The following is a 144,179-nucleotide window of genomic DNA, read 5'->3' on the forward strand; positions in this document are numbered from 1 at the left end:
TGAAAAACTTGTATCAGCACAAAAACTGTGCTCCTGAAGCTTTGTAGTAAAGGATTTCTATGGTCAAGTAGTTGCATAAAGTCTAAGTTGCACAATTCCATTGTTGCTGTAGTGGTATAAAGCACTGGACTTTGGAGTAGTGGAAACGTTCTCTGGAGTAATTAATAATGTTTGCCATTCTAATTTTGGTAAATGCTCCCAAAATATTGCCCACCAGAACGTATAGAGCTAATCTAACTTTGCCTTATTTCTAGTGAAAAGTAATATTAATGATATAGATTGCAAAGTTATTTTAAATCATTGTATGCCTCCAACATTGTAGTAATGTGTTCCACTATGACTGTGCCCCTGTGCACAAAGCAAAGCTCCAAAAAACATGGTGAGATGAGTACGATATGGAAGAACTCGAGTGGTTGCAGAATTCTCATCTCAACCCCAAAGAACACATTTGGGATGAACTGGCCCACAGATTGAGAGACAGACCCTCATGCCAAACATCATCGTCTAACCTCACAAATGCTTTTTTCCTGATTAGATGTAAATCCACATAGGCACTCTTCAAAATCTTGTTGAAAGCCTTACCAGAAGAGAGTATGTGGTTTTAATGATAACACAAAATGAGGCCCACTGTACATTAATTCTGTATTTGACTGGGGCTCCAACAAGCTGATGCAGATGTGATGGTTAGGTCTCCACACTTTTGGATGTAAAATTTAGGCTACATCATCTCGCTAACACAGCTGGGATCTCTTGAACCCCCAAGTCCGTACAATGTAACATCCCCTACAGGCCCGACTGGACAATTTTGACAATTGGTGTACACTTTGAAGGGAATGATTATAATAGTTATTAAGTTATACAGCCATATAGTGAAACATATCTTATTGGATTATATACAATACATAATAAGTCTATTCAATATGGCTGATTTATTGCGTGAATAAACCAGTATGGCATGCTCCTGTTAGATTTAACTTTAAATTAAGGCTAGAAAGGTTTTCTAAGACTTTAACATTAGGGTATGCTCCTGAAAACCACAACAACCACAAATCACTTTATTGAATGTATAGCATTCCGTCAAGTCAATGGGACTGGAAATTCCTTGAAAACCCCTTAATGATATTTACATAAAAACCAGTAAAGCAGGACAAAATGGGATTGATGTGAGGTTTCTATGTGCAGTGCCACATTGTTACAACAGTTTTCATAAAAAGTGACATGAACTTCTTTGTCGTTGGATGCTCTGCATGTGTCTAAACACATATAAAGAACTATACATTAACAAAGCTGTGGACTATAAGAATAACTAAGATCTCAATAGTAGCAAAAAGTAATGTATTAACATAAGCTTTGCATCTTATATTCTCCTGAACATATGTGGATTACTGAATCGTTACTTTCTAATTTTTGTATATTTAGATCTTACAGATTAGATAATATTGTGAAAAAATGTACTTTTGAGCTTTTGAATCTTTGTTCTTTCCAAAGACTGGGTTAAGACAGATCTTTCAAAGATTTTATGGACTGATGAGTTGAGAATGGCTTTTGATAGACCAGATGGATTGGCTCATGACTTGTACTGCTATAGGCTGGCATTATTAAACATAAGCTAGATTTACCTTTTTGGGTTGAAAATTACACGAAGTCAATTCCCAAACCCACTGACAGTTAATTAGAAGACACTTTCTTCAAGCAGTGGTACATGAAAAAGTCTGTAACTTTTAAGAAAAACATGATTTTTCTATACAGGATAATGCTCCATCACATGCATTGAAGTTTTTACTGCATGGCTAGCAAGTAAAGACCTCATAGATGAAAGATTAATGATATGCCCCTTCCTCACCTGACCTAAACCCTAATGAGCACTTGTGGGCCCCCCCACCGCAAAACAGGATTCGGGCTTATGTGCCATCGGGCCATAGACTGTAATGGAGCCAACAGAGTAAGCATGTGCTCTAACGTGCATCATTTTCTACTAAGTCTGAGTGTCCACCTTCTTTAGGCGTATACGATGAAAATGATGCATGACAGAGAGCACGTTCACTCTATCAGCACCATTATAGTCTATGACCCCGTCGGCACATACGCCTGAATCCCGTGTTGCAGAGGGGTTCGGACATAATCCCCGACAGTCCACCAAGCGTGTAACAAAACGCAATGTAAAAGGACCCTAAGAAAGACAATACTTTCTTAAATATACAGGTTTCAGGTTTATTAACTTTTTGGATTCACCAACAACTCTGTAATTGTTCAGTAATATAATAAATAATAAAAAATAAAAAAAATGCCCAATAATTCTGCACCACAGTGTATATGGAGGCACAATTTGGCCCCACAAGCTGCATGAAGCCATATAATAACCATGTGCATGATATTATCTTGTAGTTTTGTATCTCAGTTTGTGATACATAGAATGAAGTCAAAGTGCTTGTATGTCAACATGGTTGTAATGATGAGGAAAGCCGAGTTTTGACACGAAAACTGTGCAGAATTCTATGTACATGGTATAGTGCATTACCAATTATGCAGGTGATTAGTGTACCCCAGCACCAGTGTGTCAGGGGCTTGTATAATTACTGCAAATTAAATTCATAAATTGGACTCCAATCTATGCACCTTAGGTTTCTGATAGTTAAGGCTGCTTTCACACATCAGTTTTTTGCCGTCAGGCAGAATCCGGCGAATTTTTGAAAAAACTGATCCTTTGCAAATTGTGAAAAACTGATGCAACTGATCCGTTTTTCGCTGGATCCGAGTATGTGGATCTGCCGGCATTGGAAAATGCATGATTTGGAATGGAAAATGCATGATTTAAAAAAAAAAAAAGAATCAATCACCGGATTCCATCATTTGACCTCACGTTTCACACGTTTTTTGCTGGATCCGTCGCTGTCTGTTTTTTAGACGGACACAAAAAACGTTCCTATGTCCATTTTCTCCAGCCGTCGGGAAAAATTTTTCGACGGATCAGGCAAAAAATGGATGAAACATGAGGCTATCCATCACAATCCGGCGGTAATACAACTTTTGCCGGATCCGTTTTTTTTTCAAAATTTGAGGGATTGTGCCTGACAGCAAAAACCTGATGTGTGAAAGCAGCCTAACACAGTGTAACAGGCAGAAAATGTTCTATTCCTGCTTTAAAATTTTTACACTTGAGTATCAAAAACTAATTAATACTGGTCTATAATGTGTGCATGGTTTGCAGCCATACACAAGGTTCAAGTATACCAGGAACCACATGCCCTTATTACACTATATAACTGTTGTAACATTTCACTTTTTCTCTCCTTGTAATTTATTCGCCGTTCTAATAGGTTTGATATCTAACAGCTTTGGCATGGTAGATTTTGACCATCTTGGACAAAGCAGCTATTCATTCATGGCGTGCTGAACCTTCAATACAAATTTGTCCACCAACTGCCTACATTTTTAACAAGGTGCCCAAGAATATTTATTTATATATGTCCCAAAATGCTGCTCTCAGTTTGAATCCTCAAATTAAACTTTACTTAACAGAAAATCTGTTTTGGCCCTTGAGAAGACACCTAAACAATAAGGGGTGTGGACCCTGTGTTGGAAAAAAAAAGCATAACTGCTTTTATTTTTAAACAAGACATGTACTGGTTACTTTTCATCTTCATCTCCTTCACTCATGCTGCTGATAGAGGCAGATGCTGCGCCTTTGGGTGATAATGGAGGTGAGGTCTTATTAAGCATCCATGGCAAGGTAGGTGAAGGAGAACGAGATGGAGAACGTTCTCGAGTTGGGCTGCTTGTAGGACTCTGCCTTGGGGATAGTGCTTGAAGCATCCTCCCGCTCCTCTCCTGAAACATCTGCTTCTGGAAGAAAATGAACACTATTAGTACTGCACGATTGTACATTATGTGAATTGTGTACGTATTTATATAGAATTTATTCCTATTATATGTAAACCAAAGATGAAGACCAATAAACTTCCTAGAATAAAAATCAAGACAGCAACACTCCAAAGAAACATTGAAACATTTCTACGATCAAGATTCTTGATCATCCATTAAGATGGTAAAATTCACTTTGTATGTTAAGCACAGTTCTTTCCTAGAACTCTGTTTCAGTGTTCTATCAGTATTCACAATAAAGCAGAAGAATACGGAATTAATCTAATCTTGGCAATTCCCAAATTAAATGGTTTAAGATTAACGTAATTATCACTGTAGATAATCATATTTTGTTATAAGAGTTCATAAGCTGCCCACAAGGAGCTCATAAGTTGTAACCTACCAGGTTAGCAGGTGTGTTATTTCCCTGCAGTGCCTCCGCAGGTGCAAAAAAGCATTACACATTTTTTTCTGCAATTAATAAGCTGTCTGTGTAATTTGAAGACCTGTTGAGTGCAATCATATTGGAGATGCTCTTTGTAACTGCTGTCCCTCCAATTCATCTTTAAGTTGAGCAGTCTGATTGGGAAATACCCCCCTATCAGAAACTCAGGATTCCCAAAAGCATATACAAAAATGGATTTTCTAAATCAGACATCCCTAACCCTGTAATGCAAAATCACATACATGCACATGATTGTGTAGGGGATCGCGTGTTGATAGGGCTCAGGGGCTGATCTCTCTCCACATGTGGTTCATGCTGTCTATATTATATACCCGCTATCTGAGAGTCTAAACTACAATCTGTGCTGTTAATTATTTAAACTCTCTTGTCATTATCTGACAAAGTAAAATAAATTTAAAGTTTTTCAAAAACTAAAAAGAAAAATGCATATAAAAAATTAAATTACCTCCCTTTTCCCACATTAAAAATAAAGATGTTAAAAAAATAAACATTTAGCAATGCTGTGTCTGTAAAAGTTCAGTCTATCTACATGTAAAACTAAGTAACCCATACAGTACATTCCGTAATGAGATAAAACAAATTAAAAATGGGCAGAATTGTGATTTTTCTGGACACCATGCCTCCCAAAATAATGTACTTAAAAAAGATTACGGTGTCAACCCAAATTGGTATCAAACACAAAAAACAGGTGTCACCGTTATCATACTAATCTGGAGAATCAGTTATTTTTAACAGAGATTAAATGTCATAAAAGCAAAACCTGAAAAAAAGCATAATTTTTTATGTCAAAATGAATAGCATCATTCAAAACTGCAACTCATCCCGCAAAAAGCAAAATCTTATTACAAGAGTTGTGGCTCTTTTAAGAAGAAGAGGAGGAAAAAAAATATTTATATTAATAATTTATTTTATTCCTGTACATAAAAAAAAAAAAATTTCCTTGTACAGAAACTTAAAACATTATGATAGCCATTAAAGAAAGCGAACTGCAGACGTACCCAGGCACCATCAGGACCAAACAACTCTAAAAAATTCCCAATAAACTCCCTTGATTTCTCCTCCCACTTCTGTATTAAATCGTGGCTCTTTTCTTCTACCTTGTAGACAAATTCTTTGGATTTTTCTTCCACATTTTTCACCTTTTCTTTCATTTTATCTACTTGGTTTTGAAATCTGTATTTTTTCTCCTGTTATAAAAACAATTACAGAGATTAATTATAGAGATAAAATTATCCAGCACATATAGAGAATGATAATTGGTATACAAAAAGTACGGCTGACAAATTATTGTAGTTTATTTGCATGTAGCTGCTATGGGGTTCTTGCTGAAAGTTGGCGGAGCCTTGGTATTGTGATCAGGAAGTAGCGAGAATTCCCTAAGAGAACTGGAAGCTCTCAGTACTAACATTATTTGAAGCAAAATGAAAGAGAAGGAAGTTTGCTATGTGCATAGTGCAGGGTAATGTCAGAAAGTGATGTCAGTTCGGCTCATTGGGATTTGTTGGCATCTTTACAATGAATTCAACATACAATAAATGGACAAACATATTGGGGACATCTCTTAATCATTGAATTTACACTTTTCTTTTAGGTGTATAAAATCCAGCCTCAGCCATGTGTGTAATTACGTTTTTTTCTAAAGAGCTCAGAGATCAGCTTAGTACAGTGACTGAGTGTCACAGATGTAACAAGTCAATTTTTAAAAATTCTTCCCTACTAAATATTCCAAAATCAACTGTAAGTGGTATTAATAACTGAGCGCATTTACTGCTGAAACGCGTAGTGCATAGAAGTCACCAGCTGTCATGTCTCATGATTTAGGAATCATACAGACTGTATTGTATTATCATTGTGTTATTGTTATGCTGCCTTTCAATAGGCCCCTTTTAGAAATTGCCCTGCCTTTCTCCATGTGACTCTAATGTAGTTCTCATGTCAGTAACCCCTACCTTCTTTCTTATTCACAGTTTGTCAGCCATCTTAGAAGCTCATGTGTTTGCATCTCTGGTTCACTACTGTATTTGGGCATAACTCCAAGAATTCAGATGGAAAATAAACCTTCTGGAATCTTCATATGTGCCTCCTGCAGTTGAGTTCAAGCTATCTGAGGACATCACTGTGTGTCAGTAACGATACATAGGGACAGCCATAGAAACGGTGTCTCAAGCGCCCTGCATAGTTATGAAGTCAGAATGCCAATGCTCAGCAGACTCAACAAATGCAGAGTCCCAAACCTCCTCTACAAGGGTGGAAACAGACAAAAGAGGGACCCTGTGCAACAACAATATCTAGGCACTTTGCAGTCCAATAGTGCATCACTTTATGCACCTGTTACAAAAACTGCTTGTTGCCTTAGAGGTGAAATTGGGCCCCATTACCTTTTGCATTCCCCACCAAAGGTATGGCTATGGCTGCTCCTCTGGTATTAACATCAGTGCAAAAAGTGTGAACTGAGAGCTTCACGAAATTACCATAGTAGAACAACTAATTGCATGTCAGCCTTACATCACAAAGGGAAAGTGCTAGGCGTAGGATGGAATGATGTTAAGTACTCTGCCAATGGACTCTAGAACAGTGAAAACTTGTTCTGTAGAGTGATGGATCACGTTTCTCTATCTGGCAGCCTGATGGATGGAGTCTAGGTTGGTGAATGCCAGGAGAACATTGTCTACCTCATTGAATTGTGCCAATTTTAAACCTTAGTGGCCGAGGTATAATATTATGAGGTCAGGGGTTGGGCTAGGTCACCCAGTTATAGTGAAGGGAGGTGAGTATACACAGGAGGTTAGTATACACAGGGTTTTTTTTTTAAATTGGGGCCCAGAATCAATTAAGTCTTGTAGCAGATAACTCCCTTTAAAGTTAATGAATAGTAGCTCCCAAACATATAAATTATACCCACTGTCAAATTCAGGTCATACAAATTTGGCCCTGTATTTCTCATCTGACATATAAATGAAATACATTTCACATTTATTATTACTGTTCTGTGAAATATCAATGTATGTGCAGAAAGCTTATTAATAGTGGATTATGGGCCATGGCCATGGTCAGATGATGCCTGGTTATGTGATTAGAAACTGTAGCATTACTGTTTTCACAGGGATTTCTTACACTAAAACCTTATTATCAGGAATAAGAAATGAATCCTGGTATTACACGTTGAATTCATTCATGTTTAAGAGGGGATTATAGGTCTAATCCCCCTATAATCCATCAAACTGTTGTAATAATTTATGATTTCAAATGAAAATTGAAATTTCTATCCGATGTTGTATACAACACAGAGCACTTCACATTGTATAGACACAGCAAATGAAATGGGAGAACTGGTTTTAAACACCGTGTTTAACAAAAAGGGAAAAAAACTCACTCGCTATGGGAACCAGCGTTGTCAGCAGTCCTTATACTTACGTTTATAAAACTAACATTTAGCTCTTTTGCAGTGTATCCCCTCTGGAGATTGCGTCTGGCATAAACATCGTAATCACGGACGATTCTAGTGATTATGTCTGACGTTGAGATACCTTCTGTCCTCTGTGTTGGTACAAACATGCCTGTCACAGAGAGGAAAGGTGCGCTGGATGATAGGATCTTATGTGAATGTAGTTAAAACATGATTATCTATTGATCTAATGGATGTCACACCAATCTCACATAACTTCTACCGTTAATTTTTCAGAACAAATATTGCATTAAATGCTTTTTCAAATAAACAAAAGGAGTTAATATGAATTTGGTAACTTAATTTATGTCTTTTCTCTACACATAGAGTATTTTTTAAGACGTTCAAATCTCTCCTTTGTTTGTCTTCAGAAATACTTGGATTAGTGGAACAAGATGAGACATTATCAGAATTTTGTTTCAAAGCTGGTTATCTCGTATCACTCAATTCCGTTTATCTTGAGCTGGCCATGGACAGGAGCTGTTAGAATTTACTTACACTCTGGGATCCAGGCTTGGCTTATGATTAGCAAGGCTGGCGTGGCGAGTTGTTACCTTTGAGTGGTAATGCCGCACAGAAAATCAAATGCCACACCGGGGAACGCAGAAGCTCAGGAAATTCACGCAACTCTTGTCCATGGCTAGAGAACACTGACATGGATCATGGACCAGGGTTGCTCAAAGCGATCGGCTCATCTCTACTGATAAGTATTCCTCCACTTCCATATGCATACAGCCTTGGTTCATCTGAGGTTGCATGTTTTTTTTAAAAAAGAAGAGATGAGTAATCCACTGCCGGACACATATGGCCCTAACCTATCTTCTGAGAAGAAGAGGAGCAGACATGAAAATTCACCATGATCAATCCTTATTTCCTTGACATTATATCTGCTGGTGTGGAATTATAGTGGGTTCAGGGGTTGAGGTCAGACCTAGACTCTGGAATCCAGGAGGGCACAAAAGGTCCCTTTGTCCAATATGAGAAGACCAATATTATTAAAGACCTGTAATAGTCACATTCCCTGTTGGAGATTTTGCATTGGGGCCCACGCGCTTCAAGTTATGCCACTGCTCTTATACACATAACATAGTCGACTGGTTGCATGGAAATCAGCAAATACAGACGCCTTTTCATCATTGTGTGTGGGGGTTTTAAATGTAACATTTCGGAAACTAAGGTCTCATGGAAATTCCATCGCGAAGACACTACTATGTACTAGACATATCTCATTACACAAACACTTCACTTTACAGTGCAAAGAAGTATCGAGTGTCATTGTGACAGCATTATTAATAATATGGGAGGGTAATGCAAGAGTTTCATGTCATGCCTCTGCGAGTACATCTTGTAAGATATAGCAAGAACAGATAGGAACACATCACACCACACAAGAATCAATATATTTTCATTTTGTAACTTATTTAGAAGAAAAATTCGAGAAAATGGAACATAATGAGTTTTTACATTGTACACTATTGTAGTTCTGCCATTAAACAGATTAATAATGATGCACGTGAAAAAGAAGATGGAGCTACTGGAGTTAGCTAAAACTGGATGCTTAGTATATGAACGGAGGGCTCATTGGAGATTTATCAGAATTGTCTAAAAGTTGTACTGCGAGCAACTAAAACAGTTTTTCTTATTCATTTAATAATAACAATTGCTGTCCTACATTACCACAGAGATTTTAGTTAGTAAACCCCCTTTTTCTCACACGCACTCATACACAATGGTGAATTAAATATTTCTGCGCAGATTGCAGAATAACGCAGATTACCTGCCTCCTTTATGTGTTTGTAGACATCATCAGAACCTGCTGATGAATATGGAATGTCATCATGAGCCACAAAATCAATCTAGAAGTGAAGGACACAACATTATTGAACTTTATATTTTTAATCAAGTTATTAGACAAGCAGACAATAAAAACCAGTGATGATTAATTGGTGCTCCGACACACAGTGCTCAATGTAATATATTACTCCTGAGATGAAGCTGCTGTAGACCTTCATCAGACTCCTCCATAAACATGAATCAAACCATAAACTCATCTAGAAGAGAAAGTTCAGCAAATCTACTTAGTCTAACTCTGGCTAGAGGGATGCCTGGAATTGATAAAAGATTAATGAATCAAGTTTGATCAAAGTAATAGGAACTCTCTACATCTTTATCATATATTCATGGTTTACAGAGATATTTAGAGATCAAGGAAGACGTGATGCATTTCTTCATAATTTGTGTCAAATCTAAACTGAAAACCTGATTATGAAGTAGGCTGCAGTGTCATTCATGTTCACGGTGCTTTCCATAAGTTTGTTTTATATACATCAATTACATTATGTTATATAACATAGTATAGATGTATATAAACAGTCACAAGAACAGAAATGGGTTATGCCAAGAGTGTGGAGGGAAACCTTTGCTTAAAGCAGCACTCCTGCGGGTTTTTTTTATTTCAGTGCCGGAGTGGTGCAACTAATCTAAGCTCTATTTGTCTTATACTTAGCAGCCGCTGTCTTTATCTGTTATCAGCACCGCTTTGGTCCCGATCTTGTGACCACAACGTCTGACTTGCCCAGCAAACAAAATCCAGCAGGTTACAACTAGATGAAGAAAGACCGGAGTGGTACAGATAAAATATTAAGATGGCGGCTAGTCAGTGGAAGGAACTTAGATTTGTAGCACCATTCCGGCGGTGAACAAAAATTTTTTTCGAAAAAATGTTTCATGTATTGTATACTGCTGACGCTATCCTATGCTTCCCCCTCCATGCAGAGATGCTGGCTTACTCACCGCCCCAGTCCCATGGCATTGTCTCTCGGTGTGTCCCTCCCGCTGTTAATGCTTTCCATGTGTGAGCGCCGCAGTCCGGTAGCGCACCCAGTACGCACGTGCCCGTGCTTCCCCGTTCGTAAAGGGGTAGCGGCCAGTGCCTGAACTTTGTCCCCTGGTCTTGGAGCTGCCAGTGCCGGAACCTTATCCCCTGGTCGCAGAGCAACTAGTGCCTGCACCTAGTCTCCTGGTCTCGGAGTGGCCAGTGCCTGAACCCTGTCACCTGGTCCCAGAATGGCCAGTGCCTGAACATTTTAATCTGGTCACGGAGCAGCCAGTCCTGTTCCCGAAGTCCCCCTGTCCTAGTGCAGCCAGTGGCCTATCACTGATCCTGAATCCTAAACTGTCATGTCTGAACTAAGCCCTAAGGTAGTGTCAGCATATCTAACTCCTGGGGTCAGCAGCTACAGTACCGGGTTCTGACCAGAAGAGGTACTTTGCGGCTACCTGTCGCACAAGCTTGACCTTACCACTAGAGGCTCCAGTAAACACTAAGGTAGTCGCTTAGTTACACCTCTTCCTGGATAGGCCCAGTCCTGTAGCACAGTGGGTCCACAAATTAATATGCATAACAGTCTGCTCGACCCATCCATAACTGCAACAAAACGCTATGACAGGTGACCCAGAAGGACCTGGTTGCTGACACAGAAACATAAAAAAGCTAAGCTGCCAAAATGTGCATAAGCCAAAATACTTCTAGGACAGATGAGTCTAGATAAAGCTGTTTGGTAAAGTACATTATTCTACTGTTTAGCGAAAATGGACTGAGGCCTACAAAGAAAAGAGTACAGTACCTACAATCAAATATGGTGGAAGTTCAAAGATGTTTTGGGGTTATTTGCTGCATCTGGCACTGTATGCCTTGATTGTGTTCAAGGCATCATTCATGAAATCTTAAGATTACCAAAGGAGTTTGGGTTGTAATGTAGTTTTCAGTGTCAGAAAACTGAGTTTATGCCCTAGGTCATGGGTCTTTCAGCAGGACAATGACTCCAAGCATACTTCAAGAAGCACCCAGAAATGGATGAAAACAAAGGGCATGAGAGTTCTGAAGCGACAAGCAATGTGATCCCATTGTAAATCCCATTGAAAACCTGTGAGAGATCTTAAAATTGCTGTTGGAAGAAGGCACTCTTCAAATATGAGAAACCCGGAGCAGTTTGTAAAAGTAGAATGGTCCAAAATTCCAGTTGAGAGGTGTAAGAAGCTTGTTGATGGTTATAGGAAGTTATTGATTGCAGTTATTTATTCCAAAGGGTGTGCAACAAAATATTAAGTTGAGGGTACAAACAATTTTGGCCGGACCATTTTTGAGGTTTTGCATGAAATTATGTCCAATTTGCCCTTTTGTCTCTTTTTGTGTTGTTCCAATACACACAAAGGAAATAAACATGTGTATAGCAAAACATGAGTGGAACAGGCTGCCATGAGAGGTGGTGAGTTCTCCTTCAAAGGAAGTCCTCAAACAGAAGCTGGACAGACATCAGTCCGGGATGATTTACTGAATCCTGCTTTGAGCAGAGGGTTGGACCAGAAGACCCAGAAGGTCCCTTCCAACTGTACCATTCTATGATTCTATGTGTATTTGCAATCTGGGAGAAATACTTCACCGTCTGGAACAATTTAAAGTGTGCCAATACTTTAGGTCATGACTGAATATATATGTATATATATATATATATATATATATATATATATATATATATATATACATATACACATATGTATATATATATATATATATATATATATATATATATATATATATATATATATATATATATATATATCTCTGTGCGAAAAGGTGTTTTTGCCGTTTCTGATTTCCTATTCTTTTGCATGTTTGTCACACTTAAATGTTTCAGATCACCAAAAAAAATTAAATATTAGAGAAATATAGCAAGTAAATACAAAATGCATTTTTTAAATGTTTATTATTAAGAGAAAAGAAAGCAAAACCTACAGGGCCCTGTGTATAAAAGTGAATGCCCTCCCCCCCCCCTTCACCCTTAAAACATAAATAACTGTGGTTTATCACATTTTTGGGAAGCTGAGTTCAAATTCCCTAGCCAAACCCAGACCTGATTACTGCAACACCTGTTCTCAATCAAAGAATTACTTAAATAGGACCTTAATGACAAAGTAAAGAAGACCAAAAGATTCTCAAAAGCTAGACATCATGCCACGATCCACAGAAATTCTGGAACAAATGAGAAGCAAGGTAATTGAGATCTATTGATCTGGAAAAGGTTATAAAACCATTTCTAAAGCTTTGGGACTCAAGTGAACCACAGTTAGAGCCATTATCCACAAATGGCAAAAACATGGAACAGTGGTTAACCTTCCCAGGAATTGCCAGCTGACCAAAAGAGCGCAGTAATGACTCATCCAAGAGGTCACAAAAGACCCCACAACAGCATCCAAAGAGCTGCAGGCCTCACTTGCCTCAGTTAAGGTCAGTGTTCATGACACCACCATTAGAAAGAGACTGGGCAAAAATGGCCTGCATGGCAAAGTTCCAAGATGAAAAACACTGCTGAGCAATGAGAACATAAAGGCTCATCTCAGTTTTGATAATTCCCAAACGTTTTGGAGAATACTCTGTGGATGGAGATGCAAAAGGTGAACTTTTTTAAGGTGTATGTCCTATTAAATCTGGTGTAGAAGTAACACTGCATTTCAGAAAAGGAACATCATACCAATAGTAAAATACAAAATATGGTGGTGGTAGTATGATGGTCTGGGGCTGTTTTTCTGCTTCAGGACCTGGAGGCTTACTGTGATAAATGGAACCATGAATTCTGCTGCCTACCAAAAAATCCTGAAGGAGAATGTCTGGCCGTCTGTTCGTGACCTCAAGCTGAAGTGCACTTGGGTTATGCAGCAGGATAATGATCCAAACACACCAGCTCTGAATTGCTTAAGAAAAACAAAAGACCTTGGTGTGGCCTAGTCAAAATCCTGACCTTAGTCCTATTGAGATGCTTTGGCATGACTTTAAGAAGGCAATTCTGCAAAGATGAGTGGGCCAAAAATTCTCCCACAGCATTGTAAAAGACTCATTGCCAGTTATCGCAAATGCTTGATTGCAGTTGTTGCTGGTAAGGGTGGCCCAACCAGTTCTTAGGTTTAGGGGCAATCACTTTTTCACACAGGGCCCTGCAGGTTGGGATTTCTTTTTCCCTTAATAATAAAAACCTTCATTTAAAAACTGTAATTTGTGTTTATTTGTGTTATATTTGTCTTACATTTGCTTGGTGATCTGAAACATTTAAGTGTGACAAAAATGCGAAACAAAATGAAATCAGGAGTGTGGCAAACACTATATACATATATTTACATAATCCACAGAAAAACGGTGATATAAACTCGGAAACAAATACAGTAGATAGAGATAGATATGAGATAGATATGTATGAGATAGATAGATCGATAGATAGATAGATAGATAGATAGATAGATAGATAGATACAAAAAGAAGAAAAAATAAGTCAGCACTCCTTTTCTTCAAGTGAAAATCTGTGTTTTAATTCAGACCCACATGGCAGGCGACATTTCGGCGCTTGAGAAAGGCTCATCCAGACCCGAAACGTCGCCTGCCATGTGGGTCTAAATTAAAACACAGATTTTCACTTGAAGAAAAGGAGTGCTGACTTATTTTTTCTTCTTTTTGGATTTATGTATAGTGGATGGATTGCAATTAAGACCTGTGCACCCTTTAGTCGTCTAAAGCAGGACCCTGGCAGCTTCTTCCCTCCTCATTGCCCATGACCAACAGATCTGCCCCAATGCACACACATAGGGAGAAACCTGTCAGTCTGGGGGAGCAGGGTTGGGAGTAGCCGCCGAACTGGCCTCAGACTAGTCATTTGAAACCCATAGTTCCTTTCTCGTTTTTCAATGCATATTTTAATTTCTGAAATGCTGCAGCGTTTCAGTGTAAAGCTTATACATCTGCAATAACAGAGCTAGGGTCTGATTCATTCTGAACAGGGTTTTACTGTAATTATTAATAAAGATTTTTGGTTTCATTATTACCTTATGTTTTTCTAAAAATTCTGGAGTGAGCGTCCATGGGGCATCAGTGATCACCTCATCCACATACCTACAGTGGCGCAGAGCCTCGTAGCGTTCATCCTCATTCATTACTGTGAAACCTTTGTACTTGTGAGTTAGCTCATCACTGCAAACTGACAAACACCATTAGATACCTGTCCCTGCATTCATTTCTACTTAGTATGGCAATGAAATACAGACATTATACAATAAAAACACCTTTAATAAGAATTAAATACTAATACAAAGGACAATCTTTGCTTGGGCTGCTATAAGGAAACATGGCTGTCTATACAACTGGTTAAATAGTCTGTAGACCACTTGTTTTCTTTAGAGGCTATGTACAACTTCACACATAATTGTTTTTTTATTGATTATTTGCTTCATAAATGCAAAGTTAAGCAACTTTCTAAATTGTCTTAATTAAAATTATTATCTGTAAGTTCTTTATTAAACTCATCGAACTTGCAGAAATGTTACAAATTTGTCGGACCTTCTTATGATGACTCTCTGCTCCTACCTCACTTCCCTTAGTGTAATTGTAAGGGGGTATGCAGGCGGCTGGTTTGAGCCCTGCATGCCTGTGCATGCCTACCTAATGAAACTGGGTACTTTTTGTGTTTGCTGTGTGCCCTGTGTAGTTTATGATATTTGACACTGTTTAATATGATAATGGCTGACGCTGTTCCGATATCTGTGTGTTAGGGACAGGAATAGGGACAGTCAGGGGCAGTGGTAGGTCAGCATTGGTAAGGGTTATGGCAGTGTAGTTACAGGTTAGTGATAAGGGGGGCACTGTAGAGTAGGAGATTAGATTGTGCTGAGAACTGGTTTCAGTCAGAGTAGTGACAGTTGAGAAAGGGGCGGAGCCAGTGTAGTGGCAGGGAGAGTGCCTTCCTGAGGTAATTTTCAGTTAGTGGGAGGAGCTAAAGCTGTCTGAGGAGAATTGTTCTAGAAGGAGTTGTGACAGAAAGCTGAACAGAACAACAGTGTAGAGTTAAGAGAGCGAGGCAGCCTGGAAGGGTCGGTGGCTAGTCTGTGGGTTACCTCCCGTGACGTCCGGGACTTACGGTCCGAACAGGAATTGCGGAGACAACCTGAATTTTCACCCAAGATGGGGAAAGTGGACGGGGAGCACTCAGTATCAGCTAGCTGGATGGTTCAGGAAGCTGCGGGCCTGGGAGCCACGGTGCAGGAAGAAAAGCTGAGGGAGCAGACCAGGGAAAACGCAGGAGATGGATTACTCATGTATTGGGAAAATGGATGGACGGTAACTGTTATGAAGATGCACGAGTTAAGTAAAGTTTTATTGAAAATGAACTTGGACTTTGAGGACATTTGTGTGTGTCTGCGACGGATTGGAGCCCTGTATGCTGTGAAGGATTCTGACCCACAGGTGGGTGAAATACGTGACACACACAGCACACCACAAAATGGACATGATATTTCTGTAACGGAGCGTCAGGGTGTGATGAGAAAGCAGCAGCAATCCCTCGGTACGGCGACCACCCTGGCCCCCGTTACATAATGATAGCAGGGGTACACATAGCCATAGTGGAGAGGGGAGAGAGTATCTCACAGGGCTTAGGAGACTGACTGTAGGGAAGGAGGAAAGCACACAGAGCGAATAATACAGTGGAGTTGTGCTGATACATGAAAGCAAGTGAAAAGAGCAGCACCATGGATACACACAGAGCTTACAGAGCATGTATTACAGGGAGGGTCGCTCCAACAATAGAACTTCTGATACTTAGATCATGTCAGGGTGTCTATGAAGGAAGACAGACTGCAGACTAAAACTTAGTGCAATTTTATCAACTAAAGGTAACAAATAACATATTTAGGAATATGTTTTGACCACAGACTTAAGACAGGTGAATGGAAAATAGAAATAAAAAACAGACCAAAAACACTAAGGAAAATAAAATCCATTTTAATCTACATTGACTAGCAAGACAATATTTTTGCCAGTCCTTCATTTACCTCCAACCAGCAGGTAGCTGTTTGGGAACAGATTCTTGGCTTGCATAAGAGCTCTTGCATGACCCGAGTGGAAAAGATCAAATATTCCATCTGCATACACCCTGACAGGCCGGTCAACTGGAAACGACAAAGAAAAGACGTCACCATGCGTCACCATGTCTCTCAGGATCCGTGTGACTTTCTTTTTTGAGTGTATGTGTCCTTGTTGAAAATTTATGCAGAAAACACACAAAAAACTATTACTAACAGAAAGCTCTTCTCTGTCTCATCTTTTCTATTCAAGACAATACAATTCATTTATATTCAGACTTCCGGCTGAGTTACCTGGAACATATGTAACAAGTAAGACTAGGAACATTTTGGTAGTAGCCTGGTGTATTCTACAAAGTGATTGATCAGTTGACAAATCCATACAAAGTGACTTTGGTTGTACAACTATTCCTCCCTATTCAGTATTTAGTAGAAAGGCATTTTGCAGGTATTATGACCTTTGCTTTATACAGATGGGTCTCGATCGGCTTTATACAAGTGAGCACAGTAATTATTTCCACCTTCTTCTTTGCAAAACTCTTCAAGCTCTGTCAAGCTACAGGGTGACATTAAGAAAACAGATAATTTTAATTCCGGTTACATATTTTTTATAATCCAGACATAGATTGGGTCTGACTTGCTTTTTTGTAACTGATTTGGTGGAGCAGGGGCAGCAGTTTTACCAGGGACTTGGTATCAGAGGGGACCCAAAAGTCAATCTACCAATTGGGCCTAAGAGCATCAATTTATGCCATATTAGGTTTAGCAAGTCTTTAAGTTGTAGTAAAATGTCTGTTTTTATATAATTTCTATTTTCATAAACCTTCTGGAGCATGTTTTAAAAAGTACACGCAGAGCATCTACCTGTCACTTTGAGCCCTAGAGGGTCTCTTCTTGCAGGCTAGAAGCCTGTATGCATCACTATTAACATTCCTTAAGACACATCATAACTGATGTGCAATATCTAGAATTGCTGAAAATCAATTTGCAGGACCCGGTCCAGTGGCCACATTAGTAATCTGTTGTTGCTGGATGTGAACCCTCACGTAGGAAGAAGCTGGTACTACTGCTGTACAGGTGGTCGTGCTTGAGGAAAGAATAGTGATTCTGTAATATATTTGACGAAAACCTAAGCACTGATGGAGATAAGCATAGCGAGTCTTTGTCGTATATAACATTTCAAATTTTATTTAGATCTGGCACCAAAAAACAGACAGATAATGTCCAACGTTTTGACCAACAGCTCGTCTTTATCAAGGACATCTGGGTCAGGTATCGCCAAGTATATGTAAGTTAGGGTGTAGGTGAGTAGCCTACTATTAAATATCATCTACGACAAAGATGACGCTATCCTTATCTCCATCAGTGCTGAGGTTTCCATCAAATAATTGGATGGGAATCCTGAGAACTTCCTCTTACCTTATAGTATCCCTGGCTCTTCGATTGATTAGGTGGTCTTATGTATGTCATCACTGTGGTATGACACACATGACATCACCCAAGGCCAGCTAATCAAAAGGCCGCAGATACTGTCAGGTAAGGGACAGTTCTCAGGATTCCCATCTGACGGTCACAGATGACTCATTTTGCCGCAGGGCGGGGTTTTGTGAATCGATTTACACCAACTCTAGTTATTATTTCATTGGTGTAACAGTTAGAGAGATGATTCCCAGTGGAAGAAACCAGAAGAACACTCTGTAGTGTAAAATAGTAAAATCATAAACAATGGGATGTACGTATATCACACACCAAGCACTGCGGTTGTGCTATTGAGATAGAGCGGAAACAAGATTAACCTGCATGCTGAAACGGATGAGCTCCCAACGGAAATAATGAGCAGACAGTGCACACAAAAAAAGGTAGTTTCAGTATGGAAGCTGAAAAACAGAGAAAACATTGGATAGAGAAAAGTTGGTGTTTTTGCATAAAAAAAAACACATTTCAGAAAAGGACTTGTTCTTTCTTCAGGCAACGTGAAAAAGGACACAAGCTGGTTCAGAAATGTGTTGGCTTTTTTAATTCAATAAAACTACCTTTTTCTATAGTGAATAGTGTACACCAAAAAGGCAGGAGGTGTATGGGTGCTGCCAAATGCAATAAAACTACCTTTTTCTATCCAATCTTTACTTTGGCAGTGCCCATACACATCCTGCCTTTTTTGTGTGCACTATCCACTTGTCAATTCTCAGTGGAAGAAATTCGTAGAGCATTATTGTGTATGACCAAAACAGGAACTTGTGAGTACTGTGATGTATCAGAAGCCGACAAGTGACAAAGGGTCATGGAGTTAAAGCAGAACCAGTGAAAGTGCAGAATTAACCTCCTGGTCCACTCACAATGTACCAGAGACTAACCACTGGCAGTCACAGCAATAAGTCAACTGGATCTCTGCTACCTATCCAGAGATCAGAGGCCTTACAGAATAAGTGGAAAAGTTGTTAGAGCCACCAGAGACAAGGGACTTTCCAATATTCAGCAGGCACCTGGTGCACCGGTACTCGGACTAAAGTGTAAGACTGCCGAACTGTGTTGGCATTGTGTTAAAATTGTTCCTTGAACTAATACCCTGTTGGAATCAATAGAGATATTAGTAAACCAAAGGCCCAACTCAAAATGGTGGATAGTGCTTCCATACCGCCCTTCGACATTGCCATAGTATGAAAGCTAGGAGTTCATGTGTTTTTGGGGGTGTCCAGTACTTGGCTCTGACAGCACTTCTGATCTTCAGTCGACTTTTGTCTGCTCTTTGTTTAGGTGATAATGATCGCAGATTAAGGCTACTTTCACCCTAGCGTTGTTTTGCCTACGTCGCAAATGCGTCGTTTAGGAGGAAAAATGCATCCTGTAAAGTTGTCTGCAGGATGCGTTTTTTCCCCATAACCTTACATTAGCGACGCATTGCGACGTATGGCCACGCATCGCATCCGTCGTGCGGACCGTCGGCACAAAAAAACGTTACATGTAATGCTTTTTTGTGCGTCGTGTCCGCAATTTCCGACCGCGTATGCGCGGCCGGAACTCTGCCCCCTCCTCCCCGGACATTACAATGGGGCAGCGGATGCGTTGAAAAACTGCATCCGCTGCCCCGGTTGTGCTTTTATTTCACAGCATGCGTCGGTACGTCGGGCCGACGCATGGCGACGGCCCCGTACCGACGCTAGTGTGAAAGTAGCCTAACATTGCGTGTCACACACATTCACATTATGGGAAAGTACAGGATGAAGGTTCTGTCTCTGGTGCAGAAGATGACATAAGACGTGCTTAATTGACTGGCAATGATTCAATTCAATACCATCTCCAGGAAGTCATCTGCTGTAAAGATGATTTGCATTTTGTGGCTTCAGAGGTTTACACAACCCACCCATTACCTGGCGCTGTCATAGTCTTGTCACTTAATCTCCTGTCACTCAGACAGATAATGCTCCTTGCCATTATTATTAATAAACATTTTCTTATGGAAGTATGGCGGCAGCGAGGGGATTTGGAGGGGGCACACCCCATTTTCTTTCTATAGCCAGTCCTTGGAATAAAAGACGAACGGATAGTGTATACTGCTTTGATTTGATATAATGCAGTGGTCCATTGAGGTATAATCATTGAAAAGAAAATTGCAGGATCAACTGTGCTGCTGTAAAGAAAAGAAAATTTCATGGCACAATACAATTTGTATTATCACAAGGCTAGGCTATTCTTCTTTTATGTGCCTATAATTTGTTTGTCACCTAACAAAGAAATTCCTTTCCAAATGAGAACTCTGGTACCATTTAAGCCTTCTATTCTAGGCTCTTCCTGCCATCTGTGTTCTCAGGCTGAACACATCAGGCTGAGTAACGCCTGATTTCTGTACTTCCAACTAATCGTCTCCAAAGCATTAAAGTATTCCTTCCATCACCATACGGTATACAAGCGCTGTAAACCCAGATATATTCAATAGAGAGTGATCTACTCAATCTAATTACATATTGTAAACTAGAGAACATGGAGTAAAAAAACACTAGCAAATTGGAAAGGTAAAACCAATAATTTTATTGCTACATTTAAAATATACACAATGCAAAAATAGCCCAATCAACGGGCGATAGATAAATGAGAGGAGCTATACTGGGAACCTGCTAGCACAGCAGGTTTGGGTGGACCAAAAGTAATACAAAATAAGGGCTGGTATGGCTGCACCAAATGAGGGGGGAGGAGAACATGAATAAATACAAGGTCCAACAACCAGGCTCTGTACACTAGCCTCTATGGCTGTTACCATTAATACAAGACCCCCAAACCCCCTACATAAATCAATAGATTGCCATCACTCACCCATGGTTATACGTGTCCTAGGTCCACCTGCTGTGACCCCTTGACGCGCGTTTCGCGTAAGTGCTTCTTCAAGAAAGTTCCCACGCTCGAGTTCATATGAGTTCATCCACCAGAGGGCGCCTCACCGCAACTCAATGTAAGTACAGATCACCCAGCTTTCCTTTCAGCACCCGGGGATTACAGGCACGAGCGAGTGCTTTAGCGCAGCTCCCGGCTGTAAAATGATTTAACCCCTTCAGATGGATTTACTTCGTGGGACCTGACAGTTCATCAGACGGTATGTATATTGTTGGTTTATTATTTTGCCAAGCGAGGGTCTTCCGGATGGATTGAGAGAGCAATAAAATACTAAAACAACCTGTTTGTTTATTTCATTAAAATACTTTTTAATAACGTGTGTGTGTTTTTTAACCCTTTCAGACAATTGGATTAATAATGGATAGGTGACATAATTGACGCCTCTCCATTATTAATCTGGCTTAATGTCACCTTACAATAGCAAGGTGACATTAACCCTTCATTACCCCATATCCCACCACTACACGGGAGTGGGAAGAGAGTGGCCAAGTGCCAGAATAGGCGCATCTTCCAGATGTGCCTTTTCTGGGGTGGCTGGGGGCAGATGTTTGTAGCCAAGGGGGGCCAATAACCATGGACCCTCTCTAGGCTATTAATATCTGCCCTCAGTCACTGGCTTTACCACTCTGGCGGAGAAAATTGCGCGGGAGCCCACGCCAATTTTTTCCGCGATTTAACCCTTTACTTTAGCAGCTACAGCACCCAAATTTTGCACATACACACTACTAACATTAGTAGTGTGGAATATGCAAAAAAAAAAGGGGATATGAGATGGTTTACTGTATGTAAACCATGTCTCATATCCTGTCGGGTTGGGGAAGGAGAAATGAAAAGCCGGCAATTGAATTACCGGCTTTTCACTCACACCGCTGCGTATTTATCGCAAGTCACACTGCTGGTCCGTGTGGAATCCATATTTTTCTCGCCCCCATAGACTTTCATTGGCGTATTTTTTGCGCAATACGCTGACAAACGCAGCATGCTGCGATTTTGTACGGCCGTAGAAAGGCGTATATTACGGATGCGTTATATACGGCTGATAGGACCTGACCCACTGGGAATAATTGGGCCGTTTGTTAGGCGTGTTTTACGGACATATTTTATGCGCTCTTACGTCCGTAAAACTCGCTAGTGTGACGGCGGCCTAACTGTGACTTGATGCCTGATCTCAAGGCCATAGTGGGTCAACTTGTCATCTGACAGCAAGTTTCTTCTACTGCTGGATTTACTGGCCTTACTACAGCTGAAGGACATCTCATAATAGGAAGAATGAGATAATGAAGCAGTCCTAAAAAAAATAGTGTGAAATTCAGACCAAACCATGATCAAGGCTTGCTATAATTGAATATTATACCATGTGACATGAAGGCAGTATGGTGCCCTGCAAAAACTGCTAATGTATGCTTTTGTAAGAAATACTCTTATACCAATGGAGCATCCAACAGATCCTATTTATTTCTTTTCCACAGTTGATTATTTTACATCATTACTGCAATATCTACTTCTTTTCTACAGTATTTGTCATGATAATTTTTTTCCTATAACTGACGTAGGTGGGTGACAGATTAGCTGACAATTTGCCATTAGTTTTTGTTCCTAATTAGTGTAGATTAGTTGCAAAGCTAGAAAAAAAAAACTACATATATTTAGCATACATGAAAAATGGATCACACATGGATGGTGAAAAACAGACAGAGAACACAAATGAATGAAAAACTGAAGAACGAATGAAAAATGGTCCATTTCACGGACATGTGAGATATCAGGAGGACAAACTGGGGAGCAAAAGAGCGCAATAGGGTTTTATCTGAAGGTACACATGAAAAGGATATACAGTAGAAACTGTGATCACCTGGTGAGGTTGTGATCACATAACCATTTTTTGGAGCAAATTGAACCAGTTGCTACAAGTCACAGGTTGAAAACTGGGATGAGATTTCTGTACTGCTGGTGAAGTTTCACGGATGAACCGGGTCACACGGGATGAAGGAATATGTGTTTACTATCTACGCGTTTCTAAGTTGTCCAACTTCTTCCTCGGAATACAACCACAGTAAATAGATCCACCTACAAACAACCCGTCTTATATGGTCCAATATAAGATGGGTTATTTGTCTGTGGATCTTTTTACTGTGCTTGTTTCCTAAGGAAGAAGCTGGATAACTTAGAAATACAGTGGGGCAAAAAAGTATTTAGTCAGTCAGCAATAGTGCAAGTTCCACCACTTAAAAAGATGAGAGGCGTCTGTAATTTACATCATAGGTAGACCTCAACTATGGGAGACAAACTGAGAAAAAAAAATCCAGAAAATCACATTGTCTGTTTTTTTATCATTTTATTTGCATATTATGGTGGAAAATAAGTATTTGGTCAGAAACAAAATTTCATCTCAATACTTGTAATATATCCTTTGTTGGCAATGACAGAGATCAAACGTTTTCTGTAAGTCTTCACAAGGTTGCCACACACTGTTGTTGGTATGTTGGCCCATTCCTCCATGCAGATCTCCTCTAGAGCAGTGATGTTTTTGGCTTTTCGCTTGGCAACACGGACTTTCAACTCCCTCCAAAGGTTTTCTATAGGGTTGAGATCTGGAGACTGGCTAGGCCACTCCAGGACCTTGAAATGCTTCTTACGAAGCCACTCCTTCGTTGCCCTGGCGGTGTGCTTTGGATCATTGTCATGTTGAAAGACCCAGCCACGTTTCATCTTCAATGTCCTTGCTGATGGAAGGAGGTTTGCACTCAAAATCTCACGATACATGGCCCCATTCATTCTTTCATGTACCCGGATCAGTCGTCCTGGCCCCTTTGCAGAGAAACAGCCCCAAAGCATGATGTTTCCACCACCATGCTTTACAGTAGGTATGGTGTTTGATGGATGCAACTCAGTATTCTTTTTCCTCCAAACACGACAAGTTGTGTTTCTACCAAACAGTTCCAGTTTGGTTTCATCAGACCATAGGACATTCTCCCAAAACTCCTCTGGATCATCCAAATGCTCTCTAGCAAACTTCAGACGGGCCCGGACATGTACTGGCTTAAGCAGTGGGACACGTCTGGCACTGCAGGATCTGAGTCCATGGTGGCGTAGTGTGTTACTTATGGTAGGCCTTGTTACATTGGTCCCAGCTCTCTGCAGTTCATTCACTAGGTCCCCCCGCGTGGTTCTGGGATTTTTGCTCACCGTTCTTGTGATCATTCTGACCCCACGGGGTGGGATTTTGCGTGGAGCCCCAGATCGAGGGAGATTATCAGTGGTCTTGAATGTCTTCAATTTTCTAATTGTTGCTCCCACTGTTGATTTCTTCACTCCAAGCTGGTTGGCTATTGCAGATTCAGTCTTCCCAGCCTGTTGCAGGGCTACAATTTTGTTTCTGGTGTCCTTTGACAGCTCTTTGGTCTTCACCATAGTGGAGTTTGGAGTCAGACTGTTTGAGGGTGTGCACAGGTGTCTTTTTATACTGATAACAAGTTTAAACAGGTGCCATTACTACAGGTAATGAGTGGAGGAAAGAGGAGACTCTTAAAGAAGAAGTTACAGGTCTGTGAGAGCCAGAAATCTTGATTGTTTGTTTCTGACCAAATACTTATTTTCCACCATAATATGCAAATAAAATGATAAAAAAACAGACAATGTGATTTTCTGGATTTTTTTTTCTCAGTTTGTCTCCCATAGTTGAGGTCTACCTATGATGTAAATTACAGACGCCTCTCATCTTTTTAAGTGGTGGAACTTGCACTATTGCTGAATGACTAAATACTTTTTTGCCCCACTGTATGTAGATAATAAAAAAAATCCTATTCCTTCATCCTGTGTGTCCTGGTTCATCCATGAAACTTCACCAGCAGCGCAGAAAACCACCTGTAAATTCCAACAGACATGTGTTATGCACTGGTGAAGAAGGCCATAGCTGGAATGGGGAGTTCAGATGCCTTCAATCATTGTACATAAACAGTTAGGCGTAATGCAGAATTTAAAAAAATTGGGTCAATGTGGGGAAAAAATGATTTTTGGTTGATCTAATCACAATGTACAAAAGGTCATTATAAAGATTTGCCAAATGATCTATTTATGTGTTTACATAATAAAGGGCGCATCCTCTATGTCTATAGGAAACAAGGCTGCACCAACAACATGGAAGGAGGTCTTTACTGTAAGGTTCTCTCTTCCATAGGAAGTAATAGTTAATCCATTTAGTGAGCTTGATCAGACCACTAGTGCAGTCTGAGTTAAAATAGGTGGGCACTCTGACTAATGTCATACAATAGTGCTGTTCAGATGACAGTTTTTTCACATAGAAGATGGAACCAATGTCTGTGTGAAGTAAATTGAAGAATGTACCCATCTCTTCCATTTTTCTGGATGGGACTAGCCATTTGGACCTTATCGGTGAGCAAAAAAAAAATTGTTTCCAATATACAGGCCCGGATTTAGGGGTGGGCCCAAAGGGCTCGGGCCCTGGGCCACCCACCAAGCAGGGGCCTCCCACCAATATAGGGATAAATATCTCAAAACATGTAAAATACACGTCTCTTTGCTGTGAACCATTTCTAATGATAAGGAACATTTAACAAAAGAGAAACTATTGAAAGTGTAGGGACCTGGCTACGGTCCTACATCTCAGTGGCTGGCGCAGAGCGGCAGAGACATGGCACCTGACTTGGCTAGCCTAGCCAGACTTCCTTAGTACCCTCCCTGTACCTAATGCTTAGCTTATGGCATGCAGCAGCCTTCTCCGATTCCAACAGAAGCTTCTAGGCGCTACCTATTCAGCTATATGATTGCTCCCTCGGGTTAGATCAGATGAGAGTTTGTTCAGCTGCCTTCGAGGAAGGAGGCGGAGCCACGATGTCGGCGCGAGAAGAGGATTCTCCACCGCGGAGAGCGGCAGGACTTGACTCTGGATCTTCAGTCACTGAAGATCCAAAAGTGAAGTGGGTCAGTCTTCACAGTGTCGCGGTGGGTGAGTATGATCCGTGTGTGTGTGTGTGTCTGTCTGTGTGTGTGTCTGTGTGTGTCTGTCTGTGTATCTTTCTTGCAGCTCCTGTCCTACACAGTACCATACTGTATATACAAGTCCACACTATATCCTGCATTACAGTGTGTCTGTGTATACTGTATGTATATAGTGTGGACCGGTTTACAGTATAGTGCTGTGTATACATTTTATACAGCCCCTCAGCCTCTTTTCTATATACAGCCAGCACAGCAACAGCCTCTGATATATACAGCCCGGCAGCAGCCCCTCATATATATACAGCCCAACAGCAGCTTCTAATATATACAGCTCAGTAGAAGCCCCTCATATATATACAGCCCAGCAGAAGCCCCTCATACATATACAGCCCAGCAGAAGCCTCTCATACATATACAGCCCAGCAGAAGCCTCTCTGTTATGACCCCAATGGCGAGGGTCTCAGAGGAACAAGTAAGTCTGCGAAGTACAAAAATCCAGCTCATAGGGCAGTGGTAACTGGGTTGACCATATATCTACTCCTAACGCCAACACTAGAAGTAGCCGGGGAACATGCCTACGTTGGTCGCTAGATGTCTCGCGCCAGCCGGAGGACTAACTACCCCTAGAAGAGGAAAACAAAGACCTCTCTTGCCTCCAGATAATAGACCCCAAAAGTTGGATACAAGCCCCCCACAAATAATAACGGTGAGGTAAGAGGAAATGACAAACACAGAGATGAACTAGGTTTAGCAAAGAGAGGCCCACTTACTAATAGCAGAATGTAGTAAGATAACTTATATGGTCAACGAAAACCCTATCAAAATTCCACACTGGAAATTCAAGAACCCCCGAACCGTCTAACGGCCCGGGGGGAGAACTCCAGCCTCCCTAGAGCTTCCAGCAAGGTTAGGATACAGATTATGTACAAGCTGGACAAAAATGCAAACAAAAACAAATAGCAAAAAGCAAGAAAGCAGACTTAGCTTAATCTAGCAGGAACCAGGATCAGTAGACAAGAGCACAACAGATTAGCTCTGATTACAACGTTGCCAGGCATTGAACTGAAGGTCCAGGGAGCTTATATAGCAACACCCCTGAACTAACGGCCCAGGTGAGCATACAAGGGATGACTGACATACCCAGAGTCAAATCACTAGTAACCACTAGAGGGAGCCAAAAAGCAAATTCACAACAGTACCCCCCCCTTAGTGAGGGGTCACCGAACCCTCACCAAGACCACCAGGGCGATCAGGATGAGCGGCGTGAAAGGCACGAACCAAATCGGCCGCATGCACATCAGAGGCGACCACCCAGGAATTATCCTCCTGACCATAGCCCTTCCACTTGACCAGGTACTGAAGCCTCCGCCTGGAGAGACGAGAATCTAAGATCTTCTCCACCACGTACTCCAACTTGCCCTCAACCAACACCGGAGCAGGAGGCTCCGCAGAAGGGACCACAGGCACAACGTACCGCCGCAACAAGGACCTATGAAATACGTTGTGAATGGCAAACGACACCGGAAGATCCAGGCGAAAGGATACAGGATTAAGGATTTCCAATATCTTGTAAGGACCAATGAAGCGAGGCTTAAATTTGGGAGAGGAGACCTTCATAGGAACAAATCGAGAAGACAGCCATACCAAATCCCCAACGCGAAGTCGGGGACCCACACCGCGGCGGCGGTTGGCAAAACGCTGAGCCTTCTCCTGTGACAACTTCAAGTTGTCCACCACATGACTCCAGATCCGCTGCAACCTATCCACCACAGAATCCACCCCAGGACAGTCAGAAGGCTCCACATGTCCCGAGGAAAAACGAGGATGGAAACCAGAGTTGCAGAAAAATGGCGAAACCAAGGTGGCGGAACTAGCCCGATTATTAAGGGCAAATTCAGCCAACGGCAAGAAGGTCACCCAATCATCCTGATCAGAAGAGACAAAACACCTCAAATAAGCCTCCAGAGTCTGATTAGTTCGCTCCGTTTGTCCGTTAGTCTGGGGATGAAAAGCGGACGAAAACGACAAATCAATGCCCATCCTACCACAAAAGGATCGCCAGAACCTGGAAACAAACTGGGATCCTCTGTCCGACACAATATTCTCAGGAATGCCGTGCAAACGAACCACGTTCTGGAAGAACACAGGAACCAGATCAGAAGAGGAGGGCAGCTTAGGTAAAGGAACCAAATGGACCATCTTGGAGAAACGATCACATATCACCCAGATGACAGACATGCCCTGAGACACCGGAAGATCAGAAATGAAATCCATAGAGATGTGTGTCCAAGGTCTCTTCGGGACAGGCAAGGGCAAGAGCAACCCGCTGGCACGAGAACAGCAAGGCTTAGCTCGAGCACAAGTTCCACAGGACTGCACAAATGACCGCACATCCTTTGACAAGGAAGGCCACCAAAAGGACCTGGCCACCAGATCTCTGGTGCCAAAAATTCCCGGGTGCCCTGCCAACACTGAGGAATGAACCTCGGAAATGACTCTGCTGGTCCATTTAGCAGGCACAAACAATCTGTCAGATGGACAAGAGTCAGGCCTACCAGCCTGAAATCTCTGCAACACACGCCGCAGATCAGGAGAAATAGCTGACACGATAACTCCTTCCTTAAGAATACCCACAAGTTCAGTGACTCCAGGAGCATCAGGCACAAAGCTCCTAGACAGAGCATCGGCCTTCACATTCTTAGAACCTGGTAAATACGAGACCACAAAGTCAAAACGGGAGAAAAACAATGACCAGCGGGCCTGTCTAGGATTCAGGCGTTTAGCAGACTCGAGATACATCAGATTTTTGTGATCAGTCAAGACCACCACACGATGCCTAGCACCCTCGAGCCAATGACGCCACTCCTCAAATGCCCACTTCATGGCCAACAACTCCCGATTGCCCACATCATAATTTCGCTCTGCCGGCGAAAACTTCCTGGAGAAAAAGGCACAAGGTCTCATAGTAGAGCAACCAGGGCCTCTCTGCGACAAAACGGCCCCTGCCCCAATCTCCGAAGCATCCACCTCCACCTGAAAGGGAAGTGAGGTGTCAGGTTGGCACAAAACAGGCGCCGAAGTAAACCGGCGTTTCAACTCCTGGAAAGCCTCCACGGCAGCAGGAGCCCAGTTAGCTACATCAGAGCCTTTCTTGGTCATATCCGTCAATGGTTTAACAACGCTAGAAAAATTTGCGATAAAACGACGGTAGAAGTTAGCAAAACCCAAGAACTTCTGAAGACTCTTAACTGACGAGGGTTGAGTCCAATCATGAATAGCTCGGACCTTGACTGGGTCCATCTCCACAGCAGAAGGGGAAAAAATGAACCCCAAAAAGGTAACCCTCTGTACACCAAAGAGACACTTTGAGCCTTTAACAAATAAAGAATTTTCACGCAAAATCTTAAAAACCATCCTGACCTGCTCCACATGCGAGTCCCAATCATCAGAAAAAACCAGAATATCATCCAGATAAACAATCAAAAATTTATCCAGATACTTCCGGAAAATGTCATGCATGAAGGACTGAAAAACTGAAGGTGCATTAGAGAGCCCAAATGGCATCACCAAGTACTCAAAATGACCTTCGGGCGTATTGAATGCGGTTTTCCATTCATCGCCTTGCTTAATGCGCACAAGGTTGTACGCACCACGAAGGTCTATCTTGGTGAACCACTTGGCACCTTTTATCCGGGCAAACAAGTCTGACAACAGCGGCAAAGGATACTGAAATTTGACAGTGATCTTGTTTAAAAGCCGATAGTCAATACAAGGCCTCAAAGATCCGTCCTTTTTGGCCACAAAAAAGAATCCCGCACCAAGAGGGGAAGAAGAAGGACGGATATGCCCCTTCTCAAGAGACTCCTTGATATATGAACGCATCGCGGCATGTTCAGGTACCGACAAATTAAACAGTCTCCCCTTAGGAAACTTACTGCCAGGAATCAAATCTATTGCACAGTCATATTCCCTATGAGGAGGCAGTGCACTGGACTTAGACTCGCTGAAGACATCCTGATAATCAGACAAATACGCCGGAACTTCCGAAGGCGTAGAAGAAGCAATAGACAAGGGCAGGGAATCTCCATGAATTCCATGGCAGCCCCAACTTGACACCGACATTGCCTTCCAGTCCAAGACTGGATTATGGGTCTGTAACCATGGCAAACCCAAAACAACCAAATCATGCATCTTATGCAGAACAAGAAAACGTATCACCTCCCGATGTTCGGGAGTCATGCACATGGTAACCTGTGTCCAAAACTGCGGTTTATTTTTTGCCAGAGGCGTAGCATCAATACCCCTAAGAGGGATAGGATTTTCTAATGGCTCCAGAACAAAACCGCAGCGCTTGGCAAATGACAGATCCATCAGACTCAGGGCAGCACCTGAGTCTACAAACGCCATGACAGGATACGATGACAGTGAGCAAATCAAAGTTACAGATAGAATAAATTTAGGTTGCAAATTACCAATGGCCACAGGACTAACAACCCTAGTAAGACGTTTAGAGCATGCTGAGATAACATGTGTAGAATCACCACAGTAGTAACACAAGCCATTCTGGCGTCTATGAATTTTCCGCTCATTTCTAGTCAGGATTCTATCACATTGCATTAAATCAGGTGCCTGTTCAGACAACACCATGAGGGAATTTGCGGTTTTGCGCTCCCGCAACCGCCGGTCGATTTGAATTGCCAGGGCCATGGAATCATTCAGACCTGTGGGAATGGGAAAACCCACCATCACATTCTTAATGGCTTCAGAAAGGCCATTTCTGAAATTTGCAGCCAATGCACACTCGTTCCACTGGGTCAGCACGGACCATTTCCGAAATTTTTGGCAATACACTTCAATCTCGTCTTGGCCCTGAGACATAGCCAGCAAGGCTTTTTCTGCCTGAATCTCAAGATTGGGTTCCTCATAAAGCAAACCGAGCGCCAGAAAAAACGCATCAATATCAGCCAATGCCGGATCTCCTGGCGCCAGCGAGAAGGCCCAATCCTGAGGGTCGCCCCGTAAAAAAGAAATAACAATTTTCACTTGCTGAGCGGAGTCTCCAGATGAACAGGGTCTCAGGGACAAAAACAATTTACAATTATTCCTGAAATTTCTAAATTTAAATCGGTCTCCGGAAAACAGTTCAGGAATCGGTATCTTAGGTTCTGACATAGGATTTCTGATAACATAATCTTGTATGCCCTGCACACGAGCAGTAAGCTGGTCCACACCTGTAATCAAGGTCTGGACATTCATGTCTGCAGCAAATACAAGCCACTCAGAGGTAAAGGGGAAAAGAAAAAAAAAAATGAGAAAAAGAAAAAAAAAAAACTCAGAATTTTCTTTCTTATAATCCCGCTTCTGCAATGCATTTAACATTTAATACTGGCCTGGCAAACTGTTATGACCCCAATGGCGAGGGTCTCAGAGGAACAAGTAAGTCTGCGAAGTACAAAAATCCAGCTCATAGGGCAGTGGTAACTGGGTTGACCATATATCTACTCCTAACGCCAACACTAGAAGTAGCCGGGGAACATGCCTACGTTGGTCGCTAGATGTCTCGCGCCAGCCGGAGGACTAACTACCCCTAGAAGAGGAAAACAAAGACCTCTCTTGCCTCCAGATAATAGACCCCAAAAGTTGGATACAAGCCCCCCACAAATAATAACGGTGAGGTAAGAGGAAATGACAAACACAGAGATGAACTAGGTTTAGCAAAGAGAGGCCCACTTACTAATAGCAGAATGTAGTAAGATAACTTATATGGTCAACGAAAACCCTATCAAAATTCCACACTGGAAATTCAAGAACCCCCGAACCGTCTAACGGCCCGGGGGGAGAACTCCAGCCTCCCTAGAGCTTCCAGCAAGGTTAGGATACAGATTATGTACAAGCTGGACAAAAATGCAAACAAAAACAAATAGCAAAAAGCAAGAAAGCAGACTTAGCTTAATCTAGCAGGAACCAGGATCAGTAGACAAGAGCACAACAGATTAGCTCTGATTACAATGTTGCCAGGCATTGAACTGAAGGTCCAGGGAGCTTATATAGCAACACCCCTGAACTAACGGCCCAGGTGAGCATACAAGGGATGACTGACATACCCAGAGTCAAATCACTAGTAACCACTAGAGGGAGCCAAAAAGCAAATTCACAACACCTCTCATACATATACAGCCAGCACAGCAACAACCTCTGATATACAGTATACAGGTAAACAGCCTCTGATATATACAGCCCGGCAGCAGCCTCTCATATATATATATGCAGCGCCCCAGAGTCCTGGTCGTTGCAGTAACGTCGCTCTGCCACTAAGGGGAGCGATGTTACGTCTGATTGCACCAAAGGAGTTCACCTGACCAGGTATCACAGTCACACATTACACTTCACACTCCGGCCACCAGGGGGAGCAAAGGGTTCTATGTATTAGGCCACTCCTCACACTCTGGTAAAACTGGGGGTTGGATAGGAAGTTAGAGAGAAGCTGACTGGGTTTTGCCCAGGTAACATCTAGTGAGAGAAGAGCGTTGTTTGGGAAAATCCAGGGGGGTCCCTGTCAAGGGTGGGATCCTGACAGAGGCCTAGCGAAAGGACAGATCGTTACGGAGCCGCGCCTGCACTTCATTGCGGCGGCATCTTAAGAAAGGACAAGAAGCGAAGTACATTGTGGAGAAGTGAGAAACGAGATTACAGCACAAATGCGATAGAACCAGTAGGAGTCGTGCCCCGAGATCGGCAACATCCTACTGAGGCACGTAGCCGGTGGCCGGAATGCCAAGGAAGTATTGGGCTCTACGCATTACTTCAAACCAATGGAAGGGCAGTTAATTTTAGGTTGGCTGCCTCACCTTAATCACCTAATGAAGACAACGGAGGCAATTGTGGGAGAGGGGCGTCTCTAGTGTCCCTATAAAATAACTCCAGGCCTACCCTGTCATACGGGTGCGTCCTATCCATATAATGTGGGGGACGGAGAGAAAGAACAGAAACATACACGACAGTTGTGAGGACTATCCCGTGGTGCTCAGCAGGGAACTACTACAACACCCAGGCGCTAGTAGGTAGGCAACTGATTTCCACCTGCAAAGGGAACTCTGGATGTGCCTTCGGACCGGCCGGTCTCAGCCAGCCGTGTTAGCAGTGCTCTGGATTGCGGATGCCGAAGCCTTCAGTAAAGAGGTAAAGAAACTGCAACCCTGTGTCCTCGTTATTTACTGTGACCTACACCGTCATCTACATCTTTAATTGGGCGCCCCTTAGCAGGGCCACGGACCGGGTCAGGCCACCGTGACATCCCCAGAACCGAGAAAGAGACCCGGTACTGAGTACCCCGCTGCCCTGCGCTTGGGGACCGCTCCAGACTTGGCATCACAAGCAGGATCTACTTAAGCCTGAAGAATCAGGTCATGTGTGCCTTGGAACTGTGACTGAATTGTGCTTGAACCGTGATTTATTGCAAAGACTGTGTATTGCTCTTTGCCACCAAAAATTCCCGCCAAAACTGCCGCCATTACAGTGCCACGAGGAGCGCAAGAGAAGATGAAGGGCGTGGATTTGTGGGCGTGGACAAACTGAAGAGCGTGAAGACAATGGCCACCCAGTCTAAACACTGTTGCATCCTGAGGACGTGTCCGTCAGCAGCCGAGGTCCGCCTTCTCATTCTCTATGGGGGGTGGAGACCATGGAGACGGGGCCTCCCCCGAAAGAGAGCGCGGGAAGAAGACCCAGAGGAGGGGACAGACATGGGGACTTCCAGGCAGCCACGTGGGGACACTCCGGCCCGGCACAGGGCCTCATCCCCAGAAGCGAACCCGGATCCACCATTGCTGAGGGGATTGACCTTCGCAGAGTTACCCATGGGGAGACCCAGCAGCCAGTCGCCGGAGGAATGGGTGGCCGTGGCTGAAGCCTGGCAGCTGGCATGCTGCCGAGAAGCCCACTCTCATGTGAGTGCCCGGCTTGGCCACCCTGCGGAGATCCGTCTGTCTCCCGTGTTCCCCTCTTCACCCGCTCCGACCGCGGAGGACCCACGGACCCCATCACCAGGCCATGAGCTGCGGGAGCGGGACCTGAAGATCCTGCCCTGGATGGAACACCGGCGGCGCCTGGTGGCTGCGTGGAGAAAAAAGACCCGACCCACGGCCACGATTGATCTGAAGGGCGAGGTGGACGATTTCCCGCCACAATGGGGAGTCGTTGTGGCCTTCAACCCCCGGGAAGGAGAGGGATTGGTGCAGGAGATTGGACTACCTGTGAGGGTCCGCGTTGACAGAGGTGAGGTGGAACCCTGCTATGAACAGGAGGATGCTGACCGCGATCTGCGCCCAGGAGACGCTGTGACTTATGATCGGTATCAGAGGGGGACCACCTGGTGGCCCGGAATGTTCAGCGGTGCGTTGCTCTCCTAGCAGCACCGGAAGCCCAGGAGACTGGGCCTGCAACGGGAACGACCGCTGCCCCTGATCAAGCTGAGCAGAACCCGGACTCCGCCCTTTCACGGCCAGGGAGGATGGTGTGCAGGGTATGACCTTTGCTGTTAAGGCCCCGTCTCACATAGCGATTTACCAACGATCACGACCAGCGATACGACCTGGCTGTGATCGTTGGTAAGTCGTTGTGTGGTCGCTGGGGAGCTGTCACACAGACAGCTCTCTCCAGCGACCAACGATCAGGGGAACGACTTCGGCATCGTTGAAACTGTCTTCAACGATGCCGAAGTCCCCCTGTAGCACCCGGGTAACCAGGGTAAACATTGGGTTACTAAGGGCAGGGCCGCGCTTAGTAACCCAATGTTTACCCTGGTTACCAAAAAAAACAAACAGTACATACTCGCCTTTCGGTGTCCGTCAGGTCCCTTGCCGTCTACTTCCTGCTCTGACTGAGTGCCGCCGTACAGTGAGAGCAGAGCGCAGCGGTGACGTCACCGCTGTGCTGTGCTCTCACTGTACGGCGGCACTCAGTCAGAGCAGGAAGCGGACGGCAAGGGACCTGATGGACATCAGATGGTGAGTATGTAGTGTTTGGTTTTTTTTACATTTACGCTGGTAACCAGGGTAAACATCGGGTTACTAAGCGCGGCCCTGCGCTTAGTAACCCGATGTTTACCCTGGTTACCAGTGAAGACATCGCTGGATCGGTGTCACACACACCGATTCAGCGATGTCAGCTGGACCTCAACGACCAAAAAAAGGTCCAGGCCATTCCGACACGACCAGCGATCTCACAGCAGGGGCCTGATCGCTGGTACGTGTCACACATAGCGAGATCGCTACTGAGGTCGCTGTTGCGTCACAAAACTTGTGACTCAGCAGCGATCTCGCTAGCGATCTCGCTATGTGAGACGGGGCCTTTACCCAAGTAAACCTCGGAGCCATGACACTGTAAATAGTTCTCTAAAACTGCTTTTCTTGTTTTTGCTGCTTTAAACCCAACCAGGGTTAGTTCTTAAAGGGATCCCTTCGTTTACCCGGGATCCCTATTGTTTTATGTTTGTTTTTGCACAAGTTGTCTACGTTTATCAAAGACTGCTGAATCATAGACGGTGAATGATTCACAAACTGTTGCTGTATATAGTTGTACCTTCTTAAAGGTGCCCCCTACTGGTTTTACAAAGAAAAGAGCTTTTTGAAGAGACTGTTCCTGGATACAGCGCAGAAGTTCTTGCTTTATCAGACTGGCAAATCGATAGTTTGCACTACCTCAAAGAGACTTGAGATGTCCCTCTTAAAGGGAATGTTCATTGTTGCAATAAGCCGAAATATAATGTTGCCTTAAGAAAGTTAAATGGTAATAATGTTTTACATAGTAGTAGTATGTAGATAGAAAGATAGTGATAAGGAATAGAAATGTTGATAATGATATGTGAATAAAATTGAAGTTAAAGTGATTATCGGAACTAATGATAGAGAGCCAAGGAAAGATGCAGTAGGCCCGTGGGGGTAGACAAGAGAGTCCTGCATAGGAGAAAGAGAGCTCAGGAAAATGCTGATTTGCACTATTAGTTTTGTAGTATGCCTTTAGTGGGTACCTGCCTTACGCCCTTAAAGGAGAAAGTTAAATTATTGTTCAGAATTTGCACTTAGTAGATAGAATGCCCGGCTGGGTAATAATGGTTATTTATAGTCAGTTATTTAATAAATGTTATTTAAAATCTTAAGCACTATGTAAATATGTTTTTGTTTGTAACGTTCAAGTGTTCTCACCTTCCATAAAGGGAAGCACTATTAAATTTACTTGTTTATTACATTTCAAAATTTTGTATGTCTTTTGCTAACATGTATTGTTGTTCTTCTTTCCCAGTCCGGGAGTACTGGATTTAACTGGGGGGGAGTGCAGGGCCCCAGAGTCCTGGTCGTTGCAGTAATGTCGCTCTGCCACTAAGGGGAGCGATGTTACGTCTGATTGCACCAAAGGAGTTCACCTGACCAGGTATCACAGTCACACATTACACTTCACACTCCGGCCACCAGGGGGAGCAAATGGTTCTATGTATTAGGCCACTCCTCACACTCTGGTAAAACTGGGGGTTGGATAGGAAGTTAGAGAGAAGCTGACTGGGTTTTGCCCAGGTAACATCTAGTGAGAGAAGAGCGTTGTTTGGGAAAATCCAGGGGGGTCCCTGTCAAGGGTGGGATCCTGACAGAGGCCTAGCGAAAGGACAGATCGTTACGGAGCCGCACCTGCACTTCATTGCGGTGGCATCTTAAGAAAGGACAAGAAGCGAAGTACATTGTGGAGAAGTGAGAAACGAGATCACAGCACAAATGCGATAGAACCAGTAGGAGTCGTGCCCCGAGATCGGCAACATCCTACTGAGGCGCGTAGCCGGTGGCCGGAACGCCAAGGAAGTATTGGGCTCTACGCATTACTTCAAACCAATGGAAGGGCAGTTAATTTTAGGTTGGCTGCCTCACCTTAATCACCTAATGAAGACAACGGAGGCAATTGTGGGAGAGGGGCGTCTCTAGTGTCCCTATAAAATAACTCCAGGCCTACCCCGTCATACGGGTGCGTCCTATCCATATAATCTGGGGGACGGAGAGAAAGAACAGAAACATACACGACAGTTGTGAGGACTATCCCGTGGTGCTCAGCAGGGAACTACTACAACACCCAGGCGCTAGTAGGTAGGCAACTGATTTCCACCTGCAAAGGGAACTCTGGATGTGCCTTCGGACCGGCCGGTCTCAGCCAGCCGTGTTAGCAGTGCTCTGGATTGCGGATGCCGAAGCCTTCAGTAAAGAGGTAAAGAAACTGCAACCCTGTGTCCTCGTTATTTACTGTGACCTACACCGTCATCTACATCTTTAATTGGGCGCCCCTTAGCAGGGCCACGGACCGGGTCAGGCCACCGTGACATCCCCAGAACAGAGAAAGAGACCCGGTACTGAGTACCCCGCTGCCCTGCGCTTGGGGACCGCTCCAGACTTGGCATCACAAGCAGGATCTACTTAAGCCTGAAGAATCAGGTCATGTGTGCCTTGGAACTGTGACTGAATTGTGCTTGAACCGTGATTTATTGCAAAGACTGTGTATTGCTCTTTGCCACCAAAAATTCCCGCCAAAACTGCCGCCATTACAGTGCCACGAGGAGCGCAAGAGAAGATGAAGGGCGTGGATTTGTGGGCGTGGACAAACTGAAGAGCGTGAAGACAATGGCCGCCCAGTCTAAACACTGCTGCATCCTGAGGACGTGTCCGTCAGCAGCCGAGGTCCGCCTTCTCATTCTCTATGGGGGGTGGAGACCATGGAGACGGGGCCTCCCCCGAAAGAGAGCGCGGGAAGAAGACCCAGAGGAGGGGACAGACATGGGGACTTCCAGGCAGCCACGTGGGGACACTCCGGCCCGGCACAGGGCCTCATCCCCAGAAGCGAACCCGGATCCACCATTGCTGAGGGGATTGACCTTCGCAGAGTTACCCATGGGGAGACCCAGCAGCCAGTCGCCGGAGGAATGGGTGGCCGTGGCTGAAGCCTGGCAGCTGGCATGCTGCCGAGAAGCCCACTCTCATGTGAGTGCCCGGCTTGGCCACCCTGCGGAGATCCGTCTGTCTCCCGTGTTCCCCTCTTCACCCGCTCCGACCGCGGAGGACCCACGGACCCCATCACCAGGCCATGAGCTGCGGGAGCGGGACCTGAAGATCCTGCCCTGGATGGAACACCGGCGGCGCCTGGTGGCTGCGTGGAGAAAAAAGACCCGACCCACGGCCACGATTGATCTGAAGGGCGAGGTGGACGATTTCCCGCCACAATGGGGAGTCGTTGTGGCCTTCAACCCCCGGGAAGGAGAGGGATTGGTGCAGGAGATTGGACTACCTGTGAGGGTCCGCGTTGACAGAGGTGAGGTGGAACCCTGCTATGAACAGGAGGATGCTGACCGCGATCTGCGCCCAGGAGACGCTGTGACTTATGATCGGTATCAGAGGGGGACCACCTGGTGGCCCGGAATGTTCAGCGGTGCGTTGCTCTCCTAGCAGCACCGGAAGCCCAGGAGACTGGGCCTGCAACGGGAACGACCGCTGCCCCTGATCAAGCTGAGCAGAACCCGGACTCCGCCCTTTCACGGCCAGGGAGGATGGTGTGCAGGGTATGACCTTTGCTGTTAAGGCCCCGTCTCACATAGCGATTTACCAACGATCACGACCAGCGATACGACCTGGCTGTGATCGTTGGTAAGTCGTTGTGTGGTCGCTGGGGAGCTGTCACACAGACAGCTCTCTCCAGCGACCAACGATCAGGGGAACGACTTCGGCATCGTTGAAACTGTCTTCAACGATGCCGAAGTCCCCCTGTAGCACCCGGGTAACCAGGGTAAACATTGGGTTACTAAGGGCAGGGCCGCGCTTAGTAACCCAATGTTTACCCTGGTTACCAAAAAAAACAAACAGTACATACTCGCCTTTCGGTGTCCGTCAGGTCCCTTGCCGTCTACTTCCTGCTCTGACTGAGTGCCGCCGTACAGTGAGAGCAGAGCGCAGCGGTGACGTCACCGCTGTGCTGTGCTCTCACTGTACGGCGGCACTCAGTCAGAGCAGGAAGCGGACGGCAAGGGACCTGATGGACATCAGATGGTGAGTATGTAGTGTTTGGTTTTTTTTACATTTACGCTGGTAACCAGGGTAAACATCGGGTTACTAAGCGCGGCCCTGCGCTTAGTAACCCGATGTTTACCCTGGTTACCAGTGAAGACATCGCTGGATCGGTGTCACACACACCGATTCAGCGATGTCAGCTGGACCTCAACGACCAAAAAAAGGTCCAGGCCATTCCGACACGACCAGCGATCTCACAGCAGGGGCCTGATCGCTGGTACGTGTCACACATAGCGAGATCGCTACTGAGGTCGCTGTTGCGTCACAAAACTTGTGACTCAGCAGCGATCTCGCTAGCGATCTCGCTATGTGAGACGGGGCCTTTACCCAAGTAAACCTCGGAGCCATGACACTGTAAATAGTTCTCTAAAACTGCTTTTCTTGTTTTTGCTGCTTTAAACCCAACCAGGGTTAGTTCTTAAAGGGATCCCTTCGTTTACCCGGGATCCCTATTGTTTTATGTTTGTTTTTGCACAAGTTGTCTACGTTTATCAAAGACTGCTGAATCATAGACGGTGAATGATTCACAAACTGTTGCTGTATATAGTTGTACCTTCTTAAAGGTGCCCCCTACTGGTTTTACAAAGAAAAGAGCTTTTTGAAGAGACTGTTCCTGGATACAGCGCAGAAGTTCTTGCTTTATCAGACTGGCAAATCGATAGTTTGCACTACCTCAAAGAGACTTGAGATGTCCCTCTTAAAGGGAATGTTCATTGTTGCAATAAGCCGAAATATAATGTTGCCTTAAGAAAGTTAAATGGTAATAATGTTTTACATAGTAGTAGTATGTAGATAGAAAGATAGTGATAAGGAATAGAAATGTTGATAATGATATGTGAATAAAATTGAAGTTAAAGTGATTATCGGAACTAATGATAGAGAGCCAAGGAAAGATGCAGTAGGCCCGTGGGGGTAGACAAGAGAGTCCTGCATAGGAGAAAGAGAGCTCAGGAAAATGCTGATTTGCACTATTAGTTTTGTAGTATGCCTTTAGTGGGTACCTGCCTTACGCCCTTAAAGGAGAAAGTTAAATTATTGTTCAGAATTTGCACTTAGTAGATAGAATGCCCGGCTGGGTAATAATGGTTATTTATAGTCAGTTATTTAATAAATGTTATTTAAAATCTTAAGCACTATGTAAATATGTTTTTGTTTGTAACGTTCAAGTGTTCTCACCTTCCATAAAGGGAAGCACTATTAAATTTACTTGTTTATTACATTTCAAAATTTTGTATGTCTTTTGCTAACATGTATTGTTGTTCTTCTTTCCCAGTCCGGGAGTACTGGATTTAACTGGGGGGGAGTGCAGGGCCCCAGAGTCCTGGTCGTTGCAGTAATGTCGCTCTGCCACTAAGGGGAGCGATGTTACGTCTGATTGCACCAAAGGAGTTCACCTGACCAGGTATCACAGTCACACATTACACTTCACACTCCGGCCACCAGGGGGAGCAAATGGTTCTATGTATTAGGCCACTCCTCACACTCTGGTAAAACTGGGGGTTTGGATAGGAAGTTAGAGAGAAGCTGACTGGGTTTTGCCCAGGTAACATCTAGTGAGAGAAGAGCGTTGTTTGGGAAAATCCAGGGGGGTCCCTGTCAAGGGTGGGATCCTGACAGAGGCCTAGCGAAAGGACAGATCGTTACGGAGCCGCACCTGCACTTCATTGCGGTGGCATCTTAAGAAAGGACAAGAAGCGAAGTACATTGTGGAGAAGTGAGAAACGAGATCACAGCACAAATGCGATAGAACCAGTAGGAGTCGTGCCCCGAGATCGGCAACATCCTACTGAGGCGCGTAGCCGGTGGCCGGAACGCCAAGGAAGTATTGGGCTCTACGCATTACTTCAAACCAATGGAAGGGCAGTTAATTTTAGGTTGGCTGCCTCACCTTAATCACCTAATGAAGACAACGGAGGCAATTGTGGGAGAGGGGCGTCTCTAGTGTCCCTATAAAATAACTCCAGGCCTACCCCGTCATACGGGTGCGTCCTATCCATATAATCTGGGGGACGGAGAGAAAGAACAGAAACATACACGACAGTTGTGAGGACTATCCCGTGGTGCTCAGCAGGGAAGTACTACAACACCCAGGCGCTAGTAGGTAGGCAACTGATTTCCACCTGCAAAGGGAACTCTGGATGTGCCTTCGGACCGGCCGGTCTCAGCCAGCCCTGTTAGCAGTGCTCTGGATTGCGGATGCCGAAGCCTTCAGTAAAGAGGTAAAGAAACTGCAACCCTGTGTCCTCGTTATTTACTGTGACCTACACCGTCATCTACATCTTTAATTGGGCGCCCCTTAGCAGGGCCACGGACCGGGTCAGGCCACCGTGACATCCCCAGAACCGAGAAAGAGACCCGGTACTGAGTACCCCGCTGCCCTGCGCTTGGGGACCGCTCCAAACTTGGCATCACAAGCAGGATCTACTTAAGCCTGAAGAATCAGGTCATGTGTGCCTTGGAACTGTGACTGAATTGTGCTTGAACCGTGATTTATTGCAAAGACTGTGTATTGCTCTTTGCCACCAAAAATTCCCGCCAAAACTGCCGCCATTACAGTGCCACGAGGAGCGCAAGAGAAGATGAAGGGCATGGATTTGTGGGCGTGGACAAACTGAAGAGCGTGAAGACAATGGCCGCCCAGTCTAAACACTGCTGCATCCTGAGGACGTGTCCGTCAGCAGCCGAGGTCCGCCTTCTCATTCTCTATGGGGGGTGGAGACCATGGAGACGGGGCCTCCCCCGAAAGAGAGCGCGGGAAGAAGACCCAGAGGAGGGGACAGACATGGGGACTTCCAGGCAGCCATGTGGGGACACTCCGGCCCGGCACAGGGCCTCATCCCCAGAAGCGAACCCGGATCCACCATTGCTGAGGGGATTGACCTTCGCAGAGTTACCCATGGGGAGACCCAGCAGCCAGTCGCCGGAGGAATGGGTGGCCGTGGCTGAAGCCTGGCAGCTGGCATGCTGCCGAGAAGCCCACTCTCATGTGAGTGCCCGGCTTGGCCACCCTGCGGAGATCCGTCTGTCTCCCGCGTTCCCCTCTTCACCCGCTCCGACCGCGGAGGACCCACGGACCCCATCACCAGGCCATGAGCTGCGGGAGCGGGACCTGAAGATCCTGCCCTGGATGGAACACCGGCGGCGCCTGGTGGCTGCGTGGAGAAAAAAGACCCGACCCACGGCCACGATTGATCTGAAGGGCGAGGTGGACGATTCCCCGCCACAATGGGGAGTCGTTGTGGCCTTCAACCCCCGGGAAGGAGAGGGATTGGTGCAGGAGATTGGACTACCTGTGAGGGTCCGCGTTGACAGAGGTGAGGTGGAACCCTGCTATGGACAGGAGGATGCTGACCGCGATCTGCGCCCAGGAGATGCTGTGACTTATGATCGGTATCAGAGGGGGACCACCTGGTGGCCCGGAATGTTCAGCGGTGCGTTGCTCTCCTAGCAGCACCGGAAGCCCAGGAGACTGGGCCTGCAACGGGAACGACCGCTGCCCCTGATCAAGCTGAGCAGAACCCGGACTCCGCCCTTTCACGGCCAGGGAGGATGGTGTGCAGGGTAAGACCTTTGCTGTTAAGGCCCCGTCTCACATAGCGATTTACCAACGATCACGACCAGCGATACGACCTGGCTGTGATCGTTGGTAAGTCGTTGTGTGGTCGCTGGGGAGCTGTCACACAGACAGCTCTCTCCAGCGACCAACGATCAGGGGAACGACTTCGGCATCATTGAAACTGTCTTCAACGATGCCGAAGTCCCCCTGCAGCACCCGGGTAACCAGGGTAAACATTGGGTTACTAAGCGCAGGGCCGCGCTTAGTAACCCAACGTTTACCCTGGTTACCAAAAAAAACAAACAGTACATACTCGCCTTTCGGTGTCCGTCAGGTCCCTTGCCGTCTACTTCCTGCTCTGACTGAGTGCCGCCGTACAGTGAGAGCAGAGCGCAGCGGTGACGTCACCGCTGTGCTGTGCTCTCACTGTACGGCGGCACTCAGTCAGAGCAGGAAGCGGACGGCAAGGGACCTGACGGACATCAGATGGTGAGTATGTAGTGTTTGTTTTTTTTTACATTTACGCTGGTAACCAGGGTAAACATCGGGTTACTAAGCGCGGCCCTGCGCTTAGTAACCCGATGTTTACCCTGGTTACCAGTGAAGACATCGCTGGATCGGTGTCACACACACCGATTCAGCGATGTCAGCGGGACCTCAACGACCAAAAAAAGGTCCAGGCCATTCCGACACGACCAGCGATCTCACAGCAGGGGCCTGATCGCTGGTACGTGTCACACATAGCGAGATCGCTACTGAGGTTGCTGTTGCATCACAAAACTTGTGACTCAGCAGCGATCTCGCTAGCGATCTCGCTATGTGAGACGGGGTCTTTACCCAAGTAAACCTCGGAGCCATGACACTGTAAATAGTTCTCTAAAACTGCTTTTCTTGTTTTTGCTGCTTTAAACCCAACCAGGGTTAGTTCTTAAAGGGATCCCTTCGTTTACCCGGGATCCCTATTGTTTTATGTTTGTTTTTGCACAAGTTGTCTACGTTTATCAAAGACTGCTGAATCATAGACGGTGAATGATTCACAAACTGTTGCTGTATATAGTTGTACCTTCTTAAAGGTGCCCCCTACTGGTTTTACAAAGAAAAGAGCTTTTTGAAGAGACTGTTCCTGGATACAGCGCAGAAGTTCTTGCTTTATCAGACTGGCAAATCGATAGTTTGCACTACCTCAAAGAGACTTGAGATGTTCCTCTTAAAGGGAATGTTCATTGTTGCAATAAGCCGAAATATAATGTTGCCTTAAGAAAGTTAAATGGTAATAATGTTTTACATAGTAGTAGTATGTAGATAGAAAGATAGTGATAAGGAATAGAAATGTTGATAATGATATGTGAATAAAATTGAAGTTAAAGTGATTATCGGAACTAATGATAGAGAGCCAAGGAAAGATGCAGTAGGCCCGTGGGGGTAGACAAGAGAGTCCTGCATAGGAGAAAGAGAGCTCAGGAAAATGCTGATTTGCACTATTAGTTTTGTAGTATGCCTTTAGTGGGTACCTGCCTTACGCCCTTAAAGGAGAAAGTTAAATTATTGTTCAGAATTTGCACTTAGTAGATAGAATGCCCGGCTGGGTAATAATGGTTATTTATAGTCAGTTATTTAATAAATGTTATTTAAAATCTTAAGCACTATGTAAATATGTTTTTGTTTGTAACGTTCAAGTGTTCTCACCTCCCATAAAGGGAAGCACTATTAAATTTACTTGTTTATTACATTTCAAAATTTTGTATGTCTTTTGCTAACATGTATTGTTGTTCTTCTTTCCCAGTCCGGGAGTACTGGATTTAACTGGGGGGGAGTGCAGGGCCCCAGAGTCCTGGTCGTTGCAGTAATGTCGCTCTGCCACTAAGAGGAGCGATGTTACGTCTGATTGCACCAAAGGAGTTCACCTGACCAGGTATCACAGTCACACATTACACTTCACACTCCGGCCACCAGGGGGAGCAAATGGTTCTATGTATTAGGCCACTCCTCACACTCTGGTAAAACTGGGGGTTGGATAGGAAGTTAGAGAGAAGCTGACTGGGTTTTGCCCAGGTAACATCTAGTGAGAGAAGAGCGTTGTTTGGGAAAATCCAGGGGGGTCCCTGTCAAGGGTGGGATCCTGACAGAGGCCTAGCGAAAGGACAGATCGTTACGGAGCCGCGCCTGCACTTCATTGCGGCGGCATCTTAAGAAAGGACAAGAAGCGAAGTACATTGTGGAGAAGTTAGAAACGAGATCACAGCACAAATGCGATAGAACCAGTAGGAGTCGTGCCCCGAGATCGGCAACATCCTACTGAGGCGCGTAGCCGGTGGCCGGAACGCCAAGGAAGTATTGGGCTCTACGCATTACTTCAAACCAATGGAAGGGCAGTTAATTTTAGGTTGGCTGCCTCACCTTAATCACCTAATGAAGACAACGGAGGCAATTGTGGGAGAGGGGCGTCTCTAGTGTCCCTATAAAATAACTCCAGGCCTACCCCGGCATACGGGTGCGTCCTATCCATATCATCTGGGGGACGGAGAGAAAGAACAGAAACATACACGACAGTTGTGAGGACTATCCCGTGGTGCTCAGCAGGGAAGTACTACAACACCCAGGCGCTAGTAGGTAGGCAACTGATTTCCTCCTGCAAAGGGAACTCTGGATGTGCCTTCGGACCGGCCGGTCTCAGCCAGCCCTGTTAGCAGTGCACTGGATTGCGGATGCCGAAGCCTTCAGTAAAGAGGTAAAGAGACTGCAACCCTGTGTCCTTGTTATTTACTGCGACCTACACCGTCATCTACATCTTTAATTGGGCGCCCCTTAGCAGGGCCACGGACCGGGTCAGGCCACCGTGACATCCCCAGAACCAAGAGAGAGACCCGGTACCGAGTACCCCGCTGCCCTGCGCTTGGGGGCCGCTCCATATACAGCCCAGCAGAAGCCCCTTATATATGTATATACACTCACCGGCCACTTTATTAGGTACACCATGCTAGTAACGGGTTGGACCCCCTTTTGCCTTCAGAACTGCCTCAATTCTTCGTGGCATAGATTCAACAAGGTGCTGGAAGCATTCCTCAGAGATTTTGGTCCATATTGACATGGTGGCATCACACAGTTGCCGCAGATTTGTCGGCTGCACATCCCAAAGATGCTCCATAAAAGGCAGGATGGATCCATGCTTTCATGTTGTTTATGCCAAATTCTGACCCTACCATCCGAATGTCGCAGCAGAAATCGAGACTCATCAGACCAAGCAACGTTTTTCCAATCTTCTACTGTCCAATTTCGATGAGCTTGTACAAATTGTAGCCTCAGTTTCCTGTTCTTAGCTGAAAGGAGTGATACCCGGTGTGGTCTTCTGCTGCTGTAGCCCATCTGCCTCAAAGTTCGACGCACTGTGCGTTCAGAGATGCTCTTAGGCCTACCTTGGTTGTAACGGGTGGCGATTTGAGTCACTGTTGCCTTTCTATCAGCTCGAACCAGTCTGCCCATTCTCCTCTGACCTCTGGCATCAACAAGGCATTTCCGCCCACAGAACTGCCGCTCACTGGATTTTTTTTCTTTTTTGGACCATTCTCTGTAAACCCTAGAGATGGTTGTGCGTGAAAATCCCAGTAGATCAGCAGTTTCTGAAATACTCAGACCAGCCCTTCTGGCACCAACAACCATGCCACGTTCAAAGGCACTCAAATCACCTTTCTTCCCCATACTGATGCTCGGTTTGAACTGCAGGAGATTGTCTTGACCATGTCTACATGCCTAAATGCACTGAGTTGCCGCCATGTGATTGGCTGATTAGAAATTAAGTGTTAACAAGAAGTTGGACAGGTGTACCTAATAAAGTGGCCGGTGAGTGTATATATATATATATATACAACTCAGCAGAAGCCCCTCATATATATACAGCCCAGCAGAAGCCCCTCATATATATACAGCCCAGCAGAAGCCCCTCATATGCATACAGCCCAGCAGAAGCCTCTCATACATTTACAGCCCAGCAGAAGCCTCTCACACATATACAGCCCAGCAGAAGCCTCTGACATATAGAGCCCAGCAGAAGCCCCTCATATATATACAGCCCAGCAGAAGCCTCTCATACATATTCAGCCCAGCAGAAGCCTCTCATACATATACAGCCCAGCAGAAGCCTCTCATACATATAGAGCCCAGCAGAAGCCTCTGACATATAGAGCCCAGCAGACGCCTCTGACATATAGAGCCCAGCAAAAGCCTCTCATACATATACAGCCCAGCAGAAGCCGCTGACAAATAGAGCCCAGCAGAAGCCTCTGACATATAGAGCCCAGCAGAAGCCCCTCATATATATACAGCCCAGCAGAAGCCTCCCATACATATAGAGCCCAGCAGAAGCCTCTGACATATAGAGCCCAGCAGACGCCTCTGACATATACAGCCCAGCAGAAGCCTCTCATACATATACAGCCCTGCAGAAGCCTCTCATACATATACAGCCCAGCAGAAGCCTCTGACATATAGAGCCCAGCAGCAGTCTTTGATATAGACAGCCCAAATTTCTACAATATACATACATACATATGTACATATTTTAATCTTTAACGCCCTTTCAGGACTTCAAGGGTTGACAAGGTCAGATATACTGCGTGAATTGGACTTTAGTGACATCATTAGTGATATTGCAGCACACAAATCAAGGAAAGTGCCCTGATTGTAAAAAATGAATGATTTTACTTAAATTACTCTGCGTAAAAGATTTTTGTAAATAAACTTGCGTTCGTTTCATTTTGTGTTTTTACATTACATATTGCAGCACCTTCAAAAATGGGCCTCCCTCCAAAATGGGCCCCGGGCCACCCACCTCTTTAATCCGGCCCTGCCCATATAGAGCATCCATATTGCATCTGATTTTTACAGGTACATTGCAATTTCTAACATAGAAAGTTGTAGTTGATCATGTACATATTAAACTATTGCCGTATAAATACAGATGTCACACGTATGTGAAATACAGACACACAATGGCACACAGATGACAATATGAAGGAATGGATATGGCACACAGATGACAATATGAAGGAATGGATATGGCACACGGATTATAATATGAATGAATGGATATGGCACCCAGATGACAATATGAATGAATGGATATGGCACATGGATGACAATATAAAGGAATGGATATGGCACATGGATGACAATTGTTGTGAATTCCGCTCTTGGGCTCCCTCCGGTGGTTGTAAGTGGCATTTTTGTGAATTCTGTTCTTGGGCTCCCTCCTGTGGTTTTGAGTGGTATGGCTGCTTCTGGGATTTAGCATCAGCAGCTGTTTTCACTGATCGTCTTTCTGGCTCGGCTATATTAGTCTGCCTGTTCCCTCATTCAATGCCAGTTGTCAATTGTTCCAGCCTGGACTCACGGCTCTTTGGATTTCCCTGACACTCTGACCAGTTCAGCAAAGCTAAGTCCTTGCTTGTTCTTTTGCAGTTTACTTGTTGTGGACTTGTTGTTCAGCACTTTCTATGTTTTTGCTCATTTGTCCAGCTTATCAGTATGAACCTATTCAGCTAAGCTGGAAGCTCTGGGCAGCAGAGTTTGCCCTCCACACCTTTAGTCAGGTGTGGAGATTTTTGCATTTCTCTGCGGTGGACTTTTTGTAGTTTTTATTACTGACCGCACAGTGTTCTGTCCTGTACTAATTCTATCTAGCTAGAAGTGGCCTCCTTTGCTAAATCTTGTTTCATACTACGTATGTCATTTCCTTCTCCTCTCACAGTCATTATTTGTGGGGGGCTGTCCTATCCTTTGGGGATTTTCTCTGAGGCAAGATAGCTTTCCTGTTTCTACCTTTAGGGGTAGCTAGTTCTCCGGCTGTGACGAGGTGTCCAGGGAGTGACAGGAACATCCCACGGCTACTGCTAGTGTCTGTGTTAAGATTAGGAACTGCGGTCTGTATAGTTACCACCTGCTCAGAGCTAGTCGCATGTCCCTCCTACATCACCAGACCATAACAGTACAACTGGCCAAAAATGAGCTGAATGCATCTCAAAAGAAGGAAAAGAAAAAGAGTTCTGAGCCATTTTTTTTTCTTTAGACTGTTTTGTCTTTTTCCTTCCTCTTAATCTCTGGGTGATTCAGGATTTGGATGCGGGCATGGATGTTCGGGGTTGTTTTCTCGTGTGGATAAGCTTGCTGCAAGAGTACAGAGTATTCAAGATTATGTTGTTCAGACTCCGGCCTTAGAGCCTAGAATTCCTACTCCGGAATTGTTTTACGGGGATAGATCTAAGTTTTTGAACTTTAAAAATAACTGCAAATTGTTTTTTGCTCTGAAACCCCGTTCCTCTGGTGACCCCATTCAGCAAGTTAAAATAGTTATTTCTCTGCTGCGTGGTGACCCTCAGGACTGGGCATTCTCCCTTGAGTCAGGGGATCCGGCATTGCTTAATGTAGATGCATTTTTTCAATCGCTCGGATTATTGTATGACGAACCTAACTCTGTAGAGCATGCTGAGAAAACACTTTTGGCCCTGTGTCAGGGTCAGGAAGCGGCAGAATTATACTGCCAGAAATTTAGAAAATGGTCTGTGCTCACTAAATGGAATGAGGATGCTCTGGCAGCAATTTTCAGAAAGGGTCTTTCTGAAGCCCTTAAAGATGTTATGGTGGGGTTCCCCACGCCTGTTGGTTTGAGCGAATCTATGTCTCTGGCCATTCAGATTGATCGGCGCCTGCACGAATGCAAAGTGGTGCACCATATGTCAGCGTCCTCTGAGCAGAGACCTGAGCCTATGCAATGTGATAGGATTTTGACTAGAGCGGAACAGAGGGGATACAGACGTCAGAATGGGCTGTGTTTTTACTGTGGGTATTCAGCTCATACTATCTCTGATTGCCCTAAGCGTATTAAGAGGGTCGCTAGATCTGTTACCATTAGTACTGTACAGCCGAAGTTTCTCCTGTCTGTGACCCTGATTTGCTCATTGTCATCTTTTTCTGTCATGGCATTTGTGGATTCAGGCACTGCTCTGAATTTAATGGACTTAGAATTCGCCAGGCGCTGTGGCTTTTCTTTGCAGCCTTTGCAGAGTCCTATTCCCTTGAGGGGTATTGATGCTACACCATTGGCCAAGAATAAACCTCAGTATTGGACTCAGCTGACTATGTGCATGGCTCCAGCACATCAGGAAGATTGCCGTTTTCTGGTGTTGCATAATTTACATGATGTTGTTGTACTGGGTTTTCCATGGTTACAGGTGCACAATCCTGTGCTGGATTGGAAATCGATGTCTGTGACTAGTTGGGGTTGTCAAGGGGTACATAGTGACGTTCCTTTGATGTCAATTTCCTCTTCCCCCTCTTCTGATGTTCCTGAATTTTTGTCAGATTTCCAGGATGTATTCGATGAGCCCAAGTCCAGTTCCCTTCCTCCACATAGGAACTGTGATTGTGCTATTGTATTGATTCCTGGCTGTAAGTTCCCTAAGGGCCGACTTTTCAATCTGTCTGTGCCAGAGCATGCCGCTATGCGGAGCTATGTCAAGGAGTCTTTAGAGAAGGGGCATATTCGGCCGTCTTCTTCACCATTGGGAGCAGGATTCTTTTTTGTTGCCAAGAAGGATGGCTCCTTGAGACCCTGTATTGATTATCGCCTTCTTAATAAAATCACGGTCAAATTCCAATACCCTTTACCTTTGCTCTCTGATTTGTTTGCTAGGATTAAGGGGGCTAGTTGGTTTACCAAGATTGAACTTCGAGGGGCATATAATCTTGTTCGTATTAAACAGGGTGACGAATGGAAAACTGCATTTAATACGCCCGAAGGCCATTTTGAATACCTGGTGATGCCTTTCAGGCCTTCTAATGCTCCTTCTGTATTTCAGTCCTTTATGCATTATATTTTCCGCAATTATCTTGATAAATTCTTGATTGTGTATTTGGATGATATTTTGATTTTTTCCAATGATTGGGAGTCTCATGTGAAGCAGGTCAGGATGGTATTCCAGATCCTTCGTGATAATGCTCTATTTGTGAAGGGGTCTAAGTGCCTATTTGGAGTTCAGAAGGTCTCTTTTTGGGGGTTTATTTTTTCTCCTTCATCTATAGAAATGGATCCTGTTAAGGTCCAAGCCATTCATGACTGGATTCAACCCACATCTGTGAAGAGCCTTCAGAAATTTTTGGGCTTTGTTAATTTTTATCGCCGTTTCATTGCCAACTTCTCTAGTGTGGTTAAACCCCTGACCGATTTGACGAAGAAAGGCGCTGATCTGACTAATTGGTCCTCTGAGGCTGTTGAGGCCTTTCAGGAGCTTAAACGCCGATTTACTTCTGCCCCTGTCTTGCGTCAGCTGGATGTTTCTTTTCCTTTTCAGGTTGAGGTTGACGCTTCTGAGATTGGGGCAGGGGCCGTTTTGTCACAGAGGAATTCTGATGGTTCCTTGATGAAGCCATGTGCCTTCTTTTCCCGAAAGTTTTCGCCTGCGGAACGCAATTATGATGTCGGCAATCGGGAGTTGTTGGCTATGAAGTGGGCATTTGAGGAGTGGCGACATTGGCTTGAGGGAGCCAAGCACCGCATTGTGGTCTTGACCGATCATAAGAATCTGATTTACCTCGAGTCGGCCAAGCGGCTGAACCCTAGACAGGCTCGGTGGTCCCTGTTTTTCTCCCGTTTTGACTTTGTGGTCTCATATCTTCCGGGATCTAAGAATGTTAAGGCGGATGCCCTCTCTAGGAGTTTTTTGCCTGATTCTCCTGGAGTCCTTGAGCCGGTTGGCATTCTTAGGGAAGGGGTGATTCTGTCTGCCATCTCCCCTGATTTGCGGCAGGCGCTTCAGGAATTTCAGGCTGATAAACCTGACCGCTGTCCTGTGGGGAAGCTGTTTGTTCCTGATAGATGGACAAGTAAGGTAATTTCTGAGGTCCATTGTTCTGTGTTGGCCGGTCATCCTGGGATTTTTGGTACCAGAGATTTGGTTGCTAGGTCCTTTTGGTGGCCTTCCTTGTCGCGGGATGTGCGTTCTTTTGTGCAGTCCTGTGGGACTTGTGCCCGGGCTAAGCCTTGCTGTTCCCGCGCTAGTGGGTTGCTTTTGCCTTTGCCTGTCCCGGAGAGGCCTTGGACGCATATTTCCATGGATTTTATTTCGGACCTTCCTGTGTCCCAGAGGATGTCTGTTATCTGGGTGGTTTGTGACCGGTTCTCTAAAATGGTCCATTTGGTGCCTTTGCCTAAATTGCCTTCCTCCTCTGATTTGGTTCCATTGTTTTTTCAGCATGTGGTTCGTTTGCATGGCATTTTGGAGAATATTGTGTCTGACAGAGGTTCCCAGTTTGTTTCCAGGTTTTGGCGGGCCTTTTGTGCTAAGATGGGCATTAATTTGTCTTTTTCTTTGGCGTTCCATCCTCAGACAAATGGCCAAACTGAGTGAACTAATCAAACCTTGGAAATCTATTTGAGATGCTTTGTGTCTGCTGATCAGGATGATTGGGTGGCTTTCTTGCCGTTGGCCGAGTTTGCCCTTACTAATCGGGCCAGTTCGGCTACTTTGGTCTCGCCTTTCTTTTGTAATTTTGGTTTCCATCCTTGTTTTTCTTCGGGGCAGGTTGGGCCTTCTGATTGTCCTGGTGTAGATTCCGTGATGGACAGGTTACAGCAGATTTGGACTCATGTGGTAGACAATTTGACGTTGTCTCAGGAAAAGGCTCAGCGTTTTGCTAACCGCCGTCGGTGTGTTGGTCCTTGGCTTCGTGTGGGGGATTTGGTCTGGTTATCCTCTCGTCATGTTCCTATGAAGGTTTCTTCCCCTAAGTTCAAGCCTCGGTTTATTGGTCCTTATAAGATTTCTGAGATTATCAATCCAGTGTCTTTTCGTTTGGCCCTTCCAGCCTCTTTCGCCATCCACAATGTTTTCCATAGATCTTTGTTGCGGAGATATGTGGTACCTGTTGTTCCATCTGTTGATCCTCCTGCCCCGGTGTTGGTTGAGGGGGAGTTGGAATATGTGGTTAAGAAAATTTTGGATTCTCGTTTTTCGAGGCGGAGGCTTCAGTATCTTGTCAAGTGGAAGGGTTATGGCCAAGAGGATAATTCTTGGGTGGTTGCCTCCGATGTCCATGCCGCCGATTTGGTTCATGCTTTTCATTTGGCTCGTCCTGATCGGCCTGGGGGCTCTGGTGAGGGTTCGGTGACCCTCCTCAAGGGGGGGGTACTGTTGTGAATTCCGCTCTTGAGCTCCCTCCGGTGGTTGTAAGTGGCATTTTTGTGAATTCTGTTCTTGGGCTCCCTCCTGTGGTTTTGAGTGGTATGGCTGCTTCTGGGATTTAGCATCAGCAGCTGTTTTCACTGATCGTCTTTCTGGCTCGGCTATATTAGTCTGCCTGTTCCCTCATTCAATGCCAGTTGTCAATTGTTCCAGCCTGGACTCACGGCTCTTTGGATTTCCCTGACACTCTGACCAGTTCAGCAAAGCTAAGTCCTTGCTTGTTCTTTTGCAGTTCACTTGTTGTGGACTTGTTGTTCAGCACTTTCTATGTTTTTGCTCATTTGTCCAGCTTATCAGTATGAACCTATTCAGCTAAGCTGGAAGCTCTGGGCAGCAGAGTTTGCCCTCCACACCTTTAGTCAGGTGTGGAGATTTTTGCATTTCTCTGCGGTGGACTTTTTGTAGTTTTTATTACTGACCGCACAGTGTTCTGTCCTGTACTAATTCTATCTAGCTAGAAGTGGCCTCCTTTGCTAAATCTTGTTTCATACTACGTATGTCATTTCCTTCTCCTCTCACAGTCATTATTTGTGGGGGGCTGTCCTATCCTTTGGGAATTTTCTCTGAGGCAAGATAGCTTTCCTGTTTCTACCTTTAGGGGTAGCTAGTTCTCCGGCTGTGACGAGGTGTCCAGGGAGTGACAGGAACATCCCACGGCTACTGCTAGTGTCTGTGTTAAGATTAGGAACTGCGGTCTGTATAGTTACCACCTGCTCAGAGCTAGTCGCATGTCGCTCCTACATCACCAGACCATAACAGACAATATGAAGGAATGGATATGGCACACAGATGACAATATGAATGAATGGATATGGCACACAGATGACAATATGAATGAATGTATATGGCACATGGATGACAATATGAAGGAATGGATATGGCACACAGATGACAATATGAATGAATGGATATGGCACACAGATGACAATATGAATGAATGGATATGGCACATGGATGACAATATGAAGGAATGGATATGGCACACAGATGACAATATGAAGGAATGTATATGGCACAGATGACAATATGAATGAATGGATATGGCACACAGATGACAATATGAATGAATGGATATGGCACATGGATGACAATATGAAGGAATGGATATGGCACACAGATGACAATATGAATGAATGGATATGGCACACGGATTACAATATGAAGGGATGGATATGGCACACGGATTACAATATGAATGAATGGATATGGCACGCAGATGACAATATGAATGAATGGATATGGCACATGGATGACAATATGAAGGAATGGATATGGCACACAGATGACAGTATGAATGAATGGATATGGCACATGGATGACAATATGAAGGAATGGATATGGCACACGGATTACAATATGAATGGATATGGCACACGGATTACAATATGAATGAATAGATATGGCACACGGATGACAATATGAATGAATTGATATGGCATACGGATTACAATATGAAGGAATTGATATGGCACACAGATGACAATATGAAGGAATGTATATGGCATACGGATGACAATATGAATGAATGGATATGGTACACGGATGACAATATGAATGAATGGATATGGCACACGGATGACAATATGAATGAATGGATATGGCACACGGATGACAATATGAAGGAAAGAATATGGCACACGGATGACAATATGAATGAATGGATGAATGGATGAAAAGTGGATGACTTTTCATGTGCTCGCCTTAACCCGACCTAAAACAAAAGCCTGCATTCTTCTCTTGAAAGTTTTATATTACAATTTACTTGTAGCAGATTACTGAAAATGGGCATGATATCCATAAGGAAATCCATTATACACAGAGAGTGACCTGGACAGAGTCAACTTAATGACCAGAAATAAAAAAACAACAACTGAATATCAGCAACCATTGGATACCTGTTCTAATAAAAACTTGCTTTTATAGCATAATGCCTTGTAACTCACCCGGTGTTCCTAAATGAGCCTGAGCAATGGTTAATTTCTCATGTGGAGCTTTGCATTGGCAGCTGGTATCAACAGCAAACAGAGCAGGTGTGGCAAGAGTCTGTGGAATAACACAGGAAAGAAGCCATTATTTCTTGAGCGGATTGCTATAAATATGGCAAGGACGTCAGTATTCACAGGCACGTTTTATACCCTCCTTCTCCTGCTGTGTTTTGTAAGATCAGAATATGCTTCTGAAAGCCTCTTAATTACAATAACCTGATTGCATTAATTGTTTTGATTGAAAGACATATATATTGTTAGATCTAAAATTGGAATCTTGGATTTCCTTCTCATTAATGAAGTGCAGAACAAAATCTCCAATACTTACTTTAAAGAGAATCTGTCAGTGGGATCAACCCTCCTATGCCGTGTATATGGGCTTGCAGGTCATAGAAAGATGAATAAAATCATACTCTGATATCTGCGATCCACTTACTTATTCCAGAGAATTCCATACGTTTTTCTTAATTACAAATGAGATGTTAAGATCTATAGGCATTACAAAGATCTCATCGAGAATCTGCCTTCAAAGGTAATTTGAAATGAAATAGCATTACCAGTGTGAGACATGTAATGACTGACAGTCTGCTCTCCTGATCTCACTGCAGAGCTATCTGTGATTATAACTAACATGGTACAGCAGAGCTGAACTTTGGCTCATTACAAACATATCTGTAGCTGCAGCTCTTCTCTCACAATGTTGCCAGCTCAGTGGTATGGCCCCCTCTCCCACACAGACTGCCTGTGAAATGGACGCTGAAGAGGTGTTAGATATAATCACACTCACCTGTGCAGTGAGATCAAGAGAACAGACTGTCACTCACTACATGTCTCTGTTATGACCCCAATGGCGAGGGTCTCAGAGGAACGTGGAAGTCTGCAGAATACAAAAATCCAGCTCATAGGGCAGTGGTAACTGGGTTGACCATATATCTACTCCTAACGCCAACACTAGAAGTAGCCGGGGATCATTCCTACGTTGATTCTAGATGACACGCGCCAGCCGGAGAATCTAGCTACCCCTAGTAGAGGAAAACAAAGACCTTTCTTGCCTCCAGAGAAGGGGACCCCAAAGCTGGATAGAAGCCCCCCACAAATAATGACGGTGAGGTAAGAGGAAATGACAAACACAGAAATGAACCAGGTTTAGCACAGAGAGGCCCGCTTACTGATAGCAGAATAAAGAAAGGTAACTTATATGGTCAACAAAAACCCTATCAAAATCCACACTGGAAATTCAAGAACCCCCGAACCGTCTAACGGTCCGGGGGGAGAACACCAGCCCCCCTAGAGCTTCCAGCAAAGGTCAGGATATAGATTTGGAACAAGCTGGACAAAAATACAAAACCAAAACAAATAGCAAAAAGCAAAAGGCAGACTTAGCTGATATAACTGGAACCAGGATCAGTAGACAAGAGCACAGCAGACTAGCTCTGATAACTACGTTGCCAGGCATAGAACTGAAGGTCCAGGGAGCTTATATAGCAACACCCCTAACTAACGACCCAGGTGCGGATAAAAGGAATGACAGAAAAACCAGAGTCAAAAAACTAGTAACCACTAGAGGGAGCAAAAAGCAAATTCACAACAGTACCCCCCCCTTAGTGAGGGGTCACCGAACCCTCACCACGACCACCAGGGCGATCAGGATGAGCGGCATGAAAGGCACGAACTAAATCGGCCGCATGAACATCAGAGGCGACCACCCAGGAATTATCCTCCTGACCATAGCCCTTCCACTTGACCAGGTACTGAAGCCTCCGCCTGGAGAGGCGAGAATCCAAGATCTTCTCCACCACGTACTCCAACTCGCCCTCAACCAACACCGGAGCAGGAGGCTCAGCAGAAGGAACTACAGGCACAATGTACCGCCGCAACAAGGACCTATGAAATACATTGTGAATAGCAAACGACACAGGAAGATCCAGACGAAAAGATACAGGATTAAGGATTTCCAATATCTTGTAAGGCCCAATAAAACGAGGTTTAAATTTGGGAGAGGAGACCTTCATAGGAACAAAGCGGGAAGAAAGCCATACCAAATCCCCAACACGTAGTCGGGGACCCACACCGCGGCGGCGGTTGGCAAAGCGCTGAGCCTTCTCCTGTGACAACTTCAAGTTGTCCACCACATGATTCCAGATCTGCTGCAACCTATCCACCACAGAATCCACCCCAGGACAGTCAGAAGGCTCCACATGACCCGAAGAAAAACGAGGATGGAAACCAGAGTTGCAGAAAAAAGGCGAAACCAAGGTGGCGGAACTAGCCCGATTATTAAGGGCAAACTCAGCCAACGGCAAGAATGTCACCCAATCGTCCTGATCAGCAGAGACAAAACACCTCAAATAAGCCTCCAAAGTCTGATTAGTTCGCTCCGTCTGTCCATTAGTCTGAGGATGGAAAGCAGACGAAAACGACAAATCAATGCCCATCCTACTACAAAAGGATCGCCAGAACCTGGAAACGAACTGGGATCCTCTGTCTGACACAATATTCTCAGGGATGCCGTGCAAACGAACCACGTTCTGAAAAAACACAGGAACCAGATCGGAAGAGGAAGGCAGCTTAGGCAAAGGAACCAAATGGACCATCTTGGAAAAGCGATCACATATCACCCAGATAACGGACATGCCCTGAGATAGCGGAAGATCAGAAATGAAATCCATGGAGATATGTGTCCAAGGTCTCTTCGGGACAGGCAAGGGCAAGAGCAAACCGCTGGCACGAGAACAGCAAGGCTTAGCTCGAGCACAAGTCCCACAGGACTGCACAAATGACCGCACATCCCTTGACAAGGAAGGCCACCAAAAGGACCTGGCCACCAGATCTCTGGTGCCAAAAATTCCCGGGTGACCTGCCAACACCGAGGAATGAACCTCGGAAATGACTCTGCTGGTCCACTTATCCGGGACAAACAGTCTGTCAGGTGGACAAGACTCAGGCCTATCAGCCTGAAATCTCTGCAACACACGTCGCAGATCCGGAGAAATAGCTGACAAGATAACTCCATCTTTAAGAATACCAACAGGATCAGCGACTCCAGGAGCATCAGGCACAAAGCTCCTAGAAAGAGCATCGGCCTTCACATTCTTTGAACCTGGTAAATACGAGACAACAAAATCAAAGCGGGAGAAAAACAATGACCAGCGGGCCTGTCTCGGATTAAGGCGTTTAGCAGACTCGAGATACATCAGATTTTTGTGATCAGTCAAGACCACCACACGATGCTTAGCACCCTCGAGCCAATGACGCCACTCCTCAAATGCCCATTTCATGGCCAACAACTCCCGATTGCCCACATCATAATTTCGCTCGGCAGGCGAAAACTTCCTAGAGAAAAAGGCACAAGGTTTCATAACAGAGCAACCAGGGCCTCTCTGCGACAAAACGGCCCCTGCCCCAATCTCCGAAGCATCCACCTCAACCTGAAAGGGAAGTGAGACGTCAGGCTGGCACAAAACAGGCGCCGAAGTAAACCGGCGTTTCAACTCCTGGAAAGCCTCCACGGCAGCAGGAGCCCAGTTAGCTACATCGGAGCCCTTCTTGGTCATATCCGTCAAAGGTTTCACAATGCTAGAAAAATTAGCGATAAAACGACGGTAGAAGTTAGCGAAGCCCAAGAACTTCTGAAGACTCTTAACTGACGAGGGCTGAGTCCAATCAAGAATAGCTCGGACCTTGACTGGGTCCATCTCCACAGCAGAAGGGGAAAAAATGAACCCCAAAAAGGGAACCTTCTGTACACCAAAGAGACACTTTGAGCCCTTGACAAACAAAGAATTTTCACGCAAAATTTTAAAGACCAACCTGACCTGCTCCACATGCGAATCCCAATTATCAGAAAAAACCAAAATATCATCCAGATAAACAATCAAAAATTTATCCAGATACTTCCGGAAAATGTCATGCATAAAGGACTGAAAAACTGAAGGCGCATTGGAGAGCCCAAAAGGCATCACCAAGTACTCAAAATGACCTTCGGGCGTATTGAATGCGGTTTTCCATTCATCACCTTGCTTAATGCGCACAAGGTTGTACGCACCACGAAGGTCTATCTTGGTGAACCACTTGGCACCCTTAATCCGGGCAAACAAGTCAGACAACAGCGGTAAAGGATACTGAAACTTGACAGTGATCTTATTTAAAAGCCGATAATCAATACAAGGTCTCAAAGATCCGTCCTTTTTTGCCACAAAAAAGAATCCCGCACCAAGAGGGGAAGAAGACGGACGGATGTGTCCTTTCTCCAGAGACTCCTTGATATATGAACGCATAGCGGTATGTTCAGGTACAGACAGATTAAACAGTCTTCCCTTAGGAAATTTACTGCCTGGGATCAAATCTATAGCACAGTCACAGTCCCTATGAGGAGGCAGTGCACTGGACTCAGACTCACTGAAGACATCCTGATAATCAGACAAATACTCCGGAACTTCCGAAGGCGTAGAGGAAGCAATAGACACAGGCAGGGAATCCCCATGAATACCACAACAGCCCCAACTTGAGACTGACATAGCCTTCCAGTCCAGGACTGGATTATGGGTCTGTAACCATGGCAGCCCTAAAACAACCAAATCATGCATTTTATGTAAAACCAGGAAACGTATCACCTCGCGGTGTTCAGGAGTCATGCACATGGTAACCTGAGTCCAATACTGCGGTTTATTTGCTGCCAATGGTGTAGCATCAATACCCCTAAGAGGAATAGGATTTTCTAATGGTTCAAGAGTAAATCCACAGCGCTTAGCAAATGAGAGATCCATGAGACTCAGGGCAGCACCTGAATCTACAAACGCCATGACAGGATAAGATGACAGTGAGCAAATCAAAGTTACAGACAGAATAAATTTAGGTTGCAAATTACCAACGGTGACAGGACTAACAACCTTAGCTATACGTTTAGAGCATGCTGAGATAACATGTGTAGAATCACCACAGTAGTAGCACAAGCCATTCCGGCGTCTATGAATTTTCCGCTCATTTCTAGTCAGGATTCTATCACATTGCATTAAATCAGGTGTCTGTTCAGACAACACCATGAGGGAATTTGCGGTTTTTCTATCACATTGCACCGAATTAGGTGTCTGTTCAGACAACACCATGAGGGAATTTGCGGTTTTGCGCTCCCGCAACCGCCGGTCAATTTGAATAGCCAGTGCCATAGTATCATTCAGACCTGTGGGAATGGGAAAACCCACCATAACATTCTTAATGGCTTCAGAAAGGCCATTTCTAAAATTAGCGGCCAGTGCACACTCGTTCCAATGTGTCAGCACGGACCATTTCCGAAATTTTTGGCAATACACTTCAGCCTCGTCCTGCCCCTGAGACATAGACAGCAAGGCTTTTTCTGCCTGAATCTCAAGATTGGGTTCCTCATAAAGTAAACCGAGCGCCAGAAAAAACGCATCAAGATCAGCCAATGCCGGATCTCCTGGCGCCAGCGAAAAAGCCCAATCCTGAGGGTCGCCCCGTAAGAACGAAATCACAATTTTTACTTGCTGAGCAGAATCTCCAGATGAACAGGGTCTCAGGGACAAAAACAATTTACAATTATTCACGAAATTCCTAAACTTAAACCTGTCTCCGGAAAACAGTTCAGGAATCGGTATTTTAGGTTCTGACCTAGGATTTCTGATAACATAGTCTTGTATGCCCTGCACACGAGTAGCCAGCTGGTCCACACTTGTAATCAAGGTCTGGACATTCATGTCTGCAGCAAGCATAGCCACTCTGAGGTAAAGGGGAAAAAGAAAAAAAAAACTCAGAATCTTCTTTCTTATAATCCCTCTTCTGCAATGCATTAAACATTTAATACTGGCCTGGCAAACTGTTATGACCCCAATGGCGAGGGTCTCAGAGGAACGTGGAAGTCTGCAGAATACAAAAATCCAGCTCATAGGGCAGTGGTAACTGGGTTGACCATATATCTACTCCTAACGCCAACACTAGAAGTAGCCGGGGATCATTCCTACGTTGATTCTAGATGACACGCGCCAGCCGGAGAATCTAGCTACCCCTAGTAGAGGAAAACAAAGACCTTTCTTGCCTCCAGAGAAGGGGACCCCAAAGCTGGATAGAAGCCCCCCACAAATAATGACGGTGAGGTAAGAGGAAATGACAAACACAGAAATGAACCAGGTTTAGCACAGAGAGGCCCGCTTACTGATAGCAGAATAAAGAAAGGTAACTTATATGGTCAACAAAAACCCTATCAAAATCCACACTGGAAATTCAAGAACCCCCGAACCGTCTAACGGTCCGGGGGGAGAACACCAGCCCCCCTAGAGCTTCCAGCAAAGGTCAGGATATAGATTTGGAACAAGCTGGACAAAAATACAAAACCAAAACAAATAGCAAAAAGCAAAAGGCAGACTTAGCTGATATAACTGGAACCAGGATCAGTAGACAAGAGCACAGCAGACTAGCTCTGATAACTACGTTGCCAGGCATAGAACTGAAGGTCCAGGGAGCTTATATAGCAACACCCCTAACTAACGACCCAGGTGCGGATAAAAGGAATGACAGAAAAACCAGAGTCAAAAAACTAGTAACCACTAGAGGGAGCAAAAAGCAAATTCACAACATGTCTCACACTGGTAACTCCATCTTTCATTTCAAAAAAGCTCTGGAGGCAGATTTTCATGCAGATTAGTGTCCCATCGATAGATCTTAACAGCTCATTTACACATAAAAAAGTGGATTCTTCTGGAATAACACATTAGATCGCCGATATCAAGGTATCATTTTATTCAGCTTCCTATGACCTGCTTGACCATATAAACGTCTTTGGGGGGGTTGATCCTACATACAAATTCCCTTTAATTTAGGCCAGTAAAGATGGCGTGTATTTACATTTCTCCATTCCATTACAATGTGTGAGGGCAAGGGCACATGTAGAGGTCACAGGAAACATCAATTTTACTTGCAGACATTAACAATCAATTAGAAAACTGCAAATTTGCAGTAAAATCTTGGCAATTCTGTGGAGGTAGAAAAACATAACAAAGCAATCATCAGCACACCGGGTTGAGAAATGCTTAGGATGAGAGCACGGTGCACGGAGGCTTCAGGTTGGTTTCCTGCGCAAGTAAACCATGGAAAAAATTTGGAAAATCCTGCAACCGCAAAGTTCATTAAAATATTATATGTTTATTTGTAGATTAATATATGAAAAAAACAAAATTTAAAAGGACTTAGTAGCGCTAAAGTCAACGCATTTCAACGATTAAGAGCTCGTATAGCTCAAAACGCGTCAAATTAAATGAGTCATCAAGAGAAGGGAAAGATATGGGCTCAGCGTGTGAGCCCGCATCAAAGGCAGGGACACTACTTTTGACGTACAAGTACTTCAAAGGTAGTGAAGGGGTTAGGGATCCGGCAGGGGACGATAGCTGAAGACCAGACTAATTCAGTGCCGCCCTTGACCAGCTTATGCCAGCGTTCCTCTATGCAAATGACCGGTCTCTTGCTTTGGGAGACCTGTTAAACAACTATAGCAACACTGGAAGAAGCCAACCAGATCTCGACTCCGGCTACGGTCCTCGGTCAGATCTTTAAACTATATTTTCTCTGAAACGGAGCAATTCAAAAAGATATATACTTGGCTGCAAACGTAAGAGCCAAAGATCTGATACATGCTGCCCTCGTTTTCGGCATATATCCACCTTAATATTCACTCTCTCTTCAAAGCAAATAGAATATAATCCCTCTTGGGTTTTTAAAGGAGTTGTCTGATTTCACTGTAGACATCTGGCCTTCAGCATGTGACTTGTGCAGCCAATCACTGGGAGGCTCAAGTACTAGAAACCAGGCAATCCATTTAAAAGTCGTCTAGCGTTTTTCCTCAGATATTCTTGGCTAGCTAGCTGATATTGATTTGGCACAGAACACACGTTTGCTACTTAGAATAATGATTCTATTCCTACATATTATCGTTGTTGACACTCGATCAATTTAATGCCACAAAAAAAGTTAAGTGCATAAAAAAAGCATTAGAACAATTAATCTAAAAGCTCATAGTGCAGAAATATAGTCAACTGTAAGGAAAAACATAACACTTTTTAGTGGGAATCATTGGCAAATAAATGCAACTGTATAGAAAGTCAGTGCATTTAAAACGGTCCTGACAAATGGAATGCCTGAATGTGGGGTGAATATAGCCGAAGTACCCCTTTTAAAATACCGAATTGTATCTATTAGTGATGAGCGAACATGCTCAGATAAGGTGTTATCCGAGCATGATCGGGTGCTAACCCAGCAGGCAATCCCTGCAGTCGAACAGCTGTGAGACATACAGCCGTGGGGACTTGTACATACACTGCTCAAAAAATAAAAGGAACACTTAAACAACAGAATACAACTCTTGTAAATCAAACTTCTGTGAAATCAAACTGTCCTCTTAAGAAGCAACACTGTTTGACAATCAATTTCACATGCTGTTGTGCAAATGGAATAGACAACAGATGGAAATTATTAGCAATTATCAAGACACAATCAATAAAGGAGTGGTTCTGCAGGTGGGGACCAAAGACCACATCTCAGTACCAATGCTTTCTGGCTAATGTTTTGGTCACTTTTGAATGTTGGTTGTGCTTTCACACTCGTGGTAGCATGAGACGGCTTAGGAGGAATGATGGGCACAGAACAATCACTAGTAGATCAATCTGGCCCCATACAGTATTATGTTATTAGCAGCATATCTGCAGTTTTCCCTGGGCAAAGTACTGCTGAGAACAATGATTTTGGTTCCAGCATAAGCAATCCAAGCACTCTATGAAAAGACAGCATTTTGTTAATTTAGTATAATGCATCCAATGGTCCTCCATATAGTATAATGCACCCATAGCCCTCCATATAGTATAATACACTCCCCATAGTCCTCCATATAGTATAATACACTCCCCATAGTCCTCTATATAGTATAATACACGTCCCACAGGCCTCAATATAGTACAATACACATCCCATAGTCCTCAATATAGTATAATGCATCCCACAGTTCTCCATATTGTATAATGCACTCCACATAGTCTTCCATATAGTATAGTGCCCTCCCTATAATCCTAGATATACATATCATACAGTGCAGGATTCACTAAATCATCTCAGACAGAGGTCTGTTCAGCCTGTTTGAAGATTTCCATTGAAGGAAAACTCACCACCACCTTTCATGGCAGCCTGTTCCACTCGTTGATCGCTCTCTCTGTTCAAAAGTTTTTTCTATTATCTTATCTGTGTCTCCTCCCATTCAGTTTTATCCCAATGCTTTTTGTCTTTCCTTGTGAAAATGAGGATAAAGCTGATCCCTCTACAGTGTGACAGCCATTGAGATATTTGTACACAGCTATTAAGTCTCCTCTCAGTCTTCTCTTTTGCAAGCTAAACATTCCTGTTCCTCATAGTGTAACACAGATATTCGGATACAGTGACACAGAAGCTCAGAGCAGGGTTTAACAATTACTTATTTTATCAATACAGGGATAACCTCCTTGCAGGGAGCAACAGGAAATAAATGAATAAAGGATGAGGGGAAAACAAGGGGAAACAGTCATTCAGAATAGCAGTCTATATATTAATTCCACTTAGCGTGAATCCGCAGTCCGTTTCTCCTCCTGAATAAGATGGTTGGTCGGCTGACGGCTGAGGCCGGTGCTGAGTTCTTCCGTCTTCCCTGCCCAACAAGCTGTCCTCACTTCTGGCAGCAGTGGGCGGTCACCGGTCTTACCCGCCAAGCCCCTAGTCTGTTATGCTGCAGCTCCGCACAGGGATATTCACCACAATCCTCCACTCGGTGTGCGTTCCTTCACATGCCCGTCGAAACCCAGGCACCCTCACTGGACCCAGCCATGATTGCTACTATGCGGCCTATCTTCCCCTGCAGTTCAGCGCTGATCCTGTCTGACTCCTCTCTCTGGAAAGAAGTCTCTCTCTTTTCCTGCGCAAACCCTTTTATACCTTCCTGGCTCACCACACCCCTTCTGCCCTGGTTCAAGGTTTGCTCCATCCCCAATCTCTTTCCCCCTGCAACAGTAGGTTCAGCCCCCAGCAGTTCCGGATCCGGTGCCCTGTCAGCACCCACAGCCCGGTTTTCTCCCCTACAATAGGACATTGTTTGCAGACCAGTCACCATTCTGGTTGCTTTTCTCTGAACTTGCTCCAGTTTGTTCATGTCTTATTTATGTGTTGCCCAAAACTGGACACAGTATTCCAGATGAGGTCTGACCAAAGGGAAGTAGAGGGGGATAATTACTTCACGTGATGTAGACTGTATGCTTCTGTTAATGCAAACCACAATTGTGTTTGCCTTTTGTGCTGCTGCATCACACCGTTGACTCATGTTCAGTCTGTGATCTATTAGTATACCTAATTCTTTATCACATGTGCTGTTGCTTATCCCTACTCCTCCCATTCTGTATATTTTCTTGCCTAGATGAAGAACTTTACATTTCTCTCTGTTAAAAACCATTCTGTTAGTTGCTGTCCACGGTTCCAGTTTGTTTATATCTTTTTGAATCCTCGCTCTTCTCTAGTGTTATCTATCCCCCTTGCTTTGTGTCAACAGCAAATTTAATCAGTTTACCCTCAATTCCTTTATCTAAATCAATTATAAAGATGTTGAACAACACAGTTCCAAGGACATAACCCTGTGGTACCCCACTTGAGACATTCTTCCAACTGGATGTACAGCCGTTTATGACCACTCTGGGTCATATCAATAAGCCAGTTATGAATCCATCTAACAGTTGCCTTGTCCATACTTAGTAATTTTTTCAATAAGGATTGTGTGAGATACTTTGTCAAATGCTTTGCTGTAGTCAAGATATACTATATCTACTGTGTTTCCCTGATCCACCCTGTCAGTGATTCTGTCATAGAAGGAAATTAAGTTAGTCTGACTTGACTTATTAGTTACATCCAGATACTTGCATACATGATGTTTAATAATTTGTTCAAATATCTTTCCTGGTTTAGAGGTCAGACTCACCGTCCTATAATTCCCTGGGTCCATGATCTTCCCCTTTTTTGAGGATAGGGACAACGTTTGCTCTTCTTCAGTCTAAGGGGACTTCTCCTGTTCTCCAAGAATTTTCAAAAATTATGGAGAGTGTTTCAATAATTTCCTCTGCTAACTCCTTCAGTACCCTAGGATATAATTAATCTGTGCCTGGAGACTTGAATTCATTTTTGTTAGCTACGTATTCCCTCACTAGCTCTGTTTATAGTGTGGATTATTCTATTCCTTCAATAGTACAATGAATATCAGTTGATGTTACATTTACTTTCTGAGAGAAAACAGATGCAGAATAGGAATTTAAATGTTTGGTCTTCTCACCATCGTTTTATACCACTTCATCATTTTCATCCTGTAAAAATCCTATAGCATCTTTGACTTTTCTTTTACTTTTGACATAACCCCAAAATCCTTTTTACCGTTTTTGTCATCTTTTGCAAGCCTTACTTCATTATCTGCTTTAGCTAATCTGATGGTTCTGCAGACAGCATTATATTCTTCTTTAAATATACCTCGCTCTTTTCATTTGATAAACATTTATTTCTTCCTTTTTAGCATGTTTTTAAGTTCTGTGTTCATCCATCCTGGTTTCCTTAAATGATTCCTATTCTTACCTCTTTTAGGGATTGTTAATTATTTGCCTGGAGAATCTCATTTTTGATAATTTCCCATCCTTCCTGATACAGGAAAAAAAATATTTTTGTACCATGGTAGCCAATAGATAGAATTTAAGAGTTCTTAGTGGTCGATACCTATTAGTGGCTAACTGAAAAGTTAGTAACAAGTTGCAAGTTTTTAAGACTACTCAGGTCTCTTCTATGCCAGTGATGCCTGAGGGAAACCTGAATGATGCAATAGAAGTCAATAAAGAATAAAATATCCATTATGACTACTGTACAAAAAGAAATCAAGATGCTTGGGTAAAAAGAGCCTAACATGTTGATTATGTTGATTAATTCTGTGTATGAACTCTTAGGGTACTGTCACACAGTCACACTTTGATCGCTACGACGGTACGATCCGTGACGTTCCAGCGATATCCATACGATATCGCTGTGTCTGACACGCAGCAGCGATCAGGGACCCTGCTGAGAATCGTACGTCGTAGCAGATCATTTGGAACTTTCTTTCGTCGCTTGATCACCCGCTGACATCGCTGGATCGTTGTGTGTGACAGCGATCCAGCGATGTGTTCGCTTGTAACCAGGGTAAACATCGGGTTACTAAGCGCAGGGCCGCGCTTAGTAACCCGATGTTTACCGTGGTTAACAGCGTAAAAGTAAAAAAAAACAAACAGTACATACTCACATTCCGGTGTCCGTCCTCTGGCGTCTCAGCTTCTCTGCACTGTGAGCGCCTGCCGGCCGGAAAGCGAACACAGTGGTGATGTCTGACGTCACCGCTCTGCTTTCCGGCCACTGTGCTTACACAGTGGAGAGAAGCAGAACGCCGGGGGACAGACACCGGAATGTAAGTTTGTACTGTTTGTTTTTTTTACGTTTACGCTGGTAACCAGGGTAAACATCGGGTTACTAAGCGCGGCCCTGCGCTTAGTTACCCGATGTTTACCCTGGTTACCCGGGGACTTCGGCATCGCTCCAGCGCCGTGATTGCAACGTGTGACCGCAGTCTACGACGCTGGAGCGATACTCATACGACGCTGCGACGTCACGGATCGTGCCGTCGTAGCGTCCAAAGTGTGACTTTGTGACAGTACCCTTAGGCTATGGTCACACGATCAGTATTTGGTCAGTATTTTACATCAGTATTTGTAAGCCAAAACCAGGAGTGGGTGATAAATACAGAAGTTGTGCATATGTTTCTATTATACTTTTTCTCAGATTATTCCACTTCTCGTTTTGGCTTACAAATACTGATGGAAAATACTGACCAAATCTTGATAGTGTGACCATAGCTTTAAAAAGGAACTGAGACTTGCTCAAAATTGATTTAAATGCCTTGCAAAAATCCATGAACAACCCTGATCCTGACTTTTTTTCAGTTTTGTTCTACATCTCCCCATTGTGGAGATACTCACATTTGTTTCTTCTGGAGCAGAGTATGTGAAATCTCTGCTTTGCAGTCCAACTGGGCATTTCTTTACAGTCTTCGCTAGGGGTGTGCGCTCCCCCCTCCCTTCTTCCTAGATGCTGGAATCACAGCTCGGCAGCATTTGAGACAGATCCACTGTTTGATCAGCTGTGATTGACAGTGTCTGGAAAATAGGGGAGAAAGTGCATGCCTCCAGAGAAGACTGTGAAGAAATGCCCAGTTGGTCTGCAAAGCAGAGATTCTTCTTCTTATTATTATTCTTAATTATTTATATAGCACCATTGAATCCATGGTGCTGTACATGAGAATGGGTTACATACAAGTTACAGATATCACTTACAGTAAACAAACTAACAATGACTGACTGATACAGAAGGGCGAGGACCCTGCCCTTGCGGGCTTACATTCTACAGGATTATGGGGATGGAGACAATAGGTTGAGGGTTGCAGGAGCTCCAGTGTTGGTGAGGCAGTATATCCGGTAGTGATGAGGAGGCAGCGGGGTCAGTGCAGGCTGTAGGCTTTCCTGAAGAGATGGGTTTTCAGATTCCGTCTGAAGTATCCGAATGTGGTTGATAGTTGGACGTGTTGGGGAACAGAATTCTAGAGGATGGGGGATATTCGGTAGAAGTCTTGGAGGCGGTTGGATGAGGAGCGAATAAGTGTGGAGGAGAGAAGAAGGTTTGGGAGGACTGGAGATAACATGAGGGAAGATATCGGGAGATTAGTTCAGAGATCTATGGAGGAGACAGGTTATGGATGGCTTTGTAGGTCAGTATTAGTAATTTGAACTGGATACGAGGGAATGGGAGCCAGTGAAGGGATTTGCAGAGGGGGGAAGCGGAGGAGTAGCGAGGAGAGAGATGAATTAGTCGGGCAGCAGAGTTAAGGATGGACTGGAGAGGTGCAAGGGTGTCGCCAGGGAGGCCACAGAAAAGGATGTTGCAGTAGTCAAGGTGGGAGATGATGAGGGCATGCACAAGCATTTTAGTAGATTGAAGGTTGAGGAAAGGACGAATTCTTGAAATATTTTTGAGCTGGAGGTGACAGGAGGTGGACAGAGCTTGGATGCGCGGTTTGAAGGACGGGGCAGAGTCAAAGGTTACTCTGAGGCAGCGGACTTCCGGTACGGGGGAAAGCGTAATGTCGTTAATTGCGATAGATAGGTAAGGTAAGGAAGATCTATGGGATGGACGAAAGATGAAGTTCAGATTTGTCCACCTTGAGTTTGAGGAAGCGAGAGGAGAAGGAAGATATAGCTGATAGACACTCCGGGATTCTGGACAGCAGAGCGGTGACGTCTGGATGAGAAAGGTAGATCTGAGTGTCATTGGCATAAAGGTGGTACTTGAAACCATGAGACTTTATGAGTTGTCCCAGGCCAAGTGTATAGATTTAGAAGAGTAGGGGTCCTAGAACAGAGCCTTGGGGGACTCCAAAAGAGAGAAGGTGGAATGAGGAGGTAATGTGGGAATGGGAGACGCTGAATGTGCGTTTGGAAAGGTACGAGGAGATCCAGGATAGGGCGAGGTCATTGATGCGAAAGGAGGAGAGGATCTGTAGTAGGAGGCAGTGGTCAACTGTGTTGAAGGCAGAGGACAGGTCTAGAAGGAGAAGTACAGAGTATTGTCCGTTAGCTTTGGCGATAAGTAGGTCGTTATTGATTTTGGTCAAGACTGTCTCAGTTGAGTGATGGGGCGGAAGTAGATTGTCAAAGAGCAAGCTGGATGAAAGGTGGAAGGAAAGTTCAGCATGGACGTGCTGCTCCAGGAGTTTGGAAGCGAATGGGATCAGCGATATTGGGTGATAGCTGGACACAGCAGTTGGATCGAGGGTTTGCTTTTTAAGGATAGGCATGATTGTGGCATGTTTGAAAGCAGAAGGGAAGGTGCCAGAAGTTAGTGATACGTTGAAGAGGTGGGTTAGGGATGGGATAAGTGTGGTGGTGAGGTTGGGGAGGAGGTGGGATGGGATGGGGTCGAGCACACAGGTGGTGAGGTGCGATTTGGAGAGGAGAAAATTAAGCCCCCCTTCAGTGATGTTGGAGAGGGAGGTTATGGGGTTTCGCCATTGGTCTGGTATACAAAGGGGTTGTGGTGGTTGAACAATGAAGACTTGCCTTGTCTGGTCGATCTTATTTTTAAAGTGTGTGGCAAAGTCCTCAGCAGAGATGAGGGAGGTTGGAGGGGGCAGTGGGGGGAGGAGGAGGGAGTTAAAGGTTTTGAATAACTGCTTGGGGTTGTAGGATAGGGATTGTGAAGTAGGCCTGTTTAGCAGAGGTGAGAGCAGATTTAAAAGCAAGTGTTGCCTGTTTGAATGCAGTGAAGTCATCTTGTGAGTGTGTTTTCTTCCAACGCCTCTCTGCAACCCTGGACACTTGCCGGAGCTTTTTAGTGGTCTTATTTTGCCAAGGTTGTCTATTGATACGTCGCACTCTGCCATGGACGAGAGGGGCAACTGTGTCAATAGCTGATGCGAGAGTGGCATTGTAGAAAGCAGCGGCACTGTCTGTGTCATGGAGTGAGGATATGGATGCCAGTGGTAGGATAGAGTCAGAGAGTGTGTGGGTGTCTAGGTGTGCAAGGTTTCTGCTGGGGTGTGCATGTTGCTGGACATGGGTGACCAGTGAGGAGGACAGGGATGAGAAGGTGAGCAGATGGTGGTCGGATAGAGGGAGAGGGGAGGTGGTGACATTAGATAGAGAGCAGAGACGGGTGAAGACAAGGTCTAGTGTATGTCCGTCTGTGTGGGTGGCTGCGGAGGACCACTGAGTAAGTCCAAAAGATGAAGTAAGGGACAGAAGTTTGGAGGCTGTTGACTGAAGGGTATCAATAGGGATATTGAAGTCACCCATGATGATGGTGGGAATGTCAACAGAGAGAAAGTGAAGAAGCCAGGTGGAGAATTGGTTAATAAAGGCAGTGGCCGGGCCTGGAGGTCTGTATATGACGCCCACTTGGAGGTTGGAGGGAAAGTAGATGCGAACCGAGTGGACTTCAAATGAGGGGAGGATAAGGGAGGGAAGAGGTGGGATTGGGTTAAAGGTGCAGTTTGAAGAAAAGAGAAGACCCACTCTTTAACTGTCTGTTGCCAGGGCGAGGGGTGTGGGTGAAGTGGAGGCCACCGTAACACAGCGCAAGCAGGGGAGGCGGTGTCAGAGGGTGTTAGCCATGTTGAGATCTCACATATTCTGCTCCAAAAGTAGCCTAAAGTTAACTAGTGTTTAAAGGCATAATTAATCAGACGTAATAGAGGTCTACTTAAAAGGAGCTGCAGGAAACTAGCCTACATAAAACCCTACAACAAAATTTGTTTCTAAATTTCTAGTAATAAGAATTTATGGGGATATAAGATTTCAAATTTCTATCCTAGCTGACCGCTGGCAGAGGATACGAGTGCTGACATAAAGTAGTTTGGCTTTCTAGTGTGCACCACAATTTGGTCTTATAACTAAGTACATAACATAATACATAACATAAATGTAATTGCCGTGAAATGGTAGTAAAAGAAATTAAATAAAAGATACATTTTTCTTTATTTTTCAGAATATTAATATTTGAGTGTGTATGTTTTATCTTTTAGTATGGGACATTCACAGGGCATGATCTTTACTAAAGCCAGCCAACTAATAGCCTCCATCAGTTAAATTTCTGTTTCACTATCTTTACTACCATTCCACTTCTGACTCAAACAATATAAAAGATTTGTTTTATTTCTTTTGATGACCTAAAGAAATTGCTCATGTGTTCTTTACATCATGACTCAGGGCATTTAACTTGGAAGCAGACACACTATAGCTCAATCAGAGGCCATGGTAAAATCGATCACTTGAAAACAGAACTCTGAAAAAAGAAAACCTGAGTAACTGGAGTTCCTGGAACAGGCTCACAGCAGGGAATTATTGTCTCTTGAAGGTCATACTAGCAATCAGGAGGAAAGTAAGAAGAAAAGAAAGAAACCTCACTACAGATATAACTGCTGAGATTTTTCTACATTTAGAATCTTCAGACTTGAACGCCCCTTTAAATGATGAACGGTAGGGGGTGAGAAATGAAGTGTGCCCTATATACCAAAACGACTCTGCTCACCACAAAATATTACAAAAACACAATATTTATACTGCAGATACTGTAGTGATATTTTACTTTGTGTACTTATATATCAATATCACTATTTGGTTAATCTAACTTTTGGGGGGTAATTTAATAAAAACAATAGTCAATAGTATTTTTAAGCATATTTATAAATTACTTTAACATTTTACTTAGTAAATCATGCCCAAAGAGAGTATGTCAGTAGGATCAACCCATCCTGAGCCTATATAAGCAAGTAGGTGATAAAAAGTTGAAAACATTTATATATTTATATCTGGGATTCAATGTTTTTTTTCCAGAGAAATCCATGTTTTTCTTAACATGTAAATGAGCTGTTCAGGACTATGAGGTGCATAAAGATCTCCCAGAGAATCTGGCTCAAGAGCTTATTTCAAATTAAAGAGGGAGTTTTCAGTGTGAGACTTTTAACCTTGAGATTGTTGATATTTTTCAACAATTTTGGTTCTCAAGTCCTCAGACAGTTCTTTCTCCTTTTTCTGCTTTCCGTGCTTAGTGTGGCACACACAGACACAAAGCAAAGATTGAATCAACTTCTTCTCTTTTTATCTGGTTTCAGGTGTGATTTTCATATTGCCCACACCTGTTACTTGCCACAGGTGAGTTTGAGTGAGCATTACATGCTTGAAACAAAGTTGTTTACCCATCATTTTTGAAAGGTGGCAACAATTTTGTCAGGCCCATTTTTGGAATTTTGTGTGAAATTATAATAAGAAAATTTGGCACTCTAAGGCTACTTTCACACTAGCGTCGGGCTCGGTCCGTCGCAGTGCGTCGGGTGTTATGGACCTGGTGGTTAGGAGCACCCGAAATGACCTGATGAGTAAATTCAAAATCGGGACAAGCTCTGGGTAAGTGGGAACTCTGCTGACCGCAAACCCTACTCCTATCACACACACTAGAAATAGCCGTGGAGCGTACCTAACTCTCCCTAGACGCCTCTTCACAGCCTAAGAGCTAACTACCCCTAAAGATAGAAATAGAAGCCTAACCTTGCCTCAGAGAAATTCCCCAAAGGTAAAGGCAGCCCCCCACATATATTGACTGTGAGTTAAGAGGAAAGTCACAAACACAGGACTGAAACAGGTTTTAGCAAAGGAGGCCAGATTTCACTAAATAGTCAGAGGATAGAAAAGGGAACTATGCGGTCAGCACAAAGGACTACAAAAAACCACGCAGAGTAAGCAAAAAGACTCCCCACACCGACTCACGGTGTGGAGGTGCCACTCTGCACCCCAGAGCTTCCAGCTAGCAAGGGAATATCATGATAGCAAGCTGGACTAGAAATTAGCAGTAACAACAAATGAACTAGCAAAGACTTAGCTTCTGCTGGAGTAGACAGGTCCTCAGAGAAGTCCAAGAGAGCTCTGAACCAATACTGAAACAATGACAGCTGGCATGAAGTAACGATCTGAGTGGAGTTAAATAGGGAAGCAGCATAGCAATAAATGAGAGCAGCTGATAAAGCCAACCTCAGTGACCAGCAGTTCCGCTCGAAGCCACCAGAGGGAGTCCAAGAGCAGAACCAACCAAAGTACCATTCATGACCACAGGAGGGAGTCCGAGAACGGAATTCACAACAGTACCCCCCCCTTGAGGAGGGGTCACCGAACCCTCACCAGGGCCCCCATGCCGATCAGGACAAGCCAAATGAAAGGCACGAACTAAATCGGCAGCATGGACATCGGAGGCAACAACCCAGGAATTATCCTCCTGACCATAGCCCTTCCACTTAACCAGGTACTGAAGCTTCTATCTCGAAATACGAGAATCCAAAATTTTTTCCACCACATACTCCAACTCCCCCTCAACCAACACCGGAGCAGGAGGATCAACGGAGGGAACCATAGGCGCCACGTACCTCCGCAACAATGACCTATGGAACACATTATGGATGGCAAAAGAAGCTGGAAGGACCAAACGAAATGACACAGGGTTGAGAATTTCAGAAATCTTATAAGGACCAATGAAACGAGGCTTAAACTTAGGAGAAGAAACCTTCATAGGAACATAACGAGAAGACAACCAAACCAAATCCCCAACACGAAGTCGGGGACCAACACAACGACGGCGGTTAGCGAAACGTTGAGCCTTCTCCTGGGACAATGTCAGATTGTCCACTACGTGAGTCCAAATTTGCTGCAACCTGTCCACCACAGAATCCACACCAGGACAGTCAGAAGGCTCAACCTGCCCCGAAGAAAAACGAGGATGAAAACCAGAATTGCAAAAAAAAGGCGAAACCAAAGTAGCCGAACTAGCCCGATTATTAAGGGCGAACTCAGCCAATGGGCAAGAAGGTCACCCAATCATCCTGATCAGCAGAAACAAAGCATCTCAGATAGATTTCCAAAGTCTGGTTGGTTCGTTCGGTTTGGCCATTTGTTTGAGGATGGAAAGCCGAAGAAAAAGACAAATCAATGCCCATCTTAGCACAAAAGGACCGCCAAAACCTAGAGACAAACTGGGAACCTCTGTCCGACACAATGTTCTCCGGAATGCCATGCAAACGAACCACATGTTGAAAAAATAATGGCACCAAATCAGAGGAAGAAGGTAATTTAGGCAAGGGTACCAAATGGACCATCTTAGAAAAGTGATCACAAACCACCCAGATGACAGACATCCTTTGAGAGACAGGAAGATCTGAAATAAAATCCATGGAAACATGCGTCCAAGGCCTTTTCGGGACTGGCAAGGGCAAAAGCAACCCACTGGCACGAGAACAGCAGGGCTTAGCCCGAGCACAAGTCCCACAGGACTGCACAAAAGAACGCACATCCCGTGACAAGGAAGGCCACCAAAAGGACCTAGCCACCAAATCTCTGGTACCAAAAATCCCAGGATGACCAGCCAACACCGAGCAATGAACCTCAGAAATAACTCTGCTAGTCCATCTATCAGGGACAAACAATTTCTCCGCTGGACAACGGTCAGGTCCATCAGCCTGAAACTCCTGCAGCACCCGCCGCAAATCAGGGGAGATGGCAGACAGAATTACCCCCTCTTTGAGAATACCAGCCGGCTCAGGGACTCCCGGAGAATCAGGCACAAAACTCCTAGAAACGGCATCCGCCTTCACATTCTTAGAACCTGGAAGGTATGAGACCACAAAATCGAACCGGGAGAAAAACAGCGACCATCGACCCTGTCTAGGATTCAACCGCTTGGCAGACTCGAGATAAGTCAGATTTTTGTGATCAGTCAAGACCACCACGCGGTGCTTGGCTCCCTCAACCCAATGTCGCCACTCCTCGAATGCCCACTTCATAGCTAGCAGCTCCCGATTGCCAACATCATAATTACGCTCAGCAGGCGAAAACTTTCTAGAAAAGAAGGCACATGGCTTCATCACAGAGCCATCAGAACTTCTTTGAGACAAAACAGCCCCTGCTCCAATCTCAGAAGCATCAACCTCGACCTGAAAAGGGAGCGAAACATCTGGCTGACGCAACACAGGGGCCGAAGAAAAACGACGTTTCAGCTCCTGAAAAGCCTCAACGGCCGCAGAAGACCAATTCACCACATCAGCACCTTTCTTTGTCAAATCAGTCAAAGGTTTAACCACACTAGAAAAATTAGCGATGAAGCGACGGTAAAAATTAGCAAAGCCCAGGAATTTCTGGAGGCTCTTCACAGATGTAGGTTGAGTCCAATTATAAATGGCCTGAACTTTAACAGGATCCATCTCGATAGTAGAAGGGGAAAAAATGAAGCCCAAAAAGGAAACCTTCTGAACTCCGAAGAGACATTTAGACCCCTTCACAAACAAGGAATTAGCACGAAAGACCTGGAATACCATTCTGACCTGTTTCACATGAGACTCCCAATCATCCGAAAAGACCAAAATATCATCCAAATATACAATCACGAATCTATCCAGATACTTTCGGAAGATGTCATGCATAAAGAACTGAAACACAGATGGAGCATTTGAAAGCCCGAATGGCATTACCAGGTACTCAAAATGGCCCTCGGGCGTATTAAATGCTGTTTTCCATTCATCGCCCTGTTTAATACGCACAAGGTTATACGCCCCTCGAAGATCTATCTTGGTGAACCAACTAGCCCCCTTAATCCGAGCAAACAAATCAGACAGCAGAGGCAAAGGGTACTGAAATTTGACCGTGATTTTATTGAGAAGGCGGTAATCTATACAGGGTCTCAGAGAACCATCCTTCTTGGCCACAAAAAAGAACCCTGCTCCCAACGGTGATGAAGACGGGCGAATATGCCCTTTCTCCAAGGACTCCTTTATATAACTCCGCATAGCGGCGTGCTCTGGCACAGATAAATTAAAAAGTCGGCCCTTAGGAAACTTACTACCAGGAATCAAATTTATAGCACAATCACAATCCCTATGAGGGGGTAGGACACTGGATTTGGGCTCATCAAATACATCCTGGTAATCCGACAGAAACTCAGGGACTTCAGAAGGAGTGGAAGCAGAAATTGACACCAACGGAACATCGCCATGTACCCCTTGACAACCCCAACTAGACACAGACATTGATTTCCAATCTAATACTGGATTATGAACCTGTAGCCATGGCAAACCCAACACGACCACATCATGCAAATTATGCAACACCAAAAAGCGAATATCTTCCTGATGTGCAGGAGCCATGCACATGGTCAACTGAGTCCAGTACTGAGGTTTATTCTTGGCCAACGGTGTGGCATCAATTCCCCTTAATGGAATAGGATACTGCAAAGGCTCCAAGAAAAAACCACAGCGCTTGGCAAACTCCAAGTCCATCAAATTCAGGGCAGCGCCTGAATCCACAAATGCCATAACCGAGTAGGATGACAAAGAGCAAATCAGAGTAACAGACAAAAGAAATTTAGGCTGTAAAGTACCAATGGTGACAGACCTAGCGAACCGCTTGGTGAGCTTAGGACAATCAGAGATAGCATGAGTGGGGTCACCACAGTAAAAACACAGCCTATTCTGACGTCTGTGTTCTTGCCGTTCAGTTCTGGTCAAAGTTCTATCACATTGCATAAGCTCAGGCCTCTGCTCAGAGGACACCGCCAAATTGTGCACAATTTTGCGCTCGCGCAAACGCCGATCAATTTGGATGGCCAAGGACATTGATTCATTCAGACCAGCAGGCGTGGGGAATCCCTCCATAACATCCTTAAGGGCTTCAGAAAGACCCTTTCTAAAAATTGCTGCCAGGGCACACTCATTCCATTGAGTAAGCACAGACCATTTTCTAAACTTCTGACAATATATCTCCGCTTCATCCTGACCCTGACACAAAGCTAGCAAGATTTTCTCTGCCTGATCCACTGAATTCGGTTCGTCATAAAGCAATCCAAGCGCCAGAAAAAACGCATCTACATTAAGCAATGCAGGATCTCCTGGCGCAAGGGAGAATGCCCAGTCTTGAGGGTCGCCACGCAACAAAGAAATAATAATTTTTACTTGCTGAATGGGGTCACCAGAGGAGCGGGGTTTCAAAGCAAGAAACAGTTTACAATTATTTTTGAAATTCAGAAACTTAGATCTATCCCCAGAAAACAAATCAGGAATTGGAATTCTAGGTTCTAACATCGGATTCTGAACTACATAATCTTGAATGCTTTGTACCCTTGCAGTGAGATGATCCACACAAGAGGACAGACCTTGAATATCCATATCTACACCTGAGTCCTGAACCACCCAGAGGTTAACCGGAAAAGAGAGACAAAACACACTGCAAAGAAAAAAAAATGGGTTCAGAACTTCTCTTATCCCTCTTTTGAGATGCATTAACACTTTCGGGCCAGCTGTACTGTTATGGACCTGGTGGCTAGGAGCACCCGGAATGACCTGATGAGTAAATTCAAAATCGGGACAAGCTCTGAGTAAGTGGGAACTCTGCTGACCGCAAACCCTACTCCTATCACACACACTAGAAATAGCCGTGGAGCGTACCTAACTCTCCCTAGATGCCTCTTCACAGCCTAAGAGCTAACTACCCCTAAAGATAGAAATAGAAGCCTAACCTTGATTCAGAGAAATTCCCCAAAGGTAAAGGCAGCCCCCCACATATATTGACTGTGAGTTAAGAGGAAAGTCACAAACACAGGAATGAAACAGGTTTTAGCAAAGGAGGCCAGATTTCACTAAATAGTCAGAGGATAGAAAAGGGAACTATGTGGTCAGCACAAAAGACTACAAAAAACCACGCAGAGTAAGCAAAAAGACTCCCCACACCGACTCACGGTGTGGAGGTGCCACTCTGCACCCCAGAGCTTCCAGCTAGCAAGGGAATATCATGATAGCAAGCTGGACTAGAAATTAGCAGTAACAACAAATGAACTAGCAAAGACTTAGCTTCTGCTGGAGTAGACAGGTCCTCAGAGAAGTCCAAGAGAGCTCTGAACCAATACTGAAACAATGACAGCTGGCATGAAGTAACGATCTGAGTGGAGTTAAATAGGGAAGCAGCATAGCAATAAACGAGAGCAGCTGATAAAGCCAACCTCAGTGACCAGCAGTTCCGCTCAAAGCCACCAGAGGGAGTCCAAGAGCAGAACCAACCAAAGTACCATTCATGACCACAGAAGGGAGTCCGAGAACTGAATTCACAACAGTCGGGCCGAGGTCACCTACGCTAGCGTTGTCTCCACCGCACAACGGGGGCAGCGGATGAATTTTTCCAGCGCATCCGCTGCCCCATTGTGAGGTGCGGGGAAGTGCGGGGAGGTGGGGGCGGAGTTCCGGCCGCGCATGCGCGGTCGGAAAAAGCGGACCGTCGTGAGCAAAAAACGTTACATGTAACGCTTTTTGCTCCCGACGGTCCGCCACAACACGGCGCAACCGTCGCACGACGGTTGCGACGTGTGTCAATGCGTCGCAAATGCGTCGCTAATGTTAGTCAATGCAGAAAAAACGCATCCTGCAAGCACTTTTGCAGGATGCGTTTTTTCTGCAAAACGACGCATTGCGACATATTGCAGTTAATGCCAGTGTGAAAGTAGCCTAAGTGATGATGCAAACAAGTTTTATTATGTAATATCCATAATATTGTCGCAAAAATAATTTTGACTTTTCGGCCCAATGGCCTTCATCAGAACAGCGAATTGAGGTAAGTATAGACAGCTGGAAACAGGCAAGAAGCCAAAAATGCTAATACTTTTTAATCACCCCATATTTGTGGTGCACATTAAAATATACGTTTTGGACGTTTGGTCCATATCTTTTTTTCTACTGTTATAGCTTCTTGCATACTGACGCCACTCTTTATTATTTTACTTAGTACCAGCATACCTTCTACTTGGTCCAGGTGCAGGGCCGTATTTAGGGTTTCTGCTGCCCTAGGCACTTTTAGTGCTGCCTCCCCCTTTGGTGAGTATGACACTATCGGCAGTGACTTTAGCAAGAATCGCTGATGTGAAAGTAGCCTTTTGCAGCAGATCCGTCAGTTTTTCTGCATGCGCTGCGTAACGGATCGCTTACAGCAACACTGCGTTCGGCCTCATTCATTCCCTATGGGATTTGCGGCACTTGCCATGATCTGGCAAATGCGGTACCATACCTCCCAACTTTTGAAGAAGGGAAGGAGGTATAAAGTGTGCGGTGCGCGTAGCGCGTCGCGGCAAATTTTAGGCCACGCCTCTGACCACACCCATTTCACAACTAGTCACACCCATATCCACGTCCCAACCACAGTCATTTAGCACTGCTGATCACACTGTTTTATATACAATAATTATAAACGAAACAATATGGCCACAGTGCTCCATACTGTATAATGGCCACACATGATGCTCCATACTGTATAATGACCACACATGATGCTCCATACTGTATAATGGCCACAAATGATGCTCAATACTGTATAATGGCCACACGTGATGCTCCATACTGTATAATGGCCATTGGCCACACATGATGCTCCATACTGTATAACGGCCACACATGATGCTCCATACTGTATAATGACCACACATGATGCTCCATACTGTATAACGGCCACACATGATGCTCAATACTGTATAATGGCCACACATGATGCTCCATACTGTATAACGGCCACACATGATGCTCAATACTGTATAATGTCCACACATTATGCTCCATACTGTATAATGGCCACACATGATGCTCAATACTGTATAATGGCCACATATGATGCTCAATACTGTATAATGGCCACATATGATGCTCCATGCATACTGTATAATGGCCACACATGATGCTCCATACTGTATGATGGCCACACAGTGCTCCATACTGTATAAAGGCCACACATGATGTTTCATACTGTATAATGGCCACATATGATGCCCCATGCATACTGTATAATGGCCCACCCCCCCTCCCATCATGTATGCATGGCTCATCTCCCCCTCCCTGTATGCATAGGTGGCTCATCCCCCCCTGTATGCGTGGCTCATCTCCCCCTCCCTGTATGCATAGGTGGCTCATCCCCCCCTGTATACGTGGCTCATCTCCCCCTCCCTGTATGCATGGGTGGCTCAGGCACTGGCTCATCTCCCATCCCCCCCCTATATGCGTGGCTCATCTCCCCCTCCCTGTATGCATGGGTGGCTCAGGCACTGGCTCATCTCGCATCCCCCCCTGTATGCGTGGCTCATCTGCCCCTCCCTGTATGCATGGGTGGCTCAGGCACAGGCTCATCTCCTCCCTCCCCCCCCTGTATGCGTGGCTCATCTCCCCTTCCCTGTATCTGCGTGGGTGGCTCGGGCACTGGCTCATCTCCCCCCCCCCGGGCCCCGCCGTATGCATGGCTCATCTCCCCCCTGGGCCTGGCTGTATGCATGGCTCATCTCCCGACTCCCCCCTGTGCCTAGCTGTATGCGTGGCTCATCTCCTCCCCTGGGCCTGGCTGTATGCGTGGCTCATCTCCCCCCTAGGCCTGGCTGTATGTGTGGCTCATCTCCCCCCCTGGGCCTGGCTGTATGTGTGGCTCATCTCCCCCCTGGGCCTGGCTGTATGCGTGGCTCATCTCCCCCCCTGGGCCTGGCTGTATGCGTGGCTCATCTCCCCCCCTGGGCCTGGCTGTATGCGTGGCTCATCTCCCCCCCTGGGCCTGGCTGTATGCGTGGCTCATCTCCCCCCCTGGGCCTGGCTTTATGCGTGGCTCATCTCCCCCCTGGGCCTGGCTGTATGCGTGGCTCATCTCCCCCCCTGGGCCTGGCTGTATGCGTGGCTCATCTCCCCCCGGGCCTGGCTGTATGCGTGGCACATCTCCCCCCCTGGTCCTGGCTGTATGCGTGGCTCATCTCCCCCCCCCCCGGGCCTGGCTGCATGCGTGGCTCATCGGCTCGCCGACGCTCCCATCCTGTATGGCTCGGCTCCCCGTCCACCACGGTCCTCCTTAATCCTCCCCGGCTCCCCCCCCCCGTCCTCCCTGGCTGTCATCATTCATACTCACCTCACACACCGCGCAGAAGAACGGAATCCGGCTCCACCTCTGTCCCTGCGCAGCACCGTTCCTCGTCCTGTGTGAGCGCCACGGTCAGGTGGTACTGCTCATTTAAGGTGATGAATATGCATGCATATTCATCATCTTAATGAGGCGGCACCATGTGACCGCTCACACAGGGCGAGTTGCAGTCGTGCAGTCGCTGAGAGCAGACCAGCCGGCACCACTGGAGCAGGTGAGGTGAGTATGATGACAGTCAGACAGGAGGCATCAGTGGCAGCGCCGGGGGGGGCGGGGTCGCTGTCTTAAGGTGACCACGGCCGGACCGGACTTTATGATTAAAAAAAAAACCTGCTCAGGTGCCGCCCCCTGCATTGTCCCCGCCCTAGGCACGTGCCCTCGAGTGCCTAGTGGCAAATACGGCCCTGTCCAGGTGTTTTAATTTAGAAGGAACCTGCAAGAGGGGTACCACCTAATTTGCTCACAGCTTTCTGAGACCATGTGGAAGGTGCTTTTCAACACATTTGACGGGACTCTGTAAGCACAGAATGACTGTTTTAACCAAGTTCAATCAATCAATGCATCATCGTATGACCAAACATTTAGGTCCACCTCCCCTTCATGCATATTTTCCCCCTACCTCCGTGCCTTCCCTTTTCTTATATTGACAGCTCTGGCTTTACAGTCAGTGAAGGGCAGAGATAACACATCAGGGTTGATCCTCGCATGGCACCACACGTGTAATGTTAGGGACCCACTAGGAGCTTTGCCATGGTGTGGCATTGGGCTTTAGACAGTCTGTTCAAAATGTTTACTAAGAACTTAGTTTTGTAAATTTTTGCTTAGCTGCAATAGATCAATGTATGAATTTTGGAAAAGTGGTCTATGTCTTTTTTTGTATAGTTTTGCATCTTGATTTATGACAGTCTATTCCAGGGGTGGGCAATTAATTTTCCTGAGGGGCCACATGAGAGACCGTGACTGTTGTGGAGGGCCGAACCAAAAGGCTGAAATTAATTCTACTCAATATTAATATCAATATATTATAATTATGATATAATTTATAATTATACTTATATTAATTGTGTCACTTAATATTGAGCAGAATTAAGTATGCTGACATCCCCCTATATATCGTTGGAACCCGAGTACAGCCCCTTCTGTATATCGTATGAGCCCCCCACAGCCCCTTATATTCGGCATGAGCCCCACACAGCCTCCCCTATATGCGGCATGAGCCCCACACAGCCTCCCCCATATGCGGCATGAACTGTTATGATCCTTAGTGGCTGAGGATCACAGATTGGACTAGCTAAGTTACTGAACATAGAACAAGCTCTAGGGAGGTGGTAACTGGACTGACCACAAAACCTGATCCTAACCAAACACACTAAAGGTAGCCGGTGAACGTGCCTAAATTCCTGGACGTCTCGACGCAGCCTGAGAAACTTGCTACCCCTATAGAGAAAGTAAGACCTCACTTGCCTCAGAGAAATGACCCCAAAGATATAGGAAGCCCCCAACAAATAATAACGGTGAGGTAAGGGGAAAATACAAACGCAGAAATGAAAACAGATTCAGCAAATGAGGCCCACTAATACTAGATAGCAGAAGACAGACAGGGAACTGTGCGGTCAGTAAAAAACCCTATACAAAATATCCACGCTGAGAATACAAGAACCCCCACACCAACTAATGGTGTGAGGGGAGAAACTCAGCCCCCTAGAGCTACCAGCAAGCAAGGAAATCACATATTAGCAAGCTGGACAAGGACAAATAAATAACCAAGAAACATATTGAACTCTGATGAGTAAAAAATAACCAAACAGAAACTTAGCTTCTCTTGGCGAGACTGATAGCGAGGGAATTCAGGAGAGATCAAAATAGCACTGAATACATAGACAGCAGGCAACAGCTAATAGTCCAGGTGAGCTAAATAGGAAACCAGCTAACAGATAACGAGACAGCTGATCCAGCCTCAGACCTGCAGAATGACACAAAGAGCCACCAGAGGGAGCCCAAAGCCAGCACTCACACAGTACCACTTGTGACCACAAGAGGGAGCCTAAAAACAGAGTTCACAACAATGAGCCCCACACAGCCTCCCTATATACTGCATGAGGCCCCACACAGCCACCCTATATACTGCATGAGGCCCCCATAGCCTCCCCATGTGCTGCATGACACCCCCATAGCCTCCCCGTGTGCAGCATGTCACCCCATAACATCCCCATGTGCTGCATGTCACCCCCATAACATCACCATGTGCTGCATGATACCCCCATAGCATCCTCATGTGCTGCATGTCGCCCCCATAACATCCCCATGTGCTGCATGTCACCCCCATAGCCTCACCATGCACTGCATGTCACCCACATAACATCCCCATGTGCTGCATGACACCCCCATAGCATCCCCATGTGCTGCATGTCACCCCCATAGCATCATCATGTGTTGCATGTCACCCCTATAGCATCCCCATGTGCTGCATGTCACCTCCATAAAATCCCCATGTGCTGCATGACACCACCATAGCCTCTCCATGCGCTGCATGTCACCCACATAACATGCCAATTGGGCTGCATGTCACCCCCATAGCCTCCCCATGTGCAACAAGTCGCCCCATAACATCCCCATGTGCTGCATGTCACCTCCATAACATCCCCATGTGCTGCATGTCACCCCCATAGCATCCCCATGTGCTGCATGTCACACCCATAACATCACCATGTGCTGTATGACACCCCCATAGCATCCCCATGTGCTGCATGTCACCTTAAAAACATCCCCATGCAGCAGCATGACACCCCTATAGCATCCCAATGCCCACCTAAACATATGAAAAAATAAGAACCACATACTCATCTCGGTCCCATTCCCCGACGCTCTGCTTCTCTCCCTGCCTCAGGTGCACTGACTCTCCACAATACACAGCTGACGCAGTGCGCCCATGGACCTCTGGTTTCCAGCCCCACGGCTGCCGTGGGCCGCACTTTGCCCAGGTCTGATCTATACAATTCCCTTTAATATGATGTGCTTGGAAAAGGAAAACATTAATTAAAGCTTGATTCACCCAATATTTGCTGTACGCATAAAACCACCTTGGGATTTGTTTAGCTGGGCTAGGTTGTATACCAGTAAAACTATATATATTCAAATGCTTGGGCTTGGACTTTTCAAAACAACTGCATAAAAAATGCATATAAGACAATATACTTTTAAATTGATTGCAGTTGCAAATGTAAACAGTGGGGGAAATAAGTATTTGATCCCTTGCTGATTTTGTACGTTTGCCCACTGACAAAGACATGAACAGTCTATAATTTTAAGGGTTGGTTAATTTTAAGATTGAGAGATAGAATATCAAAAATAAAATCCAGACAATCACATTGTATAAATTATATAAATTTATTTGCATTTTGCAGTGAGAAATAAATATTTGATCCCTCTGGCAAACAAGACTTATTACTTGGCTGCAAAACCCTTGTTGGCAAGCACAGCAGTCAGATGTTTTTTGCAGTTGATAATGAGGTTTGCGCACATGTCAGGAGAAATTTTGGTCCACTCCTCTTTGTAGATCATCTCTAAATCATTAAGATTTTGAGGCTGCTGCTTGGCAACTCGGAGCTGGCTAGGCCACTCCATGACCTTAATGTGCTTCTTTTTGAGCCACTCCTTTGTTGCCTTGGCTGTATGTTCTGAAGTTTGCCAATGAACACCTGGGAGAAGGTGCTGTGGTCAGATGAGACAAAAATTGAGGTATTTGGCATTAACTCAGCTCCCCATGTTTGGAGGAAGAGAAATGCTGCCTATGACCCAAAGAACACCATCCCCACTGTCAAGCATGGAGGTGGAAACATTATGTTTTGAGGGTGGTTCTCTACTAAGTGCACAGGACTACTTCACCACATCAATGGGAGAATAGATGGAGCCATGTACAGTAAAATCCTGAGTGACAACCTCCTTCCATCTGCCAGGACATTAAAAATGGGTCATGGCTGGGTCTTCCAGCAAAACAATGACTCAAAACATACAGCCAAGGCAACAATTGAGTGGCTCAAAAAAGAAGCACATTAAGGTCATGAGTGGCCTAGCCAGTCTCCAGACCTTAATCCCATAGAAAACTTATGGACGAACTTGAACCTCCGAGTTGTCAAGCGACAGCCTCAAAATCTTAATGATTTAGAGATGATCTTCAAAGAGGAGTGGACCAAAATTCCTCCTGACATGTGCGCAAACCTCATCATCAACTACAAAAAAATGTCTGACTAATGTGCTTGCCAACAAGGGTTTTGCCACCAAGTATTAAGCCTTATTTGACAGAGGGATCAAATACTTATTTCTCACTGCAAAATGCAAATAAATTTATATAATTTATACAATGTGATTTTCTGGATTTTATTCTTGATATTCTATCTTTCAATGTTAAAATTAACCTACTCTTAAAATTATAGACTGTTCGTATCTTTGTCAGTGGGCAAACTACAAGATCAGCAAGGGATCAAATACTTATTTCCCCCACAGTACATGTAAGTGAACAGTGTTATATAGCGCTTACTGCATGTGTTGGCGGACACTCGCTTAGCAAAGGGATTAAAGCACACAGTCACGGTTTTCACATAAACAGTCTATTTCGGTTTATTCAGGCATCATAAACCGCATAACATAAAGTCCAGTACATTACATCCACGGAACATCATAAGCACCAACAGTCCAGGAACCAACAGTTCCAATAGCAGATACTTCATAGCACACGGCTTTAATCACTTTTCAGACACTACACCTGCTGGTACTCCTCTGACTAGTTCCTGGGGGGTGCCCGTATGCCGTGTCAATTACTTACACAGCATGACATTAAATTGCAGTCTCTAAACACGTCAGACCTCACTTCATCCAGTTACCGTGGGAGACCACACAGTTCACAGAAACTGACCCTCGTCAGTGCACACAGTCCCCCATACTCTGAGTTACCTTCCAGGAGCTCCTGCTCCACACACTGACTCCTCATCAGTCCTCACTCCCAGGGAAACTGCCTTACTGGGACCATGCCTTGCTCACCAGGCCATATGACAGTTCCACACCCACAGAAGGACAGTAGCGTCCCCAACACAGAAGCCATCACAGGCTCTGCAGGACCATGGCCTCACCATGTGCTTTTCAGGAATCCCATCCTACTCCCAGGATCTTCCAACACATGCCACTCAGGTACGCAGCCTCTCCGTGTGTTATTCAGGAATCGGGTCCACACACAGGACCTCCCAACACACAGGCCTTCAGGTCCATGGCCTCTCCATGTGCTTTTCAGGAATCCAGTCCTACTCCCAGGACATTCCAACACACAGGCCATCCAGGACCTTACACTCCGACCATGTGACCCGACCTCAGCCACATCATATCACAGTAGCCCCTCCCACAGGTGGGACGTGTGTGTGTTTAGCTAGACCTGCCCAGCTCTCCAACTAACCCTGTAAGCCTCCCTTTACATCTACACAAACACTTGTGGGACTACAGGTCCCAGAACAAAAAACTTTACTGGCTTACAGAGCAGAGGATCGCCTCTGCAACACATACTGGCCATTCACAATGACGCCGGTCACTGTCTCACTATCACAGTTACTCCTGGGACTGCCATGCACTCCCATGGCCTCAATACACCTCAGTGCATATTCTGTGGAGAACATACAGCACCCACTAGCTGTAATAGGGGTCACTGCATCACAACAGGGTGACCTCCATTTATTTGTAGCCTATGTACTGTTCCTATCAGAATTGATTTGCTGAGGAACTCCACAGATATTAAAGGGGTTGTCCGGTCTCGAATGAAAAGTATGCAGGCACTCTGTGAATCGTTCCAGGGCGGCATGCATTCTGTGCTGCAAGGATTCACCATTGTCTGCACCGGGAAAGGAGATCAAGAATGCAATATGCATGCTCCCGGTCAGAGCCTGTCTAGTGGTTGTGGCCTTGCTCAATACACTTACATGCTGTAGCTGATTGAAGGATTGAGAGGCTTACGGGGAATAAGCACCCTTAATGACCACAGTTAAAAGGCATATCGGCGGTCGTTAAGGGGTTAAGGAAACAAGGAATAAAAAGTGTTATGCCCAATATTGCGTGTTACAATCTGATGAACTTGAACTGTCCAGCAAACTTTTGGTTGTTAAAACGAACTGGGTATCCCATTAGTTATTTGCAGCTAGAGGCTTGGAGGCAGCGGCGGCCTGCGGCTTGCAAATGAATGTGATGCAACCCATACCTGTTTCACGGATGTGGTTTGTGGAACAACTGTGCCACGGACCGCGGAGAGCCTGGAGGAGCATGACTAAGCAAGCACCGAACTGTTCACTAGAGCCTCTGATGGTGAGGTTAGGCTTGGCTCCAGATGAACGCCAGGTGCCACTCCAGGACAGAACAATGGATGCGCAGCAGCTGCACCCAGTAGGACAGACTGGATGGTGCAGCAGGCAGAGTTGGTATCAGAGTGCAGCAGGCAGAGTATGCATCAGAGTGCAGCAGGCAGGATCTGCACCAAAGTGCAGCTGGCAGAATCTGCACCAGAGTGCAGCAGGCAGGATCTGCACCAGAGTGCAGCGGGCAGGATCTGCACCAGAATACAGCAGGTAGGATCTGCACCAGAGTGCAGCGGGCAGGATCTGCACCAGAGTGCAGGAGGAACTGGTATGCAACCTTACACAACTTAGACAGCAGAACAGGAAGGTTGCTCAGGCACCTCCCCAGTGAGAGGAAGCAATATATACATAATGCTCCAAAGCCATTGGCTAGGGAGGAAATAGCAAGTGCATGCGCTGGTTCTTTAAGAGGGCGGTAGAGTATGCGTGCCCTAAGGGCATGGCTGGGAGCCCAGCTGGAAGCTCTGCTGGATGCATGCTGAGCATGGGGAAGGAAGGAACCGACCGAAACGCGGGTAAGTGAAGTGACACACCGAAGACCCTGCCTGTCAGAGCAGGGATCCAGCATGGTGCTAACAACCTGACAGCACAATGTGACTGTGACATAATTTTCCTATAAAAGGCCAGGGTGTTATGGAGCAGCAGCTCATCCATGGCTACCGCCCTTGGCTACTTTACATATACATCACATATGAGACACGATGACTGCAGCATACATCACATAGGAGACATCGTGAGCATTGTATACATTACATAGGATATACTGAGACTGCTGTTTACATCACATAGGTTACAGTGAGACTCCTGTATACACAGCACATGGGAGGCACCAAAACTACTGTATTCATCACATAAGAGACATAATAATGACTGCTGTATACATCAAATAAGAGACAGCGATACTGCTGCATACATCATATATAGGAAAAAACCTCTCCAAATCATAGTTTACCATATATATTGCGATGTCTACCTAACATCTATATGCCAATTGCATATTGTGAACATAAGCGACTCAAGAACTGCATATTGTACAAAAAAGGAGGAAAATGAGTCATAGCTAGATAAGTAGAAAATAGATACCAAATTTTATTAAATACAAATTAAACACACCATACAAAAATTATGTATAAAACAAGCAGCGTATAGAGCAATCAAAAAATGGGCCAATAAGTGTATGTTGGGTTAGTGACAAAATATCACCCAAGATAATAAGTGCCAGCAGACCTGCAGCACACCTAGGGTATGTAAGATCTAACTTGTCACCTAAACAGAAAAACAAAAACAACACACTGGATAATGACTAGTTGGTATACCCTGGGGTGGACAGAGTAACTGTCATAAGCAGATTCACAGATGCAGCCGACTAACAGCGGCTAATTTGTTAGGCATATCCACCCATTCCTATGTACCAAACTGCCAAGCTCCAGGGGCAGAAGTATATTAAATGACAAAAAAAGATAATAAGTATAAATGTGGAGTCACATAACATTACCCGTCATGGTGTGGTGCAGGGTGGCTGGGACTCTCCCCGACGTACGTTTCAGTACGAATGACCTTCCTCACGCCCCCTGAGGAAGGTCATTCGTACTGAAACGTACGTCGGGGAGAGTCCCAGCCACCCTGCACCACACCATGACGGGTAATGTTATGTGACTCCACATTTATACTTATTATCTTTTTTTGTCATTTAATATACTTCTGCCCCTGGAGCTTGGCAGTTTGGTACATAGGAATGGGTGGATATGCCTAACAAATTAGCCGCTGTTAGTCGGCTGCATCTGTGAATCTGCTTATGACAGTTACTCTGTCCACCCCAGGGTATACCAACTAGTCATTATCCAGTGTGTTGTTTTTGTTTTTCTGTTTAGGTGACAAGTTAGATCTTACATACCCTAGGTGTGCTGCAGGTCTGCTGGCACTTATTATCTTGGGTGATATTTTGTCACTAACCCAACATACACTTATTGGCCCATTTTTTGATTGCTCTATACGCTGCTTGTTTTATACATAATTTTTGTATGGTGTGTTTAATTTGTATTTAATAAAATTTGGTATCTATTTTCTACTTATACATCATATAGGAGACATCGAGACTGCTGCATACATTACATAGGATACACTGATGCATAAATCTAATAGGGGACACTGACAGCTTCATACATCACCTACAAGACACCTACAATGCTGTATATACATCTCATAGATGGCACTGCAGTTCTGTATGCATCACGGTCTTCGCGCCTTATCTGTCCTGTAGAATGTCAGCTTTTATGATTATCAGGGTCTTCTCTCTCTTGCTCCTGTAGAGTGTAAGCTCTTATGGTCAGTGGGGTCCTCTATTTCCTCTCTCATAAATCTATTTTCTGAGCAATTACAAGCTACAAATTAAATTTGGGGGGAAAATTCTGCAAATTCAAATTTCAAAATATCCAATCATCTATATCTTCCACTGTATTAAATTTGAACAGTTTGACAATATTTGCCTTGCAATTGTATTTTTAAAAGGAAACTGTCCCAAAAATGGTATTTACAAAATACCTGTCACACGAATTCATGCCTCTTTTAATACATGACAATATTCTGCTGGCACCAGAAGCAGCTGATTGACATTGCCACTGCAAGCTGCAATTCATCTACGAAATACTAGTATCCCATGATAGAATTGTAAAGCTTTATTAAGCTTTGCATTTAACTTTAGTTTCTTGCATTAGATGTGAATCTGCAAAAGAAAAATACTTTTTTTTTAAAGTAGCTGGTTTATTTTTTATTTTCCTATGGATGGCCATATTGAAGACACACAAATCCTTTCTGCATTCTTTGGGTAGACATTGCAGCAGTGCGTGTGCTTTATGGTACTGTAGCAAGGCCAAGATGGTGAGGATTAAATCTTAGCACTGCAGGTCTTGGTTAGGAGCGCACCTGCAGTGTTTTGGTAAGAGCCAAGAAATGGGTTCAGTTTGCGTGGCTGGCTGGGGAGTCAGTAAGCCTAATGGTTGTAGCAGTGGTGAATGTGTAAGCTCATGAGTGACCAGCCAAGATGTCAGCTGTATCTGAGAGAGAGACAATTGAGGGTATCTCTCTGAATGGAGTGACTAGGGAGCCAGATGAGGAGCTGAGCAGTCTTTGGTCCTAGAGAGAAAATGAAAATTTAATGGTGGACAGTCTACCGGAGAGTGGGAGCTGGGGAGATCCCATACTCACCCGTGTGTGGGTAGACGTATATGCAGCGCCCCAGAGTCCTGGTCGTTGCAGTGCTGTGGCTTCGCCGCTAAGGGGAGCCATGGTACGTTCGATGGCACCGAAGGAGTTCCTCCAATCAGGTATCACAGACACCAATATGTTTCACAGCTGGGCCTCCGGGGGGAGCTAAGGGTGCTATTCATTAGGCCACTCCCCACCATAGTGGGTAAACTGGGGGTCAGGCAGGAAGTTAGAGAGAACGCTGACGGGATTGAACGGAGCAACACCCTGTGGCAGGGGGTGTTGCGAAGGGAGAGACTGTAGGGTCTCTGCCAGGGGTGGGATCCTGGCAGAGGCTTGGCATTGAAAGAACGTAACGGGTCCGCGCAGGCTCCTGGAAGCGGCGGGACTCAAGAAAGGACTAGAAGCGAGACAGATTGTGCTGAGTGAGAAACGAGATCAAGCAGAAGGAGAATACCAGCAGGGGTTGTGCTGAAAGAGGCAGCACCCTGCTGAGGCGCAATACCGGTGGCCGGAACGCCGAGGGAGTGGATTAGAATACAGCTTCAAGCCATACTCCAAACAGCGGCAGGACAGTCGGTCTCAGGCGGGCTGTCTACCACATATCACCTATGAAGTCTTGGGGGGCAATTGCGGGAGAGGGGCGACTCTAGGGTCCCGGAAGAACTCCAGGCCTACCTGACAAACGGGTGCCATTCCAACCTGAATACAGGGAAGGGGTGGATTACAGAGGAACATCAAATCGAGTTGTGAAGGAACTTAAGAAACAGACACAACCGTTGTGGGGTTACTTTCCGTGAGCACAGCAGGGAAGGACTACAACACATAGCGCTAGAAGGAAGGCACAGATTTCCACCTGAGAGGAGAACTCTGGAGGTGCCATTGGACCGGCCGGACTTGCGTAGCCTGGTGAACCGTGTTCCGGACTGAGGACTCAGAGATCTCCAGTAAAGAGGTAAAGAGACTGCAACCTGGTGTCCTCGTTATTTACCGCGACTTACACCCCACAACCGCACCGCTCCATCGCTACCATTACTACCACCTATTACACCGGACGTCCCCCACTGACGGACAGGGCCACGGACCGGGTCTAGCCACCGTGACAACCCCGAGACTGAGAACTAGAGGCCCGGCTCCGGGTACCCCTCGGCCCTGCGGCGGTGCGGGGGCGCTCCAACTACCTGCAAGAATATTGGACATGTATCTGCCTGAGTATTGGATGCATACCTGCTGGAGCACTGACCTACCATGTGTACTGTCCAATCCTACTGTGTTTACCTTTGCGCAAGAGCATGGCTATTTTGTGTTAGAGTCCCTGCTGGGTTTATGGAGCTAATAAACCTTGTAATGTTGGACTAAAAACGTTGCCTGTGTGAATGCTCCCTAATGCCTATCTCAAGCACTACCTGAGCGAAACCCTACAGTACCTATAGTTAATGGAAGTCAATGGTGACAGAAAAGTCAATTATTAAATCACAGAGTGTCAAAGTGTTATTACCTGTGTGTATAATGGCATAGAATTGCCAGCTTGCCTTTTGTAGGCCTCCAGCAGTTCAGGCTCCATTCAGACGTCCAGGTTTCTAATACAATTTTCTCATAAAATTATTATTATTATTACTACATGTTCTACCCATATTTTTTCACATACACAAATCATACTCATTATAATTTATGGGATCATTAGTAAAGAAAAAAAGGGACATGTGCAAGTTTTGTCTGATTGAGTGTCTAAACTCACACATCTCGGAATGTCTCCACATCGAAATCAGTAACATTATGAAATGGCACAAAAGATTAATATTTTGAACTGGAATTTATAAGATTTACTTAGATGTAAAATGTAAATACCGACAAATATAAATATTTGACCAAGTTATCCAAAATAATCAAAAAAATCACACAAAAAATTCACCTCATAAAATCTTAGTATTTATTAGATAAGGCGTAAAAGGGGTCACACAAAAAGGACTGAAAAAGACTAACACAAACACTTTGTTTATTGAGTCCTGATGGTGTCACAAGGCCCTCCGCTATTTTGCTGACCTTCTGATCCACCATCATAAGGAACTTATTACATGTACTGTATGTGCCCATGATACTTTGATAGTAAAACCAATCCGGGTCTTTTTCTCTTATTATTATGTGGTTGAACCATTACTAAGTTGTCACTTTAATGTATATCCCTTTTAATACATATCTAATTAATACTATGATTTTATGAGATGGAATTTTTAAATTTTTATGAGTAACAAGTATCTTTTGGTGCAAAAAAGACAAAGGATTTTCCACTGCGTATTTGCATGCCGAAAAACCACTGCATTTAAAATAAATCTCATGCACATGCTGCAAAACATGTCCTTAGCCTAAACTGACAGGAGCTATGGGCAGGCTTGGACTGGCCCCCAGGAGAGCAGGAGAATCCTCCGGTGGGCCCCTGTGCAAGAGTGGGCCTCCACCCTCTCATATGAGCAGGATAACGGTGGGAGTGTCATCCATTACCAAGCAAAGGGTTTAATATACAACTTCCCCAATCCTTTTTTCGTAATGATATCTGCAGTGACTTCTGCAGGTATCACTGTGGGACATCCACTGCCAGAGGTCCACAGTAAATACGTTGCATGGGAAAGTAGCCTATTATATCCTGTCGTAAACCACCACAAATACTGATCCATATGTAATGAAAATCATTAAGGTTAAATCAATATTTCACATTTGTTGCATAAATTTCTATGCCTAAAAATTTTTATACATGTGATTAGGATTTCCTTGTGACAAGCTGACGGATTTCTGCAAACCTCATTCTTGTGATAACAAGAGGAGAAATGATCCAGCTTGAGATGGAGGAGACTAAAACTTTGTGACGCTTTACTGGACAACTTAAAAATGTGTAATGTTCTTAAAAAAATATGCATAGCAAACACCTGGCACATCAGTAAGGACGATCAATGTGTTCCAACTTAAAAGCCTTACTCATGATCGGGATGATCGTCCTCACTGGAGTGCCAGTTGTTTGCTATGCATATTTTTTGAAGAACATTATACATTTTTAAGCTGTCCAATAAAGCTTCACAAAGTTTAAGCCGCTTCCGCCTCGAGCTGGATCATTTCTCCTCTTGTTCTCATTTGGCGTAGGTGCTCACCCCGATCTGTGCTGGGAGTTGGCATGTTTGGAGATCTCATCACAGACCGGTAAGCTGACTATTTTTTAAATTATTCATTCATGTGATAGTCGCAATAATTTCTTCTACACATCTACAATTTGCAGGTATTCCCTACTTTTATTCATATCCAGAAATGTATTAATACAATGTCCAGATAATAATATTTGCGAATAGAAATTCGGCTGTTATAAATGTAGCAGAATTAGTAATTTCTTCGATCCTCCCAAGACCTCCTACTCTCCTCCGCACTTATTCGTTCCTCACACAACCGCCTCCAAGATTTCTTCCGAATATCCCCCATCCTCTGGAATTCCATGACTCAACACGTCCGATTATCCACCACCCTCGGATCCTTCAGACAGAACCTGAAAACCTGTCTCTTCAGGAAAGCCTACAGCCTGCAATAACCATTCTGCCGCCTCACCACCACCCCCCGAGCTGCCACCTCACCAAGTCCTGAGCTGCGGCACCCCCGACCTTCTGTCTCTTCCCCATTATCCCGTAGAATGTACGTCCGCAAGGACAGGGTCCTCTTCCCTCTGTACCAGTCTGCCATTGAAAATTTGTTTACTATAAACGATATCTATAACTCTGTAGGTAACCCCTTTCTCATGTACAGCACCATGGAATTAATGGCACTATATAAATAAATAATAATAATAATAATTAGGCTTGGCTTTCCACACTGTTATGTTCCGGTAACAAGAGAACGTAGAGTAAATAATAATAAAATAAATAAGAATAATAAAAGTCTTTTACATTACACACAATAAGCCACAATATAAGATGGAAGCAACAAATAAAACCATCCAGGACATCCAGTCTGGATTGTACTCTTCAGAGGTCTGTTATCTAGAGTCTTTACTGGAATGCCTGATGTTGTAGCCACAATTGTTTTATTACATAATGACTGTATTCCTCTTGAATAGACCTCACACCGTGTCTTTATCTCCAAGCAAGGTCAAGTTGCCCTATGTATCATGTAGTCCACTTCCAGTTCATGCTGGGATAAAGGAGAAGGTTGGAAACTTAAACTAATAATAAGTATGGTTTTGGGGCCTGCAGCTGGTAATCAGTCTGTAGACAGGCAGAGGATGCGCCCTGGGGGATTATTGAAAGAAAATAGGCCTGGGTTCCACCATTTGTTTTCAAACAGAGCAAATTGTCGCAGCCTTATTTTCAACCATTTTACTATTCTAACAGAAGATTTATCTGTGGAGCTAAGTATAAATAATTTGTCAAATGTCCACCCAGTAACATTTCCTAGGTGGGACGGCATGCTTAGGAGACATCCTTGCTGATGGCTCGATCTATTACTGCAGATGACCCATTTATAAGTATGAGCTTTATCACGTTCCATTTATATCAATCATGAAAAACATTTATATTCCTCCAACACATAGAGGAAGGCTTAAAATGGACATAATGACAAATACATAAACTAGTAAAGCCTCATTCAGACATCTATAATTTTTCTTGTACGTAAAACCACAGACCGTTTTTCATCAGTGGCTTTTATCTGACCTTCATCAGTATTTGGTCAGTGCGTCTTTTTTCCATCTATGTTTCAACAGTGATTTTCATGCATGAGAAAAAATTATCTTTGAAAATCATCTCTAATCCTTGGCAATGTTCCTTGACAGCAGACTGATGCCATATTTGTACTGTCCATGATTTTTATGGGCTCAGAGACTTGTTTGTGTAATTTTGATCTATATCTCAGACCAAAAACAGAAATGTCTCTGTGATTTTTTGCAGACTACTTGATCAGCAAAAAATACACAGACGTGAGCAGCCACATAGACTATAAATCAGTCTGAGCGCTATCATTGAAAAACGTAGCTAGAACATGTACGTTACTCATGGATGTCTGCATGAGACCTTAGTTTGCCTATGTATGAAAGTTATCAAAACAGAATTAAGTGAAGAACTAATCATGCTAAGGCTAGGATCACACAACTGTATTTTCTCTTATCCGAGACAATTGGGGTGATTATGCTAATCACACTCTGATCAGAGTTTTATCAGAGTGTCAGCATAGTGTGCTCCGATTTTCTCAGATGAAAAGATGATGTAATAAAAAATTCTCCATCTTCTTCACTCTGCCAGTCGGTGAAAATCGGACGGCACTCAGATGTCACCCTAGTGCAGCCCCATGTTTTCCACTGACTCATTAGTTTGCATGGCTGAGTGTTATCCAAATATTGGAACCAACTCGGGCATGCCACGATTTTTATCCTCGGACTGGTTCGGTCTGAGGAAAAAATCGGACATGTGTACAGCCCTATAGAACAACATTGGTTTGAGTGTGAGCTGATGTTTTATCGGTTCGCACTTGGACTTAAAATACGGTCATGTGAACGAGCCCTAAATCACAGGAGCCAGATAGCTAAGGCTTCTTTCAGACTTTCGTCGGTAAGCGGCCGTCGCTAAGCATTGGTGCGACGTACCGACGGACGTTGGAGTTTTTTAGCACAATGTGGGCAGCGGATGCCGTATTTCAACATAGTAAAGTCCCAGGGAGGAGGGGGAGGAGTTACGGCCGGACATGTGCAGTAAAAAATGCAGGACACGACATACGAAAAAACATTCCCTTGAACGTTTTTTCGCTACGACGGTCCACCAAATATGACGCATCCAGTGCACGACGTATGGAACGTGTGTCCATACGTCGCGATGCGTCGGTAATACAAGTCTATGTGAAAAAAACGCATCCTGCGGGCAACTTTGCAGGATGCGTTTTTTTCACAGAACGACGCATTGCGACATGTTCACAAAAACGTAAGTGTGAAAGTAGCCTAATACATTGAACATTTGGCTCCTGAAGTCAAAGTACTGTTCACTTCTGTATTAGATCCTTTGACACATGTAAAATGCCATATAAAAAGTGCTGCATGCTTTGCTAATTGGTCCAATAAAATGTGAGAAACTATAACGGAAGCTAGACACACTCTATTCTAGTCAATGAGATCTGCCTGTCGCAGTCAGCCTTCATTTCCACATTTCTATTCCTATAGTGGAACAATAAAAAACTCGGCTGTGAACATAGCTTCTCCTTTTTTGCTTTGCTTTGACTTTTATAGAACTACTAAGCGATTAAAACTGGCTTCTAGTGTGACCTTAATGGCCACTGTTTTTATTTTTTCTATCTCCGCCTGTAGTAAAGAGGCTAAGGACTTAAAAATTAAATTAACCCAAAAGTAATAGATTGGTAAACCAGGCCATATACATTAGATGGCAGTTGGCCGAACGATGCTTTGACCGATTACTTGGCTGCCAATCATCTGAGCCGTCTCTGCCATACATAGAGGGATTCACCTCAACCACTGCAGCCCCATAAGGAGAGATGGACTCCCCATTAGAAATTTGCTGCTTCACTGTAACGTGCCTCAAGTTATGTGCCGTCACTTATAACCATCAAGATTGTACCTCCGTATTGTACAGAAGATATCCTACCAAAGTGTCATTCCTGCTATCAGCTGTATATATGCTTCATGACAACTCATTTTCTTTTCCCTGCCTCTCTCATTGATCTTGACGTCATTGGGTCTGAGTCTGCCATGTTATTCGGCAGCATGTGGTCTGCAGTTGCGTTAACTAGAAAGACTAACACACACACCCATCCATCCGGGTACCCCTTGATAAAGTGTTTAGAAGACACCAGAGGCAAAGATGTTGCAAAAAAACGACAAAGAAGTCACTTCAGGAAAACATCACCGGTGGTTTCCTAAAGTGTTTTCTGCTTCAAAAACTATTGTATACCAGAGTCTATAACACATTGTGTGCACAAACTCTAGAATTACCTGTACTACTTTTTTCCCTGATGCATTATATAAATTAATATAAAGGTTAGAAAAAAAATAAATAGATCCAAGAGTGTATCTTTAAGGCCGGTTTCACACGTCAGTGGCTCCGGTACGTGAGGTGACAGTTTCCTCACGTACCGGAGACACTGACACACGTAGACCATTTAAAATCAATGCATCTGTGCAGATGTCATTGATTTTTTGCGGACCGTGTCTCCGTGTGCCAAACACGGAGACATGTCAGTGTTCGTGGGAGCGCACGTATTACACGGACCCATTAAAGTCAATGGGTCCGTGTAAAACACGGACCACACACGGACCTTCTCCATGTGCAGTCCATGTGGCGTGCAGGAGACAGCGCTACAGTAAGCGCTGTCCCCCCCACATGGTGCTGAAGCCGCGATTCATATCTTCTGTGCAGCAGCGTTTGCTGCATAGAAGATATGAATAATAGTGTTTAAAAGAAAGATCTATCTGTCCGCCGCCCTTCCACCCCCTGTGCGCCCCCCCGCTGTTCTGAAAATACTCACCAGCTTCCCTCGTTGGCTGTCGCTGCTTCCTGTGCTGGCCGCGCCTTCTATTGTATGCGGTCACGTGGGGCCGCCGATTAGAGTCATGAATATGTGGCTCCACCTCCCATAGGGGTGGGGCCGCCTATTCATGACTGTAAATGAGCGGCCCCACGTGACCGCATACAGTAGAAGGCGCGGCCAGCACAGGAAGCAGCGACAGCCAACGAGGGAAGCGGGTGAGTATTTTCAGAACAGCGGGGGGGCGCACAGGGGGTGGGAGGGCGGCAGACAGATAGATCTTTCTTTTAAACACTATTATTCATATCTTCTATGCAGCAAACGCTGCTGCACAGAAGATATGAATCACGGCTTCAGCACGATGCAGTGTACCACACGCGTGGGTACCACACGCTCCGTGTGGTACCCACTCTGCACACGGGTGGCACACATGTGCCGCACGTATGGCCTACGTGAGCTCACGGGCACACGGACACGGATAACTCCGGTACCGATTTTTTCCGGTACCGGAATTATCTGGACGTGTGGGACAGCCCTAACTAATAGCCTAGCAATCTGATTTTAAAATAACATAAAGTTAAAATTTTTAGATATAAAAAGGATTCAGACCCCATGAACTTTTCTATATTTTTTGATATTACACCCACAAAGTTAAATACATTTTATTGGGGTTTATGTGATATACCAACACTAAGTAGCCAGTATTTGTGAAGTTTGAAGGAAATCATACATAGTTTTCTAAATATTTAAAAAATAAAAATCTGAAAATTATGATGTGCATTTGTATTCAGCCCCCCTGAGTCAATACATTGTAGGACCACCTTTCACTGCAATTATTGCTGCAAGTCTTTCAGGGTCTGTCTCTACCAGTTTTGCACATCTAGAGGTGACATTTTTACCCATTATTCTTTGCACATTTGCTCTAGCTCAGTGAGATAGGATGGAGGCGTCTGTGAACAGCAATTTCCAAGTCTTGCCTCAGATTCTCATTGGTATTTAGGTCTTGACCGTGATTGAGGCATTTAAACACATGAATATGCTTTGACTTAACCTATTCCTGTCACTCTCAGACACGGGTAAGTGCGGTGGACTACACAGTTTAGGGCAGAGACAGACTGCCATATTTCTCAAGCGAGAATCGCATCGTAAACCTCATACTGGCTGTCGGCCAAGACAGCAAGATGGATTACTATGCAGCTGTCAAGTTCAGGTCAGGAGAGGTGCCAGGCCAGTTTGTGCAGTGCGATGCGATTCTCACACGAGAAATATGGCAGTCTGTCTTGCCCTTACGAATATGATGGGATGGAAAATGGAGAGGAAGGCCCTAACAGTAGGGAGCGACGGATGGGACACCGTCACGTGCCTAGTTCCTTATTGTCACCTAACGCTCAGGTCCTGAGCCTGCACCATACACCCACCGTCTCCACGATGTATATTTATGTTATGTGGTTGTGAGACAGTTCGTGCACTGAGCTGAACTCAATGCTGCTTTAAGAGAAGCAGGAGCAGGAAGCAGAAGCTAGGTGAAAGAAATGAGTGGCCATGTGACAACCACCTGGCGAGTGACACAGAGTAGAATCCTGACAGTGTGCACTGTACATTACACACTCTTAGGATTTCCAGTGTTAGGCCGTGGTCACATTGGCGTATAGAATCCGATGCAATAGGCTAATGACACTTGACTCCAACTCTGCTGCAAGTGTGAGCCAAGTGTCATTTTACTGTGCTCCGATTCTCTCACATGAGAGAATTGCAGCACAACTGCAGAGAGAATAGAAGGAGTAATTTCTCCATCTCCTCCATTTATGTTAATCGCACTGCACTCGGGTGACATCCGAGTACAGTACGATGTTTCACACGCACCCATAGACTTGTATGAGTGAGTGCAATCCGATTCTCGAGTGCAAACGCAACTTGCTGCGATTGTCTGCTCATGAGAAAATAATCGCAGATCTGAGATGCCCCATAGAATTACACTGTTCCGAGTGCTATGTGATGTTTTATCGCTTAGCACTTAGCCATGTTGCACGCTTGTGTGACTCCAGCCTCAGACTCCATGCATAATTTTAAACTTGTCCCTACTTGTAGTTAGTTGGTTCATTGATATTTGACCCTACTTTCCAGACTCATCAACAGGACGTGCTACCCACTAATGGATCAGGTTTGATTGCACATAACTCCACCCCACATGTGCCAGTTATTATCCTTCCATGCTATATATCAGAACATTTATACTAGAAAAAAAAATAATGGATTTTTCATGCTTTTGGTCACATTGGAATTTTTCAGTGCCTGTTGTAAAAAGCAGTTGGCTGATGTGATACCAACCATCATCATGATCGTTTTATCTTTAGTTGAATTCCATGACAACAGATGCTTTCATAGAATAGTTACAGTAACCCACATTGCATCTTTACCTCACAGCCCAAGGGAACACTTACTGCTGTAATAACAATCTTATGTGGACTATACTGTAGACATATTAACTCTTGGATTTCAAGCACTTGGCAGTTTTTTACCATTTTTGCCGAAGAGAAATATTTTGAAGGGTTTTTTTTGTGTTTTCACAAATAGAATGAAAGAGCTATTTCATCTCAAATTATACACTTTGGGCCTGATTCATTTGTTTTGTTTTTTTATATAGTGTTTGATTTTTTTTCACCCGTTTTTCTTATGTGGCTTATTCTTTTAATCTGCCCTTTTTATACAGTCTTTTATAACTTTTCCCTTTTTTATGCTTTTCCTTGTGAGAAGGATTTTTGTTTTCCAGATAGTTGCAGCCAATTCAATAATTGCAACTGTTTAAAAACGAATGTACTCCAGACGTTCCCCACCAGAAGGATTTTATGTAAGCCTGGTATTCTCCAGCACCCCCACTCTGCCTATACCAATTTTGTGATGTTTTAATGGAACATGTGACTTTTTTACACTAAAATGTTGCAAAAAATGTTAAAGACAAAAAGTAAAGAGCATTTTTTTGAATAATGTAGCACAAATAAGTCAACGCATACCACAAGACAAAGAAAGATAAGTGACTTGAAAAAATCGCAAAAGATGAATTGATCGCAAAGTATACCTAAGGCCTCTTTCACACATCCATGTCTCCAGTACATGTGGTGACAGTTTTCACACATACCGAAGACACTAACACACATAGACCCATTCAAATAAATGGGTCTGTGCACATCTGGGGTCTAAATAGTTTTCAACCTGGACAGTGCCTAGATGCGACTGTTCAGGCTGAGAAAAACTGGTGAATGAGCTGCTGAGAGCGCAGCATTTTGATCAGCGGTGACATCATCGAGGCCGGGTGACCTCAGGACCATGGGAAAATGCCTGTGATGATGTCACCGCTGGTCAATGATGCTGCTCTCTCAGCAGCTCATTCACCAGTTGTTCTCAGCCTGGACGGTCGCATCTTGGCACCATCCAGGTTGAATACCATTTAGCCCCTAGACATGGACTATGGCATGGGACAGAACGACGGACAGGTATGGTATATTGTTGTTTTTTTATTTTACTTTTATTACAGGAGATCGAGGGCTTCGGTGGAATTAGGCGAGGACGTAAGTATGGTTTAATTGAGATTATTAAAGTCTGTGTCATTTTTTTCAATTAAAGGACTTTATTCTGGCTGTGTCTTTATTTACCATATAACTATAGGATTAGTAATGGAGAGGGGTCTTATAGACGCCTCTCCACTACTAAGCCGTAGGCTTGATGTCACCTGACAATACTAAGGTGACATCAACCCCACAAATATGAAACCCACCCTTGCCACCACTACAGAGCAAATGGAAAGAACGGGGCAAAGCACCAGAATTGGCGCATCTAATAGATGCGCCTTTTCTGGCAGCTGTGGGCTGCTGTTTTTTAGGCTGGAGGGCCTATATCAATGGCCCCTTACCAGCCTGAGAATACCAGCCCCCAGCTGTGAGCTTTAGCAAGGCCGGTAGTCAAAAACAGCATGGGGACTCCTTTATTCTTAATAGCCAACCTTGCTGAAGCTGACAGTAGAGGGTTGCAGCCCCCAGCTGTGAGTTTTGCCTGGTTGGTTAAAGAAAACAGGGGGGAACCGACGCCGGGTTTTTCATTCATTTATTTTGTTAAATCGCTGGCGGCAGCTGAGGAATACCCCGATCATCCGCTCCTACTGTTACTGTTATTAGCGGCAGCATGTGTCGGATGATGGGAATAATAGTCCCAAAAGCCCCATCTGCTGTCATCGTTTTGACTTGAATATAACGCTCATCATTGTCCTCAGCTTACGCCGATCGCAGACAGAGCAGGGGAGAATGATGAAAGACGTCTTTAGCACCTGCCGCCGGGAAACAGCACTTACTGTAGTGCTTCTTCCCTGCTGGCCATCCATGTAGTACTGATGCGGGCCAGCGGCACACAGTTGCCACACGTGTGCCACAAGTATTACACACACGGATATCTCCGGTACCATTATTTCCGCTACCAAAAATATCAGGACGTATGAAAAAGGCCTAAAGGCTTCTATTTTGTCTAGTGGTATGTATTGCCGTTTTTTGTGTTTAATTATCCAAAATCGTGCACATGGTTCATGAATTTTGCAGAAGGTCAAAACTGGTCTTTATCATGGTCCTTAACTTTTTTGTTAAAAAATTGTGCATAGAATAACTTCAAAGGAGAATAGAGAACATTTGTGATTTTAAAAAAATCTCAAATGATGAATCAGGCGAAAACATCTACAAACCCTAAACACCTCCCACAATGGTGAACTGAACAAAAAAAAAATACAATAGACGAACACATAAAACAGACTTAACCCCTTAAGGACTAGTGGTATTTCTGTTTTTGCCTTTCCATTTTTTGCTCCCCTTTTCCCCAGAGCCATAACTTTGTTATTTTTCTGTCAATATGGCCATGTGGGGGCTTGTTTCTTGCTGGACAAGTTGTACTTATGAAAGGCACCATTGATTTTACCATATCATGCACTGGAAGACAGGAAATAAATTGAAAGTGGGGTAAAATTGCAAAAAAAATGCAATTCCACAATTGTTTTTTGGGGTTTTATTTTTACCATATTCACTAAATGCTACAACTGAGATGTTATTATGATTCTCCAGGTCATAACAAGTTCGCAGATACCAAACATGCATAGGTTCTTTTTTTTATAAGTGGTGAAAAAAAATGCAAAGTTTGTAAAAAAAAAAAAAAAAGCCATAGCGTCTCCATTTTCTGGGATCTGGGGCTGGGTGAGGGCTTATCTATTGCATGCCGAGCTGACATATTTATTGATACCATTTTGTATGTAGATATTATTTTGGTGTAGATACATTCTTTTGATCACCTGTTATTGCATTTTATTGCAATGTTGCCGCGACCCAAGAAAACCTAATTCTGGTGTTTTGATTTTTTTTCTTGTTACGCCGTTTACCTATCGGATTAATTCTTTTAATATATTGATAGAATAAGCAATTCTGAACGCAGCAAAACCAAATATGTGTATTCAAAAAAAAAATTGTTTTATTTTGAATGGGGGGTGATTTTAACTTTTTTTTACATCTATATATATAATTGTCTAAGGGGTACTTCCGTCTGTTTGTCTGTCTGGTTGTCTGTAATGGAAATCCCGGGTCGCTGATTGGTCACGGCCGGCTGGCCGCGACCAATCAGCGACAGGCACAGTCCGGCCACGAATTGGCCCCTCCCTACTCCCCTCCAGTCAGTGCCCCCTCCATACTCCCCTCCAGTCAGTGCCCACATAGCGTTTTAAGACTGCGTTACACCGTGGCATAACGCGGTGCAACGCAGTCCGTTAACACTGCCATTAACCCTGTAAGTGTGCCCAACCTTTTAGTATTGATACTGCCTATGAAGCATCAATAGTAAAAACATATAATGTTAAAAATAATAATAATAAAAAAAACCTTTATATTCTCACCTTCTGCCGTGAGGCAATATACTATGTGGCTGTGCTATAAACTACATGGGTTGTGTTATATACTGCGTGGGCTGTGCTATATACTATGTGGCCTGTGTTATATTCTGCATGGGCTGTGCTATATACTATGTGGCTGTGCAATATACTACTTGGCTGTGCTATATACTATTGTCACGGGAAACCTAGGTGTCACGGGTAACTTAGGTAGGCAAGAGCTAATAACCCGGGCCCCTGCGATTTCCCTCAACTCTGGGAAACCCTGACTGACCCTTCTCCCAGAGTTTACACTGATGGTGTGCATGTCTGGGCCTCCATCCTCACCCTATCTCCTGTTACAACCTCTGGCTGAAACCACCATCCACCTCCCAGTGAAGAGACCACTAACCAATACCCACAGTTAGCACAGACAAGGATAACGGAAAATATACACCACGCTGCAGTCACTCAGGAATACACAATAAGTGCACAGGGCAAAACAAATACAAATATAGGAAGGAGGAAAATATGACAAAGGGAAATATACACCACCAGATGCGATACTCCTTTTCCTAGACCACCACTCCAGACCGAGATAACCAAGCACAAGACAGAAGCCATAATCGGCGACGCCCAATGTTCAGAAGAACAATTTAAAGGCAGTGGGCGTGACCCAGCTTCCAATCCGAGCACCAACTAAATTAACCCCGGACCAGCTAGATAAAATCTAGCCGACGCCACTGAGCGCATAGTGGACAAAAGCATAATTACCGCTGTCTGTCGAACGCCCTAGTATGAACAGCGTCCGACATGACAACTATGTGGCTGTGCAATATACTATGTGGCTGTGCTATATACTACGTGGCTGTGTTATATACTACGGAACTGTGCTATATACTATGTGGCTGTGCTATATACTACGTGGCTGTGCTATATACTACGTGGGCTGTGTTATATGCTACGTGCGCTGTGTTATATACTACGGAACTGTGCTATAAACTATGTGGCTGTGCAATATACTATGTGGCTGTGCTATATATTACGTGGCTGTGTTATATACTACGGAACTGTGCTATATACTATGTGGCTGTGCTATATACTACGTGGCTGTGCTATATACTACGTGGGCTGTGTTATATGCTACGTGCGCTGTGTTATATACTACGGAACTGTGCTATATACTATGTGGCTGTGCTATATACTATGTGGGCTGTGTTATATGCTATGTGCGCTGTGAGACTCTTTCACCCAAGGCCCTCAAAAACCTGCAGCTGGCCCTGGCTTCACTAATTGTTCGCGGCCGGCCGGGCGTGACAGACGCAGTCTGGACATGAATTGATGTGGAATTTGAACCGCGCTTCACTAATTGGTCGCGCCCGGCCGGCCGAATCCTGTGTATTCATTGCATTATTCTGAAATCTTCATAAACAAACTACATATATATTCTAGAATACCCGATGCGCTAGAATCGGGCCACCATCTAGTATCTATATATATAATTATCTAAGGGTCTTTCTGTCTGTCTGTCTGTCCTGGAAATCCCGCGTCTCTGATTGGTCGAGGCCGCCAGGCCTCGACCAATCAGCGATGGGCACAGCATGGCGACGATGATGTCATAAAGGTTGCCTCGACCAATCAGCGACGGGCACAGTCTGTCTCGAATTCGCCTCGACCAATCAGCGACGGGCACAGTATCGACGTAGATGTCATAATGGTTGCCATGGCGACGATGATGACATAAAGGTTGCCTCGACCAATCAGCGACGGGCACAGTCTGCCGCGAATTCTGGAATCATCATTGTCCATATACTACGGGGACATGCATATTCTAGAATACCCGATGCGTTAGAATCGGGCCTGTTGCCTCGACCAATCAGCGACGGGCACAGTCTGCCGCAAATTCTGGAATCATCATTGTCCATATACTACGGGGACATGCATATTCTAGAATTATGCGCACAGGCGCAGTCAGCAAGACATCAAATGATGTCAGAAGAAGGGCAGCACTAACTGCACATGCCCAAGGCATAAGATAACAGCGCTGGCGCCGGGACAGTTAAAAACAACGCTGATGAGGTGGCGCCAGGCACCAAGAGGGCATGAGTGACGGCGGTGCTGTGTCTGCGTTGGGGGGGAAAGACCTGCCCCAGGACTATTTCAAGGTATTTTGGAAAAATTACAAAATCGATTTTTTTCTGCACTTACAGCACCAAGAACTAAAAGAGCCACCTTGTCAGAATGCAGCATTAGTGCTGCAGAAGGTGGCTCTTTTAGTTACAAACGCCTTGGGGGGTGACAGGTTCCCTTTAAGAGGTGGATTCTTGATTCAAATGAGAGGTTGTACTGGAGCACAGACAGGTGACATGGCTGCAGCAGAACATATATATATGTAAAAACATTTTTTTTACTTTTTACTTGCTTCAATAGTCTCCATGGGCGACTAAAAGCTGCGATCATCCGATCGCCTGTGCTACACACAGCAGAAATGTTCACTTGCTATGATGAGCGCTGACCTCTGGGCGGCACTCATAGCAATTTGACAATGACAACCACAAGCGTCTCCTGCAGACCCCGGGTCGTCATTCCAACCCATCAGCGACCCACGGTCATGTGACACGGGCACCGATGGGTGGGATTAGTGACACACTTAACATGTTAACAGCCCGGGGTGGATTCCACACGTGGCTGATAGGGGCACATGCCAGAAAAAGTGCTGGGGGAAGCGTCCAATGTCGGATATATCCGTCATTGGATGTTAAGGGGTTAAAGAGTACCTGTCAGCAGGATTTAGCACTATAAAGTGAAGGCATAGCCATAATGGCTCCGTTATGCTGATTAAATTGATATCTACGGTGAAGTAATTTGATCACTGGTTATTCTTTAATTAGCCTCTAAAGTTTTCTTCTAATGACTTCTGCTGTGCATCAGGACAGGTGTAGGATCATTTCTACTTTATTTTTTCTACTTTTCTTTTTCTACTCCTCCACCACCCTCCTGTGATTCTTTTAAAGGTCACTGATTATTTAGTGACCTGCCTCCCTTTCACAACTCTGTGTCACCGCCATCATTGGAGGGGGCAGTGCTTGCGCAGCGTGATTCTGTGGACGGTCTTTAATAAAATGGCGCCGGAAGCTGCACATGTGCAAATCGAGAACTAGGCTCAATGGCGTCTTCATGGCATCACATGTGTTGCTTCTGGCAAGATTATGGCCATGCCTTTAATCTATAGTGCTAAATCCTGATGACAGGTACTTTTTAAAAACAAAGTGCAAATGGAAAGATAAATAAGGTACAAAGATAAAAAGATGCAAAATACAAAGAACCCAATTCATTATTGCATTTGCTCCTAGTTTATTTTCTTGTTTTTGGTGTTTTTCGCCTGTTTTTTTTATTTTTATTTGTGCTATATTCAACTTTTAATTTGAACACTTTTCTTATATGTATTCATCTGTTTCCAAATATTTTTGCCGTATTTATCAGGCGCAAAAAACATTCACAAAATTTATTATAAATTTACTTTAATGCTTGCCCCTGGATTGATTTTATGCATACCAGAAAATTATTTCTCGATGCACCATTTTGTAAAATTTGCTAAAAGGCTGCAAAAAAGCTTAAAAGACAAGAATAAAGACCATTTTTTCATTTGTGCACAATTCACGAACTATGTACGCCACTGGAAAATTTTGTTGCAAAAGAAAACAAAACGTGGTGGTGAATATAACAAGACAAAAAAGAAAAGTGACTTAAAAAAAAAAGTGCAAATGTTGAATCAGGGCCAAAAAAAGTCACCAAAAAAACAAACAAGTGCAATATTGAATTGGGCCCAAAGTCTTAGAAAATCTCTGACCCGTGATCACTACTTTATCTAACAACTCCCCCTTTCTAAGAGTCTCCCAGGAGATTTACATACAAATTTGGGATGACAATAGCTGCTTGCTCGTATAAGAAGCTTTACTTTTATAAGCTCAATACTTTGTATAGGATTTATGGCCCTTTAAGGCTCTTGTATCCGCTGTTCAGGGCTGGAGCGTTAGCACTGAGGAGTAATGAGCGTGCCGGCCTGGGAAGATGAGGCAGGCAGAGAAGAATCCTGTCTCAGCACCGCACAGAAATGTTGCTTTGTAATGCAACTTCCTCTACTGCAGATCCTGCCCGAGACGCACACGATGGATTAGTCTGCGGCCAAGTTGTTTACATAACGCTTCTTCTCCTAAATCCTTTTATTTTTCAGACATCCCATATGTAGTGCAGCATATTACTCACCGAGCGTGGCTGGGGACAAGTGTGCTCCAATTCTTCCATGGTTTCTAGGGGAAGCTCACCACAAAGGGATTTTGGGATACCTGTTTCTGACTCAGCATCAAGGCTGAGAACTGGCATGGCCAGAAGAGGCTTTCCGCAGCTCCCTCCACAATGGGCAACTTCTCTGGGGGATTCAGTGTAGTGGATATTTTTTCCCGAGCTTCTTGTCTTATTCCTGGGAGGAAGAGAAGACTGTTGTTTAATTCTTCTAAGTAGAGGCGGTGATGCACAGGCCCTGGGCTTATCACTATAACAACCAGGCAGGAGGAAAGCACAGGCACAGAATGCACTGGCCTCATTTGCATCTTGTGCTTTGGTTGGATCGTGTCATCCCAGTACAGTTTGAAATGAATCCGTATTCCTTATGCATCCCGAGAAAGAGGGGAAGACTAGGAGCTCGCCCGTGATAGGGCCTGACCGCAGGCATCCCACAAATGTCATGTATTAATAATAAGCAGCACAACGAAAGATATGTTACATCAATGTTAAATCATGTTAAATCTTCATACATTGCAGTTTTTGGTGCAGTTTTTTCATGTTTTCTTTTACCTGAAACTGGGATTATATCATTTCTTTTCTAATTGAATCTTTAAAAAAAAAAAGATTTATCATTTAAAAATACGGAGAAAAAAAATGCATTTTCAAATGCTTATAGTTCTTTTTTTTCCCCTCCTCCAATCGCTTCCATTACATCCCTAATCCTCTAAATGAGTGGGGGAAAAGAACAAAATAAAAAAGAGCAGAAGGGGCACACCTTAATTTATTGATTATTGCATTAATTCATTACTTGTTCTTGCTTCTTCTTCTGTCTATAGCCTAATTAGGCTAATTAGTCACACTATTTTAAAATATAATTTCACCATTCATTTACTTTTGGAAGAGACATTGAAAAAAAATGTACTTTCTGGAAAAAAATGTACTTTCTGGCTAAGAATGATATTATATTTATATTGTATTATTATAGTATATTATATATATATATATATATATATATATATATATATATATATATATATAATATATATATACATAAGAATCAACATTGACATTGCAACACCAATAAGGAAAAGTCATAGAATTATGGAAATTACAGGATAGATAGAAACGTTAATGATATGCAACTGATGAAAAAATGGAAACAATATTTTAAAAACATCTCAATCTATTTAGTATTGGGTATGAGCACCACACGCAGAAATACATGCACTTACACACCTTGGCTGCTATCAATGATATTATTAATGGTTGTCTGGGGAATACTCTGCTGAATGAACTTGGGCAGATCATCAAGATCTGCTGCTGGCATCTCCCTTTACAATTGTTGACCAATGATATTCCAGATGTGTGTGATTGGAAACGAGTCCAGACATGCTGCAATCCATGGTAGCATGTTACAGCCACGTAGGCTGCTCATAGTAGCAGGAGCAACAAGCAGCCTGGCGTTGTCATGCTGAAAAAAATAGCCCCTTTGACACTTTTATGTTCCCTCATGAAGACCTCTTCATGGTGTTGCCCACATGGTCTTTAGACCAATCTCTAGCTTTTATTGTGTCCAAGACAAAAGTGAGAGTCATCACTAGTGAAGAACTAGAGTTCGCTAGATGGTTCTTCGAACATACCCAAACCCGACTGAATTCAATGGGAGGCAAAACTAAACTCATAGAAAACACCTTCAGGGGGGCCAAACAGCTGCCAAAACAGCTCAAGGGCGGGAGACTGCATGTGTCCCTGTCACACACCACTAGGTATGTTATGTAAGCGTGATGTCTTTATATTTACTGCTATTTAACAACATGTGTTAGGCATTCACTGCTGTGACAATTGGGTACTATGTGCGGTCTCCCACCATTTATGTTGTGATATGTTTCACCACTTGTCCTAGCTTTACCCCTGTCCTTTGCCTTTATGTATTGTCAATAAAATAATTTTTGATATTTTCAAACTAGTGTGGACATTTTACCACTGTTTTCTCTCTGTGGTGTTTCTTAACCCTTTCACACCCGGAGCTTTTTCCGTTTTCGTTTTTCGCTCCCCTCCTTCCCAGAGCCATAACTTTTTTATTTTTCCGTCAATATGGCCATGTGAGGGCTTATTTTTTGCGGGACGAGATGCACTTTTGAACAATACCATTGGTTTTACCATGCCGTGTAACAGAAAACGGGAAAAAAAATTCCAAGTGTGATGAAATTGCAAAAAAAGTGCAATTTCACACTGGTTTTTTGTTTGGCTTTTTTGCTAGGTTCACCAAATGCTAAAACTAACCTGCCATTATGATTCTCCAGGTCATTACGAGTTCATAGACACCTAACATGTCTAGGTTATTTTTTATCTAAGTGGTGAAAAGAAATTCCAAAGTTTGCTAAAAAAAAAAAAAAATTGCGCGATTTCCGATACCCGTAGCGTCTCCAATTTTCACGATCTGGGGTCGGGTGAAGGCTTATTTTTTGCGTGCCGAGCTGGCATTTTTAATGATACCATTTTGGTGCAGATACGTTTTTTTGATCGCCCGTTATTGCATTTTAATGCAATGTCGCGGCGACCAAAAAAACATAATTTTGGCGTTTTGATTTTTTTGCTCGCTACGCCATTTAGCGGTCAGGTTAATCCTTTGTTTTTATTGATCGGGCGAGTCTGAACGCGGCAATACCAAATATGTGTATGTTTAATTTTTTTTTAATTGTTTTATTTCGATTGGGGCGAAAGGGGGGTGATTTGAACTTTTATATATTTTTTTATATTTTTACACACTTTTTTTTTTATTTTGGCATGCTTCAATAGCCTCCATAGGAGGCTAGAAGCATGCACTACACGATCGGCTCTGCTAAATAGAGGTGAAATACAGATCACCTCTATGTAGCAGAAAGGCAGGTGTACTTTGAGCGCCGACCACAGGGTGGCACTCAAAGCAATCGGCCATCAACAACCATAGAGGTCTCAAGGAGACCTCTGGTTGTTATGGCAATGCACCGCTGACCCCCAATAATGTGACGGGGGTCAGCGGTGCGAGCACTTCCGGCTGCGCGGTCGGGAACGCTAGTTAAATGCCGCTGTCAGCGCTTGATGGCGGCATTTAACTAGTTATGGGCGCGGGCGGATCGCGATTCCGCTCGCGCTCATTGTGCGCACATATCAGCTGTACAAAACAGCTGACATGTCGCGGCTTTGAGGTGGGTTCACCGCCGGAGCCCACCTCAAAGCGGGGGATCTGCCAGCTGACGTACTATTCCGTCAGCTGGCAGAAAGGGGTTAATGATTCCAGTGGGTCCTGACGGTCCTAACATTTAGGCTATGGATTGCCTCTATATTTGTTTATATACATATATATATTTATGATTTATATTTACTATGAGGTACTCCGTTAGCTATGTGTGTTTATCTGTTTATTAGCTCAAAATAGGAGCAGACACCAGTAAAATTGGCTGGTACCCAGGACCTCTCCTCAGGCCCATAACCACGCCAGTGTACCAAGTACTGTAAAGTGCGGCGCCCAATGTTCAGGAGAACTATTTAAAGGCAGTGGGCATGGCCCAGCTTCCAATCCGAGCACCAGGTAAATTAACCCCGGACCAGCTAGATAAAATCTAGCCGACGCCAATGAGCGCATAGTGGTCAAAAGCGGAATTACCGCTGTCTGTCGAACGACCTGGTCTGAACAGTGTCCGACATGACAGGAGTACCTTGGGCCCACCAGAGAAAAATCTTTCTTGGGGCCCACCATGCCGTTTAAAAATACCACACAGGATAGCTCCTATATACCACACCACACAGGAGAGCTGACAGATCCTCTATATACTACACCACACAGGAGAGCCGACAGATCCTCTATATACTACACCACACAAGAGAGCCGACAGATCCTCTATATACTACACCACACAGGAGAGTTGACAGATCCTCTATATACTACACCACACAGGAGAGCTGACAGATCCTCTATATACTACACCACACAGGAGAGCTGACAGATCCTCTATATACTACACCACACGGGAGAGTTGACAGATCCTCTATATACTACACCACACAGGAGAGCTGACAGACCCTCTATATACTACATCACACAGGAGAGCTGACAGATCCTCTATATACTACACCACACAAGAGAGTCGACAGATCCTCTATATACTGCACCACACGGGAGAGCTGACAGATCCTCTATATACTACACCACACAGGAGAGCTGACAGATCCTCTATGTACTACACCACACGGGAGAACTGACAGATCCTCTATATACTACACCACACGGGAGAGCTGACAGATCCTCTATATACTACACCACACAGGAGAGCTGACAGATCCTCTATATACTACACCACACAGGAGAGCTGACAGATCCTCTATATACTACACCACACAGGAGAGCTGACAGATCCTCTATATACTACACCACACAGGAGAGCCGACAGATCCTCTATATACTACACCACAAAGGAGAGCTGACAGATCCTCTATATACTACACCACACGGGAGAGCTGACAGATCCTCTATATACTACACCACACAGGAGAGCTGACAGATCCTCTATATACTGCACCACAGAGGAGAGCTGACAGATCCTCTATATACTACACCACACGGGAGAGCTGACAGATTCTCTATATACTACACCACAAAGGAGAGCTGACAGATCCTCTATATACTACACCACACAGGAGAGCTGACAGATTCTCTATATAATACACCACACAGGAGAGCTGACAGATCCTCTATATGCTACACCACACAGGAGAGCTGACAGATCCTCTATATACTACACCACACGGGAGAGCTGACAGATCCTCTATATACTACACCACACGGGAGAGCTGACAGATCCTCTATATACTACACCACACGGGAGAGCTGACAGATCCTCTATATACTACACCACACAGGAGAGCTGACAGATCCTCTATATACTACACCACACGGGAGAGCTGACAGATCCTCTATATACTACACCACACGGGAGAGCTGACAGATCCTCTATATACTACACCACACAAGAGAGCCGACAGATCCTCTATATACTACACCACACGGGAGAGCTGACAGATCCTCTATATACTACACCACACAGGAGAGCTGACAGATCCTCTATATACTGCACCACAGAGGAGAGCTGACAGATCCTCTACATACTACACCACACAGGAGAGCTGACAGATCCTCTATATACTACACGGGACAGCTGACAGATCCTCTATATACTACACCACACGGGAGAGCTGACAGATCCTCTATATACTACACCACACGGGAGAGCTGACAGATCCTCTATATACTACACCACACAAGAGAGTTGACAAATCCTTTTTATACATACATACATATATACAGACATCTCTATATACTACACTACACAATAGAGCAGTAATGTAGGTCCACTGTGTGTAGTAAAATACTTACCGGTGGCCATATTCCACTGCAATGAAGAAGACACAAGCAACGACACAGCGGCAGAAGACGGCGACTGCTGTGTACTTTATTACACACACAGGGAAGCTTTCTGTTGGGGCGAGACATTGTTTTTATTAGTATGATTTTGGGATAGATGTGATTTTTTCATCATTTGTTATAGCTTTTTTTGTGTAATTGTGGCGAACAGAAAAAAGGACATTTGGCGTTCTTGAGTTGTTTCTGTTTACAGTGTTTACTGATCTGGTTAATTGTTTTTATATTTTGATAGATCGGACTTTTCTGAACCCAGCAATACCAAATATGTGTAGTTTTTTATTTTTTAAATATATTTATTTTCAATTGGATAAAAAGATTTGAACTTTTAGGAATTTTTTAAATTTTGTTTTTACCTTTCACTGGTACAGTTAGCCCCCTTAGAGGACATGAAGATGTGATCATCCGATCGCATGTGCTATTATATACAGTGATGCCACAGCATCACTGCATATAGCAGAAATCATGGTCTCCTTTAAAGCCTGGCCACAGGAAGAAGACCCCTGGCAATCATTACAACCCATTGGCGACCCACGATCACATCATGGGCGCCAATGTGTGAGAGAATGACACGCACGCATGTTGGCATGTGTTATATGCTGCTGTCAGAGATTGACACTGGCATTTAACACGAGCCATACATGTAAAGGTACCTTCACACTAAACAACTTTCCAACGAGAACGACAACGATCCGTGACGTTGCAGCATCCTGGTTAGCGATCTCGTTGTGTTTGACACGCAGCAGCGATCTGGATCCCGCTGTTATATCGCTGGTCGGAGCTAGAAGTCCAGAACTTTATTTGGTCGCTAGATCGGCGTGTATCGTCATGTTTGACAGCAAAAGCAACGATGTCAGCAATGTTTTTACATGGAGTTTGAACGATAAGTGAGTCGCCGTTACGTCACTGGATCGCTCCTGCATCGTTCTGGAGCTGCTGTGTTTGACGTCTCTACAGCGACCTAACAGCGACGCTCCAGCGATCTAGTTTAGGTCGGATCGTTGTCTATAACGCTGGAGCGTCGCTTAGTTTAATGGTACCTTAAGGCAGATGTCGTAAAGGTGTTAATTACCTGAGGACCCCCTTCACCACTGTGTCACCCAATATCCTGTGGGCCCCCTCCCCCCACTGTGTCACCTCTATTTTCCTGTGGGCCCCCTCCCCCACTGTGTCACCTCTATTTTCTTGTGGGCCCCCTCCCCCACTGTCACCTCTATTTTCCTGTGGGCCCCCTCCCCCACTGTCACCTCTATTTTCTTGTGGGCCCCCTCCCCCACTGTGTCACCTATTTTCCTGTGGGCCCCCTCCCCCATTATGTCACCTCTATTTTCCTGTGGGCCCCCTCCCCCACTGTGTTACCTCTATTTTCTTGTGGGCCCCCTCCCCCACTATGTCACCTCTATTTTCCTGTGGGCCCCCTCCCCCACTATGTCACCTCTATTTTCCTGTGGGCCCCCTCCTCCACTGTGTCACCTCTATTTTCTTGTGGGCCCCCTCCCCCACTATGTCACCTCTATTTTCCTGTGGGCCCCACCTCCACTGTGTCACCTCTATTTTCTTGTGGGCCCCCTCCCCCACTATGTCACTTCTATTTTCCTGTGGGCCCCCTCCCCCACTGTCACCTCTATTTTCTTGTGGGCCCCCTCCCCCACTATGTCACCTCTATTTTCCTGTGGGCTTACTGAGAGAGGGAAAGGGGAGCCACAGTAAAATAGAGGTGGTTGACACAATGGGGGAGGGGACCCACAAGAAAATTAGAATATCACTGTGGGCCCCCTCCCGTTACCTTTAGGATGCATGGGGCCCCCTCCCCTAACTGCCTTTCTGGCCAGAGATCTACTCAGGGTGCAAGCATCATATAGTTATTTACTTACAGTCACACTGACTGCAGCCATCAGACTCCCTCTGCTCCACTGCACAATATATGGCCATGCCGTGTGCTGCTTGGGCAGGACAGCTGACCAATCACAGCACAGCTCCTTGCCTGGGCTGTGCCGTGAGCTCACACAAAGAAAACTAACGCTGATTGGCTGAATTGCAGCCAATCAGCGTTTACACTGCTGCCCAGGGCTTTGTGGAAGAGGAGCAGAGATAGGCAGCACAGGAAACAGGTGACTGCAGGACAACTGTTGTGTGCGAGTGCGTGTCTCCTCTCAGAATCAGCCTCACAGTCAGCTGTTCTACTGACTGTGCTGGCTGAAGTGAGGGTTGGCACACACACACAACTCCTGGCAGAGTAATAGAAGCCAGCAGCGGCAGCAGGTGATGTGAAGGAGCTGCGCCTGCACTTCCCATCACCTGTGCAGTCTGCCAGCCGGGTGCCGGCTATACAATAAAGTGCGCCCTGCTCCCCGCAGCTATGAGCATGCAGGGCAGGCACAAATGAAGGAGGCAGGGGCTGGGGGTGGGGCCCACTGGAGGATTGTCCGGTCTCCCGATGCCCCAGTCCGACGGTGTGTAGAGTCCATCCTTTCACCTTTTCTGCGTCGCACAAAGACATGATGGTTGGAACCAAAGATCTCAAATTTGGACTCATCAGACCAAAGCACAGATTTCCACTGGTCTAATGCCCATTCCTTGTGTTCTTTAGCCCAAACAAGTCTCTTCTGCTTGTTGCCTGTCCTTGGCAGTGGTTTCCTAGCAGCTATTTTACCATGAAGGCCTACTGCACAAAGTCTCCTCTTAACAGTTGTTGTAGAGATGTGTCTGCTGCTAGAACTCCGTGTGGCATTGACCTGGTCTCTAATCTGAGCTGCTGTTAACCTGAGATTTCTGAGGCTGGTGACTCGGATAAACTTATACTCAGAAGCAGAGGTGACCCTTGGTCTTCCTTTCCTGGGGCGGTCCTCATGTGAGCGAGTTTCTTTGTAGGGCTTGATGGTTTTTGCCACTGCACTTGGGGACACTTTCAAAGTTTTCCCAATTTTTCAGACTGACTGACCTTTATTTCTTAAAGTTTTTCTTTACGTAGCTGCTTTTTTCTTGCCATAATACAAATTCTAACAGTCTATTCAGTAGCATTATCAGCTGTGTATCCACCAGACTTCTGCTCAACACAACTGATGGTCCCAACCCCATTTATAAAGCAAGAAATCCCACTTATTAAACCTGACAGAGCACACCTGTGAAGTGAAAACCATACCCGGTGACTACCTCTTGAAGCCCATCAAGAGAATGCCAAGAATGTGCAAAGTAGTCATCAAAAGTTGGACCATCATTTAATTTTCAACAGGACAATGACTCCAAACACACCTCCAGGCTGTGTAAGGGCTATTTGACCAAGAAGGAGAGTGATGGGGTGCTACTCCAGATGACCTGGCCTCCACAGTCACCAGACCTGAACCCAATCGAGATGGTTTGGGGTGAGCTGGACCGCAGAGTGAAGGCAAAAGGGCCAACAAGTGCTAAACATCTCTGGGAACTCCTTCAAGATTGTTGGAAGACCATTCCCGGTGACTACCTCTTGAAGCTCATCAAGAGAATGCCAAGAGTGTGCAAAGCAGTCATCAAAGCAAAAGGTTTCTACTTTGAAGAACCTAGAATATAAGCCATAATTTCAGTTGTTTCACACTTTTTGTTAAGTATATAATTCCACATGTGTTAATTCACAGTTTTGATGCCTTCAGTGTGAATGTACAATTTTCATAGTCATGAAAATATAGAAAAATCTTTAAATGAGAAGGTGTGTCCAAACTTTTGGTCTGTACTGTAGATGAAGCTGAGCTACACCTGAATGCTCTTTTCTTGATAACCAGCCTTGCTGAAGCTGACAGCTGAGAGTTGCAGCCCACAGTTGACAGTTTTGCCTGGCTGGTTATCAAAAATACAGGGAAACCCATGTCATTTTTTATTATTAGTTATTTATTTATAGCGCAGGCGGCGGCTGATGAATACTTCCATCCTGCCTATTCTTGCTGTTAACAGTTGAATACAACTCTCAACATTGTCCAATGCTAGTGCTGAGCTGTCTTCACTTCAGCACCCGGCGCCAGGGAACAGTGCGAACAGTACTTCTGATTCCCAGGTGTCTGTAAGTGTCACACTGATGACATACGGATGACACATGGATGTCATCTGTGTGCACATGTGTGGGACATTTTGCGGCCCGTATTGCTACTGGAAACAAAACGCCAAAGAAAGCCATGACACAAGCTGAAATCTATCAGTAATTAGAAAGCAATCCTGCCACTTAGTAAAAAATAGTATCGACTGGTTCAACTGATAGCCTATAAAAAGTTATCTTATTACCAAAGTGCCAGACAAGAAGCATCTGATGATGGGTAAAACCAGTGAGCTGTTTCAAGTCCTTTGCAACCTTATTGTAGGAAAATATACTGATGGCATTGGTTACAGAAGAACTTCTAAACTACTAAATTTTCCAGTGAGCACTGATGGGGCCATAATAAGGAAGTGGAAAAAAGTGGAAAGAACATCATTTCACTATAAACCTGTCATGACCAGGTGCTCTCTGCAAGATTTCAGACAGAGAAGTGAAAAGAAGAGTTGTCTAAGAGCCAAGGACCACCTGTGGAGAGCTACAGACAGACCTGAAATAAGCAGGTACAATTGTTTAAAAGAAAACTGTAAGTAATACACTCATCCTCCATGGCCTGCATGCACACTCACCAAGCAAGACTCCATTGCTGAACAAAAAGCATGTTCAAGCGTGTTTGCTCAACAACATTTAGACAAGCCTGAGGAATACTGAGAGAATACCATAAAGCACACCATGTTTGGAGGCCAAAAGGCACTGTATATCTCACAAGAACTGTGAAGTTTGGAGCTGCGATCATCAAGATGTGGGGGCAGTTTTTCTGGCATATGCCAGCGACAAACTTCATATACTGTAACTGAAGAAAGGATGAATTAACAAATATACCGAGATATTCATGATAGAAATGTGCCATCTACTAGGATGATGAAGACCAAATGAGGGTGGACATTTCGGCAAGATAATGATCCCAGGCAAAACTCTTCTAACAGATTCCGTTAAAGATTTTAGTTTGGAGTTAATGAATGGAAAGACTATAAATCAATTCAAAAGTGGTACACAGCACCTCAATGTGCTATAAGGTGAACTTTACCCCTTCAGGAGGCGCACATCCTATCCAAGGAGTCCCTTTAGGATCAATGTGCTTGATAAAGATCATTGGATCGAAACATCGCCACAGAAGGCAGAATAAATATGAGATTTTTTTCACTGACTTATGAGGTGCTGTTCCTTTGTGTTAATGAATGGAAAGAGTCATTGCTTACACTAAAGCTAACCTGTCATCAGTATTTTGATAAGTAAACTACAGGCATTGTCAGGTTGGCACTGTTACACTTATTAAAATGATACCTGGGGTGATGAAATCCATCTTGTGGTTATTATTTATTTATTTAATTTGCAGTTTTCAGTTAATGATATTCTCGTGCTTCAGGGCGGGCCTTTTTTGTGGTGCTCTGTTCTCATATTCATCCTTACGGGCTTAAACAGCCGGTCACTGAACCTTCAGTGACCTGCCTCCTATTTTAGATACTGCACAGTTCATATTGTGGTCTTTAAAAAAATATTAACTACAGCAAAATGGTGCTGCTGGCAGAGCATGTGCAGTAGCATCTATGGGCAAGCGATAGATGTTACTGTGTGTCCGATGTCTGCCATGGATTAGTACCTGGTGTCCACTGGGAGCCAAGTTTCACCCCACCATCAGGGGCTTTAGCGAAGAGTCAGGTGTCACGCCCCTCCTGGCTCTCCTTGGGGCACGGCACAGTGGTTCAGCTACCATGGACGTTACAGTTTGCTTAGGCCATGGAATCCGCTGGCTCGCAAGCTTTCCTTATCTTCGAACTATACCAGGAAGTCTTCGCCAGAAAGGACAGCAGGACAAAATCTTCTGTCTCCGTACAGTGACCATCCGCTGGGTCAACCATGTTGAGATGCTGCAGCAGCTGGATTTTGTAAGGGTGCCATTTGTGAGTAGCTAATATCCGCCGAAGGGATGTTCGACTGATGCCAGGTCGGAGCACTGAATTTGCAGAATGGGCAAAACAAAAATTGGAACAGGACCCTCAGTTTACACAGAACATTATGTTCAGTGATGAGGCAAACTTTTTTGGGTGGGCCATTTATATGGATACACCTAAATCAAATGGGAATGGTGACAGTTTTCTTGCGTACTGTGTCTTGCATTGAAATCTGCTGCAATGACCCACTCCTTGCGTGTTAACCTCTGCGACATGTCAATGGCTGTAAACAAAGAGAAACTTGTAAATAATTCATGAAAGAATAAAGTTATATTAACCCCTTAACGACCGCCGATACGCCTTTTAACGCCGGCCGCTAAGGGTACTTAAACCACAGCGCCGTTAATTAACGGCGCTGTGGAAAAAGTGAATAGCGCCCCCCAGAGTCGGATTTTCTCTGGGGTCTCGGTTGCCGAGGGTAGCCGAGACCCCAGAGAACATGATTCGGGGGGTTTTTACCGACCCCCGAGTTGCGATCGCCGGTAATTAACCGTTTACCGGCGGTCGCAACAAAAAAAAAAAGCGATTTGCCATTTAATTTCTCTGTCCTCCGATGTGATCGCACATCGGAGGACAGAGAAATAGTGTCCCCGATGGCCCCCAATAGCCCCCTAATACTCACCTATCTCCCCCGTGTCCACCCGTGTCTCCCGATGGGCGCCGCCATCTTTTTTCTGGGAAAAAATGGCGGGCGCATGCGCAGTGCGCCCGCCGCCCGGCACCCGGAAGATCTTTGGGGTCTCGGCTGCCGGGGGTAGCCGAGACCCCAAAGAACATGATCGGGGTCGGTTTTTACCGACCCCTGTTTTGCGATGGCTGGTAATTAACTGTTTACCGGCGACCGCAAAAACAAAAAAAAAAAGCGATCTGTAATTCTCTGTCCTCTGATGTGATCGTACATCAGAGGACAGAGAAATAGGGGGATTCGGGGACCCTATCATACTCACCCGGGGTCCCCGGGTCCTCCTGCGTCTCCTCTTGCGAGTTGGGGCTAAAATTAGGGTTAGGGTTAGGGCTAGGGTTAGGGCTAGGGTTAGGGCTAGGGTTAGGGTTAGGGTTAGGGCTAGGGTTGGGGCTAAATTTAGGGTTAGGGCTAGGGTTAGGGTTAGGGTTAGCCTACTTTCACACTAGCGCTTTTTGGCTTCCGTCGCAATGCGTCGTTGGAGAAAAAACGCATCCTACAAAAGTGCTTGCAGGATGCGTTTTTTTCTCCATTGACTTGCATTAGCGACTAGTGTTGAGCATTCCGATACCGCAAGTATCGGGTATCGGCCGATACTTGCGGTATCGGAATTCCGATACCGGGATTCCGATACTTGCCGCGTATCGGATACCGGAATCGGAAGTTCCAAGATTCAAAATTCAGAAATTCAGCCAATGAGAATGATTCCAAGTGTGGGCACATCCTGTTTAGCATGGAGGGCATGAAACTACTGGCAAGGCTGTGATTGGCTGCTGAAATGATGTCATGATGCAGTTTAAAAGTCGCTGGCGCCATTTTGCGGTCACTCTGCTGTGAATTCAGTTAGTGACAGGACGCTGTTTGCTGACTGAGGGACAGTTTAGAGATAGCGATTTGCTTCTTTGTGCTTTCCAAAGGCTAATTTAGCAACCGCTGTGTTCACCTACTATTCACCTTGCTTTTGCCTTGTAGCGCTGTTTTCACAGCGATCTGCAAGGTCTGTGTGTGTGTGTGTGTGTGTGAGTGCAGCCCACTCTCTAGTCTGAGTGCAGCCACATAGGCCATCCATAGCTGGTTGTATTCAGTTCAGGGAGGGTGGTTCATTGCCTCATACTGTTCTTTTTTTTTTTTTTCAAGTAGTGTAGTCTGCTGCTAATTTATTCAAAAAAATCCTATTAGTGTCTTTCCACCCGTCTCCAGCTAATTTGTGGAAAAACACTACATAGGATAAAGTAGAGGAGGGTTTTTGGGCCTTGCAGCGCCGTTTACGGCTGTCTGCACGGTCTCCGTGTGACTGCAGCTCGCCCTGTAGTCTGTGAGCAGCTATAGCCTGGTTGTCTCCAGCTCAGGGTTGTTCACTGCGTCATACCGCCAAATCAATTTTCATTTTTTTTCAAGTAGTGTAGTCTGCTGCTAATTTATTCAAAAAAATCCTATTAGTGTCTTTCCACCCGTCTCCAGCTAATTTGTGGAAAAACACTACATAGGATAACGTAGAGGAGGGTTTTTTGGCCTTGCAGCGCCGTTTACGGCTGTCTGCACGGTCTCCGTGTGACTGCAGCTCGCCCTGTAGTCTGTGAGCAGCCGTAGCCTGGTTGTCTCCAGCTCAGGGTTGTTCACTGCGTCATACCGCCAAATCAATTTTCATTTTTTTTCAAGTAGTGTAGTCTGCTGCTAATTTATTCAAAAAAATCCTATTAGTGTCTTTCCACCCGTCTCCAGCTAATTTGTGGAAAAACACTACATAGGATAACGTAGAGGAGGGTTTTTTGGCCTTGCAGCGCCGTTTACGGCTGTCTGCACGGTCTCCGTGTGACTGCAGCTCGCCCTGTAGTCTGTGAGCAGCCGTAGCCTGGTTGTCTCCAGCTCAGGGTTGTTCACTGCGTCATACCGCCAAATCAATTTTCATTTTTTTTCAAGTAGTGTAGTCTGCTGCTAATTTATTCAAAAAAATCCTATTAGTGTCTTTCCACCCGTCTCCAGCTAATTTGTGGAAAAACACTACATAGGATAACGTAGAGGAGGGTTTTTGGGCCTTGTAGCGCCGTTTACGTCTGTCTGCACGGTCTCCGTGTGACTGCAGCTCTATCTGTTGTCAGTTCATCCCCCAAAAAATAAATAAATAATAAAGTTCACCAAACACACCAGTTACACCACTTTACATTTGTGTAGGCCACATTAGCTCATATTAAAGTCTAGTCCACACTTTAGAAAATTAGTGTTTCTTATACCTGTTAGGAGGAGTTGCTCAGGAATAAGCACACAAATCCGTTAGTACTTTTCTGCTTATCTTTATCAGTCAACCAAGATGAAGAAGGCAGTGAGTAAGGCACGTGGGCGTGGGAGCCGTCGCGGAGCAGGGAGGGGACGTGGGGATTCTGTGCCTGCTGCGGGCACCGGTGACTCATCAGCACCCACTTTCACCAGGCAACAGTCATTCATGCGTAGCTTTGTGTCAGAGCGCCGTACACCGCTGCTGCGTGAAGAACAAATTGAAGCTGTTGTCGGATGGATGGCAGCTAATGCATCAACTTCCATTAGTGCCACATCCTCTCAGACACAGAGCACTGGAGAGCAGCCATCTGTCTCTTCACCACCTGCCAAATTGCCCAGGCAGACAGAGAGCCCAGGACAGGAGCCGTCTCTACTTCTGTTCTCTGAATCTCTTGGCTTGGAAACAGGGGGCCAGCCAAGCAGCATTGGAGAAATGGAAGAAGAGGCAGGGTGCAGTGATGCCCAACAGCTTTTTCTGTCTTCCTCTGAAGAGGCGGGTGGGCCAGTGGCTCCGGTCACCACATCGCAGGCCGCATCAGCTGATGATGACACTCAGGTGCCACTTACTGGTGCGTGCTCTGCTGCTAAGACTACCCAGGAGGAGCAGTTGGGGGCAGAGGGTAGTGTAGATGATGAGGTCCTCGACCCATCTTGGCGTGAGGGACAGGAAGGTGGTGGGAGCAGCTCTGAGGAAGAGATTCCCCGTACGGCCCAAAGAGGGAGAGGGAGGGGGAAGACTGCGGATCCTGCAGCCTCCGCTTTGGCACCCGTTAGGAGCATGTCTCTTCCAAAAGCCCAAAAGGGCGCTCCCAAGACTTGCAGTGCCTGGTCCTTTTTTGACACAGTTGCAGATGACATTTGCTATGTCAGATGCAACGTGTGTCATCAAAAAGTCAAAAGAGGTCGAAATGTCAGCAACCTCAATACCTCCAACATGTGGAAACATGTGCGCAACAGGCACCCGGCGGAGTTAGAAAAACACACTGAAGAGGTAGGCCAACCAACAGCGGCAGCTACCACCTCTTCAGCTCGTGTTGCCTCTTCCTCTAGCTCACACGCAGCTGGTTCGGCTTCCTCCCAGGATCGCCGTGGAAGAACCTCTGGCCCTGTTGTCCAGAGACCCGCTGTAATTCCACCCGCAGCGCCACTTTCCCAGTCATCCACACACTCCCAGCCCAGTCTACAGCCATCGGTAGTACAGGCATGGGAGAAAAGGCGGCCTTTCTCGTCAAACCACCCACGAGCACAGGCTCTGACTGCAGGCATTGCCAAACTTCTGTCACTGGAAATGCTGTCATTCAGGCTGGTGGAGACTGACAGCTTCCGTGACTTGATGTCATTGGCAGTCCCACAGTACAATGTGCCCAGCCGCTTTTACTTCAGCAGGCAAGCCGTCCCTGCCCTGCACAAGCATGTGGAGGGACACATAAAACACGCGCTACTGAACGCCGTCAGTAGCAAGGTCCACCTCACCACCGATGCGTGGACCAGTCAACATGGACAGGGGCGATACCTTTCCCTCACTGCCCATTGGGTTAATGTTGTTGAGCCAGGTACAGACCGTGCAAGTGGCGCAGGACGTGTCCTGCCCACTCCAAGGATTGCAGGAATCCATTCTGTACGCATTGACTCCTCCTCTTACACCAGTTCCTCAGAATCATCGCTGCAGGAGCCGTCACAGTCCACCTCCACATGGACCCGTGATGAACGTGTACCTGTTACGACCGACATGAGCACAGCCGTGGCCAAACGTCAACAGGCCGTCTTGAAATTAATTTTTTTGGGGAATCGTAGCCACACAGCGCAGGAGCTCTGGAATGCCATCAAGCAGGAGAGCGATGTGTGGTTTGTGCCAGCGAATCTCCAGCCAGGCATGGTAGTGTGTGATAATGGCCGAAATCTGGTGGCAGCTCTGGGCCTCGGCAACCTCACTCACATCCCATGTCTGGCACATGTGCTCAATTTGGTCGTGCAGAGCTTTTTGAGGGACTATCCGGATCTTGATGCACTGCTGCACAAGGTCCGCCTAGAGTGTGCTCACTTGCGGCGTTCCAGCACGGCAAAAGCGCGCATTGCGGCTCTGCAGCGCCGACACCGCCTGCCGGAACATCGCATCATATGTGACCTACCTACCAGGTGGAATTCCACGTTACATATGTTGGAGCGGTTGTGTGAGCAGCAGCAAGCTGTAATGGAGTACCAGCTGCTTCAGGCGCAAAAAAGTCGCAGTCAGCGCCGTACAGACTTCACAACCACAGAGTGGGCCACTATGAATGACGTCTGCCAGGTTTTGCGTCCCTTTGATTATTCCACGCGGATGGCGAGTGCAGATGATGCACTAGTCAGCATGACTGTCCCCCTTATCTGCCTGCTTGAAAAATCACTGCAAGCGCTAAGGGATGATGTTGTGGAAGAGGTGGAGGATGAGGATTCACCATTTCCATCATCTTCTGGACAGTCAGCGCCACGTGGTTCCTCACAAACGCGTAGGCAGGGGACAGTTTGTGAGGAGGATGAGGAGGAGTCAATGGAGGAGGAAGACATCCGTCCAGAGGAGGGAGTTACACAATTGTCCAGTACTCAGTGTGTACAGCGAGGGTGGGGTGATGACGAGCGGGCAGAGATCACGCCTCCAGCAGGGGACAGCGTTTCTTGGGCAGTTGGCAGTCTGCAGCACATGGTGGATTACATGCTGCAGTGCCTGAGAACCGACCGCCGCATCGCCCACATTCTCAACATGTCTGATTATTGGGTGTTCACCCTCCTCGATCCTCACTACCGGGACAACGTAGAAAGCCTCATCACACCGTTGAACCGGGAGCGAAAAATGCGGGAGTACCAAGACACACTGGTCAATTCCATCATCTTCTCCATTCCAACTGAGAGAAGTGCTGCTAGTGCATTCCAAAGCAGCTCAGTGCGTCCAGGCAGTGGTGGAGGCTCTGCACAAAGAGGGAGCAGAAGCAGTGCCTCTGCCCAAGGCAAGACCAGTATGGCCGAACTGTGGCACAGTTTTCTGTGCCCGCCACAAAAGTCTACACCATCACAGACGGCTCCAGTCAGCAGGAGGCAACGGTTCCGTCAGATGGTGACAGACTACATGTCTTGCCCTCTTGCTGTACTCCCAGACGGCTCTTCCCCTTTCAAGTTTTGGGTCTCAAAGCTGGATACATGGCCAGAGCTAAGCCAGTATGCATTGGAGGTGCTGTCTTGCCCTGCGGCCAGTGTATTATCGGAACGTGTCTTTAGTGCTGCAGGTGGTGTACTAACTGACCGTCGCATGCGACTATCCTCCGATAACGTTGACCGGCTTACTTTCCTGAAAATGAACAAGGCCTGGATCTCGCATGAATTTGCCACTCCTCCTCCTGATTAACTAATTAGGTCACTGTATACGTTATCCAGGTCTCCTGTTGTGTTCATCTTTCTACCACCTGAACTTAAATTCCTGGGCTCCAACACCGCCAGTTGAGGCTCAGAAGTGCCGTCTGCACAGTCAAAACATACGACCCAGTGTTATTGGGTTTCAGTAACGTCAGCTGATCCCCAGCTGTGTAGCCGGCAATGTGTCATGCGACCGCCACGCTGACACAACAACTGAAATGTAAGGGAATCTGTCCCCCCCCCCCCAAGGCGTTTGTTACTGAAAGAGCCACCTTGTACAGCAGTAATGCTGCACAAGGAAAAAGGTAGCTATTTTGGTTTTGCTCCTTGCACACGCAAAACTTAACACTTATAAAATGTGTCCACTGATACCGTAAAACCGTCCCGGAGGTGGGACTTTCCTTCGTAATATGACGCAGCACAGCCGTCATTCCTACCCCCCCGGCGCCGCGCCCCGGCTCATCAGCGTTGTTTGATTCCGTCCCGGAGCCTGCGCTGTTATGTTATCCCGTGGCCAGGCACACTTAGCGCTGCCCGTCTTCTGGCATCATTTGGTGTCAGGCTGGCTGCGCCTGTGCGGCCGCGCTGGCCGAGAGCCCGCCTCGCAGTGTCTTCTGATTTAATCCCACTGGGGGCCTGGGATCCATGGACATGCGCAGTGCATATCTGAACCTCCACCTCTCACTCATCTCCCTATGGCTTCTTCAGACTGTTCGGTGTCAGCTGGTCCCTAATAGCATGCCACGGCCGTGACACCGCACAGTCTTAAGAAGCCATAGGGAGGGGAGTGAGAGGTTCAGATATGCACTGCGCATGTCCATGGATCCCAGGCCCCCAGTGGGATTAAATCAGAAGACACTGCGAGGCGGGCTCTCGGCCAGCGCGGCCGCACAGGCGCAGCCAGCCTGACACCAAATGATGCCAGAAGACGGGCAGCGCTAAGTGTGCCTGGCCACGGGATAACATAACAGCGCAGGCTCCGGGACGGAATCAAACAACGCTGATGAGCCGGGGCGCGGCGCCGGGGGGTAGGAATGACGGCTGTGCTGCGTCATATTACGAAGGAAAGTCCCACCTCCGGGACGGTTTCACGGCTTCAGGGGACACATTTTATAAGTGTTTAGTTCTGTGTTTGCAAGGAGCATGATGAAAAGAGCCACCTTTTCCTTTTGCATCTTTTGTGCTGCACAAGCTGGCTCTTTCAGCTACAAACGCCTTGGGGGGGGGTTAAAGGTTCCCTTTCGACTTTCTCAGGCTTCGGCCTACATTGTGTTCCTCTGCTTTTCCACCTGCCCCTGGGCTCCAACACCGCCAGTTGCCGTCCAGAAGTGCTGTACGCACAGTCAACAGTCGCTCCTCTGTTATTGGGGTTCAGTAACGTCAGCTGTTCCCCTGCTGTGTGTGTGGCAATCCCTCCTACCTCCTCCAACCTCCTCCACCTGTCCCTGGGCTCCAACACCGCCAGTTGCCGTCCAGAAGTGCTGTACGCACAGTCAACAGTCCCTCCTCTGTTATTGGGGTTCAGTAACGTCAGCTGTTCCCCTGCTGTGTGTGTGGCAATCCCTCCTACCTCCTCCAACCTCCTCCACCTGTCCCTGGGCTCCAACACCGCCAGTTGCCGTCCAGAAGTGCTGTACGCACAGTCAACAGTCCCTCCTCTGTTATTGGGGTTCAGTAACGTCAGCTGTTCCCCTGCTGTGTGTGTGGCAATCCCTCCTACCTCCTCCAACCTCCTCCTCCTCCACCTGTCCCTGGGCTCCAACACCGCCAGTTGCCGTCCAGAAGTGCTGTACGCACAGTCAACAGTCGCTCCTCTGTTATTGGGGTTCAGTAACGTCAGCTGTTCCCCTGCTGTGTGTGTGGCAATCCCTCCTACCTCCTCCAACCTCCTCCACCTCCACCTGTCCCTGGGCTCCAACACCGCCAGTTGCCGTCCAGAAGTGCTGTACGCACAGTCAACAGTCGCTCCTCTGTTATTGGGGTTCAGTAACGTCAGCTGTTCCCCTGCTGTGTGTGTGGCAATCCCTCCTACCTCCTCCAACCTCCTCCTCCTCCACCTGTCCCTGGGCTCCAACACCGCCAGTTGCCGTCCAGAAGTGCTGTACGCACAGTCAACAGTCCCTCCTCTGTTATTGGGGTTCAGTAACGTCAGCTGTTCCCCTGCTGTGTGTGTGGCAATCCCTCCGATCTCCTCCACCTCCACCTCCCCCTCCTTTCCCTGGGCTCCAACACCGCTAGTTGTTGCCTGGTAGTGCTGTACGCACAGTCAACAGTCCCTCCTCTGTTATTGGGGTTCAGTAACGTCAGCTGTTCCCCTGCTGTGTGTGTGGCAATCCCTCCTACCTCCTCCTCCTCCACCTGTCCCTGGGCTCCAACACCGCCAGTTGCCGTCCAGAAGTGCTGTACGCACAGTCAACAGTCGCTCCTCTGTTATTGGGGTTCAGTAACGTCAGCTGTTCCCCTGCTGTGTGTGTGGCAATCCCTCCTACCTCCTCCAACCTCCTCCACCTGTCCCTGGGCTCCAACACCGCCAGTTGCCGTCCAGAAGTGCTGTACGCACAGTCAACAGTCCCTCCTCTGTTATTGGGGTTCAGTAACGTCAGCTGTTCCCCTGCTGTGTGTGTGGCAATCCCTCCTACCTCCTCCAACCTCCTCCACCTGTCCCTGGGCTCCAACACCGCCAGTTGCCATCCAGAAGTGCTGTACGCACAGTCAACAGTCCCTCCTCTGTTATTGGGGTTCAGTAACGTCAGCTGTTCCCCTGCTGTGTGTGTGGCAATCCCTCCTACCTCCTCCAACCTCCTCCTCCTCCACCTGTCCCTGGGCTCCAACACCGCCAGTTGCCGTCCAGAAGTGCTGTACGCACAGTCAACAGTCGCTCCTCTGTTATTGGGGTTCAGTAACGTCAGCTGTTCCCCTGCTGTGTGTGTGTGGCAATCCCTCCTACCTCCTCCAACCTCCTCCTCCTCCACCTGTCCCTGGGCTCCAACACCGCTAGTTGTTGCCTGGTAGTGCTGTACGCACAGTCAACAGTCCCTCCTCTGTTATTGGGGTTCAGTAACGTCAGCTGTTCCCCTGCTGTGTGTGTGGCAATCCCTCCGATCTCCTCCACCTCCACCTCCCCCTCCTTTCCCTGGGCTCCAACACCGCTAGTTGTTGCCTGGTAGTGCTGTACGCACAGTCAACAGTCCCTCCTCTGTTATTGGGGTTCAGTAACGTCAGCTGTTCCCCTGCTGTGTGTGTGGCAATCCCTCCTACCTCCTCCACCTGTCCCTGGGCTCCAACACCGCCAGTTGCCGTCCAGAAGTGCTGTACGCACAGTCAACAGTCGCTCCTCTGTTATTGGGGTTCAGTAACGTCAGCTGTTCCCCTGCTGTGTGTGTGGCAATCCCTCCTACCTCCTCCAACCTCCTCCTCCTCCACCTGTCCCTGGGCTCCAACACCGCCAGTTGCCGTCCAGAAGTGCTGTACGCACAGTCAACAGTCCCTCCTCTGTTATTGGGGTTCAGTAACGTCAGCTGTTCCCCTGCTGTGTGTGTGGCAATCCCTCCTACCTCCTCCAACCTCCTCCACCTGTCCCTGGGCTCCAACACCGCCAGTTGCCGTCCAGAAGTGCTGTACGCACAGTCAACAGTCCCTCCTCTGTTATTGGGGTTCAGTAACGTCAGCTGTTCCCCTGCTGTGTGTGTGGCAATCCCTCCTACCTCCTCCAACCTCCTCCTCCTCCACCTGTCCCTGGGCTCCAACACCGCCAGTTGCCGTCCAGAAGTGCTGTACGCACAGAGCCAAACACCTCGCCAATGTGTTAGTGGGGTTCAGCACCGCCAGCTGTTCCCCTGCTGTGTATACGGCAACGTGTACTGCGACCGCCACGCAGGCACAACAAGTTAAATTTAAGGGAACCTGTCCCCCCCCCCCCCCCAGGCGTTTGTTACTGAAGGAGCCACCTTGTGCAGCAGTAATAATGATGCAAAGGGAAAAAGTGCCTCTTTTCGTGGTGCTCCTTGCAGATGCTGAACCTAACACTTATGAAATGTGTATCCTCACAGCGTTCAACCGTCCGGTAGGTGGAACTTTCCTTTGTCATGTGACGCAGCACAGCCGTCATTTTTACCCCCTTGGCGCCGTGCGCCACCTCCTCAGCGTTGTTTGAATCTGTCCCGGAGCCTGCGCTGTTAGGTTACCCCTTGGCCATGCACACATTTTGCGCTGCCCGTCTTCTGACATCATTTGCTGTCAGGCTGGCTGCGCCTGTGCTGGTGCGCTGTCCGAGATTCAGCCTCGCGGTGTCGTCTAATGTAATCCCACCGCGGGCCTGGGATCCGTGGCCATGCGCACTGCATATCCTCGCCTCTCACTCCCCTCCCTACGGCTTCTAAAGACTGTTCGGTGTCAGCTGATCCCTAATAGCATGCCACGGCCGTGACACCGCACAGTCTTAAGAAGCCGTAGGGAGGGGAGTGAGAGGCGAGGATATGCACTGCGCATGGACACGGATCCCAGGCCCGCGGTGGGATTACATTAGACGACACCGCGAGGCTGAATCTCGGACAGCGCACCCGCACAGGCGCAGTCAGCCTGACAGCAAATGATGTCAGAAGACGGGCAGCGCAAAATGTGTGCATGGCCAAGGGGTAACCTAACAGCGCAGGCTCCGGGACAAATTCAAACAACGCTGAGGAGGTGGCGCATGGCGCCAAGGGGGTAAAAATGACGGCTGTGCTGCGTCACATGACAAAGGAAAGTTCCACCTACCGGACGGTTGAACGCTGTGAGGGGACACATTTCATAAGTGTTAGGTTCAGCATCTGCAAGGACCATAATTAAAAGAGCTAAGTTGACCTTTTCCAGCATTAGTGCTGTACACGATGGCTCTTCCAGCTACAAACGCCTGGGGGGGGGGTTAAAGGTTTCCTTTCAACTTGCTCCAGTGCAGGCTTCGGCCTACACTCCGCTCCCCCTGCTCCTCCTGCTGACCCTGGGCTCCAACACCGCCAGTTGGGGCCCGGTACTGCTAGCTGCACAGAGAAAAACACCTCGCCAATGTGTCAGTGGGGTTCAGCACCGCCAGCTGTTCCCCTGCTGTGCAGCCGGCAACGTGTCCTGCAACTGCCACGCAGGCACAACAGACCCAAAAGCTGCCGCCAGTGCAGGCTTCGGCCTACACTCTGCTCCATCTCCTCCTCCTGCTGACCCCGGGCTCTAACACCGCCAGTTGGGGCCCGGTACTGCTAGCTGCACAGAGAAAAACACCTCGCCAATGTGTCAGTGGGGTTCAGCACCGCCAGCTGTTCCCCTGCTGTGCAGCCGGCAACGTGTCCTGCAACTGCCACGCAGGCACAACAGACCCAAAAGCTGCCGCCAGTGCAGGCTTCGGCCTACACTCTGCTCCATCTCCTCCTCCTGCTGACCCCGGGCTCCAACACCACCAGTTGGGTCCCGGTACTGCTAGCTGCACAGAGAAAAACACCAGCCAATGTGTCAGTGGGGTTCAGCACCGCCAGCTGTTCCCCTGCTGTGCAGCCGGCATCGTGTCCTGCAAAAGCCACGCAGACACCAGAACTGAAATTGAAGGGAACCTGTCCCCCCTCCCCCAGGCGTTTTTACGTTATCCAGCCACCTTGTACAGCGGTAATGCTGCATGTGTGCAAGGTGGCTCATAAACGTATTCTCCTCGCACATGTGGAACTGAAAACACGTCTGAAATGTGTCCTCTGTGTGACCATTTAACCGTCCCGGTGGTGTGACTTTCCTTTGTAATGACACGCTGCAACCCCCTTGGTAGCGCTGCCCGTCTTCTGGCATCATTTTTTGGCTGGCTGCGCCTCTGCGGCCGCCCTGACCCACACAACGCCCCTCGGTGTCTTATTTATTGGGACTGCGAGGGTGTGATTGATGGGCATGATCAGTGCATCAGTTCGCCTGTCCCTCCTCTCCTTCCGCCTTCTTCGGACTGTGCGGCTTCATGGCCGTGGCATGCGATAAGGGATCAGATGACGCCGCACAGTCTGAAGTGGGTGTAAGGACCCGAGTGTGAGAGGCGAACATATGTGCTGCGCCAGGCCCTGAATCCCAGCCCCGCAGTGTTTTAACAATGTTAAGACACTGCGGGGCTGGGATTCATGGTCATCGCGAACCGCACCGGCCGACATTAAATGATGTCAGAAGATGGGCAGCGCTAACAGCGCTAGGCCAGGGGACAACACGACAGCGCAGACTCCTGTACAGCAAATAACAACGCTCAGGAGGCTGCACCCAGCACCAAGGTGGGATTCTTGACATCTGTGCTGCGTCTCATTACAAAGGGAACTCGCGCCTCCAACACAGTTTGACTGTATAAAGGGCTAAATGTTAGACGTGTTTCATTCAGCGTGTGCAAGGAGCGAAATTAAAAGAGCAACCTTTGACTTGTGCAGCACTACTGCTGCATAAGCTGTGGCTCTTCTACTTTGTAACCCCTGAGGGGGGGTTAAAGGTTACCTTTGAAATTGGTTCAATTAGGCTTCGGCCTACACTCTGCTCCCCCTGCAGAGCCCGGGCTCCAACACCGCCAGTTGGGGCCCGGTACTGCTAGCTGCACAGAGAAAAACACCTCGCCAATGTGTCAGTGGGGTTCAGCACCGCCAGCTGTTCCCCTGCTGTGCAGCCGGCAACGTGTCCTGCAACTGCCACGCAGGCACAACAGACCCAAAAGCTGCCGCCAGTGCAGGCTTCGGCCTACACTCTGCTCCATCTCCTCCTCCTGCTGACCCCGGGCTCTAACACCGCCAGTTGGGGCCCGGTACTGCTAGCTGCACAGAGAAAAACACCAGCCAATGTGTCAGTGGGGTTCAGCACCGCCAGCTGTTCCCCTGCTGTGCAGCCGGCATCGTGTCCTGCAAAAGCCACGCAGACACTTGCTCTTGTACCTTCTGCTCCCCATCCTGGTTCCAGTACCGTCAGCTGGTTCCGGGCAGAGCCTTTGGCTTAGGTGCCTCCCTCTGGGTATCCGAGTTCCACCAACGTCAGGTGGTCCTTGGTAGTGCTTTCAGGCACGGGTACCTCCTGCTTAGTAACCGGGTTCCAGTAACGTCAGCTGGTCCTCGGTAGTTCCATTGGCTCTTGGACCTTCGGCTACCCATCCGGGTTCCAGCACCGTCAGCTGGTTCTCGGCAGTGTCTTTTGCTCTTGTACCTTCTGCTCCCCATCCTGGTTCCAGTACCGTCAGCTGGTTCCGGGCAGAGCCTTTGGCTTAGGTGCCTCTGTTGTGAATTTGGATTCTGGGCTCCCCCGGTGGCTACTGGTGGAATTGAACTGGTGTTGTCATCTTCTCTGTTCACCTGTTCCCATCAAGATGTGGGAGTCGCTATATAACCTTGCTGCTCTGTTAGTTGCTTGCCGGTCATCAATGTTATCAGAAGCCTCTCTGTGCTTGTTCCTGCTCCTAGACAACTACTAGATAAGTTGGACTCTTGTCCATGTTTGTTTTTGCATTTTTGTTCCAGTTCACAGCTGAAGTTTCGTTACTGTGTCTGGAAAGCTCTTGTGAACAGGAATTGCCACTCTGGTGTTATGAGTTAATGCCAGAGTTTTAAAGTAATTTCTGGATGGTGTTTTGATAGGGTTTTCAGCTGATCATGAAAGTGTCCTTTCTGTCTTCTGCTATGTAGTAAGTGGACCTCAAATTTGCTAAACCTATTTTCATACTACGTTTGTTATTTCATCTTAATTCACCGCCAATACATGTGGGGGGCCTCTGTCTCCTTTCGGGGTATTTCTCTAGAGGTGAGCTAGGACTAATATTTTCCTCTGCTAGCATTATTTAGTCCTCCGGCTGGTGCTGGGCATCTAGAATCAACGTAGGCATGCTACCCGGCCACTGCTAGTTGTGCGTTAGGTTTAGTTCATGGTCAGCTCAGTTCCCATCTTCCAAGAGCTAGTTCCTATATATACTTATGCTATGTTCTCTTGCCATTGAGAACATGACAGTTTGACCGGCCCACTAAAGGGTTAAAATCCTTGGCTGAGAAAGGAGAGAAATAAGAAGTCTGCTGAGAATTTTTTTTTTTTTTCTCCTTCTAATCTTTGAATGGCTCTGTCCACCTGTTTGTAATGGATCTTCAGAGTGTAACTGCAGGTTTGAATAATCTTGCCACGAAGGTACAAAATTTGCAGGACTTTGTTTGTCATGCACCTGTATCTGAGCCGAGAATTCCTTTGCCGGAATTTTTCTCGGGGAATAGATCTGGGTTTCAGAATTTTCGAAATAATTGCAAATTATTTTTGTCCCTGAAATTTCGCTCTGCCGGAGACCCTGCACAGCAGGTCAGGATTGTGATTTCCTTGCTCCGGGGCGACCCTCAAGACTGGGCTTTTTCATTGACACCAGGGGATCCTGCGTTGCTCAATGTGGATGCGTTTTTTCTAGCCTTGGGGTTGCTTTATGACGAACCTCATTTGGAGCTTCAGGCAGAAAAAACTTTGATGTCCCTATTTCAGGGGCAAGATGAAGCGGAAATTTACTGTCAAAGATTCCGTAAATGGTCTGTGCTTACTCAGTGGAATGAGTGCGCCCTGGCGGCGACTTTCAGAGAGGGTCTCTCTGATGCCATTAAGGATGTTATGGTGGGGTTCCCTGTGCCTGCGGGTCTGAATGAGTCCATGACAATGGCTATTCAGATCGATAGGCGTTTGCGGGAGCGCAAACCAGTGCACCATCTGGCGGTGTCCACTGAGAAGTCGCCAGAGAGTATGCAGTGTGATAGAATTCTGTCCCGAAGCGAGCGGCAGAATTTTAGACGGAAAAATGGGTTGTGTTTCTATTGTGGTGATTCTACTCATGTTATATCAGCATGCTCTAAGCGCACTAAAAAGCTTGATAAATCTGTTTCCATTTGCACCTTGCCGTCTAAGTTTATTCTATCTGTGACACTGATTTGCTCTTTGTCATCTATTACCACGGACGCCTATGTCGACTCTGGCGCCGCTTTGAGTCTTATGGATTGGTCCTTTGCCAAACGCTGTGGGTATGATTTAGAGCCTTTGGAGACTCTTATTCCTCTGAAGGGGATTGACTCCACCCCATTGGCTAATAATAAACCACAATACTGGACACAAGTAACTATGCGTATTAATCCGGATCACCAGGAGATTATTCGCTTTCTGGTGCTGCATAATCTACATGATGATTTGGTGCTAGGATTGCCTTGGCTGCAATCTCACAACCCAGTCCTCGACTGGAAAGCTATGTCTGTGTTGAGCTGGGGATGTAAGGGGGCTCATGGGGATGTACCTGTGGTTTCCATTTCATCATCTATTCCCTCTGAAATTCCTGAGTTCCTGTCTGACTATCGTGACGTCTTTGAAGAATCCAAGCTTGGTTCATTACCTCCGCACCGAGAGTGCGATTGTGCCATAGATTTAATTCCGGGTAGTAAATACCCAAAGGGTCGTTTATTTAATCTGTCTGTGCCTGAACATGCTGCTATGCGAGAATATATAAAGGAGTCCTTGGAAAAGGGACATATTCGTCCATCGTCATCTCCCTTAGGAGCCGGTTTTTTCTTTGTGTCAAAAAAAGACGGCTCTTTGAGACCATGTATCGATTATCGGCTTTTGAATAAAATCACTGTAAAATATCAATACCCATTGCCGTTGCTGACTGATTTGTTTGCTCGCATAAAGGGGGCCAAGTGGTTCTCTAAGATTGACCTTCGTGGGGCGTATAATTTGGTGCGAATCAGGCAGGGGGATGAGTGGAAAACCGCATTTAATACGCCCGAGGGCCACTTTGAGTATTTAGTGATGCCTTTTGGTCTTTCAAATGCTCCGTCAGTTTTCCAGTCCTTTATGCATGATATTTTTCGCGATTATTTGGATAAATTTATGATTGTGTATCTGGATGATATTCTGATTTTTTCGGATGACTGGGACTCTCATGTCCAGCAAGTCAGGAGGGTTTTCCAGGTTTTGCGGTCTAATTCTTTGTGTGTGAAGGGTTCTAAGTGTGTTTTTGGGGTACAGAGGATTTCCTTTTTGGGATATATTTTTTCTCCCTCTTCCATTGAAATGGATCCTGTCAAGGTTCAAGCTATTTGTGATTGGACGCAGCCCTCTTCTCTTAAGAGTCTTCAGAAATTTTTGGGCTTTGCTAACTTTTATCGTCGATTTATTGCTGGTTTTTCGGATATTGCTAAGCCATTGACCGATTTGACTAAAAAGGGTGCTGATGTTGCTGATTGGTCCCCTGATGCTGTGGAGGCTTTTCGGGAGCTTAAGCGCCGTTTTTCCTCTGCCCCTGTGTTGCGTCAGCCTGATGTTGCTCTACCTTTTCAGGTTGAGGTCGACGCTTCTGAGATCGGAGCTGGGGCAGTGTTGTCGCAGAAAAGTTCTGACTGCTCCGTGATGAGGCCTTGTGCCTTCTTTTCCCGTAAATTTTCGCCCGCTGAGCGGAATTATGATGTTGGGAATCGGGAGCTTTTGGCCATGAAGTGGGCTTTTGAGGAGTGGCGCCATTGGCTTGAGGGGGCCAGACATCAGGTGGTGGTATTGACTGACCACAAAAACTTGATTTATCTTGAGACCGCCAGGCGCCTGAATCCTAGACAGGCGCGCTGGTCATTATTTTTCTCTCGGTTTAATTTTGTGGTGTCATACCTACCGGGTTCTAAGAATGTTAAGGCGGATGCCCTTTCTAGGAGTTTTGAGCCTGACTCGCCTGGTAACTCTGAGCCCACAGGTATCCTTAAGGATGGAGTGGTATTGTCAGCCGTTTCTCCAGACCTGCGGCGGGCCTTGCAGGAGTTTCAGGCGGATAGACCGGATCGTTGCCCACCTGATAAACTGTTTGTTCCTGATGATTGGACCAGTAGAGTCATCTCTGAGGTTCATTCTTCTGCGTTGGCAGGTCATCCTGGCATTTTTGGTACCAGGGATTTGGTGGCAAGGTCCTTCTGGTGGCCTTCCCTGTCACGAGATGTGCGAGGCTTTGTGCAGTCTTGTGACGTTTGTGCTCGGGCCAAGCCTTGTTGCTCTCGGGCTAGTGGATTATTGTTGCCCTTGCCTATTCCTAAGAGGCCTTGGACGCACATCTCGATGGATTTTATTTCAGATCTGCCTGTTTCTCAGAAGATGTCTGTCATCTGGGTGGTGTGTGACCGTTTCTCTAAGATGGTCCATTTGGTTCCTCTGCCCAAGTTGCCTTCTTCTTCCGAGTTGGTTCCTCTGTTTTTTCAAAATGTTGTTCGTTTGCATGGTATTCCTGAGAATATCATTTCTGACAGAGGGACCCAATTCGTGTCTAGATTTTGGCGGGCATTCTGTGCTAGGATGGGCATAGATTTATCTTTTTCGTCCGCTTTCCATCCTCAGACGAATGGCCAGACCGAGCGGACTAATCAGACCCTGGAGACATATCTGAGGTGTTTTGTGTCTGCTGACCAGGATGATTGGGTTGCTTTTTTGCCATTGGCGGAGTTCGCTCTCAATAATCGGGCCAGCTCTGCCACTTTGGTGTCCCCGTTTTTCTGTAATTCGGGGTTTCATCCTCGATTTTCCTCTGGTCAGGTGGAAACTTCGGATTGTCCTGGAGTGGATGCTGTGGTGGAGAGATTGCATCAGATCTGGGGGCAGGTGGTGGACAATTTGAGGTTGTCCCAGGAGAAGACTCAGCTTTTTGCCAACCGCCACCGTCGTGTTGGTCCTCGGCTTTGTGTTGGGGATTTGGTGTGGTTGTCTTCTCGTTTTGTCCCTATGAGGGTCTCTTCTCCTAAGTTTAAGCCTCGGTTCATCGGCCCGTATAAGATATTGGAGATTCTTAACCCTGTTTCCTTCCGTTTGGACCTCCCTGCATCCTTTTCTATTCATAACGTTTTTCATCGGTCATTATTGCGCAGGTATGAGGTACCGGTTGTGCCTTCCGTTGAGCCTCCTGCTCCGGTGTTGGTTGAGGGTGAGTTGGAGTACGTTGTGGAGAAAATCTTAGACTCTCGTGTTTCCAGACGGAGACTCCAGTATCTGGTCAAGTGGAAGGGATACGGCCAGGAGGATAATTCTTGGGTGAATGCATCTGATGTTCATGCCTCTGATCTGGTTCGTGCCTTTCATAGGGCCCATCCTGATCGCCCTGGTGGTTCTGGTGAGGGTTCGGTGCCCCCTCCTTGAGGGGGGGGTACTGTTGTGAATTTGGATTCTGGGCTCCCCCGGTGGCTACTGGTGGAATTGAACTGGTGTTGTCATCTTCTCTGTTCACCTGTTCCCATCAAGATGTGGGAGTCGCTATATAACCTTGCTGCTCTGTTAGTTGCTTGCCGGTCATCAATGTTATCAGAAGCCTCTCTGTGCTTGTTCCTGCTCCTAGACAACTACTAGATAAGTTGGACTCTTGTCCATGTTTGTTTTTGCATTTTTGTTCCAGTTCACAGCTGAAGTTTCGTTACTGTGTCTGGAAAGCTCTTGTGAACAGGAATTGCCACTCTGGTGTTATGAGTTAATGCCAGAGTTTTAAAGTAATTTCTGGATGGTGTTTTGATAGGGTTTTCAGCTGATCATGAAAGTGTCCTTTCTGTCTTCTGCTATGTAGTAAGTGGACCTCAAATTTGCTAAACCTATTTTCATACTACGTTTGTTATTTCATCTTAATTCACCGCCAATACATGTGGGGGGCCTCTGTCTCCTTTCGGGGTATTTCTCTAGAGGTGAGCTAGGACTAATATTTTCCTCTGCTAGCATTATTTAGTCCTCCGGCTGGTGCTGGGCATCTAGAATCAACGTAGGCATGCTACCCGGCCACTGCTAGTTGTGCGTTAGGTTTAGTACATGGTCAGCTCAGTTCCCATCTTCCAAGAGCTAGTTCCTATATATACTTATGCTATGTTCTCTTGCCATTGAGAACATGACATGCCTCCCTCTGGGTATCCGAGTTCCACCAACGTCAGGTGGTCCTTGGTAGTGCTTTCAGGCACGGGTACCTCCTGCTTAGTAACCGGGTTCCAGTAACGTCAGCTGGTCCTCGGTAGTTCCATTGGCTCTTGGACCTTCGGGTAGCCATCCGAGTTCCAGTTCCATCAGCTGGTTCTCGGCAATTTCTCAGCCTTCTTGTACCTTCTGCTACATTTCCAAGTTCAAGAGACTAAACACGATGACCCGGAAGACCACCCCTAAGATGACAACGACACCAGAGACGACAACCACCGTGATGACGACGACCCTGGAGACGATGACCCTGAAGACCACCCCGATGACGACGACCCCGGAGACGACGACCCTGAAGACCACCCCGATGACGACGACCCCGGAGACGACGACCCTGAAGACCACCCCGATGACGACGACCCTGGAGACGACGACCCCGGAGACGACGACCCTGGAGACGACGACGACCTGGAAGACCGAGAAGCAGAAGAACAAGAGGCTGCAGAACAAATAGCAGAAGAACATTAAGCATAACACAAAATATCAGAGCAAAAAATATTATCTAAATTATAAGCAGAAGAAGACTAAGCAGTGTATGGGGGTGAGTCCGTTCCTTCTCGTGGTGCCCCTGGATAAAGCCTGATGCTGCAGGCCAAACTGAACGCGGACAAATGTAACTGTTTTGTGACAGGCAGAACGGAAGGTGTAATCTTCAAACTTTTATAGATAACAACTACGGGAATGCCTGTCACAAATAAGAATATGATGAAGAAGTAGAATATGATGAAGATAATAGTAAAATAAAAAGAATATGAACAATGTAACCCAAAAAATAATAGGTAGAAGATGAAGAAGAAGATGAATAAGGTGAAGAAGTTGATGTCAAAGAAGCTGATGATGAGGATAATGAAGAAGAAAGCGTGGGAGAAGTAAAAAAGAAGGTGAAGGGCGTGGAAGTAGTGAAACATCAATATCTGACATAAAAAAAAAAAAAATTAACATAGTCAAATTCTTTCTAACGCCGAACGTCATAAAAAAAAAAAAAATCCTGCTATTCTATTACATTGGGCTAAACCTCTGTGCCTTTAATATCTCCGCCACGTCCCCCAATACATCCTACATTATTCTTAGTTGTTTTCCTTCATGTAGAATGAACCTACAAGTTTATAAAGGGTTTATTTTAATTCCGATATTTTCGTCCCATTGACTTGCATTGGGATCGGGTATCGGTATCGGATTGGATCCGATATTTTGACGGTATCGGCCGATACTTTCCGATACCGATACTTTCCGATATCGGAAGGTATCGCTCAACACTATTAGCGACACATTGCGACGGATTGCCACATGTCGCATCCGTCGTGCGACGGATGCGTTGTGCTTTGGCGGACCGTCGGCACAAAAAAACGCTACATGTAACTTTTTTTGTGCGACGTGTCCGCCATTTCTGACCGCGCATGCGCGGCCGGAACTCCGCCCCCGCCTCCCCGCACCTCACAATGGGGCAGCGTATGCGTTGAAAAAACAGCATCCTCTGCACCCGTTGTGCGGCGCTTACAACGCTAGCGTCGGTACGTCGGCCCGACACACTGCGATGGGCCGAGTACGACGCTAGTGTGAAAGTAGCCTAAGGCTTCTTTCACACTTGCGTCGGTACGGGGCGGTCGCAATGCGTCAGCCCGACGTACCGACGCACGTTGTGAAAATTGTGCACAACGTGGGCAGTGGATGCAGTTTTTCAACGCATCCGCTGCCCAGTCTATGTCTTGGGGAGGAGGGGGCAAAGTTAAGGCCACGCATGCATGGAAATGGCGGACGCGACGTACAAAAGAAAGGTTACATTGAACTTTTTTTGTGACGACGGTCCGCCAAAACACAACGGATCCAGTGCACGATGGACGCGACGTGTGGCCATCCGTCGGTAATACAAGTCTATGGGCAAAAAAGGCATCCTGTGGGCACATTTGCAGGATCCGTTTTTTGTCCAAAACGACGGATTGTGACGGATGCCACACGACGCAAGTGTGAAAGTAGCCTTAGGGTTAGGGTTGGGGCTAAAGTTAGCGCTAGGGTTAGGGTTAAATTTAGGGTTAGGATTGGGGCTAAAGTTAGGGTTAGGGCTAGGGTTGGGGCTAAAATTAGGGTTAGGGTTAGGGTTGGGGCTAAAATTAGGGATAGAGTTGGGATTAGGGTTAGGGTTTGGATTAGGGTTGGTATTAGGGTTACGGTTGGGATTAGGGTTACGTTTGGGATTAGGGTTGGGATTAGGGTTAGGGTTGGGATTAGGGTTAAGGTTAGGGTTGGGATTAGGGTTAGGGGTGTATTGGGATTAGGGTTAGGTTTGAGGTTAGGGTTGAGATTAGGGTTAGGGGTGTGTTGGATTTAGGGTTTTGATTAGGGTTATGGTTAGAGTTGAGATTAGGGCTGTTTTGGGGTTAGGGTTGTGATTATCGTTAGGGTTGTGATTAGGATTATGGATCGGGTTGAGATTAGGGTTAGGGGTGTGTTGGAGTTAGGATTGGAGTTAGAATTGGGGGGTTTCCACTGTTTAGGTACATCAGGGGGTCTCCAAACACGACAGACAATTTTGCGCTAAAAAAGTCAAATGGTGCTCCCTCCCTTCTGAGCTCTGCCGTGCGCCCAAACAGTGGTTTACCCCCACATATGGGGCATCAGCGTACTCGGGATAAATTGGACAACAACATTTGGGGTCCAATTTCTCCTGTTACCCTTGTGAAAATAAAAACTTGGGGGCTAAAAATCTTTTTTGTGGGAAAAAAAATATTTTTTTATTTTCACTGCTCTGCATTATAAACTTCTGTGAAGCACTTGAGCATTCAAAGTTCTCACCACATATCTAGATAAGTTCCTTGGGGGGTCTATTTTCCAAAATGGGGTCACTTGTTGGGGGTTTCTACTGTTTAGGTACATTAGGGGTCTGCAAACGCAACATAACGCCAGCAGACAATTCTATCAAAGTCTGCATTCCAAAACGGCGCTCCTTCCCTTCCGAGCTCTGCCGTGCGCCCAAACAGTGCTTTACCCCCACATATTGGGTACCAGCATACTCAGGACAAATTGGACAACAACTTTTGGGGTCCAATTTCTCTTTACTCTTGTGAAAATAAAAACTTGAGGGCTAAAAAATCTTTTTTGTTAAAAAAAAAAATATTTTTTATTTTCACGACTCTGCATTATAAACTTCTGTGATGCACTTGGGCATTCAAAGTTCTCACTACACATCTAGATAAGTTTCATGGGGGGTCTAGTTTCCAAAATGCGGTCACTTTTGGGGGGTTTCTACTGTTTAGGCACATCAGGGGCTCTCCAAACACGACATGGCGTCCGATCTCAATTCCAGTCAATTTTGCATTGAAAAGTCAAATGGCGCTCCTTTGCTTCCGAGCTCAGCCATGCGCCCAAACAGTGGTTTACCCCCACATATGGGGTGTCGGCGTACTCAGGACAAATTGTACAACAACTTCTGGGGTCCATTTTCTCCTGTTACCCTTGGTAAAATAAAAATTTGGAGGCAAAAAGATGATTTTTGTAGAAAAAATGCGATTTTTTTATTTTCACGGCTCTACGTTATAAACTTCTGTGAAGCACCTGGGGGTTGAAAGTGCTCACCACACATCTAGATAAGTTCCTTAAGGGGTCTAGTTTCCAAAATGGTGTCATTTGTGGGGGGTTTCCACTGTTTAGGCACATCAGGGGCTCTCCAAACGTGACATGGCGTCCGATCTAAATTCCAGCCAATTCTACATTGAAAAAGTAAAACGACACTCCTTCTCTTCCAAGCTCTGCGGTGCGCCCAAACAGTGGTTTACCCCCACATATGGGGTATCGACGTACTCAGGAGAAATTGCACAACAACTTTTGTGGTCTAATTTCTCCTGTTACCCTTGTGAAAATAAAAATTTTGGGGCAAAAAGATCATTTTTGTAGAAAAAATGCGATTTTTTATTTTCACGGCTCTACGTTATAAACTTCTGTGAAGCACTTGGGGGTTCAAAGTGCTCACCACACATCTAGATAAGTTCCTTAAGGGGTCTAGTTTCCAAAATAGTGTCACATTCCAGACAATTCTGCATTGAAACAGTCAAACGGCGCTCCTTCACTTCCAAGCTCTGCGGTGCGCCCAAACAGTGGTTTACCTCCACATATGGGGTATCGGCGTACTCAGGAGAAATTGCACAACAAAATTTGTGGTTACATTTCTGTTTTTACACTTGTGAAAATTAAAAAAAATGGTTCTGAAGTAAAATGTTTGCAAAAAAAAGTTAAATGTTCATTTTTTTCTTCCACATTGTTTCAGTTCCTGTGAAGTACGTAAAGGGTTAATAAACTTCTTGAATGTGGTTTTGAGCAGCTTGAGGGGTGCAGTTTTTAGAATGCTGTCACACTTGGTTATTTTCTATCATATAGACCCCTCAAAAAGACTTCAAAGGTGATGTGGTCCCTAAAAAAAACATGGTGTTGTAAAAATGAGAAATTGCTGGTCAACTTTTAACCCTTATAACTCCCTAACAAAAAAAAAATTTTGTTTCCAAAATTGTGCTGATGTAAAGTGGACATGTGGGAAATGTTATTTATTAACTATTTTTCGTGACATATCTCTCTGATTTAAGGGCATAAAAATACAAAGTTTGAAAATTGCAAAATTTTAAAAATTTTCGCCATATTTCCGTTTTTTTCATAAATAATCGCAAGTAATATCGAAGAAATGTTACCACTATCTTGAAGTACAATA

At 45.6% G+C, this 144,179-nt stretch overlaps 1 protein-coding gene across 4 annotated transcripts; it reads right to left on the reverse strand.

The window, feature by feature from the left end:
• Positions 1-3,580: 3,580 nt before the first annotated feature.
• Positions 3,581-109,488, reverse strand: PCYT1B (phosphate cytidylyltransferase 1B, choline). Of its 4 annotated transcripts, none has more exons than XM_077294667.1 (8): positions 108,711-109,484; positions 54,841-54,940; positions 16,644-16,760; positions 14,643-14,794; positions 9,550-9,628; positions 7,742-7,884; positions 5,425-5,514; positions 3,581-3,843 (listed from the first exon to the last, which is right to left on the reverse strand). In XM_077294667.1, exons 1-8 carry the CDS (start codon positions 108,825-108,827, stop codon positions 3,628-3,630), a joined length of 1,014 nt encoding a protein of 337 aa, XP_077150782.1. In that variant the 5' UTR covers positions 108,828-109,484; the 3' UTR covers positions 3,581-3,627. The 4 variants fall into 4 exon arrangements, with proteins under 4 accessions (XP_077150782.1, XP_077150780.1, XP_077150781.1 ...); XM_077294665.1 differs by having other exon boundaries at positions 5,326-5,514; XM_077294666.1 differs by having other exon boundaries at positions 3,581-3,840; positions 5,326-5,514; positions 108,711-109,483.
• Between the last annotated feature and the right edge of the window lie 34,691 nt (positions 109,489-144,179).

Source organism: Ranitomeya variabilis, chromosome 3 (genome assembly GCF_051348905.1).
Source record: "Ranitomeya variabilis isolate aRanVar5 chromosome 3, aRanVar5.hap1, whole genome shotgun sequence".
NCBI classification, from domain to species: Eukaryota; Metazoa; Chordata; class Amphibia; order Anura; family Dendrobatidae; genus Ranitomeya; species Ranitomeya variabilis.

Excerpts from the sequence above, each read along its gene's own strand:
- PCYT1B (XM_077294665.1), bottom strand. The coding sequence starts at position 108,827 with ATGCCAGTTCTCAGCCTTGATGCTGAGTCAGAAACAGGTATCCCAAAA. Across the intron at positions 9,629-14,642 it reads AATTTTTAGAAAAACATAAG|ATTGATTTTGTGGCTCATGA; the intron begins GTAATAATGAAA and ends CTTCACTTCTAG. Across the intron at positions 3,844-5,325 it reads TTGGTCCTGATGGTGCCTGG|AAGCAGATGTTTCAGGAGAG; the intron begins GTACGTCTGCAG and ends ATTTTCTTCCAG.